The following is a 144,179-nucleotide window of genomic DNA, read 5'->3' as shown; positions in this document are numbered from 1 at the left end:
AACTGTATGCTCGATCTCTAAAGTAAAGTAGAGCCTCCAGAAATTTAAATTCCTATACGACCTCAAGTCGCAATTAATTCCTGAAGATAATCATAACAATTATTGCCAACCAACATTCCATTGAGTAACACGCTTCGACTGAACACTCCGATCGACTCACCAATAACTCCAAGTCAAAATCTATTGAATTAAATACCATCGTACCAAATCCACTTCAACACCTATCAAAGCCATTTCTTCCAAGTCCAAAAACGGGACAAAGACCTGTACTCTTCAAATCTATATACACTCACCACTATTATGTGTCGATCTCAAACATCCTTAACCAAAACCAATAATCATTCAAACGTACAAGTGATCCATTATTACCATTTCCATCATCTGGACTTATATCCTCAAATCAACAAGAATCATTCCTGAATCTGCTCAACTTACATCTTTGAATTAGCAACCAGCTACCACTTAAAGTTTTGTACCAAAAATTACCTACCTTAAACCTGCTAATAATCCGTTCCCAAAAGTCTCTGGATCATAAAGCCTCAAAGTCAATCACATTCAATACTAACAAATAATCTATTGTTTCCAACACCTTGATGGATCTATTTCTACAACCTCGAATTAACAATAATCATTTTCTAAACTAGGTTGGTAGCTTCCATCCTCAGAGAAATACACGAACTAGATCATTACCTTCATTCCTTAAAGAAATACACTCCTGAAAAATTTCCATATCGATAACTCAAATCTGATCAACCTCATTTTAATGGTTACTGACTATTCAATCACCAAAATAGATCACGATAGTGCACAAAGTCTGTGGAACAAAAACTCAAATCTTATTGTAAATCAACTCTCCAACTCTGTAGCTCTAAAACCTTAAACTATATAAGATTCACTCTTCGACATCCTCAAGATCAATGACTTAATATAAAACATTCACCATATAAGGCTTGTCAGTTCTAAAGCCCCAATTGCTACCAAATTGCTTATCCGAGTCGGCAAAATCTAAAACTTCTAATTTAATTAATCCCTTAACTGCTTGTTGAACCTACCACCCTAAATCCCATAATCTTATTTATAACATATATAGGGCCTCAAACCTTAGATAAAATTCTCATAAACCTATCATCGAAATTCGTTGACCTTCACTCTCCTACTCTATAGCCTTATTACATAAATTCTACTGAACCCAAGACCTCAATTATCTTAAGCGACCTAAAGCTAATTCGACTTAAAGCTAATTCCCCTTCTCATTGCGACTTGAGTTCCTACTCCAAAAAGATCACTTATACCATGACATTCCCTTCAGACCTCGACATCATAAAAGCAAACCACATCGCCAAGAATTCAAGCCGACTACACTAAATGTTCATGACTATTAATGGTATTCTCGAGTGTACCACCTTCATGCCATAGCACAACCTTTAACCCCACCTTTCAACTCCGGACAAAAAAAAAACCAAAATAAAACAAAACAAAACAAAATAAAATAAGAATCAAATTAAATCAAATCAAATCAATAAAATAATATAATTTCAATCCAAATAAAATCAAATTAAATAAAATAAATTCAAATTTACTAAAATAATTTCAAATCAAATAAAATCGAATCAAATTAAATAAAAACAATTAAAATAGCATACATTCAAACAACATAATTTCAAATCACGACTTTAAAAATTTCTGGTACTGCACCAATGGGACATATGGTTTTACCCAGAGTCGAACTGCTTTGAAACCATCTGTGACGCCCCCAACTCCCACATACGGACATGTAGAAATCGAGGTGTCGGGACGATGACAACACGGGTCACGCATCCCATCGCCAAGTGCCAAGTGTGTGTAAATGCAACACGTGTACAATAGAAATAACGCAATGGTAATAGAAGTCTTCAACTAAGTACCAGAATTTTGTTCAAATACAAACTCGCTTAAAAACAAGCGTACTAAAAATATTACAAATAACCAGTAATAATATAATAACAATCAAAAATAGGAAAATAAACCACAATCCACGAGTGATCCCCGATCACTCCTCTGGCGAAGCCGCCTCCTCGGGCTCAGCCTCCTCTTCCTCTTCATCAAAATCTACGGTACCAAAGATGGTACCGTAGGTAAGTAACAAACGAAACAAACCTCAAGATAAAAATACATTCATGCAATAATCAAATGCATGAACATGATGCCATATGCATATGTCCCAAAAATCCTCATTTTTCCACGCACGCCAAAATCTCATTTTGGCCCAAAACATTTCTTTTAAAACATTTCCTTGCCATTATCCTAGATAATGACCCAAAATCAAATCTTGCCATTTTTCCAGTAAATGGCCCATTAACCAAACCATTAGAGCACTGTAGGCAGGAATAACAAGCGAAATTCTGCCACCATCTCTGCTTACCACCATGCTTACAGTACCTCTGACTCAAACCAATTAATCCAATCATTCAAATATACCCAAAAATCATTTCTCACTTGAAAACCCAGTTTTCAACTTCCAACACATGAACATGCATCCAATTACACGAAAATCCAGTTTTCCTTTTTCAACACATGTACATGCATGCACTATGCAATGCAAATGACAAGACATAAATATATCCAGCAATTCTCAACACCAACCAACATACAAATAACTCCTTCCTTTAATCCATCCGACCCCCGTCTCCTCGGACTCAGTCCGGCATAACCAACCAATCATAAATTATTACTGAAGTAAAAATATATTTAAATCTAAAAGAAAGTTGGAAAAATACTTACATTGCTATATAATAATTTTCAGAGTATCAACGAGCTGCAAAAGGTGGAGGAAAAGCAACGTAACAGTGCAAAATGCACTGTGGACGTGGGTTATAAAATACCCACTTTTTAATGGGGACAAAATAAGACTTGAGATTGATAGAGAATGGCTTAGAGGTGTTTATGAAGCTAGTGGAAGTGGGGGTTAGCTGTGAGTGGAGGCGAAAATGGTGGTGCAAGCGAAAAAAGGACAAAACGAAGTTGAGCTCGTGGAGGCTGCTCCGGCGACAGATCGAAGCTGGAAATGGGTGGTTTAGGTTGACAAGAGGTCGGTGATGAAGTGGTAAAGAGATGGTGGCCGGAGGTGAAGCGACAGCGGCATTAGAGCAAAATGACGTTGCGGCTTGGAGGAGCTCGTGGTGGTTAACGGCGGCGCGGGAGGGGCTGGAAATTGGTGGGGGAGCTTGCCAGCATGAGGGGAAGAGGAAGGGTCGGGTGGTGAGGGTCACGCCAGTCAACAGCAGTGGGCTACTGAAGAAGAAGGAAACAGCGTGGGTGTGCGCTGGGAGAGAAGAAACCAGGAGAGAAAAGAAGAAAAAAGAAAAAGAAAAAAAGAAGAAAAAGGAAAAGAAAGAGAGGAGGAAAATAAAAAGGGAAAAAAAAAATGAGGTACAATCCTCACATCTTGGGTCAGGAAACTAATCCAATGAAAACTATTTAAAAGCTATAAATTGAATAAAATAATTTAAACACAAAACCTTGCTAAAATATAATAATTAACTAATAAAAACTAACAACAAAATTTTAAATCCAAAAATAAACTAAATTAAATTAAACAGCAATTTAAACACAAAACAATAATTAATATTAAGAAAGCACCTCAAAATAAATTTCACTACTAAATAAATCCAATTAAAATTCGATAAATGTAAAATAAAAGAACCAATATTTTTAATTAATTTAAAAACTCATTTCAATAAAAACACACGTAAAAGCGGGGTATCACAATCAAAGAGGGTTTCAACCCTAGCAAAACCCTAAATGGTTGGAATCCAATTCAAATCCCAAAAGTTTGGTTGAAACCAAAACCCTAAACAGTTTCCCCAAACCCTAAATTGGCCTTCAAACCCTTTTTTATCCAATTTCTAGCATTGTGTTTAATCCCTTGATTAAATCACTTCCACATGCTATTAATTTCTCAAATACTTGTTATGATATCATTATCCAACCTTTTAAACCTCAAAAATTTGATTGGGCCAAAAAAAATTAGATATGGGCTTGATAGCATCTCAAACCCTAACCAAACCCCCTTTAAACCCCAAATTGAAGTCCACTTGGTTGAGGCCCACGAATTTAGCCACCTTGGCAAAGCTTCTTGAATAATTTTCCTCCCCCACATGGCAGACCATCCACTGCCCTTGGTTGCACCCAATAGTACCTTGATGTGATGGAGAATCGACCTCATCAACCTCCATTCCTCACAGCTTCTGGAGGCAGTCCTTTGCCCCTCATTATTCTCCACTTTATGTCACATAGCCACCTCTAGAGTTGTGTAAGACACACTTCTTTCCCTTCAATCACTTCTTCACCCCGTTCATAGAGAGAAACCCAAAAGAGCTCTCTCGGGCAGATTTCTAGATCTTTTTGTGTGGACCTTTTCAATCCTTTGTAAGTATTTTCACACAATGACTAATTCATAAACATTGTTCCTCTTTGCGTGTAATTTCCATAGATATACTATTAGTATCATTACATGGTCATTTGTTTGGTCAAAAGTATTTTTAACTATTCAAAGGTCATTCTGGGCTTAAAAACTGGAGAGTATGTTATGTTTTGGAGTTTTTGACCAAGCTAATGGACATATCTTGGTCTGAAAAATTTATGGAGTGTTTTAAGCATATTTTTATGAGTTTTCATTGAGGTTTTGTTGCATGAATAAAGTTTTTGATGATAGATTTTCTTAGATCTAGAAACATGAAAAAAGGAAGTGGAAAAACAGTTTTTGTTTGGAGAAAGTTTGAACATTTCGAGGTTTGATCTTACTCTAAAGGCTTTGATATTTTTATATTATGCTCCTAAGTCTCTTATCTTAATGTTAGGATGTTATTTTGAAGATATTTAGTATCATTTTCAAATATATGATTTTTGTATGCAAGAGGATATCATTTTCAAAGATATGATTTTTGTATGCAAGAGGATTTTAGTTACGCCTAAGATTTTATGTTTTTGGATTAGATCCATGTTTTATTGTTTTTTAGCCATGTGATTTTAAGTTTTATGCTTTGATATTCTTTATTACACATTTTTAAACCATGTGATGCTTTATTTAGAAGATCTCATCTTCTTAAGCCATTGATCAAGAGATTTATCAAAGCTAGTCGAGGAAAACGTTTCTGTTTTTGGACTAAGTGTAAAACTAAAAACTCCAAGTGTTATTTTGTGATTTTGGTGACTTTAGTTTGATGATTTAAATCATGTTTGATCTTAGAATGATGTTATGAATATGTTAGAAGTAAGATTTGATTTTTTGGAATTCTTGGAAATGTTTTGATTTAGGGTCAAAGCTTCTGATTCAAGTATTTGGATCTTTTTACAAAACAAGTTTGGTGTTGATTATTATCTTTTTATAAATGTATGTTTTAAGTATGGTGTTAAACTTAGTATATGAAGATATTTGTTGCAAAATTTTGGTTTAAGCATGAGTTTTGAAGTTGGAAGGAATTGCAACAAAAATAAAGAGAAATGGCCTATGGATGTTTCGGCCATAGTGTATTTTCCATAGTTGTGATTTGTTTTAATTTTTTCTAAGTTGATATTTGAGTTTAGGACAAAATTTATATGAGGAATATAAATTTCAAAAATTTTTGGAGTTAGAATGTGAAATCCTTAAGTTAGGGGTAAAATAGTCATTTTCCCACATGTATAGGATAAAATGGTAATTTTACTCTAAGTTGTCCTTTTTAAACGTTTCTAATTGTTAGTAATTAAGTTTTTAACTTTTAAAATACCCTCTTACAGTTCCTCGTATTTTGTGCTTTTATCGTATAACGCGATAAACAAGGTAAGTTGGCTTCTAACTTACTATCAGTTTACTATGTACGTGTGATGGGTAAGAGAACTATAGTTTATATATGTATGTTACCATATATGCCATGCCATGCCATGCCACGTCATTACATGTTTATCTGTTATGCATGATTTATTCTGTCATGAATATTTATCTGTTACATAATATATTCTGTCATGTATTGCTATATGTTATAATTATGCCAAGTTAAGTATGATACCTATTACATGTATGTTAAGTCATGTAATATTCACTGCTGCAAGTATGTCATGTTAAATATGTTGTCTATTACATGTTATGCCATGTTACGAAATGTTTCTATCTCAAGTAAGTCGTGTCTTTCAAGTTACGTTCAAGTCAGTTATGTCTAGGACACTTGCGATGTTATCATTATGATTGTCCGAGCATCTCCATTTGTAATTCACACGAGGTACTTTTGGCGAAATCATTTTGATTATCAAAATGCAGTTCAAGTTCAGTTATGTAGATACTCCTAGCGTAATCATTCTGATTGTGAGGGTATCTTATTTAAAATACTCGTGGTGGAATCATTCTGCTTGTCAGAGTATTACTAGGTACTTCTGTTGTAATCATTCTGATTGCGAAGGTACGTGATTTAAAATACTCATGATGGAATCATTCTGATTGTCTGAGTATCTCTGATAGAATATGTTGGGCGAAATCACTCTGATTGTTCACTATTCCTAACCAAAAGACTGGTGGAATCATTTTGATTGTCAGAATTCAAATCCAAGTTCATGTTAAGTAAAGAACTCAGATTAAATTTATGTTAAGTTAAGTTTCAGTTCAAGTTCAAGTTCATGTCAAGAAGTTGAGTTTAAGCAGTTAAAGAAGTAAGGTTCCAAGTTTATGTTAAGTCAAGTTTCAGATCAAGTTCATGTTATGTTATGTTAAGTTCACGTTCACGTTAAGTTTCAAGTTCATATTCATATCATGTTATGTTCACGTTTATGTTATGTTCAAGCTCATATTCAGGTTATGTTATGTTCATGTTCACGTTAAGTTTCAAATTCATGTTTATATCATGCTATGTTCACGTCTATCTTATGTTCAAGTTTACGTTCATGTCATGTTATGTTCAAGTTCATGTTATGTTATGTTCACGTTCACATTATATCTCAAGTTCATGTTTGTCATGTCATGCTCAGGTTTATGTTAAGTTCAAGTTCATGTTTATGTTATGTATGTTCACATTCATGCTATGTTTCAAGTCCATGTTATATTTCAAGTTCACGTTCATGTTATGTTGCTAGTCCATGTCATGTCAGTTATGCCATGCTATATGCCAAGTTATACTATGCTTACTTATGACTTTAATTATACATACATGCTTTTACTGCTATGTATGCATCATTAACCTGTGTGAGAGTTTCCTGTTAACTTACTGAGATTTGTAATCAAATCTCATTGTGGTAGTCCTACTACCATCCCCCCCTCCCCCCGCGAATGGTAGATCTTGTTACAGGACCCGAAAGAGAATCAGAATCTGACCAACTGAACACTGTTGACTAAGCTACGGTGCGACGTCGATGATGGCATAGTAATTAACTTAGGTTACTACTTGTACTTATGGAATTGTATCTCCAGTACTCTTTTAATCACAACCATTTTGGACTAGTGTTGTGATCATGGATGTTTAGTATGCCTTTATGTATGAAGTATGTTTCAAGTATTTAGGATATTTTTAGTTTGGTGCATAATAGTGCGAAAGAAAAAAATTTATCCGCTACGAATATTGCATAATACTAGATGCATGTTAGGAACATTGCATCTTATATGTTATGAACGGGGGCAAGTAACCTTATGTTGCATGTCTCGACACTTCAGATGTCCGTTTGATCCTAAGCGGAATCTGGGGGCATCACATAAGGTACCTAGAGCCATAAGATGGGTTAAGTAACCTTCATCATCTTTTAGTTAAGAATTCTTAGAAGGCATTCGTTTAATCCCTAGGAAAAGGTCAAGAAAGAACTTACAATCTTGATGGGCTTAAAGAATAAAACCCATAATATTGTGAGGATCTAAGCTAAAAGGGAAGTGGGCTTAAGCATAAAAGCTGAATGATCCAACTTGTGAGGAGGAAATCTAGAATGGGCCCAAGGAGTGCCCAAAAGTGAGGCCAAAGTTTTAGGCCCTAATACCAAATTGCCTAGGTCCCAATAGGAATCCCAACAACTAGGCCCAAATAAGAATGGGTCAACGTAAATGAAAGGCCCACTAACCAAGCCCAAAATCGAATGTGCCAAGGCCCAATATGATGCTCAAAGACCAAGCCCAACCAAATAAACTATGGCCCAAATTAAAAAGCCCAATCCAAAGCCATCCCAACCTACAAAACTTGGGGCCAAAGTTGCCCAACTTGGACTCAAGTTTAGAAAACTTGCACATCACCCTTTGTCTTAGGTATTCAACACCTTGCGTGTTTCAACTCCACTAAGTTGGGGGCGCCTAAAGCACTACTTGGTTGCCAACTGCCAAGTTCTACTCTTCAAGACTTCAACTTATGATTTTTTTAATGTAAAAAATAACACAAAAATAAAGTCTACTAGCATATGTTTAATAATCGGCTACTAGACTTCAATTTATCCGTTAAGGAAAAATTTTCTGAAAATTTAGTTTTGATCTCTTTTAATTAGATTAAGGGGATGTTTGGAAACAAATTCATCCCATCTCATTTCCATTCCAAATATCATTCAAATATAAATACTTTCAAACTAATCATTACAACTTTCCCAAATTCTCAAACAAAAAATAAAAAATTATTCAACTTTTTTTCAAACCCTACAATAAAAATAATATTATAAAAATATTTAATTTTATAATATTTTTTATTTAACATTTTCTCTCTCATTTCCCAAAACCTACAAAATACTTACATCAAATTATCTCACTATTATTTACAAACCATCTTACTAATATTCACAAAATTTTCATCACATCTCATTCCCCAAGCATCACCTAAGCATTAGGCTAAGTAATAGAACATGTCATAGCCATAGGAAACATGTCAAAGACGTGCACACCACAACAAACAACCAACAAGTGCAAACCGAATACCTCCAACCCATGCCACCAAGTGCTTAGCCTTATTTGAATAAATATTTTGTGCAACAAGCTTAGCCCCACCACCTGAATTAGGACTGTTCATACGGGCCGGATTTCATCCGGCCCAGCCCGGAACCGGGATAACCGGGTGTCCGGTTATGGGTTTCGAGCTGGATTTGACCCGGGCCGAAACCCGCATTATTAAAACCGGCCCAATCCGGGTGTCCAGTTATGGGTATTACACCCGGGTACCGGATTTAAACCCCGGTACCCGGTTTATATATATAAAAAAAAAAATTTGTGATTCTCATTTCTCTCTCTCTCTCTCTCTCTCTCTCTCTCTCTCTCTCTCTCTCTCTCTCTCTCTCTCTCTCTCTCTCTCTCTCTCTCTCTCTCTCTCTCTCTCTCTCTCTCTCTCGCGTCCAAGCCCAACGAGCGTACCCTAGCCTTCGCCCTCAAGCTTCGCCACCGTCTATCTCTCTTGCCGCCGCCGGCGGACTTTAGATAGGTAGTCTCTTCTCTCTCTCTCTCTCGATCGATCCGACAAAGAATGTACATATGCTATTTTTTGTTAGATCTGAATGTATCTTTTTTTCAAGTTTTTTAGATTTGCTATTTACGTTAGATCTGAATGTATCTTCTTTTTTTTTTAATGGGTTTTTTATGGTCAAGTATGTGCTAGCATCTCTGTTCAAGTTCAGATCTGTTTTTGTTTATCTGTTTGGTTACTGGGAAAACGAGGGGAAAGATATACTTTTTTGTTTATCTGTTCAAGTTTAGATCTGTTTTTGTTTATCTGTTCAAGTTCAGATCTGAATGTATCATTTTTTTATGGGTTTTTTATGGTCAAATATGTGCTAGCATCTCTGTTCATATTTTGTCATTAAATATAATTCTCTATTCTGATTAGATGTCATATGATTTATATGTTTTGGATTGCTGGATTGTTCTGAATTTTCATCAATTTTAGTGCTAGATGGCATTGAGAGCATTTTTCACATGGGTTTCGTTATTTCATAACATATAGTATCTGGGCTTCTATTAACTTTCGTGCCTACGATATACTTGCTTTACCCGCTTGATTGTTGAAGTGAGGCAACGTGATGTTGTTATATGTTTGGTGGTATAAAGTATATGCTGTCATGAGTTTGATAGATCTTAGGAAACGTGAAGAAAAATCCAGAGTCCTTGATGTTGATTACAGTGATGAATAATTTAAATCCATTTAAATTTTCTCTATTAGGAGATTGGATCTTTTATACATGTTCATGTGCTTATACCCTAGGATGTAACGAGGAGAATAATATATATGCTTTGATGTAATCTGCACAAAATTTATATGGCCAAATGAAAAATACAACAGGTGTTTTTATAATGAGAAAATACAATGGGTGAATATTATAAGATAGAAAGCATAATGGATCAATAAACAGCATAAAAAATAGGTTGTTTTTCTTGGCTTGAAAAGTGTGGATATATATTTTTTCGGCTATGACTGGCTTGATAATTCTTCAGTAATTATGAAACTTGATTCAAATGTTATGTTAAATATAATTCTTTGGACCATATTATAATGACATAGTTTGTCCGGGTACCCGGATACCCGGTCGAGTTACATTTTATGAGTTTATTTTGATATGACTAAAACATTTTTAAGCTAGGGAGGAATGAAGGAAAATAAGAAAATATAACCAAACAACTAAGGAAATAAGCCGGGATTGGGGGATACGCTAAAACCTCGATCAAAGGAGGGCAAAATGGCATGGTCAGGGGACGATGTCTAGTGGTTACGCATCGTTGCCTCTTAGTGGCTATTGGCTAGAGGTGATGGAGAGAGTATGGATGTTCTAATGGTATGGAACGTGTAGTGTTGTGGCTGGTAGAGAGATGTAGATCTAACTTCCAAGAGAGAAGAAAAACTATGAAAAAAATCAAAGGAAAAAAGAGAGAATACGGTTTTGTAGAGTTAGAGTGAAATCTGGGAATAAATCAAAGTGAATTGGCCCATAACTCTCTTCAATACAAGAGCATGTTAGAGGATTAGATGGACTGCAAAAGAAAGAAGCCAACTTTGTTTTATTTCACTCATAAATTATGCTTGTTCAGCCAACCATATCTTAGTCTACCCATGGATTTACTCAAGTTTTTGTTTTTTGTAGGATCTCTTTCGATCCAATCACTTGAAGTTGCTATTTGGTGTGGAGATTAAATAATTGATGGAAATGCATTAGATTTTGTAATTTATATATTGTAATTTTGTAATTTATATATTGTAATTTTGTATTTTGTAATGTATATATAGCAAATAATGGAATATGTAGTAGATTGCATTATGATGCATGCATAGATGAATGTTGGATTTTTTTTATTTTTTTTTTAGATGCATCTAGTATTTTTAGAACAAAAATATTATGCTTTGACTATGTTTTTATGAGTATGTTTTTTTCTGTGAGTATTTGGTCATCTTTGACTATGTTTTGCATCAAACAAACGAAACATGCATAGCTACATGTTTATTCTTTTGTTTTTCAACCTCTAAAGTGCACAATCAAATTTATTTTTTGATTTTTATAAAAAAATCAGAGCGACATGTGAAAATATTGTATATACATTTAGGCTTTTATATGGGTTAAAAAAAAAAAACCGGGTTCAATCCGGAACCCGGAATTCGGGTTCCGGTTTGGGTCTACCCGGATTTCCAGGTCGGAACCCGGATGAACAAGCCTAACCTGAATCAATTCTAGAAACTTGGACCATGAATAAAGACAAGGGACGACACCCATACAATTCACATGAGGAATAGGATACTGACTCACTCAAAAATGAGTAGCACTAATGCTATCCCAAGTGCAGGAGGATGTCGTGTAATAATTAGGAATAAATTCCTAGATCGTCTCCTCAGGGAAAGTTGCTTAAAATTAAACTTGTTGAAAAAAATGTGAAAAACTTCACAAAGAGAAAATAAGAGGATGATATGTACAATGGATGGAAAAGTACAATGAAAATCAAAATTTACTGGTCGTGAACCAGATTCATGTTTGTTGGATTTAAGTGCAGCGATGAAATGTAAGGAATTAAAATGCAAGAAAGTAAATTAAAATTGCTGAAATTAATAAACTGAAATTTAAAAGAGAAAGAAAAATAAATGACATTAATTTAAATAGAGGAATTAAAGGTGCAAGGAAAAATAAATGATAGTAATTTAAATAGACAGAAATTAAAGGTGAAAGGAAAAATAAAAGACATTAAATTGAAATTAAATAAAAACAGGAATTGTAAGGAATAAACTTGATGTTTGGAAATCGAGACTGCGTTCTCCAATCCAAAAATCTGAACTTCCAGATAAAATGATTTCTCAAATAAAATGAACTCTCCAAATGCTGAAAATGAAAAGTAAAGTCAATGTAACTTAATGGAAAATAGAACAAGACCAAAACAAAACTCTCTCCGTGCTGCTGCTAGCTTCTAAATGAAAAAGAAAACAAGTAAAACCAAAAACTCAAGACTGCCGTGCTATTGCTAGCTTCTAAACAAAACAAGTAAACAACTGAAAACTCAAGACTGCCGTGCTATTGCTAGCTTCTAAACAAAAAATAAAATAAGTAAAGAACTCTAAAACTAAAAACTGCCGTCGAAAACAACTCTGCCCCCCCCCCCCCCCCCCCCCCCGAGAAAAAACTTGTGAAGAAAAACTGCTCGTGAAGAAAAACTACTGCTGACTTCTAAATGAAAGAAAAACAAGTAAACAAAAACTAAAAACTCTGCCCACATCAAGGTCTGAACGGAAAGCAATGAAAGAAAACTTTAAACTAAGCTGCTGCTTCTTCTAAACAGAAAGTAAACTAAGACCAAAACTAAAACTCAAACTTCTTCTTCTAAACAGAAAATAACTTAAGTAAAAAACAACTAAAACTCTGTCCCAAAAACTCCTCAAACTCCTACTGCCCGAGAAAACATCCTAGAAAAAACTCCCCTCCGAAGACCCTCCCTTCCTTCGAGAAAAACTCCTCCTATTTATAGCCGTGTGATTGGCTGCTGCATGTGGTTTTCTGCATGTCCGAATGGTTATTGATTTGTGATTTCTGTATGGTCTGCTGCTTTTGTCTGCTGCTGCATGTGCTGTCCACTGCATTTTACTTTCTGCATGTGTGAGTTTGTCCAGCGTTTCCTGCAGCTGTGTTCCTGCTTGTATGTCCGAATGATTTCTTTCTGCTGTGCATGTGTTTTGCTGCTTTCCGAATGATTCTTTCTGCTGCTGTGTGTTTTGTGGGTCCCATGCATGGTTGCTGTCCGAATGATGCTGTCTGCATGTGCTGCATGGTTGGTGTTACTTTTCTGCTGTCCGAGTGTGAGCTGCTGTGGTAGCTGCTGCATGGTTGCTGAATGTGGTCTGCTGCATGTCTGCATGTGCTGCATGTTTGCTTGAGTGCTGTGATTCCCTTGCATGGTGTCCGAATGATGCTGTCTGCATGTGCTGCATGGTTGGTGTGTGTGCATTGCCGAGTGGTCTGCTGCATGTGAGCTGGTCCATGTGTTTCTGTCCGAGTGAGTTGCTTCTTCTGCTTCCACTAATAAGTTTGCTTCATGTAGTCCGAGTGATGTGTTCTGACTTCATCTTTTATCATATGCTCTCCCACTGATTACATAGTAAGGATAAGCTCATCTCACTACATTTTTTTACTTTATTGATGACTTCGACTGAATACATGAAACATTTATCGACCTATACTGTATTTTTACTAAGTATTTCATCTAAGGTCATTATTGAGGTTTTCCTTAATCACCATATTAGTGATTTTATAACTATAAATGACCAACTCTTATTCTTAGGTAGTATCATATAACTCCATTTATCTACACGTTCTTGGAAATTTTTGAGTTGTCTTTTAACCATGCGACTACCTTACCTAAGTATTTTGAAACCCCATATTAGACCACAAATTCTCAAACTTCCAATCACCACCAACTCGGCAACTCAACATCCAATTAAGCTCAAGATCAGAGCTCCCAAAATTCCCATGACCATTGGATTTAGGAGCAGTAATCAATAGTTGGTAGAATTCAAGCATAAATTCATGCTTTTAATCAATTAAAATCACAACTTTGATTTATTCACTTTAACCATTTTTTTCATTTAAAACCAATAATAATGTCATGATGAATTTAAAATACATTGGTTTTAAATAGCTAAAATATGCAATATTTCAGCTCAATCAGGTACCACACGTCAAACCTGGTACAAACACCACTTACACATTCCAACAAGCAAGATCCGCCCCAATTTTGGGCCATTAGCTTTGTCTCCAAGTAAAAATAACAATAGGTCCAAGGCATTCTGGTCTTCCTTTGACCCCACACATCCTATTTGGTCAAAATTTGAAGGGGAAAGACACCTTCTCGGCCGAAAGACACCTTGGACATCAAACTTTATTTTTTCTTCTTCCATCTGCCACCAAGCCTTCATCTTCTCAAACTAGACTTCATACAAGTTACCTTAAGCCAAGGATGAAGTGCCAACTCGTCATGCCCTCTAGCAACATGTTAAACTTGTGCACCTCACTCCAAGTCTCAATTGCGTGCAATTGTATACCCCTTGAGTAAGGCCATTGGTTTAAGTCAAGGCTTGAAGGAAATCACTTTCACATGCTACTAATTTCTCAAATTCTTGTTATGACAGCATTATCCAACCTTTTAAACCTTGAAAATTTGATTGGACCAATAAACATTGGATTTGGGCTTGATAGCATCTCAAACCCTAACCAAACCCCATTTAAACCCCAAATTGACCCATGAATTTGGCCACCTTGGCAAAGCTTCTTGAAGAAGTTTCCTCCCCCACATGTCAGACCATCCACTGCCCTTAGCTGCACCCAATAGTGCCTTGATTAGATGGGGAAACCCACCCCCATCAACCCCTATACCTCATAGCTTCTGCAGGCTGTCCTTTGCCCCTCACTATTCTCCACATCACATAGCCACCTCCAAATCAAGATCATTCAGGTCCATATCTTCCCTCTACAAAAGCCTTAAGTCATTAAAGACAAACTTCCTTCCCTTTCATCACTTTGTCACTCCGTTCTTAGAGAGAAACCCAAAAGAGCTCTCTCGGGCAGATTTCTGGGTCTTTTTGCGTGGAGCTTTTCGACCCTTTTTAAGTATTTTCACACGATGAATCCTTCATAAAATCTGTTCTTCTTTGAGTATAGTTTGCATAGATATATTATTCGTATCATTCCATGGTCATTTGGTTGGTAGAAAGTATTTTTAACCATGGAAAGGTCATTCTGGGCCTGAAACTGGAGAGTATGTTATGTTTTGGAAATTTTGACAAACTAATGGACATATCTTGGTCCGAAACTTTTATGGAGTGTTGTTAGCATGGTTTTAAGAGTGTTAATTGAAGTTTTGTTGCATGAATAAAGCTTTTGATGATAGATTTTCTTAGATCTAGAAACTTGAAAACTGGAAGTGGAAAAACAGTTTTTATTTGGAGAAAGTTTGAATATTTCATGGTTTGATCTTACTCTAATGGCTTTAATATTTTTATATGATGATCATAAGTCTATCATTTTCATGTTAGGATATTATTTTGAAGATATTTAGCATTATTTTCAAAGATATGATTTTTCTATGCAAGAGAATTTCGGTTAGGCCTAAAATTTGATGTTTTTGGGTTAGAACCATGTTTTATTGAGTTTTAGCCATGTGGTTTTAAGTTTGACGGTTGGATATTCTTTAGGACACATTTTAAAACCTTGTGATACTTTATTTCAAAGATCTCACCTTCTTAAGCCATTGATCAAGAGATTTATCAAAGCTAGTTGAGGAAAAAATTTCTATTTTTGAACTAAGTGTAAAACCAAAAACTCGAAGTGTTATTTTGTGACTTTATCTTGATGATTTAAAGAATTTTTGATCTTAGGATGATGTTATGAATATGGTAGAAGTAAGATTTGATTTTTTTGGAATTCTTGGAGATGTTTTGATTTAGGGTCAAAGCTTGTGATTCAAGTGTTTGGATCTTTTTACAAAAAGTTTAGTGTTGATTATTAGCTTTTTCTAAATGGATGTTTTAATTATGATTTTAAACTTAAGATAGGAAGTTCTTTGTTGCAAAATTTTGGTTTAAGCATGAGTTTTGAAGTTGGAAGGAATTGCAACAAAATCAAGAGAAATGGCCTATGGATGTTTCGGCCAAAGTGTGTTTTCCTTAGTTGTGATTTGTTTTAAATTTTTTTGAGTTGATCTTTGAGTTTAGGAAAAAATTTACATGAGGAATGTAAATTTTGAAAATTTTTAGAGTTAGGATGTGAAATCCTTAAGTTATGGGTAAAATTATCATTTTCCCACATGTAGAGGGTAAAATGGTAATTTTACTCTAAGTTGTCTCTTTTACACATTTCTAATTGTTAGTAATTAAATTTCTAACTTTTAGAATACCTTCTTACAGTTCCTCGTGTTTCGCGCTTTATTCTCGTAAAACGCGACGATCGAGGTAAGTTAGCTTTTAACTTACTATCAGTTTACTATGTATGTATGATGGGTAAGGGAACTACAATTTATGTATGTATGTTATCATATATGCCATGCCATCCACGTCATTACATGTTTATCTGTTATGCATGATTTATTCTATCATGAATGCTTATCTGTTACACAATCTATTATGTTACGTATTGCTATAAGTTACAAGTATGTCGTATTATGTTATGCCATCTATTACATGTATGTCATGTCATGTAATATTTACTGTTACATGTTATGCCATGTTATGAAATGTTGTATGTTGCATACTATGTCATACTACAAAATATTTCTATCTCAAGTAAGTCATGTCTCTCAAGTTACGTTCAAGTCATGTTATGTGACGTCAGAACTTATGTTCTTTCGTATTCCAGTCACGTTTCATCTCGAATACAGTTGTGCATTTTGAGAATAGTTAAGTTTCAGTTATCAGTTAATTTGTACTACGGTCAAGAATGATACGCACTGCCTGGTATTGCGGTTAAGGTTATGAGCTGCCGAGTACTAAGGTGAAGGAGTATAATCTGTCGTACTATAGATGGTTAAATCTATTAAGTTATGTTACGGTCAAGGATAATACGCACTGCGTGGTACTGCGGTCAAGGCTATGCGCTGCCGAGTACTACGGTGAAGGAGTATAATCTGCCGTTATGTTATGTTAAGTTCATGTTTACGTTAAGTTTCAAGTTTATGTTCATATCATGTTATGTTCACGTTTATGTTAAGTTCAAACTCATGTACATGTTATGCTATGTTCATGTTCACGTTATGTTTCAAGTTCACGTTCATGTCATGTTATGTTCACGTACATGTTATGTTCAAGTTCACGTTCATGTTATGCTATGTTCATGTTCACATTATGTCTCAAGCTCACGTTTATGTCATGTTATGCTCAGGTTTATGTTAAGTTCAAGTTCATGTTTATGTTATGTATGTTCATGTTCATGCTATGATTCAAGTCCATGTTATGTTTCAAGTTCACGTTCATGTTATGTTGCTAGCCCATGTTATATTTTAAGTTCAGATTCATGTCATGTCAAGTCAAATTCAGTTCACATTTTAGTTCAGTTTATGTCAGTTATGTCATGCTATATGTCAAGTTATACTATGCTTACTTATGACTTTAATTATGCATTCATGCTTTTACTGCCATGCATACATCATTAACCTATGTGTGAGTTTTCTGTTAACTTACTGAGATTTGTAATCAAATCTCACCGTGGTAGTCCCAACTACCATTTCCCCCAAATGGTAGGCAATGTGTCAGGATTAGAGTAGGGAGCAGACGTTGGTAGACTGAAGGAGGTTGACTAGATGCCGCAGACACGACGTGGAGCTTACAGCTTCCATAGTTAGTTTTTGGATAGTATTCTGGCCTCGTTAGTCGAGTTACTTGACAAACTTCCTCAATAGTGTATTTTGGTAATGTGAATATGGAGTCTGGTCTCCCTTGTTTTTGAGATTACAGTCTTCTGAGACTCGTACTGAAATCGTGGATGTTTATTTTTGTTAAGTATGCTTGGATTACGATTTAACTATTTGGGATATTATAAGTTTGGTGCATAGTATTGCTCAAAAAAATTTATCCGCTGCAAATATTGCATAATGCTAGATGCATGTTAGGAATATTGCATCTTATATGTCATGAACAGGGGCAAGTAACCTTATGTTGTATGTCTCAACGCTTCAAATGTCCGTTCAATCCCAAGCGGAATCTAGGGGCGTCACATTGGCTCTATAACACTATCATCATCATTTCCATGACTGCTTGATGGTACTTCTTCAACCGATACTTCCTCAAACATTGATGGTACTTCCTCAACCAATGAATTATCAACCTCCTAGGATTATACCATAACACATATCAATACTCAAAGTTTTGTTATTTAATATGTACATGAACACAGTTCAATTTATTTTATACCGGTTGTTGTTCAATGAACTCGTCTCCCACATTTGATCTATCTTGATAAGTATTGCTTTCAAAAGAAAACAACGATCGCCTAGTAGACGAGATGATGGGTTCTGTCATATCCTTAGGATTACTTGGACATCTGGATAAGGAATTGGAGGAGCATAAGGGTAGGGAATTGGTGGTCTAAACGATACTTCCGTTGGCTGCTGCAATTTACAATAAAAAATAATAAATGTAGCCCTTCACAAAGTGGATTTAAACATAGAAACTTTTTGGTCATAAAGATTATCACCTCATTTCTCCATGGATAAGGATCGGCATTTGGACGAGTGACCAATCTGGATAAAATGGCCTTGGTATTTCCTGAAATAATATCGAATAATGATTTACTAGCAAATTATAAATCACACAAATAACATGGCTTTTGGATGGTACTTAAATATTTTCAATTATACATTATAATTCTTTAATTAAATATTTTACTATGTATATTTTAAGTATTAATCACTTTAATTAAGGTGCTTAAAGGGTTTGATATTGTTCGAACAAATTATCCAAATGTTCGAACGGAATTCTGTTCGAGCCAGATTTCGTTCGAACTGGGTAAATTCAATTTGAACGGGATTCAAAGTGTTCGAATGGGACCAAGCTAGAAACCAGTCATGAAATAGAGCAAAAAACTGAACCACAAAACCCAATTTTTGATGGCATATTTCAATACAATACATTGAAAACTATATGATTATCCCTAAATATGATTATTAAATAACTTAGAAAACTATAAAAACTTACCTCTAATTTTTACAATCCAATAAAAATATCAATCCACAATACCTATATATGCATAAAACATATTAAACCTCTGTTCTATCTAAGGAATAAATGCAACAAATATCAAGATAAGTGTAAACGAAAATTGGAAGGAAAAATAGCAAATAAAAACATATTACCTCTTGTGCACCGCTTTTGTCTCTCAAGAATCTCTTTTCTCTCACTTCTTTCAAGCTCTCTCTCTCCCCAACACTCTCTCAAAGCCTTCTACCACACACACACTCTCTCTCTCTCTCTCTCAAACTTAAATCCGAGTGAAAATGAAGTGAAAGGACCAGATTAATAGTATTTGAATTTCCGTTCGAACGGATTTTTTAGAAGTTCGAATGCGAAAATAAAAAAATCATGACTTTTTCCCACAATATTTTCTCATTCAAACTAATAATATTATAGTTCGAACAAAAAAAAAGAATATTCTCCAGCATATACCGATAATTTGGCGAGAATTTTCCCTCCAAACAAAAAAAATTTGTTCGAACAGACTTTATCTCTATTCAAACTATTCTGATATTAGTTCGAATAAATAATTATAGCAATATATAAATATACACATAATACACCCAATATTATTATTAGTATATGTTAAAACTATATATAATACTAAGTGTCACTAATGGTATAATACTAAGTTTCTTAAGAATCTATAATATTAAGTACTACTAATAGTATAATATTTTATTTAGTATCACTAATAGTGTTATACGTATAATTAGTATCACTCTAAGTATAATACTAAGTATCACTAATAGTATAATACTAAGTGGTATTATAGTACAAATAGCATAAATATATGAAAACTAATAGTGCTATAATACTTTATAATATATTCTAAGTACTTAGTTTATTACTAATATACAAACTAAGTATATTAAATATATGTATTTTATACTTATATTTAATGCAATGTTTTACTATATACTTAGTATATTACTTTATAATGCAATGCTTTAACAATACTATTTTATACTCATCTAATGCATAATATATATAGTATATTATATACATACTAGTTACTTATAATATATATAGGTTTTTAATTAAATACTCTATACTATATAATATAGTTATCTAATATATATTATATATACTAGTCCAGAAATTTTTTATTAGTACTAATATTAGTATTATATACTAGTATTAGTAATATAAAACGTATTTTTTTACCTATTGTACTTATATATATTTTTTCTCATTATTATATAATTCATTTGAACTAAAACCCTTTCGTTTGAGCTTATACCCTTTCTGTTCGAACGAAATTACGTTATATAAGTCGCGATACAGTTTCTTCTCTGTTCATTTCGTGCTCACTCGTTAGAACTGTCGGATCGAATCCTCTGTCGTTCGCAGCCACAACGCCGCCACCAACTCCAACCAAGTCCTCAAATCTCCAAGAACAAGAGGTATGGGTCCTCATCTAGCTTAAAGGGTTGTTATTTTTTGAAAAAATCCGTTGGTTTTGAGGGGATCAGATTTTGAATCAATCCGACCCCATTTTGTCGTTTTGGGGCCAAATGACACAAAAGTAATTGGTAGAAATGATGGGGTTCACTCCTAAATAATTTCTACCGATTAAAATCTTGGATTATGGTGAATCCAAGAATTGTAGATTCGGGATTGAGTCGACTCAGACATGTCTGTTTGGCTCAGTTCCATTCGAATGGTGTGACGCCTCCAAATCCCCACACACGGACACGGGAAAATCGAGACGTCCGGATGATGACAACACGGGTCACCACCCTATCGACGAGTGCCAAGTGTGTGTAAAAGCAACAAATGTGCAGAGAGAAACACGCAGCGGATAACGAAAGTCATTAAACTAGGTACCAGAATTTTTCTTAACATAATACAAGCTGTTAAAAAGAAATACATAAATAAATATTACAAGATACAACGTAGATTTCAAAGCCACTACAAAGCACAACTCCCACATCAGAAACCCGGCGGAGCCTCATCCTCAGGCTCAGCCTCCTCCTCGTACTCGAAACCTGCACCAAAATCTACAGTACCAAAAATGGTACCGCAGGTAAGTAAAATCCAAACACCACCAGATAAAAGCATATAAAACTCACACAGCATGCACGACATGAAGCAATACACATGACCCATAAAACCATAAATCCACGCACGCAAAAGAAAACATGGGCCCATGTCCAACTCACACCAAACATTCCAATTACGCATGCACCATGATCTCCCCTAGGGACCATCCACACACATGGCTCTGTACCACACCGCAGGTAACGTCTACGCATGTGGCACCTACACGAGTGATGCCCAGACTCACGTCATGCGCGAACCATCTGGGCCATCCTCTAGTCCCCGCCACTCGAAGGACCACGGAGTCGACACGACAGCGTTACCGTATCGTGCGATCCGGTCATCGCTCCGCGACAACCCAGGGGATGTCACTCAATATTATCCACTCCCGAGTGACCAGAGGAGCTCCACCGAGATAATAACCCATCCCGGCTTGGGCTCGTGAGACATGCATCCGATAACCATACAAACAAACCGATTATGCATACGCCATGATCTCCCCTAGGGATCATCCGCACACATGGCTCTGTACCACACCGCAGGTAACGTCTACGCATGTGGCACCTACACGAGTGATGCCCAGACTCACGTCATGCGCGAACCATCTGGGCCATCCTCTAGTCCCCGCCACTCGAAGGACCACGGAGTTGACACAATAGCGTTACTGAATCGTGCGATCCGGTCATCGCTCCGCGACAACCCAGGGGATGTCACTCAGTATTATCCACTCCCGAGTGACCAGAGGAGCTCCACCGAGATAATAACCCATCCCGGCTTGGGCTCATGAGACACACGCACCCAACAACCATATACGCCAATAAAACATAACACAAATAAAATAGAAATGCATGTATGCACAAATATATGCAACTCATGCCACAGCTCAAATAAATCAAGCAATCACAACCAACCAATCCAAACAACTCCATCCTCAATCCATCCGACCCCCGAACTCCTCGGACACAGTCCGGAATCAACCAACCAACAACAATTAAAAACTGAATGAGCAATATATACTTAAATCTGAAAGTAGGGTTTGGAAAATACTTACAGCGCTATACGGTAATTTTAGAAAACACCCGGCGTTGCAAACGACCGAAAAATAGCAACGTCACAGTGAAAATTCACTGTGGCCGTGGGTTGTGAAAAATCCACTTTTGAACGGGGACAAACTAGGACACGAAATTGATAGGGAATGGTCAAGGGATGATTGTGAAGCTATTGGAAGTGATGAACGGCCGTGGGTTGAGGCAGAAACGCCGGAAATGGCCGGAAAACCCAAATCGGAAACCAAGCTCGTAGGAGCTGTTCCGGTGGTCGTTGGAGGCCGGAAATGGGTGGGTTAGGACGGCAAGGGACCGGTGATGAAGTGGTGAAGAAATGGTGGCCGGAGGTGGAGCGACGGCGGCGGATCGAGGTGAAAACCGTGCGGGCTTTGAGGAGCTTTTCCGGCCAAACGGCCGGCCGGTTGGGGAAGATATTTGGTGGAAAGGTGCGCCGGAGGGAGGGGGTTCGAACGGTGGCCGGACGGCGGCGGTGAGCCAAACGGTGGCCGGACGGCAGCGGTTCGAACGGCTGAAGGTTTCCGGCCGTGGGTGAGGAGAGAGAAGAGAGAGAGATCGGGGGGGTCGACACGGGAGGAAAGAAAGAAGAAGAAAAAAGAAAAAGAAAAAGAAAAAAGAAAGAAGAAGAAAAAGAAAAGAGAAGAAGGAAAAAAAGAAAAAGGGAAAAAAGGGAAAAAGATGTAAAAAGAAATGAGGTCCAATCCTCACTCCGGGAAAACTAAACAAACCGCCGAAAAGATATTAAAAACCACAAAACAACAAAAGGAAATAAAACACAACATCAATTAAATTAAAAATCAATTTTAAAACGCAAATAAATTAAAATAATAAACTACTATATTAATTAAAATAAAAACAACCATTTCAGCGAAAATACACTCAAAAGCGGGTCATCACATCCTCCCCTCCTTAAAAATAAATTTCGTCCTCGAAATTTGCATGATCAACCACCAACTTAAAACAAGCCACATAAACGCACATAAACCAACTGTGACCAAGATTAAAATACATACCTTCATCATTCGAACAAGTATGGGTACTGCTCCCTCATGTCCGCTACTCGCTCCCAAGAGAAGTCTTGTGCTAACGGATCTCCCCAAGCCACTTTAACCAAGGGTATTGTCTTGGACCTCAACTATTGCTCCTTCCAATCTAAGATCTGCGACGGAACAACTTCATAAGTGAGATCCGGTTGCAACTGAATACCCGCTGGGTCGACAAAGCGTGGCTCTTGCTGTCCAAAGCTCTTCTTCAGGGATGATACGTGGAAGACGTCATGAACATCCCCAAAATAATCTGGCAAAGCAACTCTATAGGCGACGGACCCTACCTTCTCCAGAATCTGAAAAGGGCCGACATACCTCGGATCTAGCTTCCTCTTCTTACCAAAACGCTTAACACCTCTCATGGGAGAGACTTTAAGGTAGACCCAATCACCAACTTCAAAGGACAACTCTCTCCTCCTGATATCAGCGTAACTTTTCTGGCGACTCTGGGCTACCGCCATTTTATCTCTGATGATCCGGACTTGGCCCTGCATCTCTTGAATTATTTCGGGTCCAATTATCCTACTCTCCCCAACTTCATCCCAATACAAGGGCGACCTGCACTTTCTCCCATAAAGAGCTTCGTAGGGAGCCATCTGAATGGTCGCATGGAAGCTGTTATTATATGCAAACTCGATGAGCGGCAAATGGTTCTCCCAACTCCCTTGGAATTCCATGACACATGCTCGCAACATGTCTTCCAGGGTCTGAATGGTGCGCTCTGACTAGCCGTCTGTCTGTGGGTGGTAAGCAGTACTGAACTTCAACTTAGTACCCAAAGCTGCCTGCAAACTCTTCCAGAACTGCGACGTGAACCTCGGGTCTCGATCCGACACTATACTCTTTGGTATGCCGTGTAGTCGCACTATCTCTTTGACATACAAGCGGGTCAACTTACCCAAAGAGTCGGTGTTATTAACAGGCAGAAAATGAGCACTCTTCGTTAACCGGTCCACAATCACCCAAACAGAATTTTTCCCACTAGGCGTTCTCGGCAAACCCACTACAAAGTCCATCGTGATGTCATCCCATTTCCACTCAGGAATAGGGAGGGGTTGGAGCATACCTGCAGGTCTCTGATGTTCGGTCTTCACTTGACGACATGTGTGGCATTTCTCAACATATAAGGCAATGTCCTTCTTCATTCCATCCCACCAGTAATTTTTCTTCAAGTCCCGATACATCTTTGTACTGCCGGGATGAACCGAATAAGGGGCCGCATGAGCTTCCGCCATGATCCGCTCTTTGAATTCTGAGTCTTTAGGGACCACTCTGCGATCTCGGAACCAAAGTATCCCATCATTATCCATGCTATAATGCAACGGCCCTCGAGATTTTCTGACTCTTTTTCTGATGTTCAGCAGCTTCGGATCCTTCCTTTGGAGAGTCTTCAATTCTTCAAAATCAGTTACCCGAATATCAAGAACTGAAGATATAATCTCCACTTGCTGCGAACTCTCTATAAGGAGCCTTCTCATCCCACAAAGCAGCGAATCCAATTCCGACGGCTCGGCTTCATCTTCTAAGTGTGACTTCCGGCTCAAAGCATCAGCAACTATGTTAGCCTTCCCCGGATGGTACTTGATCTCACACTGATAGTCACTGATTAGCTCCAGCCATCGCCTCTGCCTCATATTCAGATTTTTCTGGAAAACAAATGCTTCAAGTTCTTGTGATCAGTAAATACCTCGCAAGGTTCCCCATACAAGAAGTGCCGCCATATCTTGAGAGCAAAAACAATCGCAGCCAACTCTAAGTCGTGCGTCGGATAATTCTTTTCATGGTCCTTTAGCTGACGAGATGCATAGGCAACAACCCGTCCTTCCTGCATAAGGACACAACCCAAACCAAACTTAGACGCATCACTGAAGACTACGAATGGCTTATGCGGTTCTGGGAGCGCTAACACTGGTGCCGTCGTCAACCTGTTCTTTAATTCCTGGAAGCTTCTCTCACATTTATCTGACCAAACAAATTCTGTATTCTTCCGAGTCAAAGTTGTGAGAGGTCCAGATAGGCGAGCAAAACCCTCTACAAATCTTCGGTAGTATCCGGCGAGCCCCAAGAAACTCCGGATCTCGCGCACTGTAGTCGGGCACTGCCATGACAAAATGGCTTCTACCTTACTAGGATCAACAGCCACTCCGTCTCGGGAAATTACATGCCCAAGAAATTTAACTTCTTCCAACCAGAATTCACACTTGCTGAGCTTGGCGTACAACTGGTGTTCTCTCAATTTCCCAAGTACCAGACGAAGATGATACACGTGCTCTTCAACATCTCGAGAATAAATTAGAATATCATCGATAAATACTACCACAAAGGAATCCAGATAAGGTCGAAACACTCGATTCATTAAATCCATGAAAGCAGCAGGGGCATTAGCTAACCCAAACGGCATCACCTTAAATTCATAATGCCCATACCTCGACCTGAAAGCAGTTTTAGGCACATCCTTGTCTCTGATTCTCAGCTGGTAGTATCCCGACCTCAAATCAATTTTAGAGAACACGGCTGCTCCTTGAAGCTGATCAAATAAATCATCTATCCGCGGGAGAGGATATTTATTTTTGATGGTCACCTTATTCAATTCCCGATAATCAATGCACATGCGGAGGGTTCCATCTTTCTTTTTAACAAATAAAACTGGTGCACCCCACGGCGATGTACTAGGCTGAATAAATCCCTTCTCTACCAATTCTTGCAACTGAGTCTTCAACTCCTTTAATTCAGTCGATGCCATGTGGTAAGGAGCTTTATGCACAGGAGCCGCTCCAGGTTCCAAGTCTATAACAAATTCCATCTCTCGCACAGGGGGTAGTCCGGGCAAGTCATCCACAAACACATCGGGAAATTCTTCCACAACTGGAATGGCTGCCAAAGACTTCTTCTCGGACGGCGTGGACACCATCTGAACCAAGAATGCATCCGCTCCCCATGCAATCTCTCTTTTTGCTTGAATCGCCGATATGATCATCGGCTTTTCTTTTAATTTACTCCCCGCAAATTCCAGGCAATCACCATCTGGAAGCTGAAAGCTAATTATCCGACTTCTGCAATTAATACTCGCAGAATATCGGTATAGCCAATCCATCCCGAGGATGATATCAAAACCCAACAGCTTGAACACCACCAAATCAGCATCCAAAAATCTTCCTTCAAAATTTAACGGGCATCCCAAAGCAACCTTGGAACACCACACCATCTCACCATCGGGTAGGGCCACTACCATAGACTTCGGCAACGGTTCCGTGACCAAATTACACACCCGAGCAAACGTGGAAGATACAAAAGACTGCGACGCACCGGAATCAAACAAAGTACAAGCATAAAACTCATACAAACGGACTCTTCCTGAACCAAACACGTCAACCCATGAAATCCAAAAAGCAAGGAAGAAACCAAATACACCAAAAATTAAATCCAACTTAAAATTAAATTAAACCATACCTGTAATTACCCCAGCATCATGGGTCGCTGGTGCCTCATCATCCACCTCTCCGGGTGTGACAACATAAACCCGGGCTTGCACTGCTTGTCTTGGATTTGTTCTCCCACCGTGTCTACCTCCACGGCTTCCTTGAACTGGTCTTGGACACTCCCGGGAAATGTGACCCTGCTGGCCACAATTAAAACATCGAGTCCCAGTAGGAAGGCACTCACCCACATGGGCTCTATTGCAAACCCCACAAACTGGCACTCGCCCTCCCATACGAACACCTGAGGATGCTTGCGGTCGAGTTCCGGTCTGCTGAACAAATTTTTGAGGCGAACCCGAGCTACTTCCTTCACCAGAAAAACTCCGCCTCTTATATCCTGGAGGGGAGCCCATGCTCAGATTATTCTCTCGCTCTATAAGGGTGGCCACATCCACTAACTCCTGAAAAGTGGATATCCGATGGCTGACCACCATACGGCGTATATCCGGGCGTAGTCCCTCCTGGAAACGCTCAGCTCGCAACTCCTCTGTGGCAATAAGGTGGGGAGCAAATCGCCCAAGTTCTATGAATCTCCGGGCATACTGTTCCACTGTCGCTCCCCCTTGGACCAGATTGGAGAACTCTCTTGCCTTTTGCTTCCTTACCGATGCGGGAAAGAAGCGGTCATTAAACTCCTTCTTGAAACGCTGCCAGGTCACAGCAGCGAAAGATCCCAATTCAGATTCCAGCATCACCCTCTTGGTATCCCACCAATCAAAAGCGGTGCCTTGCAACAGATAGCTGGCGTAGAGTACCTGTTGTGCCTCGGTGCAACCACACACCTCGAAAGTTCTTTCCAGGTTTTTGATCCATTTTCCAGCTTGAAGTGGATCTTCTTCTCCAGTAAAGTGTGGAGTCCTATGTGCCAGGAAGCGCTCATAGGTGCATCCGGCTTGCACCATGCTACTGGACCCTCCTGGATACATCCAAGGCCCTCCCTGATATGGCCAAGGACCTCCTGGTTGTGGCCAAAACTCTCCTTGTTGTGGACAAGGCCCTCCTGGTTGTGGACAAGGCCCTCCTTGTTGTGGCCAGGGACCCCCTTGTTGTGGCCACGGCCCTGACTGTTGAGACCTCGCATTCTGTTACATAAACTCCGTCATCTGCCGTATTGCTTCGGCTATGGAGTCATCCCTAGATGTATTGTCCCGTGGCTCCTGAGTAGATTTCCTTGGTCTCACCATTTTTCCTGCCACAACACAACTCTTGACCCCCTTTTAAGAAAACAAATAAAACCATCATAAAACCAAAAACCAAAACCATCATCACACAACAAGAAACAAAAGAAACCAGCATGCAAAAACAAAACCAAATAAACAAAAACAAGCAAACAAATCAAACAAATAAACAAATAAACAAATAAAACAAATCAAATATCAACTTTACTTAACATAATTTTAAAACACAACCTTTAAAAACATTCTGGTACCCCCTACGGGACATGTGGTTTTACCCAGAGTCAAACCGCTCTGATACCACCTGTGACGCCCCCAAATCCCCACGCACGGACACGGGGAAATCGAGACGTCCGGATGATGACAACACGGATCACCACCCTATCGACGAGTGCCAAGTGTGTGTAAAAGCAACAAATGTGCAGAGAGAAACACGCAGCGGATAACGAAAGTCATTAAACTAGGTACCAGAATTTTTCTTAACATAATACAAGCTGTTAAAAAGAAATACATAAATAAATATTACAAGATACAACGTAGATTTCAAAGCCACTACAAAGCACAACTCCCACATTCCTCGTACTCGAAACCTGCACCAAAATCTACAGTACCAAAAATGGTACCGCAGGTAAGTAAAATCCAAACACCACCAGATAAAAGCATATAAAACTCACACAGCATGCACGACATGAAGCAATACACATGACCCATAAAACCATAAATCCACGCACGCAAAAGAAAACATGGGCCCATGTCCAACTCACACCAAACATTCCAATTACGCATGCACCATGATCTCCCCTAGGGACCATCCACACACATGGCTCTATACCACACCGCAGGTAACGTCTACGCATGTGGCACCTACACGAGTGATGCCCAGACTCACGTCATGCGCGAACCATCTGGGCCATCCTCTAGTCCCCGCCACTCGAAGGACCACGGAGTCGACACGACAGCGTTACCGTATCGTGCGATCCGGTCATCGCTCCGTGACAACCCAGGGGATGTCACTCAGTATTATCCACTCCCGAGTGACCAGAGGAGCTCCACCGAGATAATAACCCATCCCGGCTTGGGCTCGTGAGACATGCATCCGATAACCATACAAACAAACCGATTATGCATACGCCATGATCTCCCCTAGGGATCATCCGCACACATGGCTCTGTACCACACCGCAGGTAACATCTACGCATGTGGCACCTACACGAGTGATGCCCAGACTCACGTCATGCGCGAACCATCTGGGCCATCCTCTAGTCCCCGCCACTCGAAGGACCACGGAGTCGACACGACAGCGTTACCGTATCGTGCAATCCGGTCATCGCTCCGCGACAACCCAGGGGATGTCACTCAGTATTATCCACTCCCGAGTGACCAGAGGAGCTCCACCGAGATAATAACCCATCCCGGCTTGGGCTCGTGAGACACACGCACCCAACAACCATATACGCCAATAAAACATAACACAAATAAAATAGAAATGCATGTATGCACAAATATATGCAACTCATGCCACAGCTCAAATAAATCAAGCAATCACAACCAACCAATCCAAACAACTCCGTCCTCAATCCATCCGACCCCCGAACTCCTCGGACTCAGTCCGGAATCAACCAACCAACAACAATTAAAAACTGAATGAGCAATATATACTTAAATCTGAAGGTAGGGTTTGGAAAATACTTAGAGCGCTATACGGTAATTTTAGAAAACACCCGGCGTTGCAAACGGCGGAAAAACAACAACGTCACAGTGAAAATTCACTGTGGCCGTGGGTTGTGAAAAACCCACTTTTGAACGGGGACAAACTAGGACACGAAATTGATAGGGAATGGTCAAGGGATGATTGTGAAGCTATTGGAAGTGATGAACGGCCGTGGGTTGCAGCAGAAACGCCGGAAATGGCCGAAAAACCCAAATCGAAAAGCAAGCTAGTAGGAGCTGTTCCGGTGGTCGTTGGAGGCCGGAAATGGGTGGGTTAGGACGGCAAGGGACCGGTGATGAAGTGGTGAAGAAATGGTGGCCGGAGGTGGAGCGACGGCGGCGGATCGAGGTGAAAACCGTGCGGGCTTTGAGGAGCTTTTCCGGCCAAACGGCCAGCCGGTTGGGGAAGATATTTGGAGGAAAGGTGCGCCAGAGGGAGGGGGTTCGAACAGTGCCGGCGGTGAGCCAAACGGTGGCCGGACGGCGGCGGTTCGAACGGCTGATGGTTTCCGGCCGTGGGTGAGGAGAGAGAAGAGAGAGAGATCGGGGGGGTCGACGCGGGAGGAAAGGAAGAAGAAGAAAAAAGAAAAAGAAAAAGAAAAAAAGAAAGAAGAAGAAAAAGAAAAGAGAAGAAGGAAAAAAAGAAAAAGGGAAAAAAGGGAAAAAAATGTAAAAAGAAATAAGATCCAATCCTCACTCCGGGAAAACTAAACAAACCGCCGAAAAGATATTAAAAACCACAAAACAACAAAAGGAAATAAAACACAACATCAATTAAATTAAAAACCAATTTTAAAACGCAAATAAATTAAAATAATAAACTACTATATTAATTAAAATAAAAACAACCATTTCAGCGAAAATACACTCAAAAGCGGGTCATCACAAATGGAATTTAATGTCATTCGAATGAAATTCAATGCCATTCGAATGGAATTTAATGTCATTCAAATGGAATTTAGGGTCATTCGAATGGAGTTTTATGAGGTCATTCGAATGGATTTTAATGTCATTCGAATGGATTTTAAGGTCATTCGAATGGAATTTAACGTCATTCGAATGGAATTTTCGGTCATTCGAATTGAGTTTTAATCATTCGAACTAAAGATGATATTTGCCAGCCCTTATTCGAGCGGATTAGAATCCATTCGAATAAGCAGTTGCCATACACTATAGCACAACATCATCAAACTTCTTCACTTTAGTTAGATTACATAATTATTTTGTAGATCAACAGTATACTAATGGCAAGCAGGAGCGGAAGAAAACGTTCCCGACCCCAGACAAGCCAAGTAGCGAAGTAGCTCCTTCTTAGCCGGCCGTGAGGCCTATACTAGTTGAGCGGGAGATCATTCTAGATGACTTCCATGATCTCACTTGGGAGGGACAGAGCATACATGACATCATCACTAATCATGGATGGACTCCGATCTATCGGCAGAGGGGCACAGGATATCCTAAGATGGTTGGTGAGTTTTACCATGCCATGGGAGAGTAGTCTGGTGATACTATGTGCTACAACTTAGTAGTCCGGGGAGTCAGTATTATCTTCTCTCCCTGCATTATTGCTGAGTTTCTTGATCTGTGGTGGGAGTCCGGTGCATATCCTGCAGCACCAGCAGCGATTGCACCATCTGGAGAGGACACACCAGTCGTATCCTCATCGCCAGCGTCGGGTGTAGAGACCGCAGAGCTGGATGCTGGCTCGGATGATAGTGAGAGTGGCGATGAGGTACATGATGATAGTCTCACAGACGATTAGGTTCGTGAGCTAGTGTGAGACCCTTCGGCTCCTCCATATGATGGCAGTAAAGTGATCTGACAGGCCAACTGTATAGCATTTTTCTGAATGCTTAATCTGATTTTCAGGTATAACATTGATCCAAAAAAACACAAGACTGATTTTGAGATTGAGCGGGCCAGATTTTTGTTATGGATATCACAGGGGGAGCCGATTGATCTGGCATTATATTTCTTCCTTCGCATTCGAACATAGTCATGCTATTTGGGTGGAGGTAGTCTACCATTGGACTGCTGATATCTAACCACCTACTCCAATCAGGGGTTACAGTGACTTCGACTGAGCGGAGGTTGCCACAGATGGGGCCCGTTAACAAGATCACATTCAACAAGAGCAAGGGACACTTGCCGAAGACTCATGCAGTACAGGATTTGCCTCTGCCTACTAATCCAGCTTCTGCTGCTGCTGCTACTGCCCCTGTTCAGAGACAGCCTGCTGGGGCTACTCCAGATGTACGAGCTATATTGGCGGAGCACCGCCCAATTATATTGAGGGAGTTCATTGAGCCCATTATAGAGAAGCTTAAGGACCTGGATGAACGCTTATATACCTTACAGGAAGATTTTGATTTACTTAACAAATAGATATTGTTAGTTATTATTTTACTTTTTTTATGTTGTATAGAACGTCTAACTCCTTTGGGATGTAATTAATGTACAGTTTTTATTTTTAGTGTTTGCTAGCCTCTTTATTGTTAATTATATTTTCTTTTCATTATACTTAATGTTCACGATAATAGAAAAAATGACATTATATTTAAAGTAATATTTATTTAACTAAAATATTTTTAAATATTTTAATTAAATAATTTATGAATTCATAAATATTTTAATTCATTGTAAATCATAATATATAATATATAGACATTTTTATTTACTTTGAAAATGATAAAAGAATTAATAGAAAAAATATGTATTATTACAATTTTAACAATATATTATTACAATTAAATAATACCGTTCGAACAAGGTAATACTCATTCGAACCTATTATATTGCATTCGAATAGATTAATTATCTGTTCGAATTAAAATTTATTAGTTCGAGCGGTTTAGACTTTTGGAGACGATCTAATTCGTCCCAGAATCTCCGGTTCAAACTAATATGTATTAGTTCGAACGGATTTATAAGGTTTTCCATTTTTTGAGACGAAATTTTGTCTCTAAAAAGTATTTTTAGAGACAAAATTTATTTCATCCCTAACAAATTTCGTCCCTAAAAATCAAATTTCTTGTAGTGTAAAAAATTAGGTTTGCTCCAACAATACTAAAAATATCCTATTTAAAATAATTTTGGACATCTAAAATATTTTAAATACTTGTCTTATTTATAAATTATCTGCTAAATTTAAAAATGAATATTCGAGATTTAAAATGTTTAGGCGAGGCTCAAGACCAACCCGATAGGAAAATGAGTGGTTGGACATACTAGTGCCACTATACCTTCATCGTAATCTAAATTAACCCCAATGTGATGCATTTGGATAGCTCTCTACCTCTAAGTTTGGATAGCTCTCTACCTACATATCTCAATTTAGATCAAAAGTATGACATCATTTTCAAGGATTGAGGATGAGGATCCCAATGCGCACAAAGCCACATGAAATTATTGTGTTAAGGTTTTATTAAGTCATCTTAAAAAACAAGGTACTTCATCCTTGAAGTACCATAATGACACATGTAAAGCCATTCTTGCTAGTGGGACTGGAAGGCATAACCCTCAATCAAAAACAACTAAAGTTAGTAAGAAATATGGGGGTGAGGGTACAACTAATAGTCCTAGTGTTGAACTTGCCAAGTACAATGAACAAAATATAAGGTTGACAGTAGCTAAGATAATAATTCTAAATGAACTGCTATTTAGATTTGTCAAATGACAAGTTTTAAAGAGTTTATGGTCATCGTTAAGCCTATATTTCCTTTTCGCATTACTATTATGCGAGGTTGTTTAAAGTTATATATGTTAGAGAAGGAGGACAAGTTAAGGGACATGATCATGAAATCTTGTTATAAGATTTGCATCAATACTAGCTTATTTATGGACATCAATTCAAAATTTGGACTATATGTGAATAAAAACTAATTTTATTGATAATGATTGGAATTTGCATAAGAGAATAATAAATTTTATGAAAGTTTCAGATCATAAAGGGATGATAATAGGAGGAGAAATCAAGTCATCCATACATCAATGGGATATAAAGAAGATATTTACCATGATTGTCGATGATGCATCTTCTAATAAAATGGCCATTGATTATTTGAGGAAAATGGTCATAATTAGAAATTGTATGGTATTAGATAATGAGTTTGTGCATAAAAGATATTGTGCACATATTTTAAATCACATTGTCAATGAAGGGTTCAAAAAAGTTGATGAATCGGTTGTAAAGATCCAAAATGCGGTAAAGTATGTGAAGTCTTCCTCTAAAAGACTTGATAAGTTCAAGCAATGTGCAAACAAGCAAAATATCTTAGGTGGTGGGCTATTTTCTCTTCATGCTCCAACCAGGTGGAACTCTGATGTTGATGGCGGCTTTGAGGTATCATGCAGCATTTGGCCTTATGCTAGATGAAGAGACTTAATTTGTACCACATCTCTTGAAGGTTGGAGGGGGGTTGGGGGGGGGGGGGGGGGGGGGGGAACAAAATCTGAGTATTGGGAAATCATTGAGGCCTTTGTATGGTTTTTGAAGATTTTCTATGATGTCACTTTATGGATTTTAGGCTTAACTTATATATGCAACTTCAAATTTGTTCATTAAAGAAATTGCTACACTATATAGCTATCTGAACAAATTTTCTAAAAGTGTTGATAAGAAGTTGCCAACCATGTGAGAGAGGATACTATTGAAATATGACAAATATTAGAGGGATTTTGAGAAGGTGAACAAAATCTTGTTTATTACAGCTATGCTTGACCCGCGCTCCAAGTTGAAATTTTTGGTGTTTTGGTTTATTGATTTCCTTAAGGGGAATCGTTGTATCAGCAATATTCAAGTAGGGGCCAATCAAGTGCTAGTGACACCTAAAGCAACACTTCTTGTGATGATGAGGATGATCTCTATAATAGGTATCGCGAATATCAAGTATCAAAAGGTGTTGTAGGTCCAAATCAAAATTGGATAATTATTTCATGCAAAGTCTGGGAGGATTGACACCTGACTTTGATAATCTAATGTGGTCAAAGGTGAACTCAAGCAAATTTCTGATCCTTGCTAATATAGCACCGGATGTCTTCGCTATTTTCATCTCTATTATTGCTTCTGATTCGACATTCAGTGTTGGGGGTTGTATGTTAGATTCATTTTGAAGATCCTTGGCCCAAAAAATAGTTGAAGCTCTTATTTGCACATAAAATTAGTTGGAATCTCCCTCCCTCCATTAATTATGACTCCCAAGGCTTAATGGAAGATGCCAAAAGCAATAAGCTTGAAAATAGTAAGATTCATTTTGAAATATCATATATTTCATGTGTTTTTTTAATAATTATAATTTTAATATAGTTTTTTTTCTTCACGTAGAAATAGCTTTGAATAATATTTTGAATATAGATGGTTGAAGAATATATACATGCTATTGTAACTTCTTGATCGATCGATTGGGGTTTGTATTCATGATATATATCGAGATTCTAGCAAACTTTCCACGTCCTTAATTTGTTAAAGCAGTTATCCAGAGATATAGTTTTAAGTACAAGTCCATTGCTACTTGATGATATTGAAGACTCAAGTTGGTGATATTATATTTGTTGACTCAAAGTCAACTTTATGCTGTCGTTTGCCACATGCTTGTGTTGCTTTGGATCAACAATGAAGCAGCTGAAAGGTAGGATTTTAATACATTCATGCTGTGCATATTCTCTGTATTTGTCTGGACTCTGAAGCGAAAAGATCAGTACCGTATTGATTCATGTTCTTTTATGTGCAGAATTTTCCTATTGTTCCAACACGTGCCCATGAAACTTGACGGATGGATTTGCAAAATAAGGACCCCATTTAACTTCCAGTTCCAGCCACCCCAAGTAATTTCTTATTGTCAATGCTGTAATGTGTGTTGTACTTGGTTAGATCATTGTATTACTCCATTTTTTGTCCATTTGAAGCATTGTACGAGCTGGCATAACTTTGTAATTGGCTGTGGGGCTACAATATTACATTTGCATCTACATCTATCTTATCCACTTGATTACGTCAAACCATATGTTATAGATTTATTTGTTTTAATTTCCTTCTCAAATTTATTTGCTCAAGCCAACTGTCGAACGAGTGATGAGCAAATTCTCTACCTGAAGTTCGCATGAGCAACATCTCAAGCGAACTTTCTGTTTGACACAAGCTTCTTTTTTCTTTTATTTTTTCTTTCCTATCGGAGGGTTGCATATAATGCATTTTTGCAAACACATCATCAAGGTGCTCTGTACAATATACTAACACAAGAAGAGGCAATATTTAATGGAATTTTAAACATTTATATAGAACATAACAACTCCATATTTGTACAGCTCACTAATGGTTATTGGATTTTCTTTTTCATCAATATTTGCTGCATGCAAAATAGTTCGTCATGACCCAATAAATCTCGGCGAATTCTTTAAAAGATGCGAAGAATGAATTCTAATTTGGATAAAACCCGGACCAAAACCTTTATCTTCCAAAATCAGCTCAACCCGGGTCAGTTACAGGTATGAGTACTCAGTTACCAGATTTAAAATTTGTTAGCCAAATTTTATAAAAATTTAATTCTGAATTTATGCTAATTTTAAAAGATGGAAAGATCTGGAGTGAATTCTCCAATTATATGTACTAATTCTTTAATATGTAAAGTTCTTGAAATAGGAGCTTTATTTATCTTGAATCATATATATACCATTCAATCATGTATTAAATGATCATGAGTTTCATCTTTTAAGTTTAAAGTAATTTGAATGAGCATGTTAGTAAATATTAGACAAGTTGATATATTATAAGTTCGAAACACTTCTGCATTCATTCTTCTATAATGTTTCGTCTTACCTCTTCTATATAAATCAAAGAACGTCGCCATTAGAACACCCCACAATTAAATTATAGATCACATCCTTAAAAATTAGTAATTCTACGAATGAAGCCTTCACAAATTGGTTGCTAATACTCTTTTTGTTGTTATAAATTAATCATAATTACCTATTTTTCTTGTAATGTACAAGGGGCTATTACTAACGTTAGCTCTTTGTAATGGGAAAGTACAACTGTGTATTTTGATTTTGAAGGACTTTCATCCCTCCACTGGGAACACTAGTTTTTGTTTCTTTCCGAGTAAAACTTCAGAGTTCATGATGTAAAGCATGTAGTTAATAAAAACAATGGAAATTAAGGATAAAGGCCAAATAATATATCTTAAAATATATATTTATTCATTTCCAAGCACATCAAGCTTGACACTTAGGAGGCATCGACCTCACGATGAAATGACCCTTCTCTTGTATTTGAAGACAGCATATATATATATATATATGTATGTATAAACGACGCATGCCAAACTAGAGACAGATACAATGGGAATATCAATATATATGTATTTATATGTGATAAATGCTTCCTCCAAAAAATTAGAATTTCAATGTACGGAAGCATATGGATACAAGGTTGCTTTGCTAGCACCTCGTACGGATTTTCGCGTCTCAATGAGGCGGGAAGCATCCCGTCGCCCCCGGTTTCTGAAACGCACTACAAGGGCGAGATCCAGGGGACGGGACTCCCTCGACAGGACCTCCAGGCTCTGCAATTAGGCAAAAGCTAATTAATTATTAAATAAATAATAGAACTAATTTATAGCTAATGATGCATCAGAACTTTGAGATAACGTTTGGACGTAGAAATAGATATGAAATTCTCAAAACTTTTTGTAATGTTCGAAACAATATTTAAACACAAAATATTTTTTAATTTAAAATCATCGAATTTTTTATCTCATCATTATCTAATCATTTTTAACACAAAAGTCAATACAAATTTTATAAACTTTAAAATAAAGTATAAAAATCAATACACTTTTTTCACCCTTTAAAACAAAATAAAATTAGAAATTTATATTGAATTAATTTTTTAATTTTGTGATATTTTTATTTAATTTTTGTCTTTTTTTTTCAAAATCTAATAAAATATCTCAACTCAAACTAATTTATTACTATTTACGTACTTTTGAGATACAAATTGTCCGAGCCCTTAATCCAAACATCAAAGACTAGATCCGAACATACATGCATATATGAGAGAGAGAGAGAGAGAGAGAGAAGAGATCAGTTAAATTAGCTTTACCACGTCGACCATTCTGGAGCAGCTGTCGAGGGGAAACAACATGGTTAGCAAGAATGAGAAACGCAATGAAGCAAAACATGACAATGGTAGTAGAAAATTTGAGAGCCATCCTGAGTTATGTTAATGGGAGGCAGATCAGGAATCCACACCAGCCTCCTTTATATAACTTTTTACCTATGTGCAGATGTACCTAGGTCTTCAAAGTTGACATAGTCAAGGCTTGCAAAACAGTTAAAACATTTAAAAGAAATGATAAAAAAAAAAAAAAAAAAAGTTTGAACAACTGATGAAAGCTCCCTCCAAATTATATTTACAAAAAGTATTGATTGTATTCAAATTCTAACTACTTTTTCATAATTTCACGATGATTTTAAGAGATTCTATTTTTTACCCTCTATGTATAATATATATAGTTATTTTTATTCTAATTTGTACATCAAATGGTTATTGATTTGGGTGGCATTTCAATGCAATTGCAGTTATAGACCAAACTTATACAACAACATGACTACATATATGCATCTCTTCCCATTTTTTGAGGCCGGGTGCTTCAAATTAATAGCTCAATCTTATATTTTTGGATGTGCAGAAACTCTTCTCTAAATCTTTAAAACAACATAATAATTAACCATTCCCATGAAACTTTAAAATTAAGAAAATCTAAGTATTTGGGTTGATTGATCAACAAATTAAAACGATGTTAGATTATTAGGAAGTTCATCACAATCGAAAATCATTAACCGGCTTGGAGGCCGTGACCGCTTTTTTATGATAATTAGTTCCAATGATCCTCGGTCGATCCATCTTGTTTATGGCAATTCATAACTTAATCTCTTCTTAATTAATTGAGATGTGTATTTTTATTTAAAAGATTTTGGTTAAGTAAAATTACTAAAGCAATGTCCGTACTATTGGCGTGCATTAAATGACATAATTCATTGACTGAAATCGTTTTTCGATAACTCATGACTTTTCCAAATGCATCCAAATACCAAAACATCATGAAAGTTGCTTACACATCGAAATCGTTTTTCAAAAAAATGGCCGTCTTTCTTGACTCGGGAGACTTACCGAACCAAACCGACACTCATCTTTTTCTTCGAACCATAAAGGCCGCCATGAACTCGAACTTCTGCATATTCTATATCTTATTTCATCTTATTACATCTTTTTTAAATTCTCACATAAAATATAATAAACAATTCAACTTTTTCAAATTCTAAAATAATAATAATATTAAAAAATCATATTCTAATAATTTATATTTTATTCAACTTTCATCTCAACTCACTATCCAAACCTTTCTATTAAGGTCTATTTTGAATAGTAAAAACCTCTCATCTCATTTCATCTTATCTTATTTCAATATTCAAATACTATAAATACAAGTATTTTTCTATTTCAAATAATCAACTTTTTTATCTAATCGTTATATGATTATTTTAACTTTTTCAAATTTCAAAAGAAAACAAAAAAATAATTCAACTTTTTCAAATCTCAAAACAAAAATAAAATTAAAAAATTATATTATAACAAATCATTTTTCTACTATTTACAAATCATTTTACTATTATTCACAAATCATCTCATCTGATTACATTATCCAAACGAGGCTTAATGTTTTACTTTCAGTTATAAGACCAATTGTTCCTAAATAGTGAGGAAGTGACGCCAGCTAAAATAAGAATTATTCTGATCATGACTAGCTAATCAATAGAAGCTAAGAATTGAGATTGAAAAATAATACAAATGGATAGAAAACTATAGAGTTTATGTATTCATTAAAGTTGAAAAATGGTTCAAAACTCATAAGTCGAGCTTAAATAGCTATTGAGATTCAAAATTTTGATAATTTTACCCGAAAAGGCAAAGGCCCAATTATTGTAAAAAATTAAAATACGTAATAAAATATGAAAAAGGTCAAAAACTTGCCCCATATACACCAGAATAAAAATTATCTCTAAAAGCGAGAGCGAAACATTTCCATAAAAAGAAAAAAAATCCAAATTGACTATTAATCAAAGGGAAAACCGATGGACTTGGGGATCAAAATGGAAATCACTAGGCATAACCAGGTGGCCATTTGTATGTGTTGAAAAAAGTTACTATCAAAATACTGACGAGTGTGCAACATTGCTCCAATTTCAGAAATTTTCACACTTTCCTGTTATCTTTGGGCCAATATGCCTTCTCCAAGTAGTCTAGCACTATAATAATAGAATCTGCCAAATCAGCAGATCATCGGAACTGGATCCCCCTACATCAGGAAGGAAATCGATCGATCCATCTTGCAGTTAATTATTTGGCAGTCTTAGATTAGTAAGTATGATATGGTACCTTTGCTTATATAACCACCGTTTTTAATGATTTCAAAATATTCGGTGATAAGAGTGAGATTTATACCATGCATGTGTCCATATACTATATATATATATATATATATTATATGTGTGTGTGTGTGTTTGTGTGTGTATATTATATGTAGGTACGCTCTTTCAAGCACCATTCTTGACTTGTAGCAGCATGCATCGATCTTCCTCTAACTTCAAATTTTCGTTACGGGACAAAATTTGAGAAAGAAAATTAAGGTATATGTGGAAAAGAACCAAAACTTTGACGGACTTTCTCGTGGAGTCTCTCAGGCTCTCCACTAATTATAAATTAATTATAGTGACTCATATCAAGACCATTATGAACCACAAGTGTCTATATCCTCGTTGACAACATATTTTTTTTTTTTTCAACCTGGGGCCCGGTTATAACTGACTAAAATGATAGGGACGAAGACTCATGCATGCCTCCTTCAACAAAGTTCGACGAAAGTTCGTAAAAAAGCAATCATCTTCCCAGCTGGTTACACACTTTCATTTTCCCAGCCCTAGATCATGTGACGTGAAAGGAAGCAATAATGAAACTAGTAGACAAGAATTTTCAACCATGAATTGCTGAGAAATTACTGGGAAGCCAATGGGGGACAAGGCCCACCTGCAAGGCTGTGACCCGATATATATTTTAATCTTGCCTATTTTATATCTCTCTCTTTGATTTTGCTTGGCTGATAGTTGCCCACAATTTATAATTGGCATGAGCTGATGCTCTTAAATAACCAGTTTTATGGGGTGTTTTGCAAATTGTCAACAATTTTTTAATAGATTTTTTTATATATCATTAAATTTGAATTTGGACTAATATAAATTTTATGGTTACTACATTTTATTTTCCTATTTTATTTCAAGAAATTAAATTAGAATTTAATATTCAAATTAGTTGATAGTTGGCTACACAATATGCAATTGCGCTACGTAAAAACTTTTAAATATATCATATTTCTACTATACATTATTCAGCAAAATACAAAACTTAGACCTCATTTTGGAAATACTGTCATTTCAAAATTTTTCATAATTTTTTTCCAAATATAACTCAAACATAAACACTTTCAATTTTAAATATTCATCTTTTTTATCTAATTATTACCTAATTATTATAACTTTTTTAAACTTTCAAACAAAACATAAAATACAATTAAACTTTTTCAAACTCCAAAACAAAAATTAAATTATATTAAAAAATTATATTCTAACAATATTTTAATTTTATAATATTTTTACTCAACATTTTTTCTCTCATTTCTTAAAACCCAATAAAGTATCTTAACTCAAACTATTTCACTACTATTTATATATTTTTCATCTCATTTTATCTCATCTCATCTCATCTCATTCTCTAAATGAGGCATTAGTTTATGGTTTACATATATTTCTACTCTTTTTACAATTCCTACATTGATCGTTTATATGGTTCAACATGATCTTCTCTTAATTGCAACATATAAGAAGCTTAGAAGTAAAATTATCCGTATTTTTATAATAATGCAAGTTTGGAATTTATTTTTTCTTTCTTATTTTTAACTCGATTTTTTATAAATTTGTTAAAAGTGTTCCTAAAACTTTTCAATTCAACTATTTATTCTAGACCTAAAAGTATCTGACCTCTCCAAACTTTTCACGTTTGGGGCAACTTCTGCATTATCAACTTTGTAATTTAATCAAATCCTAACCAATAAAAAAGAACTTTGTGATTTAATCTCTTTCTGAGATTTTTTTTTTTTTTTATTTAAGAAAATCGCTTATATAAAAGGCCGATGGTGTACTCGTGCCAGCATGCATATGAGCGTAGAAAAAAAAGGAACAAAGACTTTGACAAATTATAGTGACTAATTATACCAAGACCATTCCAAATCATAAATGTCTATATCTCTACCAAGAAAAGAACAAAGACTTTGATAAATGAGTAAAATGATAGGGACGAAGATTGCCTCCTTCAACACATGATGAACCCGGACGGTTTCTTTATACAAGTTAAAAGAATAGTTCAACGATAGATGTGACTGCTAATTAGTGGAGCGAAATAGGATGATCCATTCAACAATGAATTACTAAGAAATTGTTAATAGAAAGTTCTTTTTTTTTTTTTTTTTTTTCTAATAAAAGCATATTGCATACATTAATACCCGATATTACAATTGAATCTGAAAAATATATTACAAGCTAATTACAATATTAATAACACCCTAGTACACAACCGTGATTAACATTATCTAGTTTATACTGCAAACCTCAATGGATCCATAGTCTGAAAGACAGTATAAATCTATTCAAGATAGAGTTAACAAATCTCATACTCCGTCTAAGACAGAATAGATGACACACTTTATGGACATAGTGATTGTGATGGCATGTGAGAGCCAAGTGCCACCTTGAGAATATGGCAGTCAATCAGGTCTGAAATAACTGGTGGTCCTGAACCCAGAAAAGCCTCGCTTGGCTGCAGAAGAGCACCCTTAGCAATAATTATATTCTAACAATATTTTAACTCTATAATATTTTTATTTTACATTTTCTCTTTCATTTCCTAAAACTCAATAAAAGCATTTTAATTTAAATCATTTCGTTACTATTTACATATTTTTCTTCTCATCTAATTCCTCAAACGAGGCCTTAGTTTATGGTTTACATATATTATCACTTTTTTATAATCCCTACATAGATCGTTTCTATGGTTTAACAACTTCTCTTAATTGCAACACATAAAAAGTTTAGATGTAAAATTACCCATATTTATATAATAATGCAAGTTTGGAATTTAATTTTTCTTTCTTATTTTTTAATCGATTTTTTATAAATTTGTTAAAAGTGTTTCTAACAATTTTCAACTCAAGTACTATTTATTGATCTAGACCTAAAAGTATCCTACCAGACCTAAAAGTATCCTACCCCTCCACATTTATAATCTTGGCTTTGTCCCTACTGGGAAGGATATATCCCTAGCGTTAGATTATTATTTAAATTTGATCAGGACATAAAATAGGAAAAAGATAAATATGCCAAGAGTCGTATAATATTTATTGATTTCTATTTAAATATTTTTGATAATATTAAATTCTCCATAACTGTTGTTATAACACCCGTGACCTATTTTCCTTTGGATCATTTTTCTTTACGCCGTGTCTTCCGCCAAAAAAAAATTTCAGTCATCCTTGCCGCGTACGTAAACGGTAAATTATCACGTGGTTATTTTTTTTTTATTGAGAAATAATATTTACAGTTGTAGTTATACAAATAATGTATAGTTTTAAAAAAAATAAATTAATATAAGATCTATATAAAAAAAATTAATTTTTTAATCATAAATTTTATTTTTTTTAAAACAATTACGTAATATTTATAATTTCAAAATTACATGTAGTATTGCTTTTTCTTCTTTAGATCCCTTGTGTATTCTCTCAGTGACCGCTGACCCACTTGTATAAATTGTATTCTTTTATTTCTTTGAATCCTTTATTTCCGCCGTAGCATCAAGTAATTTTCTTCTCCCCTCCCGACAGCACATCAATTGTCCGCCCCAAATCTCTCACCTACCCTCGACGGCACTCCCAACAACTGTCTTTCTCCCTCTCTCTCTCTCTCTCCTCTCGATTATTTTTAGTTTCGTCGTGAAGCCGCTGCACTACGCATCTCTGTTTTTAATTGTTTCATACACCGAAAACCAACCTGCTTCTATGTAAAGGACGTCTCCCCCAGTCCCCCTACCCAATATAATGGTTTGCTTACGCAATTAAAAATTAAAATTTTGAAAACTTCTTAATATTTTCGTAGGGTAAGAAGTTTTACAAAAATAAATATATATTTTAATCTATTAATTTTCATTTCAAAATATTTCAACTTTCTTCTTAAGTTTTCATATCCTTGGATCTCATCTTATTTCATGAATATTTCCTCCAATAATATATTTTAAATAACAATATATTGACATGAATATACATAACAAAATAAGTAAAAGTATTAACAAACGTGCAGCAAAATATTTGATTAAAAGAAAAAATATTTACATATAAGATAAATAAATAAAGGAAATAGCAAAAAAAAAAAAATTGCACCATTGGTAAATAAATAAACAAAGGAAGTAGTTAAAAAAAATTGACCAAATGGTTAAAAAAAAGTCAAAATACGGAAAGCATGAAAGTGGTGACAACTTTCATGCTATAAAATGGCGTCGTGGTCAATGGTTAAACAAATAAAATACTATAAAAAGTACTACAAGTACTTGTGGATTCCATCATATTACTAATTATAATAAAGTCAACTAATCTCATCTCATCTTATCTCTATAAATAAACACATCTTATCTTTATAAACAAACACATATTTCATCTAATATTATCTTATCTCATCTCATTTCAACATATGTCAAAAGATTTTATCTTATCTTATCTTATCTCATCTTTAAAAATAAACGAGTCTATCTAGTTTCGTCATGGAGCCGCTGCACTACACATCTTTGTTTTTAATTGTTTCATATACCGAAAACCAACCGGCTTCTATGTAAAGGACGTTTCCCACTACCGAATGTAATTATTAGCTTGCAAATCAAAGGTTAATGGTGCTGGACACCTAGAATCACTCTAATTCCTAAGTTAATAAAAAATAGTATATAATAACTCAAGTAGCCTCAGAGTTATCTATTACTTATATATATAGGCGTAAGGAGATATTGGATTAGTATTATGATTAGAATATAGTCACACGATACGTAGCCGTGTAGCTTATCCCTAAACAATATGAGTAATCAGCTCGCCATACTAGTGCTCATCCAATTTACTCAACATCGAAATATCATATCTTTATAGGCCTTTAGCCTCTGTTTTGTACCATATCCATTATCATAATTTATGGTTGGATCGAGGTACTATTGGACCTTCCAGTTACTCCACTAATTCCCGTCGCTTGTAAGCATGGCAAATATAAATATAAATAATCAATAGAAAATATAAACTTATACCACAACACTATAAATATAAATATTTTTCAATTTTAAATAATCAATTTTTTCATCCAATCATTATCAAATCATTTCAATTTTTCCAAACTTCCAAACAAAACAAAAAAATAATTTAATTTTTTCAAATCCTATTTACATATTTTTTATCTCATCTAATTTCTCAAACGAGGCCTTAGTTTATGGTTTACATATATTACCACTTTTTTTTATAATTAGATCGTTTCTATAGTTTAACATTCTCTCTTAATTGAAACATATAAAAAGTTTAGATGTGAAATTACCCATATTTATATAATAATGCAAGTATGGAATTTAATTTTTCTTTCTTATTTTTTAATCAATTTTTTATAAATTTGTTAAAAGTGTTTCTAAAAATTTTCAATTCAACTATTTATTCTAGACCTAAAAGTATCCTACCCTCTAAATTTATAATCTTACCTTTGTCCCTACTGGGAAGGATGTATCCCTAGCCTTAGATTATTATTTAAATTTGATTAGGACTTAAAATAGGAGAAAGATAAATATGCCAAGAGTCGTATAATATTTATTGATTTTCATTTAAATACTTTTGATAATATTAAATACTCCATAAATATTGTTATAACACCCGTGACCTATTTTCCTTTGGATCATTTTTCTTTACGCCGTGTCTTCCGAGAAAAAAATGTTCAGTCTTCCATGCCCCGTAAACGGTAAACCACGTGGTTATTTTTCGTTAGATCCTTCATATATTGTCTCAGTGACCGCCGACCTACATGTATTATTTTATTTCTTTGAATCCTTTATTTCCGCCGAAGGATCAAGGAATTTCCTTCTCCATTTCCTCTCGACAGCATATCAATTGTCCGCCCCAAATCACTCACCTACCCTCAACGACACTCCCAACAACTCTTTCACTCTCTCTCTCTCTCTCTCTCTCTGTGGATTATTTTTATTTTCGTCATGAAGCCGCTGCACTACACATCTCTGTTTTTTGCTTTTTTGGTTAGTAGTAAATTCTCAATAAATGTTGTATAAAGGGTTGTTTGGGAACTTACATGAGATTAGAAATTCTCATCTCACATATATCAAAATTATTAATGAAGTATTTTTTAATTTCAAATCTTCATTCTTTTCATCTAATCATTAATTAATCATTGTAATTTTTTTAAATTTATAAAAAAAACAAAAAAAATCAATACCATAATTTTTTTTAATCCACAAAAAAATTATTCAAAAATATATAAATAAAAAATGGGTGGTTTTACTTACCAATAGCAAGCAACAAGCTGATCGATTTTATTTATAATTGAGCATCGCTATGGAGTTGATACTTTTTATGCTATGATAAATTCTTAGTTACAAGAATTAAATATTGAGTTTAATGAGCATGCGCGCGGTGGAATTCATTATTCACGTTTGTAATTTAATCAAATCCTAACCAATAAAATCAACTTTGTGATTTAATCTTTTCCTGAGATTTTTTTTTTAATTTTTAATTTTTTTTAAAAAAAGTGCTTAAATAAAAGGCCGACTTGAGCTTAGAAAAAAGGAACAAAGACTTTGACAACTTAAAAGCGTAGAAAAAATGCACTAATCCATAAATGGGTTAAATGATAGGGATGAAGATCACTATCTCCTTCAACACTTGAACCCGAACGGTCTCTTCATACAAGATAAAGCTGAATAGTTCAACGAGAGTTGGTTAAAGCAATCCTAATCTTCTTAGGGTACGTACACCTTTTCATTTTCCCAGCCATAGATGTGACTGATCGAATTTTCAACAACGAATTGCTGAGAAATTGTTGCGGGCTAGAAAGTTGAATGTTCGTACTAGCCGGGAAGGCTGGGATCAATATCGCTAACCTTAATTTATTATCTAAACTTTATCAGGACAGAAAGATAAATATATGAGCCGAGTCCTATATATAATATATATATATTTAGAAAGAGACGAAGGCCAAGTCTTATGATATTTATTAATTTTCAATTAAATTTTTTGGTTAGTATTAAATTCTCAATAAATATTATATAAGAGGGTTGTTTGGGAACTTACTTGAGATTAGAAATTCTCATCTCATATCAAAACTACTCATAATTTTCTTCTCAAATATTATTTAAATATAAAATATTTTTTAATTTTAAATCTTTAACTTTTTTATTTAATCATTAATTGATTATTATAACATTTTCAAACTTATAAAAAAAACAAAAAAAAAAAAATCAATTTTTTTAAATCCCAAAACAAACTTCTCACCTATGAGTAGAAGTACCTAAGGCCAATGAAAACATTTAAAAGAAATGAAAAAATAAGTTTGAACAACTGATGATCAAAGCTCCCTCCAAATTATATATACAAGAAGTACTGATTGTATTCAAATTCTAACTATTGTTTCTTCATTTCACGAGGATTTTAAGAGATTCTATTTAATTTTTACCCTTTATATAGAGTCGGCTCAATGGTAAGGCTATTTAAGTCATTGCCTAAGGCCATCAAAATTAAAAATGAGATATTCTTTTAAATAAAAATAAAAACCATTTCATTAAATAACTTTTATATTTTTCAATGTGTGCAAGGCCCCATAATAATAAATTTAATATTTAATATGATGAATTATTTATATTTTAAATAATTTTTTAAGATCTTGCTAAATTGAGGTATAAAATTTATATTGATGCCTCATTTTAAGTTGTTGTATTAAATATAAATTCAAAAAACTTTATTTAAATATTTTAAATAAAATCTCATTTTATTGAAAATTTTGAAAATATTCCTTATAATGATTTATATTTTATTGTATTATAATTACGAATGACTAACTTAAAATTCTCTTTAAATCTCAATTTGTATTGAGTCGCTCCTGCCTCTATATAATATAATATATATATATATATATTTCTTTTTCTTCTAACTTGTACATCACTCGGTATTAATTTGGGTGGCATTTCAATGCAATTGCAGTTATATATAGATCACCAAACTTATACAACAACATGACTATCCGCATCTCTTACCTTTTTTTTAGGGTGCTCCAAATTAATAGCCCTACCTTATATTTTTGGATGTGCAGAAACTCATGCTAGGCATATATAGTAGTAGAAAACTCTGATATTACAAGTAGGTAGTAGCAAATTGAAGAAAGGAAATTAAGAGAATTAATTAGCATATATCCTTGCTCTTTACTAGCAAGTCATCTACATATACTTCCATAGAGTTCCAATCTGTTCCTTAAACATCTGGTTGACCAACCTCTGGTAAGTCGCCCCTGCATTTTTCAAATTGAATGACATGACCTAGTAACAATACAGTCCCCGATTTGTAATAAACGACGTCTTCTCTTCGTCCACCAAATGCATTCAGATCTGATTGTAGTCTGAGTAGGCATCCATGAAACTCAACAACCTGTGCCCTGTTGTGTCGTTTACAATAATATCGATCTGAGGTAAAGGAAAGTTATCTTTTGGGAAGGCCTTGTTCAAGTCGGTAAAGTCTACGTACATTCTCCATTTTCTGTTCACCTTCTTAACAAGTACAATGTTGGACAACCACTCTAGATAATGGGCTTCCTTGATGAATTCGTAGGTGAGCAGATGTTTTACGTCTTCAGTGATGGCAGTGTACTTCTCTGTGCTGAACAACCTTCTTTTCTAGTGTACATTTTTGTGCAAGGGTTCTATGCACAGATGATGCTCAATAATGCTATTGTCTATCCCAGGCATCTCTTCATGGCTCCAGGCGAAAACATCTTTGTACTCTATCAATAGTTGCTTTAGAGCTTCTCTATCCTCTGGGGGAACTCGAGTTTCGATACATGTGGTAGCACTAGGGTAGTCAGGATACAGTGTTACTATTTCTAGTGGTTCGTTGGCTACAACCTGCTGTAGACTCTATTCATCTCTAACCTCTACACCCTTTTCTAGAGAAACTACCAAAGGTGGCGATAAGGGTGGTATCGAGATCTTCTGAGTACAGTTCCCGTCTCCACTTGTGACAGTGCATACCTCCTTTCTATTGCTCCTCAATTCTTGTATGTAACATTCATGCGCTAAAGCCTGTTCGCCTCATGGCTCACCCACTCTACCATTGGTTGGGAACTTTATCTTGAGGTGGTAAGCAGATGTAACTACTTGCAACTATTCCGATGCTTAAGTCAGTAGTGAATAGCGTATAATTACTCAAATATATGATCATATATATATTTTAGGATTACATGGTATCTGTATATATAGGTGCTGAGCTGAGTTGGATCAATACTACGGATAGATCACGCTCATGTGGTACTTATCTCATGTGATACTTATTTGCTTAGATTATATCTGAATAATAGGAGTAATCTAAACACCCTCTTAATTCTTATCCATTCTATTCCAAGGTAGAATATCAAGCCCTAGTGAGCCTTTAACCCCCAGTTTGGGCCATGTTATTGATATAATTTATTGTTGGACTGCGGTACTAAATGGACCCTCCAGTGACTTTCCCGTGCCAAAGACTAATAAGGCCAAACCATGGGTCTCCCATGAGTCTCCCACGAGATTACATGGGTCTATAGTCATGGGTATGGGTCTACTTGGATTTGAGGGCCAAGGCCCAATCAAGATTCTCCATGGCAAGACATGATCACCCTGTGCTTCATTGGTCCTGGTATCTTTTTATAGCCAGATATTGATTGACTTTGCAAAGTCCAATATAAGGAATTTGCACTTTCTGGCATTGATATGTGAAAAAACTGCACTCATGATATATTGTTCTACTCAATATTTATTCTTCTACTCAGAAGAGAAGTTCCTGAGGTTCTTTTTTTGCAAGAAACAAGATTACATGCAAAGGAAATGGAGAGATTGAAGTATAGACTGGGATATGAAAATTGTTTGGCAATAAGCAGTGATGGCAGAAGGGGAGGTATTACTTTATTGTGGAGGAAGGATGTGGACATTACAGTTCTAAGTTTTTCAAAATCACACATTCATGCACGGGTTAAGGATGATGATTTAGCAAATGAAGAATGGTACCTCACTGGTATATATGGCAGTCCTGAGGCCTCAAAAAGACATGAAACATGGGCTCTAATCAGAGCTTTGAAAGTGGTTTCTTCTCAAGCATGGGTAGTGTTGGGGGATTTCAATGAAATGTTGGGTTGTCATGAGAAGTCTGGAGGATTACAGAGGGTAGAGAGGCAGATGAAAGATTTTAGGGATGTTTTGAATGATTGTGAGTTAAGGGATTTTGGTTATATTGGCCCCCCTTTCACTTGGTGTAACAAAAGAGAACCTGTATATAGTATCAGTGAGAGGTTAGATAGGGTCCTCTCAAATCATAGGTGGGGTTTATATTATCCTATGGCTCGAGTCCAACATGGTGCAGTTGCATACTCAGATCATCTGCCTATTATTCTCTGAACTCATGAGGTACAATTCCACGGGAGGAGTAAGAGACGTTATAGGTTTGAGGCTATGTGGGTGGACTCACCTGATTGCAAGAATGTTATAGAGAATGCCTGGTATGAGGGACAAGGTGCTGATGGCTGCAGTGCAGTGATGAGAAAGATCAAATGTTGTGGTGAAAAGCTTACTATCTGGAACAAGTCAAAGTTTGGGCATGTGAGGCAAGGACTAGAGAAAGCAAGATCACAATTGAAGTGGTTGCAGTCTAGTGATCCCTGTTTTCAAAAAATGGATGAACATAGGAAGGCAAGAGTAGAAATGCAAGTTTGGATGGAGAGGGAGGAGATCATGTGGAGACAAAAGGTCTAAATCCTTATGGCTGAAAGAGGGGGATTCAAACACCAGGTTTTTCCACAATAAGGCTTCTCAAAGAAGGAAGAAAAACTGGATAAAGGCACTAAGAGAGGAGAATGGTTGTTGGAAATTTAATGAGGAAAGGGATAAGTTGATTCTTGAGTACTTTAGTAATTTGTTTAAGTCCTTAGCTAAGGAAGGACAGATGGATTTCTTAGATGGAATAAGGGGAAGGGTCAATGCTGAAATGAATGAGAATTTGGTGAAGGAATTCTGGGAAAAGGAAGTGGTTTTGGCTCTACATCAAATGTATCTCAATAAAGCTCCAGGTCTTGATGGTATGGCACCTCTCTTTTATCAAAAATACTGGTCTGTTATTGGCAAGGATGTCACTCAAGTAGTTCTGCTGGCTCTCAATCAAGGTCAGTTTCCTAATGATTCAAATCATACGTACATTACCTTGATTCCAAAGAAAAAACAGGTTGAAAGGATTACATATTACAGGCCTATTAGCTTATGTAATGTCCTTTATAAATTGATCTCAAAGGTTTTAGCTAATAGGCTTAAAGAGATATTGCCAACTATTATTTCCAAGTCACAATCTGCTTTTTTTCCTGGTAGATTAATAATAGATAATATACTTGTTGCTTATGAGTTGGTGCATTTCATGAGACAGAAAAGAAGTGGAAGGAAAGACTTTATGTCATTAAAGCTTGATATGAGTAAAGCTTATGATAGGGTGGAATGGAGTTTCTTAGAAGTTGTGATGGAGAGAATGAGGTTTCATGAGAAGTGGATTAAGTTAGTTATGGGGTGTGTTAAGTTTGTTTCTTTTTCCATATTAGTGAATGGTGAACCAACACCAAAAGGCCCTTTGTTTCCAACTCAAGGGATTAGGCAAGAAGATCCATTATCTCCTTATTTGTTCCTTCTATGTACTAAGGGGTTAATCACTCTCCTACAATAGGCTGAAACATCAAAACAGATTGAAGGCTTGAAGATTTGTCCTGGTGCTCCCAAGTTGAACCATATTATGTTTACAGATGACTGTTTGATGTTTTGCAGGGCAAATGTACATACTTGTTTGAATATACAACATCTACTTGGCATTTATGAAAGGGCATCTGGTCAGAAGGTCAATATAGAAAAGACCTCGATGATTTTTAGCAAAAATGTTAATCCAAGTAACCAGCAAGAGATTATGGACTTTTGGGGAGCTCAACAATTTCAACAATATGACAAATACCTTGGCCTACCTCCTATGGTTGGAAGAGGGAAGAAGCAAGCTTTCTCAGAACTTAAACATAAGGTTTGGCATAAATTGAAGGGGTGGAAAGAGAAGTTATTGTCCCAAGGAGGTAAGAAAGTGCTGTTAAAGGCTGTTGTAATGGCCATCCCTACTTATAACATGAGTTGTTTCAAGTTACCATCTACTCTTTGTAGTGAGTTGGAATAGTTAATGGAAAATTTTTGGTGTGGCTAGAAGCAGGAGGAATAGAAAATTAGATGGGTAGGATGGAAGAGAATGTGTAAGACAAAGGTGTTAGGAGGGCTGGGTTTTAAAGACTTGAAAATTTTTAACCAAGCTCTTCTTGCAAAACAAGCTTGGAGGATCATGACAGATGAGACTACACTTCTGCACAAGCTGTATAAAGCAAGATATTTTCCTTCCTCTAATTTTAATAACTCAAGGCTGGGATCTACACCTTCATACGTTTGGAGGGGTATTTAGGAATCAAAAGATGACATGCTGAGGGGTTGCAAATGGAGAGTTGGGGATGGTAAGTCAATAAAGGTTTGGATAGATCATTGGATACCTGGATACAGAGTGTTGCAACATTCGACACAAGAAAATATTGATGAGACACTTATGGTTGAAGACCTTATTGATGAGAACACAAGATGGTGGAATATAGAAAAGGTGAGAAGGTTGTTACCACCTGCTGCAGCAGAATCTGTGTTGAAAATTTTGATCAGTAATGAGGTGAGGCCTGATTGTATTATATGGGATCATGAGAAGGATCGGGTGTTTAGTGTTAAGAGTGCATATGACTACTTTTAGAAGTTATTCAGACAAGTGGGGGAGTGTTCAAATGCTGATAATTATAGCAAGTTCTGGACAAAGTTATGGAAGCTGAAACTACCTAATAAAATAAAAATCTTTGCTTGGAGAGCTTGCAAGAATGGACTCCCAACCCGTGCCAACCTTAAGGGGAGGTTTATTATTAATGAAGCTCAATGTGTGTGGTGCAATAATGAGGAAGATGTGGGGCATACATTATGCTATTGTCCAATGGTAATTCAGTCATGGCACAAGCACTTTCAGGGTTTATTGAATACTGATGTGCAGAAGGATGTCATATGGATTGCAATGGAGGTCATGGAAAAGGGAAGGCTTGGTGATCTCGAAAAAGTTTTCTTTATAGCATGGGGCATGTGGTATAGGACAAACCAGCAGATTTTTGAACACAAAACTATACAACCTAATATGGCTATTGATAAAACTTTATCTATTGCAACCGAATATAAAGAGGTCAGAGATGTGAGGCACCCGAGGAAAACACAATGCTCTTGTTGGCAACCTTCATCCACTACAACAAAAATAGGTTTTAGTGACAGATGAAACTGTCACAAGAAATGGAAAAAACGTCACGAAATATATTTGGTGACGGTTTTAGACCGTCACCACCACTGTCACGTAATGTGCGTCACGGATTACATTTGGTGACAGTTTACTGTACAAGCGTCACTAAAAATATTTTTAGTGACGGTTGGGGATGTGCCGTTTGAAGTAACGTTCGAACGTATTATTTTCTGTGACGGTTAGAATCTGTCACAGAATATAACGTTCGAACTTAAAATTACACGTTCGAACGTAAAAAAGACGAGCTGACATCCGAACGAGAAAAGGTAACGTTTGTTGATTATAGTTCGGACGTATAATGTAAACGTTCGAACGTTTATACGTGCGAACGTTACGTTCGAATCTCGATTCCAACGAAAATGAAATAATGTCCGAACGTTTGTATCATGACGTTCGGACGTTAATTCGAATGTTAAGAGAGTAGTGTTCGAACGTAAAATGTACGTTCGGATGTTTGGAACGTTAAACTTTTTTTACATTCGAACGTTTTTTTTAAACGTTCGAACGTTTTGTTACTATTTTGTATGGTTACGTTCGAACGTATTTTCGAACGTTTAATACTGTTGAAACGTATTTTATTTACATTCGAACGTACATATCAGAAATGCTAAACTCATCCACTTAATAAACAAACCAATTGTTTCATATTATAGTACATATTTCACAACCAATATTGTTTGAAACTGTTTTCAAATTAGATGTTAAAAACGTAATACAGAAATAAAATTCATTTCTTTTTCTTTCCTCGCCCAGCACGATTCTGTTGCAATGACATAACACGCTCCATTTGCAGCATCATCTCCCGCTGCACTTGCTGTTGGACCTCACTACGGATTCTTTCCTCCTGGTCTCTTTGTTGGTCCTGCAAACGCGTCTCTAAATGAGACTGTCGCTCTAAGAGGGACTCCAACTCTTGCTGTCTAGACCTCATATACTCATTCTCGCGTCGTGCAGCTTCTAAATCTTTGGTAAGATTATTAATTTGTGATGTCGATGAGGTTGAGGAAGATGAACCGGAATGCTTGAAAGATCGTCCCAAACCTCTTGCCATACTAGAGTTGGGCCCAAGCACCTGTGAAAAAATGTCCAAATCACTAGGAGAGGAATCCCCAGAAACTGACTGCATCTCCATCATTTTCCCCTGCAGTTTGAAAGATCAAAACACACAATAAGTAACATATTAAAAGAAATACAAATAAAAAATAATTTAATCACATGTTACATAATATAATTCAACAAAAGGAATACCGCTTACATAATTAATTGCAGCTGCAGGATCCATCCACTCACTATGCTCATTAGTGTGAGCAGCAGCATAGACATGAATGAGGGAAAAGTTTTCAGGATCATCACGTTTCTAAGAAAACGACATCATTAGCAATTTGAAAAAGACAGTATTAGTACTTATATAAAAGAATAATAAGAAAAAATATGAATTATTGTGTTTATTAATTACCATTTTTTCAGCAAGACGATGGAATGATCTTGAACCAGCACGATGGTGAATAGTCAGAGCAGATCTATTATTTGCATTTGTAGAACTTAAGTGCTACAAAAATAATTCTCACCGTTAATTGTAATATATGTACATACATATAATATAAACAACAAATATAAATGTAAATAATTATAGAAAATAAATCTAGAATACCTGATATTCTGGAGAGGCAAAAAGATCACAACACTTTATCCAGTCGTCTAATTTCATCTGCTGGAAAGGGGACTGTGCAGCCTCTTCAAACGTCTCAAATTTCTTGAAATGGTCGTGACATCGTCCCTTGTGACGTCGGAATAGTGTAGCCATTAACTCATTCACAGTTCTCAAATCCTCGCTACGACCAAAGTCGAGGTCAAATTCATCCTAATTATAAATTAATTACGTTAAAAATAAAATAAACTAATGTAGGTGAAAAAAATGATATAATAAGTAAACTCACCAGCACACGACTTCGAATGTGTTCCTTAATCTCATTCGGCACATCTCTCCAGGAGCGCACATAAAATGGAGCGTAAGCTCGAATTACTGTGCCAATATAGGAGGAAAGCGCTGCTGCACTATCATTCACTCCTCCAGTGGAATTATCAGGAATTGTGATTTTCAGTTTACCATGCCTTCGATTTTTCTCAAGTGAGATGCCGCGTGTATAGCCACGACCACGACGAGCCAATTGTTCATCAACTAATAGATAATAGTATAATTTTGAAGGTTATATATATTATTTATTGAAACAAACATCTTGATTATATATAGTATTAACGTAAACATTCCTTACCGGTAGGTGTCGATTGTGCATCGTTCTCTGTAATGTTAACTTCATCTTCGGGAACGGACTCCTCAGGTGGGGAGTCCTCAATGGGTTCAGGACTTGGACTCGGTGGAGGAGGCACATTTCTCCTTTGTCTTTTTGGCGGCATACTTGGAAATGATTATATATAACAAAAAAATATTATTAGAATAAATTTATATTTATTATAAAATTCTATAATGGCTGTATATGAATAAACTTTTTAGTACTTTTAGTCTTCATCTTCGGATGTATTTTCCATGTTTGTTTCAGAATCTCTTTGTATAACATCTTCGTCATCATCATCAAGCTCTTGTTCGTCATCCTTATCCACTTCCCCCCCGGATTCTTGTTCGTCTTCTTCTTCTGACTCTTCTTCTGTACTTTTCTCACTTTCTTCAATTGAGTGATAATTTAATGAAGACGGGTCGAGATGGATGAGTGGGACGTCATCTCTACATAAGGGGAGCAACTCGAGTGCACCGAGGTCAACAAATAAGTTAATACCCCCTCCTCCATCTTCCTGGTAGGCCTCTACATTTAGAGTGTCATCTTCATCTCCACTATTATCGTAATCTGCACTCGTTCCTACTTCATATATATTTCGAGGGACAAATTTTTGTACAACTCGCCAAGTTATCTCTCCACTATCTTCATCAGCACTTTTCATTGGATCAATCAAGTAATAGATTTGAGTAGCTTGACAAGCCAGTACGAATGGATCATCTTCGTACCATTTAGATGCAGTATTGACACTCGTAAAATGATTATCCCTATATATCGAATCCCGACCACCGCCTAGATCCCACCAATCACATTTAAAGACATATGTTATAGACCCACCCAGATATTTCAATCCGATAATATCACGAACGACACCATAATAATCAATATCATCTGTTCCATGACTCCCCTCGACCAAGACACCACAGTTTTGAGTTTTTCTATTACGTTCACGGTCCAGAGTATGGAATCTATAACCTCGAACTGTGCATGCAGTGTATCGAAGTGCTCTGTTTGATGGACCACGGGCCAATGCATACAATTCAAAAGAGACTGATCCGGGATCACGAGCACGTTGTTCCAATATCTAACAATTTAAATAATGTCATTTATTAAATATTAGCTAGAGTTAAAACTTTCATCATGTAACATATAGTATAGAGTTTAGTTCATACACGTTGTTCAAACCATCCAGAAAATTCTGACTCGTGTCTTGCCACTATATCCTCGACGCCTTCCATCTTAAGTTTGTCCATGTGCTCACTGTATAGTATAAGTTATCATATTATTTTACATAACAATAGTTAAAGTTGTATATAATCTTTAAAATTATTTAAACCTTGTACAACGACATACCTGAGATAGTGATCAATCTCCTGACAATTATTTAGTACGTACCACCGAACTTTACCCAACTCTGTATCAAGTAAATCGTAACCCGTTTGTGCACCCAAAGGTCGTACATTCTGAGAAAACACTGATAGCTCACGAGAAGGCGGAGCAGCAAGATCAGCATTTCGTTCTTGACGAATAAATTGTGTCTCAACACCACGAAGATATAAAGAGCAAAATGTTAACCATTCATCGTGTATATAGGCCTCTGCTATTGAACCCTCAGCTCTGGCTTTATTCCCAACAGTGCGCTTCAGTCGACCTAAATATCTTTCGACTGGATACATCCAACGGAACTGTACTGGTCCACCCAACATGATCTCCCGGGGTAAATGTATTGCTAAATGGACCATGACATCAAAAAATGACGGTGGAAAGATTTGCTCAAATTTACATAGTATAGTAGCAATGTCTTCTTCCAGTTTCTGCAGCATATCTCGCTTCACTACCCGAGCACACAAATCCTTAAAAAACATACACAGTTCAGTTATGGCAACACGTACAGCAGATGTTAGCTTCCCACGAATTCCCACCGGTAATAACTTCTGCAAAAATACGTGACAGTCATGACTTTTCAATCCACCAATTTTCCAGTCATCATGGCTTACGCATCTACTGATATTTGAAGCATAACCATCTGGCAACTTCACACCTTGCAACCATTTGCAGAAGTCCATCCTCTCCTCCCTTGTCATTGTAAAACATGCATGCGGCATGACCACCCTCTCACCATCCACTCGTAAATGCAAATTATGTTTAATTCCCATTCTCTCAAGATCTTTCCTTGTCTTAATCGTATCTTTCGTCTTTTTATTGATGCTCATTAATGTACCCAGTATATTATCACAAATATTCTTCTCAATATGCATTACATCCAAACTATGTCGCAACATGCAGGACGACCAATACGGCAAGTCAAAAAAAATACTACGCTTTGTCCAATTCAATTCTGCTATGCCTCGTTTTCTCTTGTTCTTTCCCCGACCTTTGCCAAAATTGTTCGCTGCCACATGTACCAATTGTTCCAGGATCTCTTCCCCAGACAACTCATTTGGCGCAATTCTATCTTCTACACGTCCATCAAACTTAGCGGATTCTGTTCTCCATGCATGATTTGTTGGTAGATAACGTCGATGACCCATGAAACACAACTTTTGAGAATATTTTAACCACTCACTAGTAGTTTCTTTATTACACGTCGGACAAGCTAACTTTCCTTTAGTACTCCAGCCGGAAAGATTCCCATATGCCGGAAAGTCATTTATCGTCCACATTACCGCAGCATGCATCTGAAAAGTTGTTGATGTGGATGCATCATAAGTTCTGACGCCTGCTTCCCATAACTCTTTCAACTCTTCAATCAACGGCTGCAAATATACGTCAATGTCATTCCCAGGTGATCTCGGGCCGGGGATAAGCAAAGTTAACAAAAAGTTGGGCGCCTTCATGCACCTCCATGGTGGAAGATTGTACGGAATCAACACTACAGGCCAAGTGCTATAACTTGTACTCATATTTCCAAAAGGGTTGAATCCATCAGTTGTGAGTCCGAGACGCACGTTCCTTGCTTCTATCCCAAACTCTGGATACTGATTATCGAAAGATTGCCACGCAAGTGAGTCAGCCGGGTGCCTCATAAATCCATCATTTTGAACTCTTTTCTCTTTGTGCCACTTCATATCGTGAGCTATTTTCTTACACATGTATAATCTTTGCAATCGGGGTTTCAATGGGAAATATCGCAATACTTTAACCGGAACGCTTTTCTTATCCTTCCACCTCGACTCTCCGCATACAGGACATGCTTGTTTCTCCTCGTTCTCATTCCAAAATAAAACACAATCATTCTTGCACGCATGTATGGACTTATACTCAAATCCTAATCCCTTTCTCAACTGTTTCGCTTCATAAAAGTTCTTCGGCAATGCAGATCCTTCGGGAAGCACTTCGTTAAATAAGTCTAATACCATGTTAATTGCTTTGGTTGACATTCCACACAATGATTTTATGTGAAGCAACCGCACAATAAACGACATTTTAGAATGTTTTGTACAACCTGGATAAAGCTCACGCTTTGCATCTTCCCACATTGCTGGAAAATTATCTGACTCATTCCGTCCCCCACTTGAGCCATTGTCATCAACCTCATCCATAAACATCCCAGCTCCAATGTCACTCAACATCTCCTCCATCTCATCTCGCTCATAATCATCATCCACGTTGTGCAAATTTTCCCGCTGACTGAATAAGTCATCCGCTGATTCAGCATACGGCTCACCATGCAGTACCCATCGAGTATAGCCCAAATCCATACCGTTCACAAATATATGACTTTCAGCTTCATCCAATCTTATCGCACACAAATTTTTACAACCTCGACATGGACACTTAATGTAACCACGACTATCAGCAGAGGCCTTTGCAAAATCAATGAAGACCCTTACTCCACGCGCATAGGGTATGTAATCTTTTCCAAGTCTATCGCGTAGACGCATCCAACTTTTATCCATTTCTAAAAACATCTAATTTTTTAGTAATTAAGGTAAAGTTAAATACACATGCATGTCATGATACATAATGTTCAAAGTACTCTTTCTCAAGGTAGTTGGTCCTATCCCATTCGAGATTATATTCTCCATATTGCACAAGTCTCGTCACTCTACTACTTTGAACGTTAGTAAAAATTTCGGCAGCACTTCCCCATAGTTCTCCAAGTATACATGTTCACATATAGGGATTATGACCCTAAGAACAGTATACCCGAAGAACAAATGAGGAAGACACCGAAACTTCATACTAAACGTTCAAAGTAGGAATAACGTTTATGTGCAATACGGATAATATAATCTCAAACTGTCCACACTGGACAATTCAGGAATTAATGTACACCTAAATGTACACTAATTCCCAAACGGGTCTAAGGTTATTTATGCAATGTTATACAATATCTAACAAAAAAGTCTACAAATAAATTAGCGCACATTGTTTGAATTATCCCGATGTACTAATAATATTTATATTATTAATGATTGATAACACTTAGAAATTATTTATAAACTTATGTAATTCCTAAGTTATTATATTATATGTCATTTATCAGCTATATAATATATAACACTACTATAAAATATCTTATAATTACTATTATAAGTTACTGATAACACTTATATTTTATTTGTTATTATATAGCATAAAATAACAAATTTTAATTATTTATTTCATATTTAATATAATATATAGCAAATTAGATTATAATTACTAGTTATACTATATATTGATAACACTTAATTGTTATAAGTTATTATATAATATGTACCAATTATTGCCAAAATTATTATAATTTTTATAATAATTTTTATAATTAAATAAGTAATTATTATTATAATTACTTATCTATTTCTTAGTAATCATTTTTTAATACTATACATTACATGATAATTATTATTATGGATTAATACTAATATACCCTATACTATATATTATTAGATAAAATATTTAGGATCATCAAGCTATTAGATTTTTAGGAATTATTATTTTATAATACTTATTTATATTATAATTTTAGTAATTCGATTTTTCTGCTATATACTATATAGTTATGCCTTATAATTGACACTTAGTAATATATGATAATTTATTATATTAGTTATTTAACTAATTATATATATAATAGTTTTAATTGTAATATTATAATTTATAATTATGGTTATTAATAATTCATCTCCATAATTTTTATTCTTACACAAATAATCACACTATTTATCTAACAAATAAATTGTTATATATATTCTTTTATCACAACAAATTACTAAAATAGACACATAAACTAACAAATAATTATTATTCAAAAACATACACTATACTAAAACATTATCACATTAAGAATAAACATATTCAATAACAATAATTTTTCTTTTTAATTCATCCAAACAACACAATCTATATCACAAATTAAATCCACAATAAAATGTAACAATATAGTTTAGTATATATACCTTGTGCTTTAAATAAATTCTTCTTCAAAAATCACAACTTCTCAACAATTCACAACAAATGATCCTTCAAAAAATACACAATACTAGTTAGTTAAATATATATGAAATAAAACATTGAAATTATCATGTATATTACAAATAAAAAATGAGAAATATTATTTACCTTAATGCTTAAAACAATATTTCTAGAAAACTCTCTCTCACTATAACCCTCCACTTCTTCTTCACTTCTTCTCTTCTCTTCCCAGCTCCCTCTCTCTAAAACTCTCTCAGTCTCTCACTCTAACACGCACGGAGGAAAGCAGAAATGAATCTGCTTTCCCGTGCGTGAAAGTTTTATTTTCTGCTTGTTATGCAATTAACGTTCGGACGTTCATTAAAGTACGTTCGAACGTTTCATTTTACGTGCGAACGTTTAAGCATAAACGTCCGAACGTACAATAGTCCCGCCCACAAAATATATAATACGTTCGCACGTATTATTGTCATTCCTACGTATTCGTCAGTAACATTCGAACGTTTATATAGTACGTTCGAACGTACTGTGGAAATTTGGTTTAAGCGGGAAATTTCCCTCCGAATTTATTATAACGTCCGAACGTTTCACATGAACGTTCGAACGTAAAAATTATTATTTACATATTAAAATTTAGTATATTCCTCATAATATATTTATATATTAAATTATAAATTATAAAATATTAATTAATAAATAATTTGTACCAATTATAATATATATAACATAAGTATAATATAAGAACGTACTACATATATATTATAACCTTATATTAACTAATAATATAAAATATATATTATATTATAACTATAATATAATAAGTATATTATATATTATAGTTATAACAAGTATATTATAATATATTATATAGTACAAAAATTGTATATTATCCTAGTAATTAGTATAGTATACTTTAATATAGTATATCTAATAACTATATTAAAGTAATATAGTTATTAGATAATATAGTATAAATATTATATAATATATTATCTATATTATAGTCTATAATATAGTATTATTATTTATATAATATATTATCTATATTGTAGTCTATAATATAGTATAAGTAGTATATAGTATGTTAAACATACGTAATAACTATATAATATCGTATAATATTATATATAGTAAATATATAATAGATATAATATAGTACTAGTACTATGTTATATATACTACTTGTATATAATATAGTATATATACTACAAATATCGTAATATATAGTATACTATACATTACTATACATATATATATACTATATATATTATATACTATATATTACTATAGTTAATATATTACTATATATTATATAGTAGTATATAATGTTAATATATATAGTACATACTATAGTTATTATATAGATACTATAGTATATTAACTATAGTATTGGATAAATAAATAACTATATAATACTACTATATAATATATACTATATAATATTAACATTATATACTACTATATAATATATACTATATATATAAACATATTAAATAGTATTAAATATATATATATTAATATTATTACAATAATATATACAATAATATTATATAAGTATACACTAGATATAATATAATATATTAGTATATATAATATAATATATTAGTATATATAATATAATATATCATAACATACGTATATATACTATATCTATATACGTATATAATATAGTATACTATATTACTATATACTATATAATATAGGTTTCAATAATACGTATATAACACTATATACGTATTAAAACTACATACTATATAACAGTATATAGTATACACTATATAGTATATAGTGTAATATACTATATACTATATAGTATACACTATATACACGTACAACAGTATATAGTATACGCTATATACACTATTAACACTATATACTATATAATATACATATATTATACGTATATAATATTATACATTATATGATATATAATATTACCTATCATATTATATAGTAATATATAGGTAATATAATATATATTATAATAATATATTATATAATATATATAATATAATATATAGTATAAAAACGTTCGAATGTTATAACTAAAACGTTCGGACGTTTTGATTGACGTCCGAACATATACGTTATACGTTCGCATGTTAACACAACGTCCGAACGTAAAAGTTATACGTTCGCACGTTTGATTCAACGTCCGAACGTAATCTACATAACGTTCGCATGTACATTTAACGTTCGAACGTTAATTAATTAACGTTCGAACGTTAACTGTATATAAGGCCAGGCACGACGGTTTCCAGGCCGTAACTTGTACGAAACCGGCCACCGAACTCAAACTCTCTCTTCCTCTCCGCCACGCAAGCCGCCGCAACCGTCGCCATCCTCCACCGCAACCGTCACTAAAAGGTAATGTGCCCTCTCCCTCTTCTATTTCCTTGCTTTTAATCGGTGGGTTTCAAAAATTCGAAACCCACCGTACCCGGTTATAAAACTTGCATTTTCGGCCACCATTCGCAGTAAATTGATAAAATAGGACCGTAGAAACATTCCCCACTGTATATAAATGCTTATTTTGGTTGTTTGTGGCTTCGAAACATGCGTTTCGAAGCTTTCGGTAATGGCTGAGTCGACTCAGCGATTACGTGTCGTAACGTTCGGACGTCACGACACAACGTCCGAACGTGCGACATTTGGTATTCTTTACGTTCGCACGTTATATTGTAACGTGCGAACGTATTAGTTTCACGTGCGAACGTTTTTATCCAACGCTTTAACAGAACGTTGGATAAAAACGTTCGAACGTAAACCGTTGGTATTCTTCGGCTAGTAAGAATGTCCGAACGTATGACGGTTCAAATTCATTACGTCCGAACGTTTAGATAATACGTCCGGACGTAATGAACTCATTCGCACGTTTTTATCGAACGTTTGAATGAAACGTTCGATAAAAACGTCCTGTACGTATCATCTTTTTGTCGAACGTATCCTGACTAACGTGCGAACGTTCCTTCAATAACGTTCGAACGTTTCCTGTTAAAATATTTTTATATTGTTCCTTTTAAGTATTATTATTTTATATATTGAAAAAGTGAAATTATTTCAAAGTTTTACTGGCGAAATTATGTAAATTTATAATAGATGATATTTTAATTTTCTGTATAATCCATATATGTCATAATACGTATGTATCTGTGATTATAATCATTTTTTTTAAATGTTACAATTTATATATTTTTTTTAATTTTCAGGATATGGCTCAGTATATGACGACAAGGAAGCGAGGGAGGGATGGAGGCAATCCGGACATTGCTCGACTGGGGGCACGAACTGTTATGGGGGAACGAGAAATTCTCATTAATGAGTTTGATGAGCTCAGCTGGGAGCAGAAGACGCTGAGAGACGTCTTCGTCACCAGAGGCTGGGGCCCCATATGCACATTGAGGGGAAAGATTTACCCCACAATGGTTCGAGAGTTTTACATTGGGATGGCCACCATGCCTAACGATGCATCATCCCATACTCTCAGTGTACGCGGTGTACAGTTTCAGTTCTCGGCAGATGTTCTCGCTGACTTACTCCAGATTCCGCGTATACTACCTGAGTCGACAGCTGCTCAGGCTGATGACATAGCAGCTGCATTTTCCCCGGGCATATTCGAGGCAGATCCAGCCGCTTCTGCTTCATCTTCGGGCCCTGTTGAGTTTATGCCCAGTCATGAAGAAGATCGACCCGAGGGCGATCCTATTGCTGCTGAGGTTGGTGACGATGAGCGGGACCAGGATTTCTACATCCTCACTGGCACGGACCGCACAAAGCTCGATAGGCCGAACTCCTTCAGCCAGAATCAGCTGCTGCCTTTCTTTCGCATGTTGCACATTTTTGTTGCAACAAATGTAGACCCGGTGGCACATAAGAGCACATTCAGTCGGGCTCGTGCACAGTTCCTGATTGGCTTGGCACGTGGTGAGCCCATTGACTTGCCCCTTGTTATATTTGAGCGGATCCGTTACGAGGCCAGCATCGTTACCACGGATAATCTCCCGTACGGAGTCATCATCAGCCGCTTATTACTAGCCCGGGGAGTGCCACTCCAGGCGGAGGAGATGGTGATAAACCAGATGAGCCCTATCGACATAACCACACACCGCCGGAGCATTGCACAGGGGAGAGGCTCAGCTCGGCGTCAGTCTGGTCCTACGCCAGATCTTGTTCCCCCGACTGAGTCTGGGGCCGATGTTGCTCGCCCGTCGGCGAGTACTAGTCAGCAGCCGGGAGTTACATCTGCTGGGGATGTGCGACCTGCTTGGGTTGATACAATGATGACAGATATGAAGGCGCATATAGACCGACAGATCGATAGACAGATTGCACATATAGATCAGGCTGTCGCACATCTTGCACATCATGTAGATGTGCTAAACAATAAGGTTGAGACATTGACTGAGGAGTTTCGATCTTTTGTAAACCAGCAGTTCTGAAAGTGATTTGTAAAAATTTATCATTCGAACGTTTTTTATTTTCGACATATGTAATGGACACAAATATTTAATGTATGTATTGTGTAGCTTAATTTCTACTCTTAATTTTTTTTAATATAACGTTACTCAACCTTACTATTAAAAAAATATATATTATGGTTAATTTATGTAATTTAACATATAACGTTCGAACTTTATCACATTAACGTTCGAACATTAGCGCTAATATATTCACGTTCGCACGTAATAAGTTAAAACGTTCGAACGTTCGCGCTAAATTTTTTTACGTTCGCACGTAAATATACATAACATTCGAACGTTACTGTGACGTGCGAACGTATTATGTAAAACGTCCGAACGTTTTGAAATTCTTGCCCAACATTTAGTGACAGTTCTCACAAACCGTCACAATAAATACCTTTTAGTCACAGTTTAGAAACCGTCACTATTTATAATCTGTCACTAAAAGCCATATTTGTTGTAGTGATCTTTAGGTGCTTTGAAGCTTAATGTGGATGGGGCAATTTTTGAAGATCAGGAAAAAGTAGGTGTAGCAATGCTGTTGAGGAATGATAGAGGATTGGTCTTGTTTTCTGCAAGCAAAATGGAAAATGGTGTGATAATTGATCCTATGGAGGTGGAGTTGTTAGCAATACTGAGAGGTCTACAACTTTGCATTCGAATGGGCATTCTAGAGTTGGTTATTGAAAGTGATTCTTTAATGCTAGTAGAGGAATTAAACAATACTTCGGAGTCAAGGTTAGCTAGGGGCAATTTAGTTCATGAAGTGAAAAAGTTGATAAAGAGAATACCAAGATATTCAGTTCAACATAAGGGGCGCATGGCAAATGAAGCAGCTCACAACTTAGCAAGATATGCTAAGCATCTAGAAGATTTGATAGTTTGGTAGGATTATTTTTCTGAATGTATCTCTCAAATTATTTGATCTGAATCTGTGATGTAATTTGTTGCTATTTTAATGAAGAAAGTGCGATGTTTGCTATCAAAAAAAAAAAAACACAACTCCATATTTGTACAGCACACTAATGGTTTTTGAATTTTCTTTTTCATCAATATTTGCTGCATGCAAAATAGTTCGTCATGACCCAATAAAATCTCGTAGAATTCTTTAAAGGATGCGATGAACAAATTTTTTATTAGACAGATATGGTAGATCAGTTTATTAAGGCTGTACGTTCAACTGAGTCGGGTTTTCTACGTTCGTTCCGGAACTCGTATAACCAGGTTTCGGTTATGATTTCTAATTCTGATAAAACCTGGACCAAAAGCTTTATCACCCAAAATCAGCCCTACCCAGGCCGGTTACGGGTATGATATCTGGTTACCGAATTTAAAATTTGGTATTCAAATTTTATAAAAATTTAAATCTAAATTTATGCAAATTTTAAAAGATAGAAAGATTTCGAGTGAATTCTTCAATTATATGTACTAATTCTTTAATATGTAAAGTTCTTCAAATAGGAGCTTTGTTTATCTTGAATCATATATATACCATTCAATCATGTATTAAATGATCATGAGTTTCATCTTTTAAGTTTAAAGTAATTTGAATGAGCATGTTAGTAAATATTAGACAAGTTGATATTTTATAAGTTCGAAATACTTTTGCATCCATTCTTCTATAATGTTTCGTCTTATCTTTTCTATATAAATCGAAGAACGTCGCCATTAGAACTCCCCACTACTATCGTTAGCTCTTTGTAATGGGAAAGTGCAACTGTGTATTTTTATTTTGGAGGACTTTCATCCCTCCACTGGGAACACTAGTTTTTGTTTCTTTCCGAGTAAAACTTCAGAGTTCATGATGTAAAGCATGTAGTTAATAAAAGCAATGGAAATTAAGGATAAAGGCCAAATAATATATCTTAAAATATATATTTATTCATTTCCATGCACATCATGCTTGACACTTATAAGGAGGCATCGATCTCATGATGAAATGACCCTTCTCTTGTATTTGAATACAACATATATATATATATATATATAAACGATGCATGCTAAACTAGAGACAGATATAATGGCCGGGAATATCAATATATATATATATATATATATGATAAATGCTTCCCCCAAAAAAATTAGAATTTCAATGTATGGAAGCATATGGATACAAGGTAATTGCTTTGCTAGCATCTCGTACGGATTTTCGCGTCTCAATGAGGCGGGAAGCATCCCGTCGCCCCCGGTTTCTGGGACTTAATACAAGGGCGAGATCCAGGGGACGGGGTTCCCCAGACAGGACCCCTAGCCACTGCAATTAGACAAAAGCTAATTAATTATTAAATAAATAATAGAACTAATTTATAGCTAATGATGCATCAGAAGTACTTTGAGATACCGTTTGGACGTAGAAATAGATATGAAATTCTCAAAACTTTTTGTAACCTTCGAAACAATATTCAAATATAAAATATTTTTTAATTAAAAATTTTCAAATTTTTTATCTCATCATTTTCAACACAAAAGTCAATATAAATTTTACAAATTTCAAAATAAAATATAAAAATCAATACACTATATTTTTATTTAATTTTTGTCTTTTTTCTCAAAATCTAATAAAATATCTCAATTCAAACTAATTTATTACTATTCACATGCTTTTGAGATACATAAATTGTCCAAGCCCTTAATCCAAACATCAAAGACTAGATTCGAACATACATGCATATATGAGAGAGAGAGAGAGAAAGAGAGAGAGAGAGATCAGTTAAATTACCCAGACCAGACATCAGCTGTCGAGGGGAAACAATATGATTAGCAAGGATGAGAAACGCAATGAAGCAAAACATGACAATGGTAGTAGAAAATCTGAGAGCCATCCTGAGTACTTATGTTAATGGGAGGCAGATCAGGAATCCACACCAGCCCCCTCCTTTATATAACTTTTCACCTACGAGCAGATGTACCTAGGTCTTCAAAATTGACGTAGTCAAGGCTTGCAAAACAAGTTAAAACATTAAAAAGAAATGATAAAAAAAAAAAAAAAAGTTAGAACAACTGATGAAAACTCCCTCCAAATTATATATACAAAAAGTACTGATTGTATTCAAATTATAACTACTTTTTCTTAATCTCGATTTTAAGATATTCTATTTTTTACCCTCTATGTATAATATATATAGTTATTTTTCTTCTAATTTGTACATCACATGGTATTAATTTGGGTGGCATTTCAATGCAATTGCACTTCTAGACCAAACTTATACAACAACATGACTATATATATGCATCTCTTTCCCATTTTTTGTGGCCGGATGCTTCAAATTAATAGCTCTATCTTAGATTTTTGGATGTGCAGAAACTCTTCTCTAAATCTTTAAAACAACATAATAATCAAACATTCCCATGAAACTTTAAAATTAAGAAAATCTAAGTATTTGGGCTGATGATTGATGATCAACAAATTAAAACGATGTTAGTTCATCAGGAAGTTCATCACAATCGAAAATCATTAACCAGCTCGGATGCCGTGGCTGCTTTTTTATGATAATTAATTCCAATGATCCTCAGTCGATCCATCTTGTTTATGGCAATTCATAACTTAATCTCTTCTTAATTAATTGAGATGTGTATTTTTATTTAAAATATTTTGGTTAAGTAAAATTACTAAAGCAATGTCAGTACTATTAATGGCGTGCATTAAATGACATAATTCATTGACTGAAATCGTTTTTCCATAACTGATCATGACTTTTCCAAATGCATCCAAATACCAAAACATCATGAAAGTTACTTACAGAAATCGTTTTTCAACAAAATGGCCGTCTTTCTTGACTCGGGAGACTTCATCTCATCTTTTTCTTCGAACCATATAGGCCGGCATGAACTCGAACTTCTGCATGTCGTATATCGTTTTAGCATCTGGGGAGAGATATCCAGTCTAATAGTCGCTCTCTTCAAAGCTAGATTTCGAAACAAACACATTTTATCTCATCTTATTTTATATAAAATATAATAAATAATTTAATTTTTTTAAATTTTAAAATATTAAAAAATAATATTTTATAAATATTTTAATTTTCGTTATATATATATATATATATATGGAGGTACGCTCTTTCAAGCACCATTCTTGACTTGTAGTAGCATCCATCTTCCTAACCTCTAACTTCAAATTTTCGTTACGGGACAAAATTTGAGAAAGAAAATTAAGGTATGTGGAAAAGAACCAAAACTTTGACGGACTTTCTCGCGGAGTCTCTCAGGCTCTCCACTTATAAATTAATTATAGTGACTTATATCAAGACCATTATGAATCACAAATGTACGTCTATATCCCTAACGAATTAAAAGGAACGAAGACTTCGAGAAATTAAAAGTTCAGAACAAATACATGATTAATAATCCTCGTTGACAACATATTTTTCTTTTTTCAACCTGGGGCCCGGTTATAACTGACTAAAATGATAGGGACGAAGACTCATGCATGCCTCGGCCTTCAACAAAGTTCGACGAAAGTTCGTAAAAGCAATAATCTTCCCAGCTGGGTACTCATTTTCATTTTCCCAGCCCTAGATGTGACGTGAAATGAAGCAATAATGAAACTAGTAGACAAGAATTTTCAACCATGAATTGCTGAGAAATTACTGGGAATTAAGCCAATGGGGGGGGGACAAGGCCCCCCAAGGCTTTGACCTAATATATATTATAATCTTGCCTATTTTATATATCTCTCTTTGATTTTGATAGGCTGATAGTTGCCCACAATTTATAATTGGCATGAGCTGATGCTCTTAAATAACCAGTTTTATGGGGTGTTTTGCAAATTGTCAACAATTTTTTAATAGATTTTTTTTATATATCATTAAATTAATTAGAATTTGGACTAATTTAAAATTTTATGGTTACTACATTTTATTTTCTTATTTTATTTCAAGAAATTAAATTAGAATTTAATATTCACATTAGATTACTTCTTTTTCAAACATATTTAACAAAATACTAAACAGTATATAATTGTGCTACGTAAAAACTTTTAAATATATGATATTTCTACTATACATTATTAAACAAAATACAAAACTTAGGCCTTGTTTTGGGAATACTGTTATCTCAAACTTCTCATAATTGTTTTTCTAAATGTAACTCACAAACAGTACTTTCAATTTTAAATATTTATTTTTTATTTAATTACTACCTAATCATTATAAATTTTTCAAACTTTCAAACAAAACACAAAATACAATTAAACTTTTTCAAAATTCAAAATAAAAATTATATTGAAAAATTATATTCTAACAATATTTTAATTTTATAAGATTTTTACTCAACATTTTCTCTCTCATTTCCTAAAATCCAATAAAGCATCTTAACTCAAACTATTTCACTAATATTTACATATTTTCTATATTATTTTATCTCATCTCATTTCATTCTCAAAATGAGGCCTTAGTTTATGCAGGTTTACATATATTACTACTTTTTTCACAATTCCTACATTGATCGTTCATATGGTTCAACATCTTCTTTTAATTGCAACATATAAGAGGCTTAGATGTAAAATTACGTATTTCTATAATGTTGCAAGTTTGGAATTTATTTTTTCTTTCTTAATTTTTACTCGATTTTTTATAAATTTGTTAAAAGTGTTCCTAAAACTTTTCAATTCAACTTTTCACGTTTGGGGCAACTTCTGCATTATCAACCTTGTAATTTAATCAAATCCTAACCAATACAAAAGAACTTTGTGATTTAATTTATCTCTTTATGAGATTTTTTATTTATTTAAGAAAATCGCTTAAATAAAAGGCCGATGGTGTACTCGTGCCAGCATGCATATGAGCGTTTAAAAAAAAAGAAACGAAGACTTCGACAAATTATAGTGACTAATTATATCGAGACCATTCCAAACCATAAATGTCTATATCTCTACCCATAAAAGAACAAAGAATTTGACAAAAGCGTAGAAAAAATGCACTAATCCATAAATGAGTAAAATGTTAGGGATGAAGACTGCCTCCTTCAACACATGAACCCGAACGGTCTCTTTATACAAGTTAAAGGAATAGTTCAACGATAGATGTGACTGCTAATGAATGGAGCGAAAGCGGATCTATTCAATAATGAATTACTGAGAAATTATTGATAGGATTTTTTTTCCTAATAAAAGCATATTGCATTCATTAATAAGGTATATTACATGCAATTGATTCTGAAAAATATATTATAAGCCAATTACAATATTAATAACACTTCATTATACAACCGTGATTCATATGGTCTAGTCCATGATGCAAACCTCTATAGATTCATAGTCTGAGAGACAGCATAATTCTATCTAAAACAGGGTTAACAAATCTCATACTCCATGTAAGACATAATAGAGTACACACTTTATGGACACAGCGATTGTGATGGCATGTGAGAGTCAAGCGCCATCCTGAGAATATGGCAGTCAATCAGGTCTGAAGTAACTGGTAGTCCTGAACCCAGAAAAGCGGCGCGTGGCTGCAGAAGAGCACCCTTAACATTAATTATACTCTAACAATAGTTTAACTCTATAATATTCTTATTTTACATTTTCTCTTTCATTTCTTAAAACTCAATAAAAACATCTTAACTTAAATCATTTCTTTATTATTTACATATTTTTCTTCTCATCTAATTCCTCAAACGAGGCCTTAGTTTATGGTTTACATATATTACCACTTTTTTTAATAATCCCTACATAGATCGTTTCTATGGTTTAACATCTTCTCTTAATTGCCACATATAAAAAGTTTAGATGTAAAATTACCCATATTTATATAATAATGCTAGTTTGGAATTTAATTTTTTAATCGATTTTTTATAAATTTGTTAAAAGTGTTTCTAAAAATTTTCAATTCAACTATTTATTCTAGACCTACGAGTATCCTACCCATCCAAATTTATAATCTTGCCTTTGTCCCTACTGGGAAGGATATATCCCTAGCCTTGGATTATTATTTAAATTTGATTAGGACTTAAAATAGGAGAAAGATAAATATGCCAAGAGTCGTATAATATTTATTGACTTTCATTTAAATATTTTTGATAATATTAAATTCTCCATAAATATTGTTATAACACCCGGCCGTGACCTATTTTCCTTTGGATCATTTTTCTTTACGCGCGCCGTGTCTTCTGCGAAAAAAATGTTCAGTCTTCCTTGCCCCGTAAACGGTAAACCACGTGGTTATTTTTCTTTAGATCCCTCATATATTCTCTCAGCGACCGCCGACCCACATGTATTCTTTTATTTCGTTGAATCCTTTATTTCCGCCGAAGCATCAAGGAATTTCCTTCTCCATTTCCTCCCGACAGCATATCAATTGTCCGCACCAAATCACTTACCGACCCTCAACGACACTCCCAACAACCCCACCCACCCCCACCCCCCCCCCCCCTCTCTTCTCTCTCTCTCTCTCTCTCTCCTCTGGATTATTTTTATTTTCGTCATGAAGCCGCTGCACTACACGTCTCTGTTTTTTGCTTTTTTGGTTAGTAGTAAATTCTCAATAAATGTTGTATAAAGGGTTGTTTGGGAACTTACATGAGATTAGAAATTCTCATCTCACATATATCAAAATTATTAATGAAGTATTTTTTAATTTCAAATCTTCATTCTTTTCATCTAATTATTAATTAATCATTGCAATTTTTTTAAATTTATAAAAAAAAAACAAAAAAAATCAATACCATAATTTTTTTTAATCCACAAAAAAATTATTCAAAAATATATAAATAAAAAATGGGTGGTTTTACTTACCAATAGCAAGCAACAAGCTGATCGATTTTATTTATAATTGAGCATCGCTATAGAGTTGATACTTTTTATGCTATGATAAATTCTTAGTTACAAGAATTAAATATTGAGTTTAATGAGCATGCGCGCGGTGGAATTCATTATTCACGTTTGTAATTTAATCAAATCCTAACCAATAAAATCAACTTTGTGATTTAATCTTTTCCTGAGATTTTTTTTTTAATTTTTAATTTTTTTTAAAAAAAGTGCTTAAATAAAAGGCCGACTTGAGCTTAGAAAAAAGGAACAAAGACTTTGACAACTTAAAAGCGTAGAAAAAATGCACTAATCCATAAATGGGTTAAATGATAGGGATGAAGATCACTATCTCCTTCAACACTTGAACCCGAACGGTCTCTTCATACAAGATAAAGCTGAATAGTTCAACGAAAGTTGGTAAATGCAATCCTAATCTTCTTAGGGTACGTACACCTTTTCATTTTCCCAGCCATAGATGTGACTGATCGAATTTTCAACAACGAATTGCTGAGAAATTGTTGCGGGCTAGAATGTTGAATGTACGTACTAGCCGGGAAGGCTGGGATCAATATCGCTAACCTTAATTAATTATTATCTAAACTTTATCAGGACAGAAAGATAAATATATGAGCCGAGTCCTATATATAATATATATATATATATATATTTAGAAGAAAAAATATAGTTGCAAACATAATTGTGTACTAATCTGTATATCAATATGATGTGATTGGTCAAAAAGTAGATTTCATTGAAAACAGTGTTGATTTAAATTTTAAGTATGAATAAATTAGTATTAGTATGAAAGAGACGAAGGTCAAGTCCTATGATATTTATTGATTCCCAATTAAATTTTTTAGTTAGTATTAAATTCTCAATAAATATTATATTTGGGGTTGTTTGGGAACTTACTTGAGATTAGAAATTCTCATCTCATATCAAAATTACTCATAATTTTCTTCTCAAATATCATTTAAATATAAAATATTTTTTAATTTCAAATCTTTAACTTTTTTATTTAATCATTAATTGATAATTACAACATTTTCAAACTTATAAAAAAAGCAAAAAAAAAAAAAAATCAAATTTTTTAAATCTCAAAACAAACTTTTCACCTACGAGCAGAAGAACCTAGGTTTTCAAAGTTGATATAGTCAAGGCTTGCAAAACATTTAAAAGAAATGAAAAAATAAGTTTTAACAACTAATGATCAAAGCTCCCTCCAAATTATATATACAAGAAGTACTGATTGTATTCAAATTCTAACTATTGTTGCTTCATTTCACGAGGATTTTAAGAGATTCTATTTAATTTTCACCCTTTATACAAAGTCGGCTCAATGGTAAGGCTATTTAAGTCATTGTCTAATGCCACCAAAATTAAAAATGAGGTATTTTTTTAAATAAAAATAAAAACCATTTCATTAAATAACTTTTATATTTTTCAATGTGTGCAAGGCCCCATAATAATAAATTAAATATTTAATATAATGAATTATTTATATTTTAAATAATTTTTTAAAATCTTGCTAAATTGAGGTATAAAGTTTGTATTGAGGCCTCATTTTAAGTTGTTGTATTAAATATAAATTTAAAAAACTTTATTTACATATTTTAAATAAAATCTCACTTTATTGAGAATTTTGAAAATATTCCATATAATGATTTATATTTTATTGTATTACAATTATGAATGACTAACTTAAAATTCTCTCTAAGCCTCAATTTGTATTGAGTCACTCCTGCCTCTATATCTTTCTATAATATAAAGCCTCTATCTCACTGCTACAGTAAATTTCTAATTCCGTTTCCGTTTAACCTCACACACCAAAAGTCCCCGTCTCAATATTTGAGTCGGAAGTCCTCTCTCTCTGAGGTGAGGTGTAACTCCCTGTGAGGTGGGGTGAGTCTCCCTGTGAGGTGGGGTGAGTCTCTCTGTTAGGGGAGAGTGGTGAGGTTTCTGTGGTACAAAGGGAGGGGGACAGCAAAGCAGATAGTGATACTAGATGATGGAGGAGGCATTGAGGAAAAAATGGGAGGGCCTAACTCTTATTGAACAGGAGAGCGACACCATGAGGATAGAGGAGACAGTGCTGGAACCTCTGGTAGAGAAAGGAAATAGATGTTTGCTACTACAACTTATTGCAGAGAGGACGGTAAACAAGCAAGCCTTCAAAACAACCATGTCCAAGGTGTGGAGACCTGAAGGCTGGATCCAGTTCAAGGAGGTGGGAGACAATAGACTACTAGCAGAGTTCCAACATGAACGGGATAAGACCAAGGTGCTCCAGGGAAGGCCTTGGTCTTTCGACAGGAACCTTGTCTGTTTGCAGGAGCTAAAGGGGCACATCTCCTTACAAGAACTGGACTTTAACACGGAATGGTTTTGGGTCCAGGCACATGAAATGCCTGTGGCAAGCATGACCAGGGAGATAGGAAGGGAGTTATTCTCAGGGATGGTAAAGGTGGTAGAAGTTGAGACGGATGAATCCGGGTGTGGTTGGGGCAGTTCACTACGTGCTAGAGTGATAGTTGACATCACTAAGCCTCTAATCAGAGGGAGATTTATAAAGGTTGGAGGGGTGCAAAACTGGGTCCCATTCAAGTATGAAAGATTACCTTTATTCTGTTTCGAATGTGGAGCAATCATTCATACTAAACACTGCCAGGGACCCAACATCAATGCCAAAGGGGAACAAGCTCATCAATATGGGCCTTGGCTTAGAGCCAACCCGCCAAGGTTAGGAGGCAATGATCCTCAACGCTATGGTGGAAAGTTGAACCAGGCCTCTAACCATGAACAAAAGGCTGATAGTCAAAAATGGGCACCATCCAAGGTGGCGCAGGGGGGGAGGAAGAGCTCAGAGGAGGGGAAGGGGAGGGAAGCCATGACAGTGGAGACTAGTGTTTTAAAAATCGTACCGTACCGGCCGGTATATTCCGTACCGGCCTCCGTACCGGCCACCGGACCGGTACAGAAATTCTGTAATTTCGTACCGGTTCAAATACCGGCCGTACCGGCCGAGATTTCGGCCTGTACCGGCCTATGTACCGGCCGGTATTTCGGTTTCGTTTTTTTTTTTTTTTTTTTTTTTTTTCATTTTTTTCAAACTACAAATTTATTTTTTTACCCCCAATTTAGACTAAACTATTTATAATTTATATAGATATATGTATTTATGTATAATTTATTTATATATAAATTATTCTTTTGAAATATAATTAATATATATTTATATATATAATTTATTTATATATCGACTATCCCAAAACGGTACACGAAACGGTACCGGTACCGAAATATTTCGTTCCAGTGCCTTGACCGGTACGGCATCCGGTACGGTATTCAAAACATTGGTGGAGACACAGCCTGAGGAGAGGGACCACTTGGCTCAGAAGGATCCCACAGCAGGCGTGCATCAGAGAGAACAAAAGGTGGGGTCAGACTTACCAATTTTGGATGAGCAGCTTTCACCAAAAAGGGAAGGTTACACTGTACCAGAGGAAAGACAAAAAAGTGTTGAGCTTAAAAGGGAAAGGTTTGCAGACGAGGAGCCACTCTCTCAGGACAGCCCCTTGGACCATCCTATGGCAGTGATCCAAGGCAGCTCAAAAAGACAGCTCCACCATGGAAGCTGGACATAAACAAAGCCTAGCCACAAGAGGAACAAGACAGTGAAGAAGGATGAAGAACAAAAACCAAAGGCAGAGGCTGCTAAGCAGCCCTACCAAACACCATGAACTTCTTAGTATGGAACTGTCGAGGGCTTGGGAACCCTCGCACAGTTCGAGAACTTCGCCTCATGGTGAAGGAGAAGGACCCAAGGGTGATATTTTTGTCTGAAACAAAGAGTAGAAGAACCAAGGTCGAAACAGTGAGGAACAGATTGGGTTTTGAGTGCAGTTTTGTAGTAGACAGCATAGGAAGAAGTGGTGGTTTAGTCATGATGTGGAAACAGGAGGTGTGTGTAGAATTACATACCTTTTCGAATAATCATATTTCACTAACGATAACAGTGGAGGAAGGGGCCATCCCTTGGAGGGTTACTGGCTTCTATGGCAACCCGGTGGTAGAAAAAAGGAGAGAGAGTTGGGAACTTCTAAAACTACTCAAACCTGTGAATAATGGCCCATGGCTGTGCATGGGGGATTTCAATGAGATACTTTGTAACGAGGAGAAAGAAGGAGCTGCTTCTAGACCTTTCTCTCAGATGGAAAGATTTAGAGAAGCTTTATATGAATGTGACTTAGTAGACCTGGGTTACATTGGAGCAAAGTACACATGGAGCAATAAGAGGGAAGGAAGAGCTTTTACTAAAGAAAGGTTAGATAGAGGTTTTGGTAATAGCTCATGGATCCAACCTTTTGAGAACTGTTATAACTATGTTCTTCCGACCATAACTTCTGACCATGCACCTCTATTAATCTCTTGCTGCAATTTTGAGGATCCAACAACAACCAAAAGGAAGATCTTCAGGTATGAAGCCTCATGGGGGAAAAAACCAGATTGTAAGAAGATTATCCAAGATGCTTGGAACCAAGGCAGGAGGGGTACTGGGAGCATGGACAAGATTAAGGCCAGTTTGGTAAAATGTAGACAAACGTTATGCTCATGAGCAAAGTTAGCAAAAGGAAATGTAAAACAACAACTAGACAGCAAGAGGGGCAGGTTACAACAGCTCCAAGTAGATAATACTGGAACCAGCAATGAAACAATCAAAGAAATTCAAAGAGAAGTTAATGACATTTTGGAGGAGGAAGAAATCAAATGGAAGCAGAGGGCAAAACAATTATGGCTCAAGAATGGTGACAGAAACTCAAGATTTTTTCACAAATGTGCATCACAGAGAAAGCAGACAAACACTATCAGAAGAATTTCCGATGAGAGGGGCAATATGGTCAGCAGCAAGGAAGGAATCAATAGCCTTTTCCAAGAGTACTTCAAGGACATTTTCAGTACATCCAACCCAAGCTGTATAGCAGAAGCAATTGACAACTTACAGCCCATCATTACAGAGGAAATGAATGGTACTCTCAGGAAAGCATTCACTGTAAAGGAGATCAAAGATGCAGTTTTTGATATAAATCCTTTAAGCGCACCAGGCCCTGATGGCTTCTCAGCTGGGTTTTATCAAGACAACTAGGGAGTAGTGGGGCAAGACATAGTCACCGCAGTGCAGAAATTGTTAATTAACAGAACAGGGTTCAGGTCCATTAATGACACTTTCATTGTTTTGATCCCCAAGAAGAACCCCATCCATGTAACTGAATATCGCCCAATCAGCCTATGCAATGTAATCTACAAAGTAGTCTCAAAAGTACTTGCAAATAGACTGAAACAGCTACTACCAGACATCATTAGTCCAGCTCAAAGTGCCTTTGTACCCGGTAGATTGATCTCAGACAACATCACAGTGGCTTATGAAGCCATGCACTCCATGAAACATAGGATGAGGGGGAAAAAGGAAGGCTACATGGCACTAAAACTGGACATGAGCAAGGCTTATGACAGGATCGAATGGGCTTTTATAGAAGCAGTCCTTGTGAAAATTGGCTTTGAGAAGGAGTGGATCATGCTCATCATGCAGTGTGTGACCACCGTCCAATACTCCATCTTGATAAATGGGAGCCCTCAAAAGGTTTTTAACCCATCTAGAGGCTTAAGACAAGGGGATCCTATCTCCCCTTATCTATTCCTCATATGCACTGAAGTACTGGGAAACATCCTTGACAAAGCTGAGGGGAAGGGACTTATTACAGGTTTCCCTTTTGCAAAAGGGTCATTACTAATCAACCATCTCTTTTTTGCAGATGATAGTCTATTGTTTTGTAAAGCAAATGTGCTCGAGTGCTGCAGACTTTTAAGACTCCTCAAGTTGTATGAGACAGCCTCAGGACAAAGGCTAAATCTGGGCAAAACTACACTATTTTTTAGTAGCAACACACTAGAAGACATTAAGGAAGCAATACTCCACTCAGTTGGTCTAAGGGAAGCAAGAAGCTACGAGAAGTACTTGGGGTTACCATCTTATGTGGGCAAGCACAAAAAGGCAACCTTTCGACCAATCCTAGAAAGTATAAGATCAAGGATGCAAAACTGGACAATTAAATTTCTGTCACAAGCTGGAAAAGAGGTGCTACTAAAGGCAATTGTTCAAGCAATTCCCACCTACTGCATGAGCATTTTCAAGCTCCCAAAAAGTATCCTGAATGACATTAACAGGCTAATGCAACAATTCTGGTGGGGTACTAGAGGAGAAAAAGCAAAAACCCATTGGTTAACTTGGAAACAATTGGGAAAGTCAAAAGAAGGAAGGGGACCTTGGCTATAGAGATTTTGAACTTTTTAATGTAGCCTTATTGGCTAAACAGGGATGGAGGATTTTGCAGCAGCCCAATAGCCTTGCAGCTCGAGTACTAAAAGCCAAGTACTTTCACAAATCCAACTTTATGCAAGGGAAGTTAGGGAGCAACCCCTCATACTTGTGGAGGAGTTTTCTGGCAGCTAGACCCATCCTTATGAAAGGTCTTTTTTGGAACATTGGCAATGGAGAGAAAGTGAAGATATGGCATGACAAATGGATCCCAAAACCCAGCTCCTTTAAAGTACAATCAACTTGTAGGGGAATGGGGGAAAGTGCTTTGGTGAGTGAACTCATTGACAAGCAAAGCTGTTCATGGAAGACTGGTTTAATTCATGAGATGTTTGAGACTGAGGAGGCCAACATGATCTGTAGAATTCCACTTAGTATTACCAATGCTTCTGACAAATTAGTGTGGAGGGGCTCTAAGGATGGCCTTTTTTCAGTCAAGAGTGCATATTACCTCCTGAATGAAGTCGATGGTAGGGAACTGGGACAAACTTCTAGAAGCATGCAGGAACAGTCCATATGGTCAAAAATATGGAAGCTAAAAGTCCCAAATGCCACTAAAATGCTGCTGTGGAGGGCCAGCCTCGAGTCTCTTCCAACAAAGAGGAACCTATTCAAAAGGAAAATTATAGATTCACCTCTATGTCCCGTGTGCCTCAGTGAGGAAGAAACTGTAACTCATGCCCTTGGGTCCTACAAATCAGCACAAGATGTGTGGGGTGTGGGGCCTAGAAGACTACAGAAACTTCAAACTCTAGAGTCCCCTTTCTCTGAAGTTGTGTCACTAGTTTTTGAGGCCATGGATGAGGAAACCACCTATGAGTTTGCAGCTATTGCTTGCCAAGTCTGGAAAAGAAGGAACCACTTGATCTTTGAGGATAGTTTTGCCACCCCAGAATCAGTGGTTAAGGGGGCAAGGCAGTCAGTAGCTAATTTTCAAGAAGCCAACCGGGTCAGACATGGAGGTTCCCTTAGAACCAATCAACCTGCAGCTCAGTGGTCTGCCCCACCACTCCACACATACAAAGCCAATTGGGACGCGACAGTGGACAGGGTAAATTGCAAGATTGGTATAGGGGTAGTGATCAGAGATTCGCAGGGAAGGATCTATGCAAGCCTAAAGTCTCCTAAAGACTCTTTTCCTAATGCTCATTTGGCTGAATCCTTAGCAGCACTAAGAGCAGTCACATTTTGTAAGAGGCTCAGTTTGGCAAGAGTAATACTGGAAGGGGATGCACAACAGGTGGTGAAAGCAATTCAAGACTGTAATGACACTGGGAACAGCGCAGGAGTAGTTATTAGAGACATCAAGCAGTTACTGACTAAGCAGCAAAGCTAGTCTTTTAACTTTACCCCTAGAACCTGTAATTTTGCAGCTCATAATCTAGCTAAGGATGCTTTAAAACTCTCTGAGGAGAGCATTTGTATGGAGAATTATCCTTCATGTACTCATCCTTCGTGATCATTAATGAAACCAGATGGTTATCTTCAAAAAAAAAAAAAAAAAAATTCCGTTTCCGTTTCCTCCACTTTTTGTGTATATTGTTTGTGCAATTCTGTTTGAATTGTATTTATTATATAATTATTTTAGTCTATTGACAGTCCACTCATGTTCTTTCCGGTCCACTTATGTCCATTTCCAATACATGATTTCTATAGATCCCTGGTCAGTGCATCAGTGCATGCGTACAGTAACATTTAATATTTAAATCTGCATATAGTAACGTTTAAGACATGCATGTCTTACACGTCCTTTCTGCTGAAAAAAGAGCAAAAACCAGACATGCATACGGTAACCCAATAAAAATTCATAAAATACAATCTACATGCAGGAAATACAATCTATAAAACACATTAAAAAATTATCCTTAATAATTAGAAAATTCATAAAATACAATCGATGTCATCTAGCCAATAAATAAATCAAAACCTAGAAAACAAATAAAAAATCACAAAAACTATTAAATCGATCTCATTGGGTAAAAAAATAAAATAAAATTCATGTATCTGTTTTACATTCTGATAACTGTACTCATTATTGAAGAAGAAAAATTAAAAGATGAAAAAGAATTAAAAGGCTACTTTCATAATAGTCATGACTCATCACATTATTTTCAACACTTCCCTGCACAAGTAAAATTAAGTCTATGTCACAAATTTAAATAAAGAGGCTTTATATAAAACTTCTTTATCTCAATCAATTATAACAATATTAATAATAAAAGCACTGCATGTGTATTGCCATCTTGCACTAAATTTTATCTTCCTTTTTTCTTTTCCCATACCTGTTTCATCGGTTTTCCAGTAGAGAGATTTGGTTGCAGCAGTTTATTTGGTTGCAGTAGTGGTTTTGCAGAGTATTGCCATCTTCCACTAAATTTTGTCTTCTGTATTGAAAACAACAGGCACCTTAAAAGGGTCTTTATGGCTCATTTGTGTTCACTTCTAGCTTGTCTCGTATAGCCTATTTGGTTTTTCTTTTAGAGGTACATATTTCCTTAGTGTTGTTTCTTTCTTCATGGTAAGGAAAATCTGCCTACACGTAATCTGCCTAAGAAAAACTTTTATACTTTCCTGTGTATTCTTACAGTTTATGGGTCAAAGTGTGGGCTGTATTCAAGACTTTCAGAGTTCCACACATTTCTGGTTTTTATCTTTGCAAGTATATCTTTCATTTGTTGTTGTTCAGATTTGTGCTATTTTTGGTTTGGTTCATGATGGTTCATGCTGTATATAAGAAGGTGCAATATATGAAAAGATCTAAAAACATAATGGGTTCTGTTTTCTGGCTTGGTTATGTTCTATGTTGTGCTTGGTTATATTATTATTAACTCTCACAGTGTCTTATTTCTACTTATGTATTTTGCTGTATTTGTTTTCTTAATTCTTTTAATTTTTTTTGTTATGTTCAGTGGTGTCTTTTTGGCTTGGTTATGTTCAATGTTGTGCTTGGTTATGTTCTTATGTTCTAAGAAGATGACAAACTCTACACTAAGCAAACCAAAAAGTTGTATTTGTTCTTATTTCTACTTGTGTGTTCAGTTGTATTTGTTTTTTTTTTTAAACAATGACATGCAGACCAAAAAATGCATGCAAACCAGAAAAAGTTGTTCTTGATATTGATGAGTACATAGATTATGGAGGGGGGGGGGGGGGGGGGGAACTTACCCAGATCTGTTCTAGGCCATGTCTCCCTCACATGCATTGTGGTAAAAACCAATGCAAAACAAGAAAAGAAACAAGCAAATCAGCTTAAGAAATAAAATAAAAAAACAGAAAATAAAGAACAATTGTATAGATTATAGATAATAACACAAAAAAATATAAGCTTTACAATACTGCATTATAAAAAAGATTATATTTTCTAACTCATCTAAAAATCACACATACAAAAACAGCAATAAGCCAGTTGAAAAAGTATCACATTTATAACTGGCAACAACAATGTGCAAACCAAAATAATAAAACCCATAATTTTTTTAGGATGACAAGTCATGAGAAGTATTTGTTATAATATATGTTTCTTAATTTGCATGCTTCTAAATGTGTATATATATTGATCACATCTAAATCTAAAATAAATAGCTTATGGTCTATTGATCACATCAAAATTAACCAAGCTAAATTATACATCTATCCATATACAAACTGCAAACCATCATGAACTTCAAACCCAAAATTAAAAAAAAAAAAAACATAAAAACATAACAAGTCACGCTCAGAAAGACACTGGAGGTAGGTGCCAAGACGGGCACAAGTTGTCTGCATAAAAACTTACCCAGATCTGTTCTAGGCCACGTCTCCCTCACATGCATTGTGGTAAAAACTAATGCAAAACAAGAAAAGAAATAAGCAAATCAGCTCAAGAAATAAAATAAAAAAACAGAAAATAAAGAACAATTATATAGATTATAGATAATAACACAGACAAATATAAGCTTTACAACACTGCATTATAAAAAAGATTATATTTTCTAACTCATCTAAAAATCACACATGCAAAAACAGTAATAAGCCAGTTGAAAAAGTATCACATTTATAACTGGCAGCAACAATGTGCAAACCAAAACAATAAAACCCATAATTTTTTTAGGATGACAATTAAGTCATGAGAAGTATTTGTTATAATATATGTTTCTTAATTTCCATGCATCTAAATGTATATATATATTGATCACATCTAAATCTAAAATAAATAGCTTATGGTCTATTGATCACATCAACATTAACCAAGCTAAATTATACATCTATCTATATACAAACTGCAAACTATCATGAACTTCAAACCCAAAATTCAAAAAAAAAACATAAAAACATAACAAGTCACCCTCAGAAAGACACTAGAATAAGGTAGGTGCCAAGACGGACACAAGTTGTCTGCATGAGACCCTCAGCATGGAAGGTCTTGTAAAAAACAACCCTAGACACATTTACATTTTGAATTTTCCTATTTGTTAAAAAATCAATCATAATCTCAAAAACTGAAAAACTACATCACCATTCCTCTATTTTGTCAAAAAATAAAATAAAAATGAACGTGCCAGACAGCCAGTACCTAATAACCCTCCCTTGCTATCAACTCTTGTGGAAAAATACACTACCACATCGGGAAAATGTACTTTTGCCTATCAAGTGAGCAAAGAGAGGAGAGAGAAGAGGAGGAGAGAAAGAGAGGGGGGGGGGTTGATAACGATGGCATTGTGATTTATAGTTTATACCACTACTCAACAAAGACGACAAAATAGTACCAAGTACTACAAAACTTACTCTACAAATTGTAATTTGCTAATTGTGCCACTGAACATCGACAAAGCAAGCTAAACTAATTTAGTATCATATTAAATCTGTCACAACCCTAACTTAGCAGCAAATATTAAAGGGGTAGAAAAGGGCACACCATAGACTGCAATATGTTCAATATCCATCAACATGAAGAGAGTTGTTTAAGAAACTACCCAATTAAAAAGGCAGGTAATTTATTCATGTTGTACCATTACATTAAATTGGAAAATAGATCCATACTCTGCGAGCAATGAACCTAATGCACTGTGAAAATATTTTAACAAATTTGTTCTACTGAGAACTCAAAATAACAACATCAACAACAACACTAATAATAATAATTGTAAAAAAAAAAAAAAAACTAACAATAATAATAATAAGGAGTTTTGATACAATAGCTAGGGTTTCTAAGTTGGAGGAAGTGGACGAACAGGAAAACAATTAGGCCTTTACCAATCACAGATCCAATCTATAAACTAAAAACAAAAAGATATATTGAACAAAAATAAACTCTCAAATATCAATAACAAGAACAAATCAGATCTGGGTAGTAATAAAAATATCAAAATATGATCATCTTAGCCTCACACCTTGTGAAAGAGCCACAAAATAAAACCCCATGTTTAAAAAATAAAAAACCCAAAACAAAAATCACCAAAATAGAAAATGAGACTCACGGACTTAGGCCAAAAACAGGGGCACAACTGTAACACTTCCGTAAACTGTAATGTGTATGATAGAATTTCTCACTTAGAGGGTGAGTACCTCCAGATTCAGACGAGAGAAGAAGGAGAGATTTGAGAATAAACTGTATAATACTTTTTGCATAAAACTGAATATTTCCAGCGTCCGCCTACTCATACAGCAGAGGCCTTAACAGAAAGTGGTCCCAACCAATGGGATATTGACAACTATTAAAAGGATATAATAGACATTACAAACGTAAATGCTAGTAAAATAGTAAACAATGTCCTTAAGAGTCATTTAACTACACAATACTTGATGCTGCCTCTTCCACGTAAAAGCTTCAGATGCTTTCCACCTCTTTGATCCAACGGCTACAAACTAACTCTACCTTACTAACTTTACCCTTAGTCAAATGCCGGCTGTCTCAATTACTCATCTTCTTCATTCTTCCTCGTACGCTAGCCTTCCGAAATGCCATTACTCTGCCTTTCCTCCATCTGCTACCAAGCTTGTGACAATACCCCACCGTTAGAACACCTTGCCTGCAAGGTGGGGATACTGATTTTTCAAACTCACATACGACTCCCAAGTAGCATCTTTGGGTCCCTGTCCTTGCCACCTCGTCAGCACCTCTGTGACTAGTTTGTTGTTTTTCTTCACCATGCGACGGGCCAAAGCTTCCTCAGGTTCCAGTTTTAAGACTCCTGTAGCATCAACAGGGGGTATGGTGGCTAAAGGAGTAATCTTTGCTCTGATCTTGGATTTCAACTGGGACACATGAAATGTGGCGTGGATCTTGGCGGTAGAGGGAAGATCCAGGCGATAGGCCACTGATCCGACCCTCTCCAGTACTTGGAATGGCCCATAGTATCTTGGGGCTAGCTTGAGGTCCCTCCTCTGCGACACTGTGGTCTGCCGGTACGGCTGTAGATGGAGGTACACCCACTCACCGACGGTAAAATCCCTTTCCGACCTCTTTAAATCTGCATATTTCTTCATCCGTTCTTGGGCCCGTTGTAAATTCATTTTGAGAGTTTTCATAATCTGTTCCCTGGTAATTAACTCTTCATCCACAGACTCACTTTTTGCCGGGCCAGGCACATAGCACCTGAGGCGAGGTGGGGCATATCCGTATAAGGCTTCGAATGGAGACAGCCTTGTGGAGGAATGCACATTAGTGTTGTACCACCATTCGGCCAAGGGGACCCACTTGGACCAGTTTCTTGGCTGATCTCCTGCAAAACAACGTAGGTAATTTTTCAAACTTTTGTTTACTGCTTCTGATTGGCTGTCTGATTGAGGTTGGGAGGCTGTTGAGAAAGCCATTTGTACCCCCTGCAACTTAAAGAACTCCTGCCAAAATTGGCTAGTGAATGTTGAGTCTCTATCTGATATGATGGTTAGGGGTAAGCCATGTAGTTTGAATATGTGTTTTAGGAAAAGTTGGGCTATGTGTTTGGCCGTGTATGGATAGGAAATGGGTGTGAAATGACTGTATTTGATGAGGCGATCCACCACCACCCACAAGCTGTTGTAACCTTGTGATGTGGGAAGGCCTTCAATGAAGTCCATGGTGATATTTGACCATGGTTGGGATGGTACGGGTAAGGGTTGTAAGAGTCCGGCAGGGTACTTGTTCTCATGTTTCACCCTCTGGCACACATCACATTCTCTCACAAATTTCTTCACATCCGCCTTAAGTCCAGCCCAGAAAAACTCCCTCCGAGCCCTATGCATGGTTTTATCAAACCCAGCATGGCCTCCTAAGGCACTGCTATGCACCAAATCCAGCAGCTTAGCCTTAAAAGATTTATCATCTGGAACAACTATCCGCCCCTTATACAACATCAGGCCATCTCTATAATTGTAATGGGGTGGGAGAGGCTTAGAGACCAGTTCTTGAAACTGTGGATCCTTCCCATAGGCAGTTTTCAACTCAACCAGCCAATCCACCGTAGGGAAGGAGAGTAAACAAAGCATAGCATCTTTTGGTTCTGTTTTTCTGGATAGTGCATCCGCCACACGATTTTCCTTTCCCTTCTTGTACTCGACTATGAAGTCGTAGCCCAACAACTTAGTCAACCATTTTTGCTGCATGGGGGTGCCAACCTTCTGGTCTAATAAGTACTTTAAGCTCTCTTGGTCAGTCTTAATAGTAAAAGACTGACCTAACAGGTAGGGTCGCCACTTGTGAACTGCTGAAACAAGGGAAAACAGTTCCTTCTCATATGTGGAGAGTTGAAGGGCCTTTCCCTTTAGTTTTTGACTGAAAAAAGTGATAGGTCTGCCTCCTTGCATTAGTACTGCCCTTGCCGCTCCACCCGAGGCATCACACTTGATGGTGAAAGGTTGGGAAAAATTTGGTAGAGCCAAAACAGGTGGTTGTGTGACTGCTGCCTTCAGCTTTTCAAATGCCTCCCGTGCCTCATCTGTCCACTCAAAACTGTTTTTGCGAAGCATCTGAGTTAGGGGGGCTGCTATCCCCCCATAGCCACGGATAAATCTCCGGTAATAGCCAGTGAGACCCAGAAAACCTCGCAGCCCCTTGACTGAATTAGGGAGTGGCCATTGCAACATTGCTCGTAATTTATCCGGGTCTGCCCGCACCCCTTGAGCTGATATGAGATGACCCAAATAGGTGATCTCACGACACCCAAACCTGCACTTGGTCATTTTGGCAAATAACTGCTGTTGCCGCAAGGTCTCCAAGGCCATTTTTAGGTGTTCCACATGGTCTACCTCACTCCTGCTATATATTAAGATATCATTAAAAAAAAAACCAATATAAACTTCCGGAGGAAGGGTTTAAACACCTCGTTCATGAGGCTTTGAAATGTTGAGGGGGCGTTAGTTAGTCCAAAGGGCATCACTAAAAATTCGTAGTGCCCCTCGTGTGTACGAAAAGCTGTTTTGGGCACATCTTCAGGCCTCACGCGAATCTGGTGGTATCCAGAACGCAGGTCCAGCTTAGAAAAAAATTTTGACCCATGTAGTTCATCCATAAGTTCCTCAACTACTGGAATAGGAAACTTATCTTTGATTGTGACCTGATTTAGTGCCCTGTAGTCGACACACTTGCGCCAGGTCCCGTCTGCTTTTCTGACCAGTAGCATGGGTGAGGAGAAGAGGCTTTGACTTGGGCGTATCACCCCTGAGATGAGCAGCTCCTTAACTATCTTCTCAATTTCATCCTTTTGAAAATAAGGATAACGGTATGGCCTAACTGAAACTGGACCGGTATGTGGCAGCAATGGGATTGCATGGTCATGAGATCTAGGGGGGTAATCCCTTAGGATCAGAAAAAACATCGGCATAGGCTTGTAACACATCTTGGAGCAACCGTTTTTCTTGTAAAGCACCATACGGTTCAGGTTCTTGGAGCAAATGTAGTAGGACCCCCCTAGTTTCCAGCTTATGCTTTTTACTGCCATCCCCCTCTTCAATGAGCTGTGATGTTGCCAAGCCTTTAATTTCCACCTCCTTATTCTGATAAGTGAATTTCATTATGAGGCTTTCAAAATTCCAGAGAATAGAACCCAAGCCCCTCAACCATTGGATGCCGAGCACCATGTTGCACCCCGCCAACACCAGCACATGCATGTTATCCACAAAACTGATACCCTGGATATTAAATCTGGTTTGCACACTCTCCCCTTCACTTAAGAGTTGTTCCCCACTCGCCACCCTCACTCGCACCCTTCTTTCTTGGTTAATAGGCAACTGGCCCTTTGTTACCACAGCAGAGTCAAGGAAATTGTGGGTGGAACCTGTGTCAATTAAAATGGCAGCCCATTGCGATCCCACCTTCCCTTTAACCCTCATAGTGCGTGGGTTAAGGGAGCCCGTGATAGCATGCAAAGAAATTTCCGGAATGGGTTCCACCGTAGATAGAGCCAAGGTAGCTACTGCTGGTTCCAACTCTAGTTTATCCCAAATGGTCTTGTCAGAAGAGTCTTCCCACACCTCTTCTAGGATGTACAACTTAGGTTTTTGACACTTATGGCCTGGACTCCACTTGGAATCACAGTGATAGCACAAGCCCTTCTCCCTTCTATCTTTCATTTGGGCCTGATTAATTTTATGTACTGGAAGCTGAGGTTTAACAGCCCCTTTTCGAGGCTCAAAGTGAACGGAAGGGGGTGTTTTCAACAATCCAGGTTCATTGGAGGGCAGTATGGGGGTGCAGTGGTACCTCCTAGCAAGGGCTACATTCTGTTCTTGTAATCTAGCAAGGTTGTAAGCTGCTATTAAATTGGTAGGATTAAATATTGTAACTGTGACACGAATCTCCTCTTTAAGGCCACTGAGGAAACAACTCAGTTGGACAGATTCTGGCAACCACTTAAGCCGGTTGGACAGATTTTCAAACCTGGCCTTATAATCCTCCACTGACCCCGTTTGGTGTAATTTGGCAAGTGAAGCCATGGGGTCATCATAGACACTAGGGCCAAAACGCATTGACAAAGCACGCGTAAAAGAGTCCCAATCTGGAAATGCTCCCATTTCTTCCATATTTTGGAACCACACTAATGCTTGCCCTTCCATATGGAAGGATGCTAAGCGCACCTTGTGTTGTGGTAAGGTGTTATGAAAGGAAAAACAATGGTTTACCTTATAGATCCAACCATTGGGATCCTCCCCATGGAAAGAGGGAAAATCCACTCTAACAGATCTGGTGCCAATTTCTCCAAATGATTCTTTGTGATGTTCATGGTGTGGGTGAGTGACTGAAGAAGATTCGAGTTCATGTTTTTTATGCTGATTTTTCTGTTGCAGCTCCTGGGTCAAAACAGCCAGCTGATTAAAGATTTCCCTACGAAAAGCAGCCATCTCAGTTTCAATATGTTTAAACTGAGATTCTGAGCATTTCTTCAAATCCAACAGTTCAGATTCAAGGCCAGTGGTAGTTTGCTTCACAGCATTAAGCCCTTCCTGGAGCTGGGTGTATCTCGTACCTTCAGGCATGGTGAGAAAAAAAATAACAAGGATCGGTGACGACTGATACCACTTGTAACACTTCCGTAAACTATAATGTGTATGATAGAATTTCTCACTTAGAGGGTGAGTACCTCCAGATTCAGACGAGAGAAGAAGGAGAGATTTGAGAATAAACTGTATAATACTTTTTGCATAAAACTGAATATTTCCAGCGTCCGCCTACTCATACAGCAGAGGCCTTAACAGAAAGTGGTCCCAACTAATGGGATATTGACAACTATTAAAAGGATATAATAGACATTACAAACGTAAATGCTAGTAAAATAGTAAACAATGTCCTTAAGAGTCATTTAACTACATGCCTCTTCCATGTAAAAGCTTCATATGCTTTCCACCTCTTTGATCCAACGGCTACAAACTAACTCTACCTTACTAACTTTACCCTTAGTCAAATGCCGGCTATCTCAATTACTCATCTTCTTCGTTCTTCCTCGTACGCTAGCCTTCTAAAATGCCATTACTCTGCCTTTCCTCCATCTGCTACCAAGCTTGTGACAAAAATCACCAAAATAGAAAATGAGACACACAGACTTAGGCCAAAAACAGGGGCACGACATGAACAAAAACAGAGAAATAAAAAACCAGACAAATGAGGATGAAAATGGGGTAAAAAAACAGAGCAAGACCCGCTGATTTACCTGCAAAATAGAGAGAAAATGAGATGAAATAAAATAAATACAAGTGAGGGAAAATAAGGTTCGGTTTACAGCAGAAGAAATAAAAATCAAAGAGATAAATATGAGAACCAACCAACCAAACCCTCCCAACAACCCGTTGAAACCCTCCCAAAATGAGTAAAAAAATTGCAACTTTCAATCTACAAGAGCATCCCAAACCCAAACGAAACAATTGGTAACACCTATAAAAAATACCACCGAAACAACATAGAACGAAAGAGAAGGAGAAGATGAAGACCTAGAGAAACCAAGAGACAAGACCAAGTAGAATCGACGTTGGTCAGCGCAGAGAGGGGGAGGGAAAAATACAAATAGGTTCCATCAGATCTGGTGTGGCGCAAAGAGGGGAAGGAGAAGATAAGGATGAATATTGAATCGGCATGCTTAAAGGCCGTGGGCTTTGGCCGAATAGCATCTGCTCCTCGCTGTATCTGGGGACCAGATTTACGAGTTTGGATACAAGAATGCAAAGCAAGGAAACGATGGGCTTAGGGCCATGATAGAATTAAGTGATAGTTCATGTTACCAAGGTAGACAAAACATGTCCAGATAGCTCATAGGCCCATTCAGGATTCTTGGAGATACTCATGATGCCACGTGTTGATCTGACCTTAATAATAGTTTGTGAATAATTCTAGGTATAAACCTTAAATACACCCGTCAGTTTCAACTAAGCCTTTTGTAAAAAAATTAATTTCATTAAAAAAATATAATTTTTATTTTTTTGTATTTTTTCATGGTGAGGTCTACTTTTTTACAAATATTTTTGCACAAAACTTATTACACATCATTTCTTATAATTTATTTCAATTTTAAAAAGGAGAAGAAAAAAGTTAGTCTATATATAAGAAACTGGTATATTATTTGACTCATGACATGCCCATGACCATCATGAGTAACAATGCATTGATGAATTAACCGTACGTGCATGTAGCATGCAGATGATCCAAATAAATAAGAAAAAAATTATGAAATCATATACCAAACACAAATATTCTTGCTTGTCCTCGATCGATCAATAAAATTATATAACAATCTGAGCAGAATATGATAATATATTGGTATTATAAGAGTGATATATGCAGGCCAGGCGCACAATCGAATTAATTAATTAATGTACTCTCATGATCATTAATCTAATATATATTTGTGATATTATGCAATATTTTATTTGCTTATATTATGTGTTTTATCTGGTAGTGTTTGAGTTTTACTTACCTGCGGTACCATTTTTGGTTCTGTAGCTTTTGGTGCAGAGTTAGAGGACGAAGAGGAGGAGGCTTCGCCCGAGGATGAGGCTTCGCCGGGTTGCTGATGCTATGTTTTATATTTGTTTAGAACTGTATTTGTGTTTTGTAATATTTTATCTATGTACGTTTTAAACAGCTTGTATTACGTTAAGAAAAATTCTGGTACTTAGTTATGACTTTCGTTATCCGCTGCGTGTTCTTTCGTGCACATTTGTTGCCTTTGCACACACTTGGCACCCGTCGATAGGATGGTGACCCGAGTTGTCACCATCCGGACGTCTCGATTTCCCCGTGTTCGGGCATGGGGATTTGGGGGCGTCACAGGTGGTATCAGAGCGGTTTGGCTCTGGGTAAAACCACGTGTCTCGTAGGTAGTACCAGAATGTTTTTTTTTTAAGTTGTGTTTTAAAATTTATGTTAAGTATAGTTGTTTTATTTGTTTTATTTGTGTGAGCTTGTTTGCTTGTTTTTATTTATTTAGTTATGTTTTTGCATGTTGGTTTCTTTTGTTTCTTGCTGTGTAGTGTTCTTTTTTTTCGTTTTGTTGGTTTTATGATGGTTTTATTTGTTTTCTTAAAGGAGGGTCAAGAGTGGTGTTGTGGCAGGATTATGGGGAGACCAAGGAAAAATACTCAGGAGCCACGGGACAATACCTCCAAGGATGACTCCATAGCCAAAGCAATTTGGCAGATGACGGAGTTTATGCAACAGAGTGCGAGGTCTCAACAGGCAGGGCCTTGGCCACAACAAGGACCTTGGCCACCACAAGGGGGTCCTTGGCCACCATCAGGAGGACCTTATCCACCATCAGGAGAGCCTTGTCCGCAACAAGGAGGGTATTGGCCACAACCAGGAGGTCCCTGGCCATATCAGGGAAAGCCTTAGATGTATCCAGGAGGGTCCAGTAGCATGGTGCAAGCCGGATGCACCTATGAGCGCTTCCTGGCGCATAGGATTCCACACTTCATTGGAAATGAGGATCCACTTCAGGCTGGAAAATGGATCAAAGATCTGGAGAAGACTTTTGAGATGTGTGGGTGCACTGAGGCACAACAAGTACTTTACGCCAGCTATCTCTTGCAAGGTACCGCTTCTGATTGGTGGGATACCAAGAGGGTGCTATTGGAATCTGAACTGGGATCTTTCGCTGCGGTGACCTGGCAGCGTTTCAAGAAGGAGTTCAATGACCGCTTCTTTCCCGCATCGGTAAGGAAGCAAAAGGCAAGGGAGTTCTCCAATCTGGTCCAAGGGGGCGCGACAGTGGAACAGTACGCCCGGAGGTTCATAGAACTTAAGCGGTTTGCTCCTCACCTTGTCGCCACTGAGGAGATGCGAGCAGATCGTTTCCAGGAGGGGCTGCGTCATGACATACGCCGTATGGTGGTCAGCCATCGGATATCCACTTTTCAGGAGTTAGTGGATGTGGCCATCCTTGTAGAGCGGGAAAATAATCTGAGTATGGGCTCCTCTCCAGGGCATAAGAGGCGGAGTTTCTCTGGTGAAGGAAGCAGCTCGAGTTCGCCCCAGAAATTCGTTCAGCTAACCGGGACTCGACCTCAAGCATCCTCAAGTGTTCGCATGGGAGGACGTGTGCCTGTTTGTGGAGCTTGTAATAGAGCTCATGAGGGCGAGTGTCGGACGAGTAGCGGACCCCAGTGTTATCGGTGCAGCCAAGTGGGACATATTGCTCGGGATAGCCCCGTCAGAGTTCAAGGAAGCCGTGGAGGTAGACACGGTGGTAGAACCAACCCGAGACAAGCAGTGCAAGCCCGGGTTTATGCTGTCACACCCGAGAGGTGGATGATGAGGCACCAGCGACCCATGATGCTGGAGTAATCACAGGTATGGATTAATTTAATTTTTAAGTTGGATTTAATTTTTGGTGCATTTGGTTTCTTCGTTGTTTTTTTTGGATTTCATGGGTTGTGTGTTTGGTTCAGGAAGAGTCCGTTTGTATGAGTTTTATGCTTGTACTTTGTTTGATTCCGGTGCCTCACGATCGTTTGTGTCTTCCACGTTTGCTCGGGTGTGTAATTTGGTCACGGAGCCGTTGTCGAAGTCTATGGTAGTGGCTCTACCCGATGGTGAGATGGTGTGGTGTTCCAAGGTTGCTTTGGGATGCCCGTTAAATTTTGAGGGAAGATTCCTGGATGCTGATTTGGTGGTGTTCAAGCTGTTGGGTTTTGATATCATCCTCGGGATGGATTGGCTATACCGATATTATGCGAGTATTAATTGCAGAAGTCGGATAATTAGCTTTCAGCTTCCAGATGGTGATTGTCTGGAATTTGTGGGGAGTAGATTAAAAGAAAAGCCAATGATTATATCGGCGATTCAGGCAAGACGAGAGATTGCATGGGGAGCGGATGCATTCTTGGTGCAGATGGTGTCCACGCCGTCCGAGAAGAAGTCTTTGGCAGACATCCCAGTTGTGGAAGAATTCCCCGATGTGTTTGTGGATGACTTGCCCGGACTACCCCCTGTTCAGGAGATGGAGTTTGTTATAGATTTGGAACCTGGAGCGGCTCCTGTGCATAAAGCTCCTTATCGCATGGCACCGGCTGAATTGAAAGAGTTGAAGACTCAGTTGCAAGAACTGGTAGAGAAGGGATTTATTCAGCCTAGTACGTCGTCGTGGGGTGCACCAGTTTTATTTGTTAAGAAGAAAGATGGAACCCTCCGTATGTGTATTGACTATCGGGAATTGAACAAGGTGACCATAAAAAATAAATACCCTCTCCCGCGGATTGATGATTTGTTTGACCAGCTTCAAGGAGCAGCCGTGTTCTCTAAGATTGATCTGAGGTCGGGATACTACCAGCTGAGAATCAGAGACCAGGATGTGCCTAAAACTGCTTTCAGGTCGAGGTATGGGCATTATGAATTTAAGGTGATGCCGTTTGGGTTAGCTAATGCCCCTGTAGCGTTCATGGATTTGATGAATCGAGTGTTTCGACCTTATCTGGATTCCTTTGTGGTAGTATTTATTGATGATATACTGATTTATTCCCGAGATGTTGAAGAGCATGTGTATCATCTTAGTCTGGTACTAGAGAGATTGAGAGAACACCAGCTATATGCCAAGCTCAGCAAGTGTGAATTCTGGTTGGAAGAAGTTAAATTTCTTGGGCATGTAATTTCCCGGGGCGGAGTGGCAGTTGATCCTAGTAAGGTAGAAGCCATATTGTCATGGCAGCGCCCGACAACCGTGCGCGAGGTCAGGAGTTTCTTGGGGCTCGCCGGATACTACCGAAGATTTGTAGAGGGTTTTGCTCGCCTATCCGGACCTCTCACAGCTTTGACTCGGAAGAATACAGAATTTGTTTGGTCAGAGAAATGTGAGAGAAGCTTCCCGGAATTGAAGAACAGGTTGACAACGCCACCAGTGTTAGCACTCCCAGAACCGCATAAGCCATTCGTAGTCTTCAGTGATGCGTCTAAGTTCGGTTTGGGTTGTGTCCTTATGCAGGAAGGACGGGTTGTAGCCTATGCATCATGTCAGCTAAAGGACCATGAAAAGAATTATCCGACGCACGATCTAGAATTGGCTGCGATTGTTTTTGCCCTTAAGATCTGGCGGCACTTCTTGTATGGGGAAGCTTGCGAGGTATTTACCGATCACAAGAGCTTGAAGCATTTGTTTTCCCAGAAAAATCTGAATATGAGGCAGAGGCGATGGCTGGAGCTAATCAGTGACTATCAGTGTGAGATCAAGTACCATCCGGGGAAGGCTAATATAGTTGCTGATGCTTTGAGCCGGAAGTCTCATTTGGAAGATGAAGCCGAGCCGTCAGAATTGGAATCGTTGCTTTGTGGGATGAGAAGGCTCCTTATAGAGAGTTCGCAGCAAGTAGAGATTTTGTCTTCAGTTCTTGATATTCGGGTAACTGATTTTGAAGAGTTGAAAGCTCTCCAAAGAAAGGATCCGAAGCTGCTGAACATCAGGAAAAGAGTCCGAAAATCTCGAGGGCCGTTGCACTATAGCATGGATAGTGATGGGATACTTCGGTTCCGAGATCGCAGAGTGGTCCCAAAGGACTCAGATTTCAAAGAACGGATCATGGCGGAAGCTCATGCGGCCCCGTATTCAGTTCATCCCGGCAGTACAAAGATGTATCGAGACTTGAAGAAAAATTACTGGTGGGATGGAATGAAGAAGGACGTTGCCTTATATGTGGAGAAATGCCACACGTGCCGTCAGGTGAAGGCTGAGCATCAGAGACCTGCAGGTATGCTCCAACCCCTCCCTATTCCTGAGTGGAAATGGGATGATATCACGATGGACTTCGTGGTGGGTTTGCCGAGAATGCCTAGTGGGAAGAATTCTGTTTGGGTGATTGTGGACCGGTTAACGAAGAGTGCTCATTTTCTCCCTGTTAATAACACCGACTCTTTGGGTAAGTTGACCCGTTTGTATGTCAAAGAGATAGTGCGACTACACGGCGTACCAAAGAGTATAGTGTCGGATCGAGACCCGAGGTTTACGTCGCAGTTCTGGAAGAGTTTGCAGGCAGCTTTGGGTACTAAGTTGAAGTTCAGTACTGCTTATCACCCACAGACAGACGGCCAGTTAGAGCGCACCATTCAGACCCTGGAAGACATGTTACGAGCATGTGTCCTGGAATTCCAAGGGAGTTGGGAAAATCATTTGCCGCTCATTGAGTTTGCCTACAATAACAGTTTCCATGCGACTATTCAGATGGCCCCTTATGAAGCTCTTTATGGGAGAAAGTGCAGGTCGCCCTTGTGTTGGGATGAAGTTGGGGAGAGTAGGATAATCGGACCCGAAATAATTCAAGAGATGCAAAGCCAAGTCCGAGTCATCAGAGACAAAATGGCGGCAGCTCAGAGTCGCCAGAAAAGCTACGCTGACACCCGGAGGAGAGAGTTGTCTTTTGAAGTTGGTGATTGGGTTTACCTTAAAGTCTCTCCCATGAGAGGTGTTAAGCGTTTTGGTAAGAAGAGGAAACTAGATCCGAGGTACGTCGGCCCTTTTCAGATTCTGGAGAGAGTAGGGTCCGTCGCCTATAGAGTTGCTTTGCCAGATTATTTTGGGGATGTTCATGATGTCTTCCACGTATCATCCCTGAAGAAGAGCTTTGGACAGCAAGAGCCACGTTTCGTCGACCCAGCAGGTATTCAGTTGCAACCGGATCTCACATACGAAGTTGTTCCGTCGCAGATTTTGGATTGGAAGGAGCAACAGTTGAGGTCCAAGACGATACCTTTGGTTAAAGTGGCTTGGGGAGATCCGTTGGCACAAGACTTCTCTTGGGAGCGAGCAGCGGACATGAGGGAGCAGTACCCGTATTTGTTCGAATGAGGAAGGTATGTGTCTTAATCTTGATCACGGATGGTTTATGTGCTTTCTTGTGGCTTGCTTTAAGTTGGTGGTTGACTTGCAATTTCGAGGACGGAATTGTTTTTAAGGAGAGGAGGATGTGATGACCCGCTTTTGAGTATATTTTCACTGAAATAATTATTTTTATTTTAATTAATATATTAGTTTATTATTTTAATTTATTTGCGTTTTAAAATTGGTTTTTAATTTATTTGAGGTTGTATTTTATTCCTTTTAGTTGTTTTGTGGGTTTTAATCTCTTTTTGGGCAGTTTAGTTTTGCTTCCCGGAATGAGGATTAGATCTCCTCTTTTCCCTACATCTCTTTTCCTTTTTTTCTTTCTTTTTCTTTTTCCTTTTTCTTTTTTTTTCTTCTTCTTTCCTTTTTCCCTTCTTTTTCTTTTTTTCTTCTTTTTCTTTTCTCTCTCCCGCGTTCGAACCCCCCTCCCCCGATCGGCTCTCTCTCTCTTCCCTCTCCCTCACGGCCGAACGCCTCTTCAGCCCAACCCAGTGCCGTCCGGCCACCGTTCGGCCCCCCACCGGTCCCATTCTCTTCCCCTCCCTCCGGCGCACCACCCCTCCGAAGGCCACCCCCAACCGGCCGGCCGTTTGGCCGGAAAAGCTCCAAGAAGGGCGCACAGATTTTGCTCCGATCCGCCGCCGTCGCTCCACCTCCGGCCACCATTTCTTCACCACTTCATCACCGACTCCTTGCCGTCCTAACCCACCCATTTCCGGCCTCCAACGACCACCGGAACAGCTCCTACGAGCTTAGTTTCCGATTTGCACTTTCCGGCCATTTCCGGCGATTCCGCCGCCACCCACGGCCGTTCATCACTTCCAATAGCTTCACAACCATTCCTAGACCATTCCCTATCAATTTCGTGTCCTAGTTTGTCCCCGTTTAAAAGTGGGTTTTTCACAACCCACGGCCACAGTGAATTTTCACTGTGACGTCGCTTTTCCGGCGCCGTTTGCAACGCCGCGTGTTTTCTAAAATTGTCATATAGCGCTGTAAGTATTTTCCAAACCCTATTTTCAGATTTAAATATATATCGCTCATACAATTTATTTATTGTTGTTGGTTGTTGATTCCGGACTGAGTCCGAGGAGTTTGGGGGTCGGATGGATGGAGGACAGAGTTGTCTGTTTAATTGTTTTATGTTGTTTGATTATTTTATTATGCATTGTTATGGCATTGCATGGTGCATGCACGTGTGTTTGTGGAATTGTGTGAAAAGCCTGTGTATTGGCGTGAGTGGTTTTACGGGTGCGTGTGTATCACGAGCCCAAGCTGGGATGAGTTATTATCCAGGTGGAGCTCCTCTGGTCACTCGGGAGCGGAATAAACTGAGTGATGTCCCCTGAGTTGTCGCTAGACGACGGGAGCGGGGGCTAGGGGTTGCTTGGCTACGAACGCGCCGGGCGCGGAACCGGGCATCGCCCTACGCACCGACTCCGTGGCCCTTCGCTGGTGAGGGCTAGAGGATGCTTGGCTACGCACGCGCGGGGCGCTGAACTGGGCATCGCTTGTTAGGTGTCACACGCGTGGTGGTACTCTGCGGTGTGGCACTGGAGCCAGGGTGTGCGGATGACCCCTAGGGGAGGTCATGGTGAACGCGGTTAAAATTGGATAATGGTTTGAGAGGCCAAATGGGACTTTTGGTGTGGTATTGGGCCAAATGGACTTTTGGCGAGATATTGGGCCAAATGTGACTTTTGGCGTGTTAGTTAGAAAGGTTGTCTGTTTTTGGGTCAAATGGATTTTTGGCGTGTGTGGAAAACTGGTGTTTTATGGGCTTGGTGCATTGGGCATGTTTCATGCATCTTGTTTGAGTTTTATGTGTTTTATCTGGTAGTGTTTGGGTTTTACTTACCTGCGGTACCATTTTTGGTTCCGTAGCTTTTGGTGCAGAGTTAGAGGACGAAGAGGAGGAGGCTGAGCCCGAGGATGCGGCTCCGCCGGGTTGCTGATGCTATGTTTTATATTTGTTTAGAACTGTATTTGTGTTTTGTAATATTTTATCTATATACGTTTTAAACAGCTTGTATTACATTAAGAAAAATTCTGGTACTTAGTTATGACTTTCGTTATCCGCTGCGTGTTCTTTCATGCACATTTGTTGCCTTTGCACACACTTGGCACCCGTCGATAGGATGGTGACCCGGGTTGTCACCATCCGGACGTCTCGATTTCCCCGTGTTCGGGCATGGGGATTTGGGGGCGTCACAGGTTTTTGGGTAAATGGTTTTTGGGTGCGTGTGTCTCACGAGCCCAAGTCGGGATGGGTTATTATCTCGGTGGATCTCCTCTGGTCACTCGGGAGTGGATAAAACTGAGTGACATCCCCTGGGTTGTCGCAGGGCGACGACCGGATCGCACGATACGGTAACACTGTTGTGTCGACTCCGTGGTCCCTAGAGTGGCGGGGACTAGAGGATGGCCTGGCCAGGTACGCGCGGGGCGCGAGTCTGGACATCACTCGTTTAGGTGTCACATGCGTAGTCGTTACCTACGGTGTGACATAGAGCCAGGGTGTGCGGGTGATCCCTAGGGGAGATCATGGTGCATGCATAACCGGATTGTTTTTATGGTTTTCGGATGTGGGCCATTTTCTGGGAAAATGGCGATGTTGGTTTTTGAGGCTTTTGATCCATTTTCTGGGAAAATGGTGGTTTGGGCCATTATCTGGGATAATAACGAGACTTGGTTTTAAGGATATGTTTTTGTGGGCCAAATGGGTTTTTGGCATGTGTGGAAAAATATGATTTTATGGGTTTTGCGCATTGGCATCACTTCACGCATATTGTCTGAGTTCTATATGTTTTTATCTGGTGGTGTTTGGATTTTACTTACCTGCGGCACCATTTTTGGTTCCGTAGATTTTGGTGCAGAGATCGAGGATGAGGAGGAGGAGGCTGAGCCCGAGGATGCGGCTCCGCCGGGGTGCTGAAGTTTATGCTTTGTATTTAGTTTAAAATTATGTTTGTGTCCCGTAATATTTTAATATGTATGTTTTGAATAGTTTTGTATTAAATTAAGAAAAATTCTGGTACTTAGTTATATGACTTTGCTATTCGCTGCGTGTCCCTTCGTGCACATTTGTTGCTTTTGCACACTTTTGGCACACGTCGTTAGGGTGGTGACCCGTGATGTCATCATCCGGACGTCTCGATTTTCCCGTGTCCGTGCGTGGGGATTTGGGGGCATCACAGAAATCGTTTTCCAACAAAATGGTCGCTCTTTTCAAATATATTGACATCTACACTTATAAGCTTTGACTGACTTTCTCGTCATGGAATCTCTCGGCTATCTGCTTAAGGAAAACACTAATCCCACAGAAAGGGATTACCGAAATTTTTTACCGAAAACTGTTTTGAATTTTTTTTTTGCTTAGTGATTAAGTAAGTGTTTTTAAATGAATATGTGATTTTTTTTATTTTTAAAAAATATTTAAATAGTTTTAAAAAATGTTAAAAGAAAAATTGAAAAAAAAAAAGAAAGAGAAATGCACTGATCGGTAGAAGATTTCTGTAGAAATCTTCTGTAGACGTAACAACGTCCATCTGCTTAATTATAATGACTTAAATGAATACCATTATGAACCACATATGTCTACAGAATTAAATGGAACGAAGACTTCCGCAAACTACGTGCAGAAAAAAATACATTAATAGTTCTCGTAGACAATATAATTTTCTTTTTCCAGGCCCCGTTATAACTTACTAACCATTTTTTTTTTTCTTTTTATAAAAGGTGGACAAAGTCCACTATATATATTCAAGGAGTCCTCTCTTTAGGTGGAGGGAAACCATGTTACATAATGGAATTACTCATACTAAACAAAGGACTCCAAACAAAAAAGGAAGAACCAGAGCACCATTGGACACTACAAGGACTAACGGATACGCAGAAAGGGAAGAGCAAGCTTGTCCGTTCGGATGAGGCCACGAAGTTTCCTTGGTAAGAGCATTACGTTGTTCCATATTTGGATGTTTAGCTGAGTTTTTCTTTCAGTGACCGCCGACCCACATGTATAAATTGTATTCTTTTATTTCTTTGAATCCTTTATTTCCGCCGCAGCATCAAGGAATTTTCTTCTCCATTTCCTCCTGACAGCATATCAATTGTCCGCACCAAGTCTCTCACCTACTCTCGACGGCACTCCCCATAACTCTGTCTCTCTCTCTCTCTCCCCTCTCGATTATTTTTAGTTTCGTCGTGAAGCCGCTGCACTACGCATCTCTGTTTTTAATTGTTTCATACACCGAAAACCAACCTGCTTCTATGTAAAGGACGTCTCCCACTACCGAATATAATGGTTTGCTTTTGCGATTAAAAATTAAAACTTTGAAAACTTCTTAATGTTTTCATAGGTAAGAAGTTTTATAAAAACAAATATACATTTTAATTTACTAATTTTTATTTCAAAATATATCAAGTTTCTTAATTCTCAAGTTTTCATATCCCTAGATCTCATCTTATTTTAATACTATTCCCTCTAATAATATATTTTAAATAAACAGTATATTAACATGAATATACACTGTAAAGAAATAAAAGTTGTATCAAACGTGCAGCAAAATATTTGGTAATTCATAACTTAATCACTTCTTAATTGAGATGTGTATTTTTATTTAAAAGATTTTGGTTAAGTAAAATTACTAAAGCAATGTGCATTAACAGACATAATTCATTCACCGAAATCGTTTTTCCATATCTCATGACTTTTCCAAATACATCCAAATCCCAAAACATCATGAAAGTTACTTACACATCGAAATCGTTTTCCAACAAAATGGTCGCTCTTTTCAAATATATTGACATGTACACCTTATAAGCTTTGACTGACTTTCTCGTCGTGGAATCTCCCGGCTATCTGCTTAATTATAGTGACTTAAATGAATACGGCCATTATGAACCACAAATGTCTACAGAATTAAATGGAACGAAGACTTCCGCAAACTAGGTGCAGAAAAAAATACATTAACAGTTCTCGTAGACAATATAATTTTCTTTTTCTAGGCCCGGTTATAACTTACTAACCATTTGGATGTTTAGCTGAGTGTTGTCGAACAAGTGAAGATATTCAATATTTTTCTTTTTATGTTATGATAAATTCTTAGCTATAGTTACAAGAATTAAATATTGAATTTAATTAATGCGCATGCGGTGGAATTGATTATATATTCACGTTTGTGGCAAGTACTTCTGCATTATCAACTTTGTAATCTAATGAAATCCTAATCAATAAAAAAGAACATGAGCGTAGAAAAAAAGGAACAAAGACTTTGACAAATTATAGTGACTAATTAATTATATCAAGACCATTATGTCTATAACTCTACCAAAAAAAGGAACAAAGACTTTGAACAAATTAGAAGCGTAGAAAAAATGCACTAATCCATAAATGAGCAAAATGATAGGGATGAAGACTGCCTCCTTCAACACATGAATTACTGAGAAATTGTTGCGAGAAAGTTGAACGTATTGTGAAGGCTGCATCAGATCGATCAATATCGCTAGCCTTAAATTATTATCTAAACTTGATCGGCCGGGACCTAATTAAAATCAGAGAAAGATAAATATACGAAATGAGTCTTATAATATTTATTGATTCCTATTTAAATTTTATAGATAGTATTAAATTCTCAATAAATATTGTCTAAGGGGTTGCTTGGGAACTTACATGAGAATTTCTCATCTCATGATAAACTTCTCATAATTCATTTTCCAAATGTCATTCAAACACAAAATACTTTAATTTCAAATTTTCAACTTTTTCATCGAATCATTAGTACTTAATTATTACAATTTTCTAAACTTTCAAACAAAATAAAACAAATAATTTAATTTTTTCAAATCTTAAAACAAAAATTATATTCAAACAATTTTTAAATTTTATAATATTTTTATTCAACTTTTTCTCTCTTTCATTTCCCAAAATTAATAAAATATCTTAACTCAAATAATTTTATTTCTATTTACAAACCATTTACTTACTATTCACAGAACTCTCATCTTATCTCATTATCCAAATATGTCCTAATTGATCATTTCATGTGTTTAATTATAACTTTTAATTAAAACTTTCAAGTTGGAATTGAACAATGAACTTGTGGGATATTTTTCGATTCATGAATGGTAGGCACGTACAATAATGCATCCCATAACTGTCCATGCCATTTGTCTTGACTTGCAACTTGCAATTAGAGGCGGCTTCATGCTTACAAGAATGAGTCTTCTTCAGTGCGGGCTCCTTTCTATGTTGACTTAGAAGACTTTAGAATTTTCTGCTCTCCTGCTATTTCTTTCAATTTGCTGTCTTTGACAACTCCCAAAAAAGACTTGAAAATAACGTCTTAATCAAGTCATTTCCTTGATTTCTTCTCAAAATCATTGATAGGGATTACTTCCCAATGAGTATATGCAAACTGATCAGTTGGAATTGTAAATGAACAAGACTACTCGGTAAGCTCCTCGAGATCGGCTCGATCAAAGTACTCAAGCTTGGCTCAATTAATTTATTAAATAAGAGGTCCATTAATTGGTTATTAAATAAATAACTCGTATAAAACTCAATTTAACTCAAATAAGTTCGTATAAATCTGAATAACTTCATATTTATTATTTTTGTATACTATTATCTTTAACTTTGCAGTGATAAGATCTGAAGTATTTAAAAGTATAAGAGGAAATCATGTTCCTTAGGTGATTTGGTAAACTCAGCTTGAGTTAGACTCATTGATAAACTCAAGCTCAAGCTAGACTCGTATTCAAATAAAACTTAAATGAACAAGTCTTCAATGTCCATTACTCACTCGACTCGACTCCTTCACACCCCTAGACTCAATATATTAGGAATGAGTACTTTATTTGAATTTGTTTCATCTAAGAATATCTCAAGAAAACAAATTATGCAAATGACTAAAAGGTTATATTAAGATCAATCGATGTCCACGTCTAAATACATTTTTGAATACCATGAATTTTGCATGATTCACTCAAGATTAATTATTAAAAAATATATAGATAGAAAAAATGGGAGGTTTTACTTATCTATAGTAAGCAAGAAATGAAGCATGGATGACCTGAATATGAATGTTCATTGTTTCGAGAGACAAGATATATATATATATATATAGTACTACTCACCATCAACAAAATGCATGAATTTACAATTGACCAAGTTGTTACTTTTTATATATGCTATGATAAATTCTTATATTAGTTACAAGAATTAAATATTGAGTTTAATATTGAGCATGCGGTGGAATTGATTATATGATCAAGACCGTACGTTATGAACCACAATTGCCTTATATATCTCTACCTAAAATGGAACGAAGACTTCAACAAATTAGAAGCGCAGAAAGAATAGGCAAAAATCATCGATCGGAGAGAAAATGGATTTCTTTTTCCAGCCGGTGGCCGGGTTATGATTGACTGAAATGGTTGGAAAGTACTATCTAAACTTGATCTGGACCTAAAATACAAGAAATAGAAATATATAAAGTAAGTAATATAAAATTTATTGATTTTCTTTTAAATTTTGGATAGTATTAAATTTTTATATATAAATGTTGTATATATAATTCACTTAATGTGTTTATAATATCTCTTAATTAAAACTTTCAAGTTAATTATTAGGAGATAGCTTATAAATAAAGCCCTCAAGTTTCAGACGATGCTCTACAAACAATAACAATGGGATCATTAACCATTAAGAAAGTATTTTCGCTTCTCACCAGCTTTGTCACCCTATTTGCTCAGTTGGTTCCTAATTCACTGGAAGCTGCTTTTACTTCAAAAGAAGTTACTGCTCTTCTTAATTCATCGAGCAAGTTATTTAATTACAGAGAAATCGTTATACGTACAACAAAACAAACAGAGCGGCCTAAATATGAGTTTCATTAAATGCTGGTTTGGATTAAAAAATGAGATGATATAATTTTAAATAGGTTTATTTGGTACGTACCCACTACCCACCGGCCGCATCATAGAAAAACAAGGCAGTACTATGCCTAGTCCCTTGACTTCGACTAATATCTTTATAATTGTCCCCTCGAGCAAATTTAAAAGCAAGAGCATGCAGTTCTCCATTAAAAAGCGCACCTTGCCACCAACCAATTAAATTTGAACTACAAGAAAAGACTTTGCTGCTTACCATTTTGGACTATATACCTAAATTCAATCGGCAATTGCTGCTTTTTCTTTGCAATTAACATCATATATATATAAATTCGATATTTTAACGTCAAGTATAATATTTACTTGTGTTAAAAAATCTACAATCTCTCGACTAGTCACATATATATGCTGCTGGCCCGCATGAATTCAATTGAACACTACTGCATGGCGTGGGTTAACTACTGACTTGTCATGTGATCGTATTAGTTCGGTAGTCATATAACAAAACAAACAGAGCGGTCTAAATGAGAGTTTTATTAATTCTAGTTATTTGGTCGACTCTCTTGACCGGGGAAACTTCCTCTTATCTTTTTGTTCCAACCTAATTAATTGAGATCCTATCATTTCTGTTTCTAGTGGGAAAACGTATGAACATAGCGAAAAGATGAACGCATGAAGTCTTCTGGAAGGATAATTGTTACTAAATAGCCTTTATGAAAATTGTTATTACCTTTTCTCCTTCTCTCTCTCTTCGATCTGTTAGAATATATACAAATTCCAGTCAAATTATTACTAAGTCAGCAAACTTTTAGAATAAAAATCTAGTGTGCGAATATCCCTTTACAATATATACAAATTCCAGTCAAATTATTACTATAAAAATCTAGCTAGTGTGTTACAATATCTCTACCGGAAAATTAAGGAACGAAGACTTTGACATGCAAGAATTCGACCGAAGTTCGTAATTAAAAACAATACTAATATTATTCTTAGGGAACACGTTTTGATTTTCCCAGCCATTGACGTGAGTGGATCAGTGTTCAATGTACCGTGGAATCTAGTAGAGGAGAATTTCCAACCATGAATTGCCGAGAAATTGTTGCAAGAAAGTAGAATGTACTGGGAAGGTTGGGATCCATGTCCCTAGCTAGCCCTTAAATTATTTTCTAAACTTGAACAGTATCTATCAAGTGAGTCCAACAATACTTATTAATTACCATTTAAACTTTTTGGATAATATTAAATTCTCGTACAATTCACTTCAGTATTTATCTCTCTGAATTAAAACTTTCAACTTCAAACAAGGAAGTTGTGAGATACATGCATTTCGATTGATGAGTGGTAGGCCCGTACAATATTGCTTATAAATAAAGCCCTTAACTATCATACGCTCTACAAACAAAAACAATGGGATCATTAGCCATTAAGAAAGTAATTTCCCTTCTCATCAACTTTGTCCTATTTGCTCAGTTGGTTTCATCACTGGAAGCTGCTTTTTCTTCTAATTCTTCCAAAGAAGCTACAGCTCTTCTTACATGGAAAAACAGCCTCCAAAATGACTCCCAATCTCACTTATCTTCATGGACTTCAGTTTCTTCTTCCAATCTAAACCTAAGTAGGCAGAATCCATGCAATTGGCTCGGTATTTCATGCAACCTTGCTGGAAGCGTCGTCAAAATAAACCTTACTGAATCTAGCTTACAAGGTATGCTTCATGGATTTTCTTTTTTGTCATTTCCAAATCTTGCGTACATTGATCTTTACATGAACGCTCTTTTTGGAACAATTCCACCTCAAATTGGCTCCCTGTCAAAACTCGAATATCTCGATTTGTCCTTTAATCAGTTTTCAGGAAAAATCCCACCAGAAATTGGAAAGCTAACTAATCTTAAGGTCCTCCACCTTGTAGAAAATAACCTCAATGGCTCCATTCCTGAAGAAATAGGGTGCCTACACTTTCTAACTGAACTTGCTCTTTACAAAAACCATATAGACGGTTCCATCCCATCTTCTCTAGGCAATTTGAGCAACTTGGTTAACTTGTTTCTTTATGACAATGAACTTTCTGGTTTCGTTCCTCCAGAAATGGGAAACCTCTCCAATTTGGATCAACTTTTCATTAGTGGGAACCACCTGACAGGTCCAATCCCTCCCAGTTTCGGGAACTTGAAAAAGCTAACCATCTTGTCCATGTTTGATAATTCACTTTTCGGTCCCATCCCTTCAGAAATTGGAAATTTGAATTCCCTACAGGAATTAAGTCTTCTTCAAAATAATCTTTCTGGTTCAATTCCAGCTTCATTAGGTGATTTGGTAAATCTTACCCTACTTCACCTGAATAATAATAGCCTTTCTGGATCCATTCCTACAGAATTGGGAAACTTGAGTTCTCTCAAATTTCTACAATTGGATCAAAACCAGCTACATGGTTCTCTTCCAACTCCATTTGCTAATTTGAGCAATTTGGTAATTGTATCCCTTTATGAAAACCAACTTACCGGTTCTATTCCTCAAGGAATTGGAGATCTCATCAACTTGGTTTTACTAAGACTAGACACAAACCAATTTACTGGTAATTTGCCTCAAAATATTTGCCAAGGTGGATCACTTCAGTACTTTGTTGCAAGCAACAATCATTTGGACGGCCGAATTCCCAAAAGCTTCAAAAATTGCACAAGCATAGTCAGAGTCCTATTAGGAGGTAACCAACTCATTGGAGATATATCTAAGGACTTTGGTGTCTATCCAAACTTGGAGTTCATAGATCTCAGCCATAATCGATTTAATGGAAAGATCTCAAGTAATTGGGGACAGTGTCCACAACTACAAATGCTACGACTGGGTAACAACAATATTACTAGTAGCATACCACACGAGATTGGAAACTGGACTCAACTTGGTGAACTTGATCTTTCTTCAAATCATATATTTGGGACTATTCCAAAAGAATTCGGAAGGCTGATTTCTCTACAGCGATTGAGGATGAATGGCAATAAACTCTCTGGTGCTATACCTTTTGAATTTGGGTTATTGACAAATCTTGAATATCTTGACTTGTCCTCTAACAAGCTGAGTAAGTCAATTCCAAGTAATTTTGGGGACTTCGTGAAATTGATCAACTTGAATTTAAGCCACAACAATTTTAGCGAAGGGATTCCAACGCATCTCCTAACCATATCTCATATCTCCAAATTAGATATAAGTTATAACTCTTTAAATGGAGAGATACCATCGGAAATTAAAAAACTGGAGAGCTTAGTGATCTTAAATCTCTCCCACAATTATCTTTCTGGTCTTATTCCATCAACATTCGAAGACATGCATGGCCTGTTGTATGTTGACATATCTTACAATGAGTTGCAGGGTCCCATTCCTAATAGCAGTGCGTTTCTAACAGCTCCTGTAGAAGCATTACAAGGGAACAGGGGATTGTGCGGTAATGTTACAGGACTACAACCTTGCAATGCTTCCATGATATACAAACATAGCTCAAAAAGGGGACACAAAGTCGTGTTTCTTCTCGTTTTCCCGCTTTTAGGAGTAGTTTCTGTTCTACTTTCTTTCTTTGGGCTTTTTGTTTTTATGCAAAGAAGAAAGACAGATCCAAAATCCAAACAAAGCAAGACCGAGGGCCAAGTACTATTTCTTTCAATATTACATTTCAATGGAAGAACATTGTATGATGAAATCATAAAAGTGACAAATGGTTTTGATGCTCTATATTGCATTGGGAAAGGAGGACATGGAACTGTCTATAAAGCTGAGCTAACTTCAGGTGACATTGTAGCCGTTAAGAAATTCAATCGACCACTAGATGATGCTGGTGGGAACAAATTTCAAAAGGAGTTCTTGAATGAGATAAGGGCATTGATAGACATACGACATCGAAACATTGTTAAACTTTATGGTTTTTGTCCCCATGTGCAACATTCCTTTTTGGTTTGTCAGTATCTAGAGAGGGGTAGCTTATCCCTAATCTTAGGCAACGAAGATGCTGCTAAAGTATTGGGCTGGAGTAAGAGATTGAATATTGTTAAAGGTGTGGCATATGCCTTGTCTTACATGCACCATGATTGCTTCCCTCCGATTATTCATCGTGACATATCAAGTAGCAACATCTTGCTGGATTCTCAATTTGAGGCTCACGTTTCAGACTTTGGCACTGCTAAGCTTTTGGAGCTAGACTCATCCAATTGGACTTCCCCTGCAGGAACTTATGGATATATTGCACCAGGTAAATTATTTCATTGTCCTATCAAAGAATAGTATACATATGTGTTGATTTTATCCTTTGCCTTCATTTCTTTGCTTTGCAGAGCTTGCTTATACAATGAAGGTAACTGAAAAATGTGATGTGTATAGCTTTGGGGTTTTGGCAATCGAAGTCATTAGGGGAAAGCATCCAGGTGATTTCATCTCCACACTATCAACGCCGTTAGATATGCAGAACATACAGATGAAAGATGTGTTGGACCAACGGCTTCCATTTCCAACAACTCAAGTTGAAAATGAACTTATAATAGTTACACAGCTTGCCATGAAATGCTTAAATGTCTGTCCACAATCAAGGCCGACGATGCACATGATTTCTAAAGTGTTATCGACAAATATTGCACATTCCTAGAGCCATCCAGACGTGCATTGCCAACTTGGAAGTCAAGAGTTGAAGATTATAGACTATCGAGATAATAATTAAAAAGAATAAGTGCTAAGATCATGTTTTAGTCGAAGATACTTAATTATTAGATCATTTTCTTTCCATCCCAAGTATTTACGTGCAGCTTTACTTGTCATTTGTATGAGTGTTAATGTATCTTTTTGTTTTATCATCTCATTTCCTTCAATTTAGTTCCAACTATATCAATCAACCAAAGTGTCTTTTAAGAGTATAATTGTGGCAAGTTTTTGCAACTCAGTGGTTTGCTTGTTCTCAAATTTTTAATAGAAGCCCATGTGATTTGAAACTATTGGAGTCGAAGAATTTAATTTTAAAAAGTGAGAGCTTGAGACACCAATTTTACTTTTTATTTTAGAAGTACTGTTATATATAATTTTTTTAGACCTGCATCATATTTTTTTATATATTCTATAAAAAATGCAAAACAAAATAATAGCTTGTGGCTAGCAATATGGAGGGGCAAATCACCGCACATAAGGAGGCTACCAAGTGGAGGGGGATCCTCTCCGCTAACACTAATAGAACTGTTATTATAAATGTAGTGTGGTGTAATTAGGATCTTCAATGACAAAATTTAGCCTGATTGAAGAGTTATTATTTGGCATTCTTGGAATATCGACATGTCACTACAACAAAATTAAGATTTAGTGACGCTTTAGAATTAGTGACAGTCCCTAAACTGTCACAAAAAATTAGTTTTTGTGACGGTTTATACAAACCGTCACTAAATCATGATGAGAATTCGTCTAACGTTCGAATGTAGGAAAATTTACGTTCGAACGTTACATGAACGTTCGAACATTAAAGATTTTTACGTGCAAACGTAATATTTTTTTGTGCCAACGTTCGAACATTAGACAGTGACGTTCGAACGTTGACTGACGTTCGAACGTTAATCAGTAATGTTCGAACGTTAATCAGTGACGTTTGAACGTTAGTGGGTGAAGTTTGAACGTTAGATATAATATTTCGTAAATATGACTATAATTTAAATTTTATGTAGTTTTTAAATAAAATAATGCATCCTTTGTGAACAATTATTACAAATTTAAAGAGATTGAAATTTGAAGCGCAATGATTTAATATTAAAATTGGATAAGTTAACTGTAGTATATAATACACTATATTATATACTAGTTAAGTATATAATATATATTATATATATAGTCTAGTGCTATATACTATACCATATATAGTCTAGTATATATTATATAATATATATAGTATATATATATTCATTATATATTATATCTATAGTCATTACATATAATATATTATATAGTTAATATATTAATATTATATAGTTAATATATATAGTATATATTATAGTATATAGTTAATATTATATATAGTTAATATACTATATATATATTATTATATATTATTTATAATAATATAGTACATTTCTTTCACATACGTTCGAATATTAGTGGGTGAAGTTCGAATGTTAGATATAATATTTCGTAAATATGACTATAATTTAAATTTTATGTAGTTTTTAAATAAAATAATGCATCATTTGTGAACAATTATTACAAATTTAAAGAGATTGAATTTGAAGCGCAATGATTTAATATTAAAATTAGATAAGTTAACTGTAGTATATAATACACTATATTATATACTAGTTAAGTATATAATATATATTATATATATAGTCTAGTGCTATATACTATACTATATATAGTCTAGTATATATTATATAATATATATAGTATATATATTCATTATATATTATATCTATAGTCATTACATATAATATATTATATAGTTAATATATTATATATATTATTATATATTATTTATAATAATAGAGTATATTTCTTTTATATACGTTCGAACGTTAAATTTTAACGTTCAAATATTATTTTTTAAACATTCAAACGTATATGTATATACGTTCGAACGTGAAAAAATGCGAGAAATTTTCCAATCATTTTTAAATAACGTTCGAACATTAAAATTTAACATTCGAACGTTACTTTTTAAATGTTAGAACGTATATGTATGTACGTTCGAATGTGAAAAAATGCGAGAAATTTTTCACTCATTTTTAAATAACGTTCGAACGTTAAAATTAAACATTCGATTGTTACTTTTTAAACGTTCGAACGTATATGCATGTACGTTCGAACTTGAAAAAATGCGGAAAATTTTTCACTCATTTTTAAATAACGTTCGAATGTTAAAATTTAACATTCGAATGTTACTTTTTAAATGTTCGAACGTTACTTTTTAAACGTTCGAATGTCATATCAAATCAGGGTGATTTTAATGAAGAAACGCACGGGAGAAAGCAGAATAATTTCTTCTTCTTCTCCTGTGCGTGAAAGAGAGAGTGAGAGTGAGAGAGGGTTGTGGGTTAGAGAGAAAGTGTGTGTGTTAGAGTGAGAGATGGTTAGAGAGAGAGAGTAGAGTGAGAGATGATTAATATTTTTGCTCTCTCCATTGATTTTGGTAAGGAAAAACTTTTTTTTCCTTTAAATATTTTACAATTTTATGATATTTATTTTGTGTTTTTTTATATATATGTCTTTAACTAACTAGTGTTGTGATTTTTTTGAAGGATTGGTTTTGTGACTTGTTCAAAACTTGTGATTTGTAAGAGGATATTGTGAGTGATAGGTATATTTCTAAACTTTATTAAGATGTTCATATATTTTGTTCTGCTTTTGTTGTGGATAATGATGAATATTTTGATGTGTATAATGTGAGTTGATTGTGGATTTTGAAGGATTAGATATGGGTATAATATTGTGAGTTGAGTAGTGAATTTTGATTGTATATATTGTGAATATGTTTTGAATTGGATATTATTGATGAATTAGAAGGAATTGAATTGTTTATGTTGATGAATTAAAAGCAAATATTTGTGATATGAATTATGTAATATGATGAATTAAAATGAAAAATTGTGTTGTATGTATGCTTATTCTTAAAATGAAAATATAAATATTTGTGTATATTTATAGATTAAAATGAATATGTTTTACAATTGTGTATGTGGATTTGAAGCATATGTTGTGGTTATTTTTTTGTGACTATGTTTTGGTATTTGTGAATTAGTTATTATTGTGCATATGTATATGTGATTTGTGAATTAGTTTAGTCTATGAGAAATATATTTATATATTGTGAATTTGTGTATTACATTATTTATTAAAATTATTGGGAATATGTAAAATATTATAAATTTAGTTGTGAATATGTTTATATATTGTGGAAATATATGATATCATTTTGAATAAATTTGTGAACTTTTATTGAATATGTTGGGAATAATTTATTAAATTAAGCAACATGTCATTAATTTAATTTTTATTTGTATTTCTTTTAAATGTTACTTATTTTGCAGCATTTATTTTTTATCAAATGAGTATATGAGATCAAGACAACAAGAGTTAGAGTCTCTCTTAGAGAAACAGTCTAATTTAGAGATACGTTTGCAGGAGCAACATATAGACCAGGAGGAAAGAATGTGCAGTGAAGTTTAAGAACAAGTCCAGAGGGAGATGAGAGTCCAGATAGGGCGTGTTATGTCACTATAGTAGAATCATAGTGGGCGAGGAAAGAAGAAGAAATAAAATCAATTCGGTTTTCTCATTGTATATAATTTTTAATATCTAATTTTACAACTATATAAAACATTGTTAGTTTATAATTTGATAGTGTAATACGATGATAACATTTGTATATTTTTTAATTTTATGAAAATAGTATTTTTGATCTATACATTCGAATGTATATAACAAACGTTCGAATGTTGGTTCACGTTAGAACTAACGGTCGAATGTACAACCCAACGTTCGAACATATTTACTCTCAAAATGAACATAACGTTCGAATGTTTAAAGGATTTACGTTCGAACGTTTTGTTTGACGTTCGAACGTAAATATGATACGTTTGAACTATAACCAACGAACGTCAAATTTTCTCATTCGAATGTCAATCAGTTGGGTTAACGTTCGAACTCTCTGTTGGACATTCGAACGTTATATTTTGTGACAGATTTCAACTGTCACAAAAAATTCCACGTTCGAACGTGACATCAAACAGAAGATCTCCAACCGTCACTAAAAATGTTTTTTGTGACGGTTGAATAGTAAACTATCACCAATTGTTTTCTGTGATGCACATTAGGTGACGGTACTCGTGATGGTTTCGAATTGTCACCAAATGTCTTTAGTGACATTTTAGTCATTTTTTGTGACGTTTTTCTCTGTCACAAAAGACCAATTGTGTTGTAGTGTGTGGTACTCACATCCTATCATATATATGTTATCATGATAATTAAGTTTGATGTTTACATAAACAACCTGAATTACATAGCATGTTGTGATAGAATTTGAGTACTATGTCATCTATATTCTTTGAGTACTTAATAATTTTTCTTTAGTTGAATTGTAAATTTTTTGGGTAATTATATATCTACTCTATAATAATAAGCAGCGATCGTGTATGAACAGTAATAAATAGTATTTTATTGTTCTCTGTGTAAACTTCCGTGTTAGCATTTTGTATCATTTTTGCCCTTCTGTTTGCTTTTGTTTTGTCCGTTGAGGGTATTTTAGTCTTTACATTCCCCAAAATAGTTTTTGGGTGTGTTTAGGTGTTAAGAGTATCTCAACACTTCTCAACATACTGTAGTACTATTCATTACTTTATCATTACATTTCACCTATTTTTTTACTCCTATTCAATATTCTATTATACTTTCACCTACTTTTTCACTACTATTCACAATATACTTCAACATTTTAACACCCAAACTCAACCTTAGACCACACAAATCCCTCTCTCATTCTTGCTTCGTCTCCCTCCCAACTTTGCTTTGTCAACTTAGAGCCCCTCTCTCATTCTTACCGAAGCTGAGAGACCAGCCCCAACGCCAGCCTCTTTCTCCCTCTGTTTCCATGAACATGCCCATGCAGCCCTTGATAAAAACATGTAGATCCACGAAGGCTTCAGCTCACCCATCAAACATCATTTGGAAAGCTGCTACTGAATTTTTGGAATGACCACCGATTTCTTCGATGGCCGATTAGTTGATCAGTACTATTGCAGAAGTGCTACTGCAAAAATGATCATTTTTAAACATCCCTTTTAGTGAACATGATTAGAGTGAATCAAAATTTTAATCTTTCTATCTTTTTCAGGCTTGTTTTCTTAGACAGTTCTACAAATCTGTCTCTAAAGTAGATTGCTTCATTCTTAGACATGGATTCATTATGGTATGTATTTCAACCAATTACCCATTTTAATAAATCCAAGTCAATCGATTGGATTCATCATGATATGTATTTAAACCAATTACCCATTTTAATAAATCCAAGTCCATCGATTTCCTTGATTGATCATATCTTTTTTTGTCTGTCTTGCATGTACTACAATTACAGGCTCACTTTTCAGCAGGAAGTAACTTCAATTTTCAAAGTATATAAGAGGAGCTTTGGAAAAAGATTTTGGGGCTGTTGTTGGAATAAGGTAACAAAAACACCATTGCATTGTACGATACAACTACCTTGGCATGTGTTTATCTCTTTAATATTCAACAAATTAAAATTAACCATTTATTATTTCTTGGGTATTGATCTATTTCTGCAGTTGGTGGATTTAGATATATTATGTATTGTTCGTATTCTTCGATGCACAGACAAAGTGCATTCACTTATTAATGTTATGGTGATAAACAATCAAGTTAATGTTGTGGGTGAAGGGTATTGGTCTTTTACTTTATTCCTTTTTACTTGCTATCTTTATTCAAGTGCTTTTCCTGAGAAGCCCCTTCACTTTTTATTAATTTTTTCAGGATGGTATGCCGAACAACATTTACAGGAAACCATCAGTGGATTCTTTCAAACAATTACACTGGGGCTGTCCATCCACCAAAGGTACATGATAGAATTTTGGCTTCATGATCGAATAGAAGAGAGTTTAATGTTAATTTGGATGACAACCATCAGTGGATTCTTTCAAACAATTACACTGGGGCTGTCCATCCCCCATGTTTTTAATTCATGAGTGGTTGAGTTTCCTTTCTTGAGCCAGCTTTTGTGAATATATGGTAATCTGGGTGTCTTTGCAATGATGGCTGCATTTGGTAGTACCAAACTTTTTTTTAGCCTTATGAGAGATCTTTCCTGGGGCACAAACTTTTGATGAGTTAAAATGAGTTCAAAACTTGATTTTTTGAATATATGGTAGTTTTGCATAAAACTTGACATAACATTTTCTGTCCAACAGAGAAATATATAAACTATGGGAAACACCGACTCACAATTAAATAAAAACCTTTCAAAACCAGAAATGAGAAGAATATACTGCTTTACGTTGTATCTCCCCCCTCCATCTTCTGAAAACAAGGAAAAAGGTTTGGAAATCCCATCTAATAAAGTGATTTATGAGTCAAAAGTCGATAATGCCACCTCATGCATTCAAATTATTGCTGATTCATAATCAAAATTGATTTGGATTTCACGGCCGCCATTAATTCATTACTCTTGATGTGTCAGCCATTGTATCTGATGATTATGTTTGATTTGTTCTTAGATGGATAGACCTTCTATTCTTTGGGATGCCATTGACTACTTAAAGGGTGAAAGCTTACTTGTATGAATTTATGATGTCTTAACGTTGTGCTGTTTCAGTTGGTAGTTTAGCAACAAATTCCAATTACTTTTGAGTCTTTACTTTGCTATCCTATCTAATTTATCCGGTTTCTGCATCCACATATATTTCTAATTTTCAGTTTATATACATTAAACAGTATATTAATCAGTTTTTTTATTTTTTATTTTTTTATTTTTTATTTTTTTTTATTTTTTTATCTTTCTATCTATTATTCATGGTGGAGTCCCAATATAGTTTTTGTTATATTTTGATTTTACAGGAAAATTATGTTTTTTTCTTTAAATTGGGCAAACGTGCATTGAAAGTAGGTCTTGCATAGACCATTGCTCCCCTACTCCTTCAAGAAAAAATTTTGTATTATTATCCTAGTTTGTGTGTGATCTGATCATCATAGTGTTATTTTTCTTCAAATCTCCACTCTAGTTATTTTTTAATTGAAAAAGAAAATGGCACATGAATTAAACAATGTTTTTGTAAGATGGAAATCTCTTCGGAAAAAGTGGGATTATGAAAGCTCAAAGGTTGGGCAAAAAAACTATCAAGTGGAAAGTTGACAAACACTACTGATACCAAACACGATGTTCAAAAAGTTCCTCTACATAATAATTTGTTGATAAGGTCATTGCCAAACATTGAAAAGGTCAAGAGCTTTGATGGAAGAGATGTGGAAGTAAGTAGTATGCTAATATTTTTCATGATTAGATATGATTTTGTGTGGATGATTTTTTTCAATCAGCAAAGATATGACTGCCTGTTTGTATATATAATAAATGATATATAAGTACTTATAGAAATAAATAAATAAATGAGATAGAAGTGAAATTTTTGTTATTATCAAATTTGTTATTTGGTTAGTTTTTTTATTTTTCATGACATTTTTTCATTTTCATATCAGGATAGATTTTTTCTGCTCTTTATGAGTATTTTATGATTCTTTTCATATGTATAGGTCACAAAGATTGCATGGGACTGCACTTAGAAATCATTGCAGTTTATACATGAAAGAGAACTTGCTCACCTAGATGTCAAACCTTATAATATATATGTAAAGAATGGTGTTGATAAATTTTGTCATTTTGGATGTGCAAATCTCATGATAAGAGCTTGCCAATTGAATAGTGAATTTGTATGTTGTTCAATTTATGTAAAGAATGTGTTGTTTAGAATGTATCTTTGAAGAGCTTCCGTCTTGGTTTTTGTCATCAATTCAACGTTTTCAACTTAACTTTCATGAATCTATTCCAAGTTTTAGTGCATGTTGTCATGAGATGATAATGTCCTCTTCCATTTCGAAGATGTTACTGTTAACTGCTTTTGCAAAAATAATTTCTATAGAATTATTTTATTCTTCCAACCGGGCGCTATGTATATTTCTAGATTGGATGGATATAATAATATGGTATGATTGGTGGTCAAGCTTTTGGTATCTGTGATCAAGAAGTTTGGTTTTCTGAAATTTTTAGTGTGGTTGACTTGTTATATTGTCTTGATGGAGTAAATTTATAGGGTAGGTTGCCCGTGAACAACTCAGTTTGACAAAAAAATTTAAGCTTGATTGGTAGCTAAAAATTTATAAGGTAAATTTAAGCTCAATTGTTATCTAAACCAATCAAGTTTTAAGTTTCCTTTTGGAATCCATTGGCTGTGTGATTTATAGATTTGTAAGAAAATATAAATCTTTTTTATAATGCAATTGTGTCATTTGCAGTGGCCTTTCTATTTTTGGCTTTCTTATAATGTTGTGTTGTTTTTTGTTTTGGTACAGTGTCGGTTTTTTATGTGTATATTAATTTACTTTTCAATCTATATATAGTTTATATATATATAATTAACATATATAGGCGAACGTCCGTTGGACGTTACTCTTTTTTTTTTTTTCTTTTAATAAGAGGATGGGCCACATGTCCAAGAGTGACTCCACCCCAAATTTATATAAAGGACCCTCACGTATGGCGGAGGAAAACCGTGGAACAAAATAGTTGCTTGGGGGGCTACAAGAAATGCCCAAAACCCAAGTGTAAAAAAGACATATTAAGCTAAAGCCAATACCACCAACAAAGAACCACATCCCAGCGTGTGGAAAACAGCCAAAACAAGAATCGGGTTTTACCTTCTGAGAGCATACAGTCCCATTTTGTCCACTTTTAAGATCCCTTTTAGTTTGTGAGGAACATCATTGAAATTCGCCCAAGTTCTAGATTTCTTTTCTGAAGCCAATCGAGCTAGAAAATCTGCCCCTGCATTACCTTCTCTGAAGACATGCATCACCTTAAAATCCAATGTAGTTAGAATGTGTTGAATCTCGTCCCAGTAGTCTTCAAGGTATGATATGCTACATCTCCCTCCTCTCAACCAATTTGCAACTAAGAAAGAGTCCACTTCAATCTCTACTTTCTCAATTGCTAGGTCCTTACAATATTTTAGCCCATGATATAAAGCTCGTAGTTCGGCTTCATTATTGGTCCCAACCTCCATCTCTTTTGCGTAGACCCACATCATACGACCCTTATCATCTTGAATTAGGCCACCAGCGCCCATCTGACCCGAGTTACCCAAAGAGCTCCCATCCACATTAAGTTTACCCCACCCCACACTTGGCTTGTTCTATTTCACCAAACAATGTGACGGACTATGTCCCACTTTCATCGAGATACCAAGGTTTTGTAAGACTTTATCATCCCCATCATTAAAATTTTTGCTAGTGTGCAATCTTAAACCAACCCAAGCTAAGGCAGCTTTTATAGACCCCCACAACCGATCTCCAGTTTGCGTCTTCCCTTCCATATGGGCTTTACATCTCCAAATCCAAAGAGACCAAGTTATAATACTAGGAACAATGCCAAGAAGCGTACCTTTTTGAGTTGAATGGGATGCTTTGTGAAACCATAGTTCCATATTGGCCTTCCACAGTCTCCTATGGTCATACGGCATGCCCATAAGAAGAGAAGGTCGTCTCCATATGTCCGAAGCAATCTTCCCTGTAGCAATGACATGGTCTTGATCTTCTATACACCCATGCTCACAACACTCGCATCTGGAAGCTAGGGGAATTCTCAGGTTTCGAATGCGATCATCAACACTAAGGCTTTAATTCAAAGCCTTCCAGATAGTAACCTAATACTTCTTAGGAAGGGCGGGGTGCCATATCTAGTTGGCCCATTCAAATTTCGGCGCATGAACACGAATACACTCCCAAGCCGACTTAGATGAGAAAACCCCATTCAAGGTCGGTTTCCAAATTAGCACATCTGCACCTTCTTTGTGTGTCCCTAGGCTATTTAGACTTTCTTTCGCTTTTGTTTCCCCCACCAGATTTATTAGCAAATCCAAATCCCAACCATTTTGAATTCTGCACTCTCTTACCTTTAAAGACAGTTGTGCACTCATCTCGCAAGACTCCATCAAAGGGCCAGACTTTAACCAGGGATCCCGCCAAAGGAAACTTGTCCTTCCTTAATCCGCCACCAAGCATTATTAAGAATATTCAGAACCATAGACATGATACCTTTCCAGAGAGGTGATCCTTTAGTGTTATCAACTAATGTCACATGCTCTCACTTACAGTATTTCTTCCTAAAAAAATTTGCCCATAGAGAGTCATGGGACAACAAGTTCCAAGCAAGCTTCATGAATAGGGATGATTGAACTTCTTCAAATTTTCTTAAACCCAGCCCCTCTTCCTTGGTCGGCATACAAACCTTTTGCCAAGCCACCCATTTACGCTTTTGTTTGTCATTTGAGGTACCCCTAAACAAATTACTCATAATCTTATTTAGTGAGGAGACCACTTTCTTGGGAGCTTGTAACACTGAGAGTAGATGAACCGAGATGCTTGATACCACATGGCGTAGTAAAAGGAGACGAGCACCAGTTGATAGGAGCCTATTTTGCCACCCCTTTAGACGATCATGAAGACAGTTCAGTAAATCCTCAAAATAAGACACCTTTATCCGTCCACTAAAGAGAGGGACACCCAAGTATTTAACCGAAAATAGGGCTTCCGAAAAGGAGGTCAGCTGAAGCAAGTTTCTTTTTCGGGCCGACTTGACATATTTGGGGAAGAAAATGGACGACTTCTCTACTAAACACTTGACCAGACTAGCTTTCATACAAAGCAAAAACATCAAAAATGGCTTGAAGGGAGGCTCTACCACCATTTGCAAAGACCACAATATCATCAGCATAAAATAAATGTGAGACAAGGGGTGTGCCATGAGGATGGGAGTAAGGTGCAATTTTCCCCATCTCAAAATTATGTTTTAGCAAGCGGAATAAGATTTCTTCAACTAGGATGAACAAGTAAGGGGACAAAGGGTCACCTTGGCGCAGCCCACGACCACTGGGAAAGAAACCTTTAGCCGACCCATCATAACCACTGAGAACCATGGAGTCGAAATACATTGTCTGATTAAATTGCAGAACCGGGCAGAGAAGCCAAAGGATGTCATGACATGTAATAAGAAATCCCAGTCAAGACTATCATACGCTTTGGCTATGTCCACTTTAATGAGCATATTTCCCCCACGAACATTTCTGTTTATCATGTGAATCATTTCTTGGGCCAAAGTGATATTTTCAAAAATGCGTCTCCCTGGCAAGAAGGCCCCTTGTTTAGGGGAGATAATTCTGCTTAGGATAGGGGACGTCCTTTGAACTAGAATTTTTGCAAATACCTTGTAAATGACCGAGCACAAACTTATAGGTCGAAACTTATCAAAACCTGTGCGTTGTTGCATTTTCGGAATGAGAACAATGTAAGAAGCTGAGTAGAATCTTGGCATCGGGACCCCACTATACATGTCTCTGACTACTGCCACCACATCAGCTTCGACCAAATCCCAACACACTCTATAGAATCCAGAGCCAAAACCATCAAGACCAAGGCTACTATCTACTGATATGGAAAACATAGCCTCCTTTACCTCTTGGATCGAAGGGAGCTTCACGAGGCTGTCATTCTCCTCCTCTAGAATAGTGGTCTGAACATAGGCTGATAAATTTGGGAGATCTCTATGAGGTCAGACTTGAAGAAATGAGCTAAAGAAGTCCACTGCACCTGAATGAATGGTTTCCGGGGTGGTCAAATGTGAACCATCCCGAAGTCTCATCTCCTGAACCACAGGCTTGGTTCGTGAGACATAGGTCTTGAAGAATTGTGCCGATGCCTCCCCTCTTTCTGTCCAGCTAAGCTTTGCCTGTTGGTTAAGTCTGATCTCTTCTCTCTGAAGCCATGTAGCAAGATTTTCGTTAGCAACTAACAAATCTGATTCAATAGTTTCCAAAAACCCAATTTGAAGTTGGTTTTCTAAATCCTCGATCTGCTTTTCCAGATTCTGTATGTTGGTCTCAGTGTGCCCGAAAACCCGTCGGTTCCATTCCTTTCAGATCCCTTTCATTTTCTTCAATTTGGTAGTCAAACTGGAAATACCCTTAGGCACAATTGGATCCTTCCATGCATTTTTTACCACATCTATGAAGTTCTCATGAGAGGCCCACATTTGTTGGAACTTGAAGGGGGTGGGACCATATCGAGTATAAGGGGAGTTTAGAACAAAAGACATTGGGGCATGGTTAGATGTCGTACGAGCTAGGTACTTGCAAAAAGCATCTGGTAAGGAGTTGGCAGCTAGTGAGTTCAACAAAGGAGTTCTTGAATGAGATAAGGGCATTGATAGACATACGACATCGAAACATTGTTAAACTCTATGGTTTTTGTTCCCATGTGCAACATTCCTTTTTGGTTTGTCACTATCTAGAGAGGGGTAGCTTGTCCCTAATCTTGGGCAACGAAGATGTTGCTAAAGTATTGAGTTGGAGTAAGAGATTGAATATTGTAAAAGTTGTGGCATATGCGTTGTCTTACATGCACCATGAGTGCTCCCCTCTGATTACTCATTGTGACATATCAAGTAGCAACATCTTGCTAGATTCTCAATTTGAGGCTCATGTTTCAGACTTTGGGACTACTAAGCTTTTGGAGCTAGACTCATCCAATTGCACTTCCCTTGTCAGTACTTATGAATATATTGCACCAGGTTATAAATTATTTCATTGTCCATAAAAAAAAAGTCTACATATGTATTGATTTTGTTATCTTAGGAAGACCCTTCTTGGCTACTTCTAATGCACTCATAAATTGTAGAAGTGGAGTTTTAAAGTTGAGTTTTGGAAATATGACCTTGGAGCTAAATATTTTTAATCTTTGCAGGCAACCGCAAGAAGTTGAAGAAGTTCATGAAGTGAATTTGCTGGAAAATTTCATTGATGAAAACTCTGCACATTACTTTCAACTTATTGATTCTTTAGATGAATTTCAAGAAGATTTGAAAATATTTGATAATAACTCATCTCTTGTTTCCTCAATAGGTCAGCAAGTTACACCACCATGGAGGCCAAAATTTGAGCAACTTCCACCATTGACATCAACCCTCAAGCCTTCGGAGGAGCAATCCCCAACTTTGGACTTCAAACCTCTTCCATTGGAGTTGAAGTATGCTTTCTTAGGACCACAAAGCACCTTCCCTGTGGTAATTTCTTCTCACTTAACTAGTGAACAATAAGATAAATTGCTAGATGTGCTTAAGAAGCATAAAAAATCTATTGGTTGGACAATGGCTGATATAAAAGGATAAGTCCCTTGGAGTGTACCCATAGGATTTATTTAGAAGATGAAGCAAAGCCTTCTAGGGAAATGCAAAGAAGGTTAAATCCCACAATGAAGGAAGTGGTTAAAGGTGAGGTGTTGAAATTGCTTGATGTGGGTATCATTTACCCCATCTCGGATAGCAAGTGGGTAAGTCCCATTCATGTAGTTCCAAAAAAATTCGGGCTTACCATTCTTAAAAATGAGCAAAATGAATCGATTCCTACGAGGATTTCTACTGGTTGGCGCATGTGTATAGATTATAGGAAGTTGAATGCCGCCACTAGGAAAGATCATTTTCCTTTGCCTTTTCTTGATTAAGTGTTAGAAAAAGTTGCTGGACATGCCTTTTATTGTTTGTTAGATGGATTCTCTGGTTACTATCAATTAGAAATAGCACCAGAGGATCAAGAAAAGACCACCTTTACTTGTCCTTTTGGTACTTTTGCTTTTAGGAGAATGCCTTTTAGTTTATGTAATGCACCGGCAACTTTTCAAAGATGCATACTTAGCATTTTTAGTGACATGATTGAGAACACCCTAGAAGTGTTTATGGATGATTTTTCTGTATTTGTTGATTCATTTGAGAGTTGTTTAACCAATTTACAAGCTCTTTTGGCCAGGTGTGAAGAGAAGCAATTGCTACTTAATTGGGAGAAGTGCATTTTTCAGATTGTTGATCCTTACCTTTTCAAGTATTGTTCAGATCAAATCATTAGGAAGTGTGTGCCCAATGATGAAATTTCTAGTGTCTTAAATTTTTGCCATACGGAAGCTTGTGGTGGGCATTTTTCAGCCCACAAAACAGTGGCCAAAATTCTTCAAAGCGGATTTTATTGGCCAACCATGTTCAAGGATGCCTTTAGTTTTTGTAAAACTTGTGAACCTTGTCAGAAATTAGGAGGAATCACTAGGAGAAATATGATGCCTATGCAACCCATACTAGTGATTGAAATTTTTTATTGTTGGGTGATAGATTTTATGGGATCATTTCCTTCTTCTTATGGCTATTTGTACATTTTGCTTGCTGTTGACTATGTTTCTAAGTGGGTTGGGGCAATCCCTTGCAAATCTAATTATCACCAAGTTGTTTTGAAATTTTTGAAAGAAAACATTTTTGCAAGGTTTGGCATGCCTAAAGCCATAATCAGTGATAATGACACCCACTTTTGTAACAAGCATTTCTCGGCCTTAATGAAGAAGTACGGTATCCATCACAAAATCTCTACTCCCTATCATCCTCAAACCAATGGACAATCTGAATTAGCAAATAGGGAGATTAAAAGCATTCTTGAAAAAACAGTTAACTCAAACAGGAAGGATTGGTCTTTGAGATTGTCTGATGCCTTGTGGGCTTATAGAACAGCCTTTTAAACCATTTTGGGCATGTCTCCATATAGACTAGTGTATGGTAAGGCTTGCCATTTGCCTGTAGAGTTGAAACATAGAGCGTATTGGGCCATTAAGCAATGCAATTTTAACATTGATAAAGCTGGTTGTGTGAGAAAATTGCAGTTGTCCGAGTTGGATGAGTTGAGGATGGATGCCTACAACAACTCTAAGTTGTCCAAGGAAAGAATGAAGAACTTCCATGACAAATGCATCCAATGTAAGACTTTTGAGTCTAATCAAAAAGTGTTATTGTACAACTCTCGGTTACACTTGTTCCCTGGTAAGTTAATGTCTCGATGGAGTGGGCCTTATGTGGTACAAACTGTTTTTGCTCATGGTGCTATAGAGATAATGAATCCTCTCAATGGTAACATTTTTAAGGTTAATGGTCAAAGGCTCAAGCCTTTTATTTCTAACTTTGCACCTGAGGAATCTACTCTACATTTGCTTGATCCTAATTGATGGTTCTTGATCTATCCATTTCTTTTCATTGTTTTCTTTTGTTCTTCAGTTTTTATTTTTTTATTGTGGCTGCATTCTTTTCAAAGCTATCCAGGTACTTCCTCTTCCTCTTTCCTTCAATTTTTCTTTGAATTTTCGGTTCTTCTTTTAGTTGTTTTACCCCTTAACTGCTCCCTTTGTGTAAATTCTATCGTTTCTCTTGCATCATTGAGGACAATGCTACAATCTAGTTGGGGGGTGGAAGAGAATTTATTTCTCTGTTTGCATGCCTTAGACATATTTTGGTCCACTTTGGGGGAGTGTTAGTAATGAGTTGAAAGCAGATTAAATCCCTCATTCTTGAAGTTTACACGCTGGAAAGTGATTCAAAAAAAAAAAAATTGTTGAGGTCATGAAACATGTGGAATGTAGTGCAAATATGAGTATATGTCAAAAGAGAGACTTATCCAGTTTATTTAGTTGTTAAACCAAGGGAAAGATGTTAAAAGTTTTGCTAAAACACACACAACACATACCCGGAAGGCCTAGAAAGACTACATTGAGTCATTGTTGGTTGATTTACATTTCAATTGTTTGAGACTCTAATGAACCATATCCTAATGGCTTAGGAAGAAATCTGAAATGAATTAAATGAGAAAAGGGACAAGTAAGGGATAAAAAAAAAAAAAAAAAAAAAAAATCCCTTTAGGTAGACTAGTGGTAAGGGCTGACTTGTGAAAGTGTGGGTAGGCGCACATTCATAGGTCCGATTCCCCCACTAGGAAATCTAAAAACATAAATTACATCTGTGTAGTGGAAAAGGCTGCCTACTACCGGGGTCCTTAAAAAAAAAAGTAGGCACCTTTCAAAGTGTAATAGCGTGAAAGCCGCCACTACAATGGTTTTGAATTAGAGTAAGACCATGTGGTTTTCTCAGATTGGTTGTTGTGATTGAAACTGTTAATGTCTCTTGGTAGTCGATCTTGGAATTCTAACCCCATTTCCATGCACTTGAAAGAAAGCAAGCTTTGTTACATGTAATTCCCTTAGTTGATTAACTAAATGGTGTATAAATCTCTCAGTTGATACAAAATTCATATTAATCTATCTCCAGTGTTCTTAAACTCAACAAGTCTATTTCATGGCATGTGATTCTCGAACTTCTTTTGAAATTGTAGTTGGAAATCTCACCTCCGCATGAATTCATTCACTTTATTTGCTAGAATCTAGCAAAAAGCTAGTTGGGAGGTGTGATAAAGGGTTAGAATTGCATAATTAAGTTGTTTAAATGAGTGATTTATTTTATCAAATAAGGATTGAACACTTAATTATGCATCAAATTCTAATATTGAATGTCAAATTAATTGATGCCAATATTTTTGCACATCAAAGTCTCATATTTGGCCTTGAAATACTTAAACTATAATATCATTTCATTTATATATTGTAGGGCATTTATGGAAGGAAAGAAAGAATGGGACCTATGAGAAAATAGAGAAATTGATTATGGTTTTATGGAATCTCATCTAATAGAGATCAAATGCAACATCATTCGGATCACACCAACTCACACATGCAGAAAGAAAATCATTCGGATAGCAACCACTCACTCGGGCACCACATGGACAGCACACAGCTGGACTCACACATGCAACACACATGCAGAAAAGTGACACCAACTCACACATGTAGAACACAACACGTTGCAGAAAAATGCAGTAAACATGCAGACCAGTACATAACCTGGACGTTGCAGACGTTGTACAACAGCAAAACAAACTCACTCGGGGACCACATGGACAGCACACATGCAACATCATTCGGACCACAGCAACTCACACATGCATCATCACGTTGGACACTTGGACATGCAGCAGGTCAGCAGAAGAAAAAAAAGAAGCAGCTGGCCCTCAACTTTGACAGAGCTGGACTTCACTCAAAGAAACACATGCTAGAGTGCTTTTTGGTTCTACACCTGGGAAACACTCAGATGTGCAACAGCTGGACGTGCAGGAGATCAGTTATGTGCTGTTGGAAGCTTTTGGCATGTGAAGCTGAGAGATGGAAGCACGTTGAAGACAGCAGGATGCTGGAACTCACAAAGGCGGCTGGTTGTTATATTTTCTTTTACTTCTTGTTTTCGTTCTTGTTCGGTGAAGCAGTAGAGTCTTTTAGCTTTTATTTTTCTTACTTTTAGTTGAGTAGCAGTGGGTGGCAGTTTTTGACTTTATTTCATGCTATTCTTCTTTCATTCCAATAGACGGATAGTAACGTGGTAGTTGAGAGTTTTTAATTTTATTTCTTTTCCTGTTTTTCTTCTTTACGTTTTTCTTTCGTCTAGCATTTTGGAGGTGGTTTTCTTCTTGGTTAATTTTTGGCTTTCGGCTTATTTTTATTTTAGATTTCTTTTGCTTTCAGATTTTGTCATGACTCATCTTAGACTTATCTTTGTTGTTAGAATTATCATGCGTAGCTAATTTTTGAAGCTTGGGTTGTGGAATGAAACTTGATTTGTTTTGGATTCTAGTATAGTGCAATATTTTGTCGATAAATGATGATCACTCTATATTACTAGTCGGATTTGAATTGAAAATAGATTGTGGCTCTTGCTCTTGTTTTGTTGTTGACGTAAGGCACAACAAAAGCTTGAAAACTATCAAGGCCTCTCTCAGTTGTTTGTTAATGTGTGTTTGACTAGTAAAGTAAAGAATCCCTTAGGAAAATATTACAAAACTTGAGCTTAGATTTTTATCTTCCGTTTATCAATGCCTTGACTGGATTGTTAATCGAGAAAATTATCTAGAATCCGAAATAAAGAGAGTCTCATACCCAACCCAAGTGTTTGTTAATTTGTTTTTCTTAAGAAACTCTAATTTCAACTTCGATTATCTTTTTTCATTGCATTTGAATTTTATTTTCATCACTCATACTTAATTCATTTATTACTCACAAATCTCTTATACGCTTTGATAACCCATTGTCCCTGTGGAATACGATTCTGGACTTATCCTTGATACAACTTGACACTTCTACACTTGGAAGCACATTCGACCACGAGTCATACTTCCAACTATAAATATATATATATATATCAATCAACCAAAGTGTCTTTCGAGAGCTTGAGACATCAATTTTTACATTTTTATTTTAGAAGTACTCTTATATATAATTTTTTTAGAGCCGCATGATATTTTTTATATCTTCTATAAAATAATGCAAAACAAAATAGTAGCTTTTGGCTAACAATAGCGAAGGGGAGGTAATTCCATGGCCCAATGCAGTTTCCATCCCATACGAAGGGAAAAATCACCGCACATGGGGAGGCTACCAATGGATATTTGTGTCTACCATATACGGATTAAATGTTCAGCTTCACGTAGTGAATATTGTAGGAAGATTAAATTAAGATTTTTAAATTTTTACCATATAAAGATTTCACTGTAAGCATCCTTTCTCCAATATCTCTTTATATTTCATAATAGAGTGCACGATGATAATTCTGAAAATAGAGTCTAAGTTCTGCATTACTTTGTGTAAACAAGATTCTCGAATGTCCTTTTCACTCCCCAACTCAGTACATATATAGACCCTAAGTAAAGCTAAAAGGAGGCCATGGGAAAGTTCAAACTAGCAGCAACTACACTTGATAAGCAACTAGGCTTAACTAACACAATCTTAGTCCATATAAAGAGATTCAATAAAACTAAGTACATCCCAACCATAAAGCCACTGAGCCCAAATCTTTATTACCCCAACCTAATGCCCACAATGAGTTCAACTTGGTCCTGTAGATGTACTGATGTATAACATAGAGTTATTATTTTGTACTCTTGAAATACAAACATGTGTTACTCATATCCTATCATATATATGTTGTCATGGTAATTAAATTTCATGTTTACATAAACAACTTTAATTATATAACATGTTGTGATCGAATTAGAGTAGTACGTCATATGTATTCTTTGAGTGCTTAATTAAATAGCAGAGCTCCACACTTACAACTAATGCAGTTGAGTACACGTCCCGCCAAAGAAGAGCTCTTTGCTTGCACCTAATGCAGTCGAGTACATCTCCCACCTATCTTTCCAACCTAAGGTCTTCACTACTTAGCACAAAAGAAACAGGAAACTAGGGACCAATTTTTAAAATTTATTCTGTAGATTATTGACTTGAAGATTTTTAAGGCCTTCTTGTTGAGCAAATCGACCTTAAGAATGATCGATATATGTAGGGGTCAAATTAGCAGTCAAAAATTAGCCTCGAGATAAAGTTAAAAATCAAGTTAAGAGATAAGGCTAAGAAGAGATAAAGAAGGACATTCAGACTCTTAAAAGGAAAGAGACTCAGACTTCTAAAAGGAAATGGCTTCACAAGACAGGTTGGACTTAATCACTCTAAGGAAATAGACCTTTATATAAGGAAGAGATCTCTATAGACTCTGCACAAAAGCTCCTTACGCTCAAACTCACCACAATTTCCCTACGCTTAGACTAAATTCTTCCATTGTATTGAGAGATATGTGAGGCCATGAGAGATTGTGAAACCACCCAATATAGTGAATTTTGCCCCCAAACAACCCGTGAACATAGGTATTATATATGTCGAACTATGTAAATCCCTATTTCTCTCTTTATTTGTTTCTATTTGCTTGCTTACAATTTTTTTTTTGAATGGATGAATGCAAAGCACACTATGTCGAAACCAGAATTATCATCGTGAGCTAAGGATCATTCTTTCCTCCCTTATGGTATATTGTATAAATTTACGCATTAATAGTTGGCCCTGTCCGCGGGATCCGACTTTTCATTATTTTTTATAATGGTAGGAGGATGATTCTCCGGCTCATGTGATCTTCTCCAAAAAGTATCAGATAAGTTCCTAGACCTTGTACCTATTATTTTATTTCATTAGTACTTTTGTTTTTTACACCGGAAGTGGGAGAAGGAAGAATTTTCAGCATACGAAATCATTCCCAAATGAGTAGGTGTAACTCCACTTAGATAAGTGCTCTCAAATTTACAACTCATAGGGCATGCATTTTGCATTTAAAAATGCCCCCAACACACCACACAAAGGGAGAGTCTCACCACATACACTATACACTTAAAGTGCACAATGCACTAAGGGACATCTCGACCATGCATGTTGTAGATCGAGTGCACTCCGTGCACCCACGAGGGCCACTCGGAATAGCTCACCGTAGGCCTATCAAAGATGTTGATGGCCACAAGTGGACCATCGACAACCTTTGTCTCTACTAAGGTGGTCCGGTGGTCCCTAACCACCCACCACGGATGTGGCGCCCGTCACAACGACTGCACGCATGTAACATGCACCCGATCGGTGCTTTCTTGTCCACTCACTATCTCCATGGTGATTTTCCCTAACTGCTACGACAGTGTAGGGCAGTGTCTTGGTCATAGATGCCACGCACATAACTTGCATCTGTAAGGCTCGTGGCGACTAGACATGAGCCAAGTAGAGGTCCCGATAGTCACCATCGGGTCCTATGGCAGCCTATGACACTGCCGAAGTGGTCCCAACCACAAAGGCAAAGTTTGCCTCACACACAGTCGAGTCCCACATCATCCACTCACTATGGGACAATGGGGTCCACCAATGGTCGGTCCTGGGACCTCTAGCTACGTCTATTACCAGTGAGTTGTTCCCTGACCTTGACCTCCCACTACAATGGTAAGCTTGATAGCTCGCCATGCACATGCCGAGCGAGAGTTGCATGACCACCCTCCTGGATCACGGGCATCTCGCCCACCAGTGGTCTACTCGACCACCTCCCATGCATGGTGGTCTACTCGACTGCCTACTTGCCATGGTGATCTACTTTATCACCCACCTTTGCCATGGAAGCTCCTCTTCAAAGGAAGAAGCTCCTCGCCACCCTCGTTGACATCGTAGTGGGCAATAGTCCCTCTTGGGCACTACCTATGGTGGGTAGTGACCACTAGTCATAGCGGACTTCTTTTGGCGAGCTGCGTACTCACCAACTCGACGGCCCGCCCATTGTGACTCACTTTTCACATGGCAGGTTACTACTCTGCTATGTATGCATCTATAATTGCTTGCCTGTAGCGACAGTAAGCAAGCACACAAACTCTAAGCCGCTCAACAGCCCAACAACATCATGCCACCCTCTTGGTTGGCAACAGCTCACCTTTGCTAAACCAATGAGCAGCCCACACCACGGAAGGTAATTGTCTGTTCACAAAAACTTTTCTCGCCACAGAGGAGGTGGTCACCCTATATGCTCATCCACTATAAGTTTCTTGCCCAAAGTATTTTATGTGCCCAAAATAAGTCCCTCTCGCCACATTTAGTCACTCACTCAAAAAATAAAAAGATAAATACTTTAGATATGGACAATCTTCGTTGCCACAAAAATGCTCAAGAAAGGACAACTTCCTTAGGCAAAAACAATTTATTAGTGAACAATTCCAATTGGGAAAAATAGAAAGTGGGGGCAAAAATCACTCTGGTTTGTCTCAATAAAACTTGCTATTTGAAGTTCATTTTTGTACTAAAAATTTTGATTTTTATAGGCTTTCAACAAATTCCCTCGACATCCCACGAAAACCCAAGTGGCTACACACCTTAGGAATATACTTCAAGAAAATCGCCCATGTGGCACAAAACACTAGTGACAAAGCCACTATCAGGGATCTTAATCTATTTTCATCATAATAGATTGCTTGATATCATGAGCACCCCCAAGCCTTCATCACGATCTAGCGAAACGGCTTAGGTTTACATATCTCAAACTTGTAATTTGTATTACAATATTTGATTCTTGGTGAGAATCTCTTAGGACAGGCGAACTTTGCCTCACACCATTGTAGCTCCAACGGCCCTACCAAGGTTGAGTCCTTAGACTTGCACTTCAATTTGGGATGTGGTTGTGATTTTTTTGAAGTGATGGGATGGTTGTGTAGTTTGCGAAGTGGTTAGATGTCGTGAAGTGTTGGGATTGTGTAAATTGGGAAATTGTGAAGCATGCTGATTGTATTGGTTTGAGAATTTATCAAACCACATGTTTAGATTGTTTTGTTGTATATTAGGTTTAAACCTACATTTTGTACGTCAAACCATTAGAAGTCAATTACATGTGAGCCATCTTCTTGGTTTCCTTTAAAAAACAAAACTAGTTGGCACATGCCTCTTAAGTATGACATTCCTAGCTGTCCATTTTCCTTTCATGAGTCCTCTCCGCTTCCTTCCTGTTTTCATCTATATGGCATCAAGATATAGCCATCTCACGCTCCAAGTCACAAAATCTATAAAGACTGAACTAGAATTACTACAAGGCATCATAGCAGCAAATCACCCAACAAGTTCAAGCTCTCGAGTTGTTCTCTTCAACTCCAGCCCTCTTTTGTTTTTAGCTTCCTATTAATCACCACCATTGCAGCCGCTATCTTAACTTTTGAAACACCAATAAATATATGCATTAGAATAGGGCAACCAAAACCCATAACAAGAAGCAAGCCAGTAGTTGAAACCTCATCCTGGACAACAGCTAGATCTCCAGTCTTGCTTTTCATGTATAGCCTTTAGCCCCTTCCTTTTTACCTTCTTTCTCAAGTGTTCTCCTTCTCTTTACCTCAAGTAGGCTTATGGAAGCAAATAGAATCATCAATAGCTACAAACAATAGCAGCATACAACCATGACAACAAGCAATATCAAACTAGTGAATTAACAAGTTCAACCTTACGCCTTTATTTCAGCCTTGGATTAGCCCCATCATGCAATTATAACTCTTGGTTATGGCTTTTGGTAACTATTTAACACTCTACCTCACTCTTTTATGGGCTGTTATATTCATTTGGTTAGATGGTGTTGTGTTTTGAGTGTATAAGGAAAGGAATATTATGGTTTGAACTTATAAAATCTTGAGTATGCTTTCTCAAGAGGCTTATGGATTGAGAAAAGTTTTTATGAAGGTTGGTTTGACATATTTGTTATGGATGATGTATTATGGAAGAAGGGTATTAAGAATTTTGTAGATGAGCTGAATGGATGCAAATGTTGTAACGGGCCATGAAGTTCAATGTTATGTGTTAGAAATGTGACCTCGAAAGGGTCACAAGCTATGACCTTAAAAGTGTGAAAAGGATAGTAAAGAAATGTAAGGAGGAAGGATTTTGATAATAGTATTTTTAAGTAAAGGAAGTCTAAGTCAACAGTAGTTTTATGCATATTCTATAAGTTTCAGCTACATCTTATGAAAAGAAAAAAAGTTAAGTTATGAATGCATGTAGGTTGTCATCTGACACGCACATAAATGTACTGCATGAAATGAAAATGGCATGGAGTTCAGGTAAGTATTATATTCATACTCTTCAGGAGTTTTCTAAATGATATGAAAATGAAATGCCGTGAAAAATTTTATTTTCATGCGAGGAAGGAAAATGAAATGTTTCTTAGAAATGAGATGATGTTTTATGAATGTATGCTAAGGTATTAATGTTTTGAGGTATATGTATGTAATGGCCTTCTTTGGCAATCCTTTTTTATGCACTCCATGAATAATTGTATGCATGTGAAATGGATGTTATATGTGGTTCTTATTGGTTTTATGTTCCATGAAATGAAGTGATGATGTTAATGCTTTGTTTCATGAAATTAAATAAACTGATGAATAAAAAGAATGAAAAGGAAAGGACTGAAAGAAATGAAATGAAAGGAAATGAATGTTTTAATATATGAAGATACATAACAGCCATTACTAAATGAGGATGGTACCAAAATGAGGGGCAAATTGCAATGCCGGGTTGATTCCATTGGTAGTGCACCTAGTGGTACCAACCTGAATGAGGGATTCCCAACCCTCGGCCATGGGCAGAATCATGTCCAAAAGATTGGTAACCTTAACTTATGGGGCATAATATATAATGTGTACCATTCAAAGGAAAGTGATAACAAATAATTGAATGTATGAGATAGTTTAGTTTCTTTATGAAGGAATGTACAAGGTTGAAAATGTTTTTATGAGGAATGAAAATCTTTTTAAAGAAAAACTATACCTTGTAATATTTTCAAAGGAAATAAATCTTTTATGTAAATTATGTAGAGGAATGATAAATGCATGATTGAAAACCTATGTAAGTATATCTTTATAGTATGGAGTAATGCTTACTGAGTATTTGACTCATTTTTCTTTTATGTATGTCCCTCCCCCTCACAAGAGCAAAATGAGGACAAAGCATCTGGACAAACATGGTCCAAGGGAAAGGTGACCGAAGTCTACCCATATTTTATGTAATGTATAAGAGTATATTCTGTAAAAACAACTTTGTATATTTAGTTTTAAACATAGAATCTTTTATATTCTAGAGAGAAAAGGAAGAAATTTTAAAAAGTTCAGTAATTCTCGTCACTTTTTCTAAAAGTATTTCCTAACGTCCCATCATAAGATAAAGTGCTACATTACCCTTGATTTGGACTTCCTTAACCAATACATACATCTCTTCCTCCATTCATGTATCATTGAACCCAATACTTTATCATTACACAAACTAAAACTTCAATCATTTTCACCATATAACAAAAGGACAAGCATAATATACAACTTTAAGCCAACTTTGACGCTTATACATTGTATACTCATGCGTGAGACAGACTATATATTACTTATGGTAAATCTGTCAGATACATGAATCCAACCAATTTACACATGTAGCCTACCCTTTTGTCACCAAAACTCAACATACAACCCATCAAGACATCCACTTGTTTCTACAAGCTTCATACACACCAACACAATGCCAACCAACATATCACTTTACACAACACATCCAAACTACATAGCTTATCCTAACACTTCACACGACATACAACCATATCACAATTGCACAATAATCCCATCACTTCATAGAATACCACCATATCACAAGCTACATAATAATCCCATCACTTTACAGAGTATACAGCCACAAAACCACTACACAAGAATTCGCATCACTTCACACTACACATAGCCAAATTATAAACTACACAATAATCCCATTAGTTTCACACAGTAAACAGCTGCAACACAAACTACACAATAATCCCCATCACTTCACACTACACATAGCCATATAACAAGCTACACCATTCACAGCTCACAATTTATACCACAATACAAAGTTCACAATTCCATCAACAATCATATTCAATATCAGTCTGTGGTACCACTTATAGTGAGGAGGGGATTTTGGGATGATTGAGTCATCCTGAACTCTGCTGCTGGTCATTGGCATTCCCATCAATGGGTAACATGATGGTCGTATGGTTGGTGGTATTCTATTTTCAATGTAGGGGTAGTGATGGTGGCTGGGATAGTCACAATTGTGTTGGCTTATGGTGGCTCTATTGTGGGTCCAAGATTGGCAGGGGCTTGCTGGCTTTCATGGTTGTTGGGCTTGCCTTGAGAAAGAGTTGGGGGAGGAAATCAGGAGAAGGCAAAGGCAGTTTGGGTTGATCTGGGCAATGACTAGCAACTAGGCACGGAGGTGTTGGGTTGTCAACCAAGAAATAAGTGAAATAGAGAGGCAAAAGGCAGATCAAAAGGGGCCCAAAAAGGGAGACAGAGGCATTGGGCGGTTGGGCTTCGGTATGGGGCATGTTTTCTTGGACAGCAAGAGGTGGTGGTTGGTCATGGATAGTGGCTAGTGGTTGCTTGTGGTGCAGCCATGGTTGAGGGAAATGTGAGAGAAATCGGGAGAGGGGAAGGGAGAAATCAAGAGGGTAAAGGTGAGAGAACTTTCGCATGGCAAAGAGGATGCCGATGGCTAAGGGTTGTCATTGTGCATGGCACTACTGGTTGACTGTCGAGAGAAAAAGAGAGAAATAAAGGGAGTGAGACACGGAGAGAAGGAGAGAGGGAGGCAGTTGGAGAGAGATGGAAAGAGAGGAGTTTATTGGCATAAGGTGGCATGTCCAATGGTGGCACTTGAAGATCATGATGGCTGCGGCCAATAAAGGAGAGAAACAAAGATGGGGGAAGGGGAGGCGTTCAATGTAGGATGGAGGAGAAAAAGGGAAAGAAAGGGAGGGAAGAAAGAAGGGGATCTGGGATTTGGTCTCAAAACAATGTAGTTTTGATAATTCTAAATGAGTTTCCATTTAGACTTGTCGAAGGACAAGGGTTTTAAGAGATATCACCTTAGTTGAGCCCAGAGTTGAGCCCAGATTTCCAATCCCTTCTTACATTACTATTATGCGAAACTGTTTGAAGTTACGTATGTTAGAGAATGACAAGTTACGGGACATGTTCATATTTAGTTACAAGATTTGCACCACCACTTATTTATGGTCATCAACTCAAAATCTTAGTTATATTTGCGTAATACCTCATTTTATTGATAATGGCTAAAACTTGTATAAGAGAATAATAAATTTTATCAAAGTTTCTTATCATAAAGGGACAACAATAGTTGGAGAAATCAAGTCATCCATACTTCAATGGGGTATAAAGAAGATATTTACTGTGACTGCCAACTCCATTTTCGTTATGATTTATTGTACCATCAAAGAACATTTGCCAATCATGAGGAGTTTCATCTTCCTCTTCGCTCACCGCAAATAGAATCGCTTCATCCAGGAAATCCGTCCCCTTAAAGAAATAAATAAAGCTCATAGTCAAGCACGAGATGATCTGCAATTGGTCTGCTATTGCCTGCCCCTTATCTTACTCATTGACAATGCATCTTCCAACAAAAGGATCATTAATTATTTGAGGAAAATGACCATAGTTAGAAATTGTATGGTATTAGATAATGAGTTTGTGCATATAAGATATTATACACATATTTTAAATCTCTTTTTCAATGAAGGGTTCAAAGAAGTTGGTGAATTTGTTGTGAAAATCCGAAATGCAGTAAAGCATGTGAAGTCTTCCCCTACAAGACTCTATAAGTTCAAGCTATGTGCAAACAAGCAACATATCTTAGGTGGTGGGATTCTTTCTCTTGATGCTCCAACCAAGTGGAACTCTGATATGGAGTGCAACTCTAAAATATCATGTAGCATTTGACCTGATACAAGACTAAGAGACTTAATTTGTACCACATCTCTTGAAGTATTGAACCCAAGGTTTAAAGCTTCATGTAATTATATATTTACACATGGATTTTGATGATAACAAATAAATTCAAGCGTAAAGAAGTCTCAACCTCAAGTTGTCTCCACAATGGAGTTAAGCACATCAACGAACTAAGCATGAGCAAGAAAGGGAACAAACTCACAATTAAAGCTCATAGAGTAATTTTATAAATCTCTTGATAAAATTTGAAATTGGATTAAACTTCAAAATTAATATTTTCTCATAAAGTATTAAATTACATTTTCCACCGCGCGTGATATTTTTTAAACTTAAATTTGAAATTTTGAAAGATGATTTATTGTTGATAAGTGTGATTTTTATTACTCTTTTATTTATGAAAAGTGATAGTTTTCCTTTAATTCTATTGATTTTATTTTATTTCTATATATATTTCTTTATGTTTTGGGATTTGAAGGAATGAGAAGATGTAGTGCAAAATGAGAGCATTTTGGTACAAAACAAGGGACTACGGGTCCAAACCAACGAGAGGCAACGAGTTCTCATGATAGCCAAGAAGATTTGGTGAGGAGCCTTGTCCCACGAGCAGCAAAGAGATTTATCTTGCCCATAGGCTAGAAGACTTACCCCTCGGTAGGGGAATAATCTTTCCTCTCGGTAGGTGAGGAGACCCAAGGGTGACTAGGCTTGGTGACAAGAGTTAGGCAGTGAGCGAGATGTTTTACCTCCAGGGCGAGAAGTGACTAGCTTGAGCAATGAAAGTTGACCCTAAATGACCAACTTAAGCGACCAACCTAAACGGCATCATGGGCAACAATTAGCAAAGGCAAGTAGCTTTACTGCTCGGTTGGTTGGCGAGAGGGGTCTATCATCCTGGTCGAGAATCTTTCATTTGGGTCAGGAACCTTACATCTCAAACATTGGGCTAGGAGACCAGTTATATTCAGCACACAAGGCATCTACTTGGTGGGACCCTCCCGAAATCTTGGATTCCACAAATCAAGTTGTTTATCATTGAATCTTCCACTTTTGATAATTATGTTATTTTTGGGATATTTTTCTCTTTTGTTGATATTTATCTTTAGAAACTATTTTCTAGATCTTTAGGCTAGATTGTAGTCGTAAGTTTTTGATTCCGTTTTTGTCAACTTTAACAACTATTTAATCTCGGCTTATAGGATGAGTTGTAGATTTTTTTTTTTTTTTTTTTTTTTTTTTTTTTTTTTTTAAGGAGTTCACTAGTCCACAGTCTAGTTTTCTTACTTTAGTTTTTGTTCTTTACTTTTCGAAGGATGAGGTAGATCTGGAGAGCAGAGGCAAGAGCCTCATGCTTACTCAACCGACTCAAATGAAGAACACTAATTGTATTTCTTTTCCTTTCAATTTCGTTATGAGCTAATTTTACTTTCTAGAGCTTTGATGTAGTCTAGTTTTGAACACACAATTTATATTCCAATTTATTTTATTTTCAATATTTCCATGATTGAGTGTTTATTCCTTGTTCTTAATGGTTGCAATTTTCTAGCCACTTATTGTTCGATCTAGTGAATCACAATGAGACCGTGAGGTGGTTGGTGATTAGAGCTCTAGGATTAACCACCATTAGTTGAATGAAAGTAGAGATACTTTACCATAATTAGTGTGATTTTCAAGAAAAATCCAAAGAACCTAATGGGTCTCCAATTAATTAAATTCACATAGACATATGGAGTTATTAGTTGGAGATATTTTTAATAATATTCAAGAGAAAATATTGAATAGTTTAGGGATTTTTATCATCAACTTGGAAAATTTGAAATTTTATAATAAGGAAGAATAAATTGTGTGGGATTTGCTAGGTAAAATCAAATGCTATAGATCTATTCTTACTATATTTACAATCTTAGATTTTATGCTCTTTTATTCTTAAATTATTTTTGTCAAGTATTTCAATTTAATTTAAATAGTCGAATCTTTTCATTTTTTCAGTTTTCCAAATAGTAATTAATTTAGTAAATTTCAGTACTCAATAACAAAAATTAATCTCTATGGGTTCAACATCCATTTTCATTAAAACACTTTACTATTTGTTACGATTCAATGCACTTCTAGATATTGCCATCCTTCATATGTGCATAGCATGATTAAAAGTTTGAATTTTGAAAATTTGAAATATGATTGATTGTCATATTTCACATGTCCATGTTTTGTTTGAAGATTTTCAAAAGAGATTAATGTTTTTTTTTTACATATGCAAAAGGTAGATCATTTTGTTTGAAAATTTTGAAAGGTAAATAATGCTCCTTTTGTCATATGCAAAAAGTAAAAAGATTTGATTTGAAATTTTTGGAAAAGTGAATGATGTTGTCTTTGACATATGAATCTTTTTAAATTTGAAAATGAAGTCTCATACGCCTAAAAATAGCTCAATTGAGATCTTCAAATTCACAACAACAAGAGCATATGCACATCATTGCAAGTTTTACAACATTTATTCAAAACTTTCAATCTCTCTTTCCTAAATTTTGAGCCTTAACCCTTGTTAATTTTCAAAGAAAAATAGTTTGCATTGTATTGTTCTTATTTCACTCATTGAGGAGTGTTTTCTGATAACCTACCCACTATCAGCTCTTGTATCAGTAAAAGGGTGTGTATAACTCTTGTGAGTGTAGAAGGTGTTCTACACAGGGAATAGTTATGATGAGAATGCAAAATATCATATTATTCTCTCATAATGTCTAGTCTTTTATACTTATTTGGTGCCTAAATATACTCATTATTCTTATATTTTTATTTAGGATGTAACATAAGCTAATTGGGCAATTTTGGACAGTTTCGACATCGCTTCGTAATTTGGGCATAACGCTCTCATCCAAGCTCCGATTGAGATGATTCAAAATTCTATGGAATTCCAAGAAAAATCTCTACAACTTTCATTTTTGAGTTTTGAGAGATACACGCTGAATTAAGGTCTAAAGTGGGCTTGTAGTTGACACACCTGCACTGCTAATGTTCCAGAACATTCCGTATCATGCAATTCAAAAATGCGATTTATCTGTAGACATTTTGAGATCTGATATACGAAAGTTCCAGGTGGAAACACAACTTTCCTAATTATATTAGGATTCTATTTTATTTTCAATATTTTTCACTAATTAGTTAGATTTGGATATTGTTAGTGGAGGATAATATTGAGAATATTTTTAAGAGATTGGAGAGGTTTCAAAAAAACTGATTTGAATGGGCTAAGAGGGGGAAATAAATTAGGAGACATCCAGACGCCTCTCCCTCCCCTCTTCTCCAATTTTTCCTTTGAGTTTTCATCATGGCCTTATTTGGCTAAATTTTTATAATTGGTCGAAAGAAACGGAAGCCTCGGAATCAATAAAACTATGAAATCCAATTTATTTTTACTGTTCAATTTATGCTTTGAGTATTGGATGTTCTTCTATGCCTATTTTCATGATTGTCTCATTTAATTACTAGGAGGCCTACTAATTTATTATTCGTTGCAATCTACTGCTAGATTAGATATCAAATCTGTAATTGTTTTATCCCTCTAATTTGTGAAGCAACTAAGATTTAATGATTTGTTGCGTCAGAAATTATTAGATCTTAGGAAGAAAACGCTCGACGAAATTAAGTGTAATCGCTTGTGCTTGTGTTTTTTAACTTAATTGATCTCTCTAATTCTTAAGGCTGCTATTAGATTAAAACTTTTGCGCTTGTCTTGGATTCTTGAAATTGTTTTTTCGAATGATCCTTACTTGCACTACTACATCCATTTTATTAGGAGTATTTGGTTTTATTTTTGGTTGCCTGCAACAGCACACCAAGTTAAATAACCACGTGTAAGGTAATTGTAAGTGTAGAGAGTGTTCTATACGGATTCTTTGTAGGGGTGTTACTCAAATGTGTAATAAATTTCTATCTCCACTTACAATATGTTGAATAGTAAATTTGAGAATCCTCGTGGGGTAGCTTGAGGTGAGGACGTAGGCAGTGGGGCCGAACCTTGTTAAAATACTGAGTTTGCTTCTCTCTTACCCTTAATTTTTATATTTATTGATGCTTCATATTTTATATTGTATTTTTGATTTATAATTGTTAATTTTTAAATACAATCCAATTCACTCCCTCTTGTGTTAGTCATATAGGGAACATGGAGGTTGGTGGGTGGGAAACAACATCTTAGCATTGGGAAACCATTGAGGCCTTTGTATGGCTTTTCAAGATTTTCTATTATGTTAGTTTACATATTTCATGCTCAACTTATGCAACTTCAAATTTATTCATTAAAGAAATTGCTACTATATAGCCAACAGAACAAATTTTCTAAAATTGTTGCTAAAAACATGGCAACCACATCAAAGAGGATGCTATTGAAATATGGCAAATATTGGGGGCATTTTGAGAAGGTGAACAAAATATTGTTTATTGCAGCTATGCTTGACCTACACTCCAAGTTGAAAAATTAGGAGTTTTGGGTTATTGATTTTCTTGGCCTTAAGTGAGTGTCCAAGCTTGTTACACAACTAAGGGGAGTCATTGAGTAGTTGTATAGGCAATATTCAAGTAGGTGTCAATCAACTGCTGGTCAGACCCAAAGCAATACTTTTTATGATGATGAGGATGATCATGATAGTACATATCACCAATATCAAGCATCAAAAGGTGTTATAGGTCCAAATCAGAATAGGATAACTATTTCATGGGAAGCCTTGAAGGATTGATACCAAACTTTGATAATCTAATGTTGTGGAAGGTGAAGTCAAGCAAATCTTCGATCCTTGCCAATATACCACGGAATGTCTTGGCTCTTTCCATCTCTAGTGTTGCTTCCAAGTTGACATCAGTGTTGGCAGTCTTATGTTATATTCATTTGAAGCTCCTTGGCTCCAAAACAGTTGAAGCTGTTATTTGTACACAAAATTATTTGAAATTAGCTCCCTCCGTTAATTACGACTCCCAAGACTTTATGGAAGATGTAAAAAGCAATAAGCTAAAAAATAGTAAGATTCATTTTGAAATATCATATACTTTCATTTTTTTAAATAATTATATTTTTAATGTAGTTCTTTTTCTTCATGTAGAAATAAGTTTGAATAATATTCTGAATATAGATAGCTGAAGAATCCGTGTTATTGCAACTTCTTGATAAATTGGAGTTTGTGTTCATGATATATATTGAGATCCTTGCCACTTTCCAGGTCAAATGTTATAGGTGTTATCTAGAAATATAGTTTGAAGGTCCATTGCTACCTTCTGATATTGAAGACTCAAGTTGGTTATGTTATATTTGTTGACTCAAAGTGAACTTTATGCTATCATCTGCCGCATGCTTGGGTTGCTTTGGATTAGGAATGAAGCAAGTGAAAGGTAGGATTTTAATACATTCATGATCTACAAATTCTCCTCTATTTGTTTGGACGCAAACGAAATGAGTACCATAGTGATTCATGTTATTTTATGTGAAGAATTTTCCTATTGTTCTAACACATGCCAACGAAACTTGACGGTTGGATTTGCAAAGCAAGGATCCCATCTAACTTCCAGCCACCCCTTGTGTGATGACCCGCTTTTACGTGTATTTTCACTGAAGGGTTGTTTTTAATTTAATTAATATATTGGTTTATTTATTTTAAATTAATGTATTTTAAATTGGTTTTTAATTTATTGGATGTTGTGTTTAATTTATTTAGTTGTTTTACGGTTTTTAATGTCGTTTTCGACGGATTTGTTTTGGTTTCCGGGGTGAGGATTGAACTTCATTTCTTTTCTTTTCTCTTTTTATTTTTCCCTTTTTCCTTTTCTTTTTTTTCTTTTCTTTCCTTTTTCTTCTTCTTTCCTTCCTGGTTTCTCTCTCCCCTCGCGCACAGCTCTCCTACCCCTTCTCGTCGCCGCCTGTTTACCAGCACAGTACTCCGCCGTCCGTCCACCGTGTAGTGCACCACCACCACCATTCTCTTACCCTCCCACCAGATATCATCCCCACCAATTTTCAGAGCCATCGGACTAGCCGTTAGCCGCCACGAGCCCATGGAAGTCACGACACCTGCCTGTTTTTCTCCCTTGTCGCCGGTTGCTTTCGCAGCCCAGAACCGCCGCTTGCCAGCGGCGTGGCCTACACCACCCACCTAGTTTTCTTCCCCTCTCACCGGTGAACATCCCCACCAAGTTTCACCTCCATCCGAGCCACCGTTAGCCACCACGAGCTCCTCCAAGCCATACGATTTTTCACCGATTCCGACGTCGTCGCACCACCTCCGGCCACCATCTCTTCACAGCTTCTTCTCCTACCTCTTACTGACCTAAACCACCCATTTCCAGCCTCAATACGTTGCCAGAGCAGCTCCCACGAGCTCAACTCCGTTCGGCCCATTTTTGGCCTTCAACCGCCATTTCCACAACCACCTATGGCCAAAACTCGTTTCCTTTAGCTTCATAAACATCCCTAGACCATTCCCTATCAATTTTGTGCCTTGGTTTGTCTCCGTTCAAAAGTGGGTAACTTATTACCCACAGCCACAGTGTAAATTACACTGTTACGTTGCTTTTCTTCCGACGTTTGCAACGCCGTGAGCTCTCAAAAAATATCATATAGCGCTGTAAGTATTTTTCAAACCCTACTTTTAGATTTAAATATATTTTTCTCATACAATAAAATATTTGCTGTTGGTTGGCTGATTCCGGACTGAGTCCGAGGAGTTCGGGGGTCGGATGGTTTGAGGACGGAGTGCTTGGTTTTGGTTGTTTGTGATTGCTTGATTATTTGAGCCATGAGGCGTGCGTTACATATTGCATACATGTGCATTTTATTTTAAGTGAGAAAATCATGTTTTGTTGGCGTAAATGGTTTTTGAGTGCGTGTGTCTCACGAGCCCAAGTCGGGATGGGTTATTATCTCGGTGGAGCTCCTTTGGTCACTCGGGAGTGGATAATACTGAGTGACATCCCCTGGGTTATCGTAGGGCGACGACCGGAT

General features: G+C 36.5%; 5 protein-coding genes and 2 long non-coding RNA genes across 7 annotated transcripts; 4 read left to right on the top strand and 3 right to left on the bottom strand.

The window, feature by feature from the left end:
- Positions 1-36,813: 36,813 nt before the first annotated feature.
- Positions 36,814-37,900, bottom strand: LOC122282701. Its single transcript, XR_006230448.1, has 2 exons — positions 37,755-37,900; positions 36,814-37,215 (listed from the first exon to the last, which is right to left on the bottom strand). It is a non-coding gene; the product is annotated as an uncharacterized LOC122282701 (long non-coding RNA).
- Positions 37,901-53,103: 15,203 nt separating this feature from the next.
- Positions 53,104-66,494, top strand: LOC122282170. The gene is made up of 2 exons (XM_043094125.1): positions 53,104-53,383; positions 66,079-66,494. The coding sequence occupies exons 1-2, from the start codon at positions 53,104-53,106 to the stop codon at positions 66,492-66,494; spliced, it is 696 nt and encodes a 231-aa protein (XP_042950059.1).
- A 972-nt stretch (positions 66,495-67,466) lies between these two features.
- Positions 67,467-68,579, bottom strand: LOC122281988. Its single transcript, XR_006230359.1, has 2 exons — positions 68,325-68,579; positions 67,467-67,859 (listed from the first exon to the last, which is right to left on the bottom strand). It is a non-coding gene; the product is annotated as an uncharacterized LOC122281988 (long non-coding RNA).
- Positions 68,580-75,360: 6,781 nt separating this feature from the next.
- On the top strand, positions 75,361-76,996 carry LOC122282169. Its single transcript, XM_043094124.1, has 2 exons — positions 75,361-76,284; positions 76,721-76,996. Exons 1-2 carry the CDS (start codon positions 75,361-75,363, stop codon positions 76,994-76,996), a joined length of 1,200 nt encoding a protein of 399 aa, XP_042950058.1.
- A 92-nt stretch (positions 76,997-77,088) lies between these two features.
- On the top strand, positions 77,089-81,061 carry LOC122282168. The gene is made up of 4 exons (XM_043094123.1): positions 77,089-77,937; positions 78,199-78,476; positions 78,549-79,597; positions 79,707-81,061. The coding sequence occupies exons 1-4, from the start codon at positions 77,089-77,091 to the stop codon at positions 81,059-81,061; spliced, it is 3,531 nt and encodes a 1,176-aa protein (XP_042950057.1).
- Positions 81,062-88,464: 7,403 nt separating this feature from the next.
- Positions 88,465-90,156, bottom strand: LOC122282167. Its single transcript, XM_043094122.1, has one exon. It carries the CDS (start codon positions 90,154-90,156, stop codon positions 88,465-88,467), a length of 1,692 nt encoding a protein of 563 aa, XP_042950056.1.
- A 16,600-nt stretch (positions 90,157-106,756) lies between these two features.
- LOC122282893 (MDIS1-interacting receptor like kinase 2-like) lies at positions 106,757-110,332 on the top strand. Its single transcript, XM_043094952.1, has 2 exons — positions 106,757-109,602; positions 109,685-110,332. The coding sequence occupies exons 1-2, from the start codon at positions 106,776-106,778 to the stop codon at positions 109,990-109,992; spliced, it is 3,135 nt and encodes a 1,044-aa protein (XP_042950886.1). The 5' UTR covers positions 106,757-106,775; the 3' UTR covers positions 109,993-110,332.
- Positions 110,333-144,179: the final 33,847 nt, after the last annotated feature.

This window comes from Carya illinoinensis, chromosome 11, assembly GCF_018687715.1.
Source record: "Carya illinoinensis cultivar Pawnee chromosome 11, C.illinoinensisPawnee_v1, whole genome shotgun sequence".
Classification (NCBI taxonomy): Eukaryota; Viridiplantae; Streptophyta; class Magnoliopsida; order Fagales; family Juglandaceae; genus Carya; species Carya illinoinensis.
The sequence above is the reverse complement of the archived record's forward strand: the minus strand, read 5'-3'. Positions and strand labels throughout refer to the sequence as shown.

Excerpts from the sequence above, each read along its gene's own strand:
- LOC122282170 (XM_043094125.1), top strand. The coding sequence starts at position 53,104 with ATGGTAATTCAGTCATGGCACAAGCACTTTCAGGGTTTATTGAATACT. Across the intron at positions 53,384-66,078 it reads GAGGAAAACACAATGCTCTT|GTGCTTTGAAGCTTAATGTG; the intron begins GTTGGCAACCTT and ends AGTGATCTTTAG.
- LOC122282169 (XM_043094124.1), top strand. The coding sequence starts at position 75,361 with ATGGAGGAGGCATTGAGGAAAAAATGGGAGGGCCTAACTCTTATTGAA. Across the intron at positions 76,285-76,720 it reads AAATCGTACCGTACCGGCCG|CCTGAGGAGAGGGACCACTT; the intron begins GTATATTCCGTA and ends GTGGAGACACAG.
- LOC122282168 (XM_043094123.1), top strand. The coding sequence starts at position 77,089 with ATGAACTTCTTAGTATGGAACTGTCGAGGGCTTGGGAACCCTCGCACA. Across the intron at positions 77,938-78,198 it reads ACAAGATTAAGGCCAGTTTG|AGAAAGCAGACAAACACTAT; the intron begins GTAAAATGTAGA and ends TGTGCATCACAG. Across the intron at positions 78,477-78,548 it reads CCTGATGGCTTCTCAGCTGG|AACAGGGTTCAGGTCCATTA; the intron begins GTTTTATCAAGA and ends GTTAATTAACAG.
- LOC122282167 (XM_043094122.1), bottom strand. The coding sequence starts at position 90,156 with ATGCCTGAAGGTACGAGATACACCCAGCTCCAGGAAGGGCTTAATGCT.
- LOC122282893 (XM_043094952.1), top strand. The coding sequence starts at position 106,776 with ATGGGATCATTAGCCATTAAGAAAGTAATTTCCCTTCTCATCAACTTT. Across the intron at positions 109,603-109,684 it reads TTATGGATATATTGCACCAG|AGCTTGCTTATACAATGAAG; the intron begins GTAAATTATTTC and ends TTTGCTTTGCAG.